The following is a 144179-nucleotide window of genomic DNA, read 5'->3' on the forward strand; positions in this document are numbered from 1 at the left end:
TTTCATGACTATGAAAATTGTAGATTCACTTTGAAGGCATCAAAACTATGAATTAGCACATGTGGAATTATATAATAAACAAAAAAGTGTGAAACAACTGAACATACTGTATGTCTTATTTTCTTGGTTCTTCAAAGTAGCCACCTTTTGCTTTGATTACTGCTTTGCACACTCTTGGCATTCTCTTGATGAGCTTCAAGAGGTAGTCACCGGAAATGTTTTCACTTCACAGGTGTGCCCTGACAGGTTTAATAAGTGGGATTTCTTGCCTTATAAATGGGGTTGGGACCATCACTTGTGTTGTGCAGAAGTCTGGTGGATACACAGCTGATAGTCCTACTGAATAGACTGTTAGAATTTGTATTATGGCACGAAAAAAGCAGCTAAGTAAAGAAAAACGAATGGCCATCATTACTTTAAGAAATGAAGGTCAGTTAGTCCGAATAATTGGGAAAACTTTAAAAGTGTCCCCCAAGTGCAGTGGCAAAAACCATCAAGTGCTACAAAGAAACTGGCTCACATGAAGACCGCTCCAGGAAAGGAAGACCAAGAGTCACCTCTGCTGCGGAGGATAAGTTCATCCGAGTCACCAGCCTCAGAAATCGCATATTAACAGCAGCTCAGATTAGAGACCAGGTCAATGCCACACAGAGTTCTAGCAGCAGACACATCTCTACAACTGTTAAGAGGAGACTTTGTGCAGCAGGCCTTTATGGTAAAATAGCTGCTAGGAAACCACTGCTAAGGACAGGCAACAAGCAGAAGAGACTTGTTTTGGCTAAAGAACACAAGGAATGGACATTAGACCAGTGGAAATCTGTGCTTTGGTCCGATGAGTCCAAATTTGAGATCTTTGGTTCCAACCACCGTGTCTTTATGCGACGCAGAAAAGGTGAAAGGATGGACTCTACATGCTTGGTTCCCACTGTGAAGCATGGAGGAGGAGGTGTGATGGTATGGGGGTGCTTTGCTGGTGACACTGTTGGGGACTTATTCAAAATTGAAGGCATACTGATCAGCATGGATACCACAGCATCTTGCAGCGGCATGCTATTCCATCCTGTTTGCATTTAGTTGGACCATCATTTATTTTTCAACAGGACAATGACCCCAAACACACCTCCAGGCTGTGTAAGGGCTATCTGACCAAGAAGGAGAGTGATGGGGTGTTACACCAGATGACCGGGCCTCCACAGTCACCAGACCTGAACCCTATCGAGATGGTTTGGGGTGAGCTGGACCGCAGAGTGAAGGCAAAAGGGCCAACAAGTGCTAAGCATCTCTGGGAACTCCTTCAAGACTGTTGGAAGACCATTTCCAGGGACTACCTCTTGAAGCTCATCAAGAGAATGCCAAGAGTGTGCAAAGCAGTAATCAAAGCAAAAGGTGGCTACTTTGAAGAACCTAGAATATAAGACATATTTTCAGTGGTTTCACTCTTTTTTGATAATTATATAATTCCACATGTGTTAATTCATAGTTTTGATGCCTTCAGAGTGAATCTACAATTTTCATAGTCTTGAAAATAAATAAAACTCTTTGAATGAGAAGGTGTGTCCAAACTTGGTCTGTACTGTATATATGTAATCGATATTACATAGTGTATTACATATTTACATTTTATTACAGTTTTTTTGTGTTCTAAAGTTGTATTCAAATAAATATATATTATGTTCTATCTAAATATCTTGATTATTGTATCATAAAAATGATTATATGTCTGATGTTCACATTGTACTACAGCACATTTTTCACTTAAATATAAGCAATATATGTGGGAGCCGGAGTCGTGGAGTCGGTGTAAGGGAAATTGAGGAGTCGGAGTCGCAGGTTTGGCTTACCAACTCCACAGCCCTGCCTGGTACACTGCGATCAAACACGATTGCAGTGTACCGGGGACATAGGAGAGAAACGCGCAGAGAGGGGGCTCCCTCCATGCATTCCCTGCGACCCCCAGAGCAGCGCGATATTCTGCATCGCTCCGAGGGTCTCTTCTCAGCAGGTCCCTGGATTCAATATGGCCGCAAGGGCCTTTGGGGTCCTGCAGAGAGGCGGCTGAGAGCAGGCACGAGGAAGCCTGCAGCAGCGCCTGTCAGATCGCTGATCTGACAGAGTGCTGTCTAAACTGTCAGATCAGCGATCTGACACCTTATAGTGATGTCCCCCCCTGGGACAATATAATAAAGTAGAAAAAAACAAGCGTAATAATAATTTATTAAAAATCCCCAAATAAATTACAAAAAAAATTTTTTCTTGTAAATAAAGAAAAAGATAAAAATGCGCATATATAGTATCACCGCATCCGTAATGACCCACCCTATAAAACTGTCCCACTAGTTAACCACTTTAATTAATCCTTTCAAAAATAAACAAGGAAGCAAAAAACAATGCTTTATCATCATACCCCCGAACAAAAAGTGCAATAACACGCAATCAAAAAGACGGATATAAATAAACAGGGTACCGTTGAAAACGTCTTCTTGTCCCGCAAAAAATGAGCCGCCACACAGCATCATCAGCGAAAAAATAAAAAAGTTATAGCTCACAGAATAAAGCGATGCAAAAATAATAATTTTTTATATAAAATTGTTTTCATTGCATAAAAGCGCCAAAACATAAAAAAAGACATAAATGAGGTATCGCTGTAATCGTACTGACCCGAAGAATAAAACCGCTTTATCAATTTTACCACACGCGGAATGGTGTCAACGCACCCCCCAAAAGAAATTCTTGAAATGCTGGTTTTTGTTCATTCTGCGTCCCAAAAATCGGAATAAAAAGCAATCAAAAAATGTCACGTGCCCGAAAATTGTATTAGTAAAAATGTCAACTCGTCCCGCAAAGAATAAGACCTCACATAACTCGGTGGGTCAAAATATGGAAAAATTATAGCTCTCAAAATGTGGTGATGCAAAAACTATTTTTACAATAAAAAGCGTCTCTTAGGCTGGTTTCACATTTGCGCTTTTTAGCGCTGGAAAAAAACGCATATGTGCGCATGCGTTTTTTCCCCTATATTTAACATGGGTGCGCATACCTGCGCGCTGGTAAGCGCATGTATGCGATTTTCATGCGCTGCGTTTTTTTGGGGTGTGCGTTTGTATTTTCCAGACGCAGCATGTTGCATTTTTTGGCCCTGCAAAAAAGCGCATGCGCACATATGCGCACGTTTTGCGCTAAAAAAGGCCATTATAGCCTATGGATGCGCATACATGCGCAATGGCATGCTCATGTATGCGTTTTTTTGCACATGCGTTTTTTTTTGTTAACCATGGAATTTAGGGGTTTGGGTTAGAGTTAGGGTTAGTTAAGGGGGTTTAGGGTTAGGGTCAGGGTTGGGGTTAGGGTCAGGGTTAGGGTTAAGTATGGTTTGGTTAAGGGTCAGGGTCAGGGTTAGGGTTGGGGTTAGGGTCAGGGTTAGGGTTAAGTATGGTTTGGTTAAGGGTTAGGGTCAGGGTTAGGGTTAGGGTTAAGGTTAGTTAGGGTTAAGTATGGTTTGGTTAAGGGTCAGGGTCAGGGTTAGGGTTGGGGTTAGGGTCAGGGTTAGGGTTAAGTATGGTTTGGTTAAGGGTTAGGGTCAGGGTTAGGGTTAAGTATGGTTTGGTTAAGGGTTAGGGTTAGGGTTAGGGTCAGGGTTGGGGTTAGGGTTAAGTATGGTTTGGTTAAGGGTCAGGGTCAGGGTTAGGGTTGGGGTTAGGGTCAGGGTTAGGGTTAAGTATGGTTTGGTTAAGGGTTAGGGTCAGGGTTAGGGTTAAGGTTAGTTAGGGTTAAGTATGGTTTGGTTAAGGGTCAGGGTTAGGGTTGGGGTTAGGGTCAGGGTTAGGGTTAAGTATGGTTTGGTTAAGGGTCAGGGTTAGGGTTAAGTATGGTTTGGTTAAGGGTTAGGGTCAGGGTTAGGGTTAGGGTCAGGGTTAGGGTCAGGGTTAGGGTCAGGGTTAGGGTTAGGGTTAGTTAGGGTTTAGGGTTTGGGTTAGGGTTAAGTATGGTTTGGTTAAGGGTTAGGGTCAGGGTTAGGGTTAGGGTCAGGGTTAGTAAAGTCATGGTTTGGGTTAGTGTGAGGGGCCACCTAATGTTGGAAAAAAACGCAAACGCGGTAAAAACGCACTAAAAACGTATACAAACGCATAAAAACGCTGCGTTTTTTTCATGCATGCTCATAAAAATGCTTGAAAAAAACGCAGCAGTTGTATGCTTTTGTATGCGTTTTTTCAATGCGTTTTTTTGCGGGAAAAACGCGCTGCAAAAAAAAGCAAGTGTGAAACTAGCCTTAGCGTGCGACAGCTGCCAAACATAAAAATCAGTCAAATAGAAAATAAAACCCCCATTATCACCCCCTTAGTTAGGGAAAATAATAAAATTAATAAAAAAAAATTAGACCTACCGGTAATTGTTTCCAGGAGTCCATCCTGACAGCACCATGGAGGACGTCCTTCGCCTCCTTGCAGGGACAGGCAGAGCACACTAGAGGTTAAAAACAGTCTCCACCCACATTCCCTCAGTGTTTTTCCAAGTACCACACCGTGGTCATATTACAACATATGACATAATTTGGGAAGCGAACTATCCGTGCTGTCAGGATGGACTCCTGGAAACATAATTACCGGTAGGTCTAATGCCTATTTTTCAGGACGTCCCTCCTGACAGCACCATGGAGAATACCAAAGTGTCCCCTTAGGGAGGGATGACTGCTTGGAGAACCATTCTCCAAAAAGCAGTCTGCTGGTTAGACAACACATCCAATTTGTAATGTTTACAGAATGTATCCAACCTGGACCTGGTTCAGGCCTTACTATTTGGTTTACCGAAGCCCCTGCCCTTTCTGCCCAGGAAACCGATAATGCTCGTGTTGAGTGGGCTTTTAACCCTTCTGGGGGGAACCCCCTGAGACACATAGCCCAAACTGGTTAGTGATGTTATCCATCTCGCGATGGAGGATTTTGAGGCCTTCTTCCCTTTATTTTTTCCCCCAAAGAGTACAAATAGGTTATGGTCCTGTCTCCAACCCTGTGTGGCCTTGATGTAAGCAATAACTGACTGGCGTACGTCTAATTCGTGCAGGGCCCTTTCTTTATCATTTGAGGGGTTCTCACAAAAGGAAGGCAAGATTATCTCCTGGTTTAGGTTTTGGACTGACGCAATCTTGGGCAAAAAGGTGGGATCTAGTCTCATGATTATTCAATCCTCCCAGATTCGGAGATATGGATCTCGGATGGATAGCCCCTGTATCTCGCTTATTCGTTTTGCTGTGGTGATCGCCACCAAGAATGCTACCTTCATGGTTCGATGTGAGATGGGCATCTCCTGGTTCTGGATAAAGGGATCTAAGCAAAGAGACCGAAGGACAAGACTAAGGTCCCATGGGGGGGACTGACCTCCTGATTGTGGGACGTAACCTATGAATTGCCCTGATAAATCTTATTACTCAGGGATGGGAAGCCAGGAGGTAATCGAGAAAGGCGCCTAATGCTGAGATCTGGGCCTTCAGCGTGCTAGGCCTAAGTCCTTTATTAAAGCCTGCCTGAAGGAAATCTAGTATTTTTGGGATGTCTGGTTTTCCTTCCGCTGAGTCGGGCCTGCCACAATCTAGACAGAATCTTTTACATATTTTGTGGTATATCGCAGAAGTTACGGGCTTTCTGCTGGCTTGAATAGTCGATATGACCTGGTCTGACAGGCCTCGAGCCCTCAAGATCTGCTGTTCAGGATCCAGGCTGCCAGGTGAAGTCTTCCTGGGTCTTGGTGAAAGACCGGCCCCTGGTGAATGATGTCTTCCCTCTGTGGAAGCCGGACTGGTTGATCCTCTGCCATAATACCCAGGAGTGGAAACCAGCTCCTTTTTGGCCAATAAGGTGCTATCAGTAGCACTCTTGCCTGATCCTCCTGAATCTTTCTGAGGATGGCTGGAATGAAAGCTATCGGGGGAAATGCGTAGGAGAGAGCCTGCCCCCACTTCTGTCTTAGAGCGTTTACCCCTTCGGGATTGTCCAATGGATTCAGAGAAAAAAACCTGTACGTCTTGGAATTTTCCCTGGTTGCGAAGAGGTCTATGTGCGGTCTTCCCCAGCGCTGGCATAGGTTCTGGAAGATCTCTGTGTTCAGCTCCCACTCCGTGGGACAGATCTGCTTAAATAGTCTGCCACTGTATTTTGGGATCCTTCGAGATGGACGGCTGTTACTGATAGAACTGTTTTCTCTGCCCAGGAAAAAAAATCTTTTTTGAAAGATCCTGGAGTCTCCAATGCCTGGTTCCCCCTTGATGCCGCAGGAAGGACACCGCCGTCACATTGTCCGATAGAATCTTGACGTGTTGGTTTTTCAGTTGGGCTTGATTTCTTCTTAGGGCTTCCCATGTGGCGTAAAGTTCATTGTAGTTGGAGGAAGTGGACCGCATGTTTGCCGGCCATTCCCCTTGAAGAATTCTGCCTTCTAGATGTGCCCCCCAGCCCCATTTGCTGGCGTCTGTGGTGATTACGACACATGGGGAGGTGATCCAGGGGACACCCTTCCTTAGGTTCTCTCGCTGCATCCACCACTCCAAGGATCTTTTTCCTGCCGGGGACAAGGATATTTTCTTGTCTAGGGAGGACTGGTGATGATCCCAGGTGGCAAGTACCTCTTTTTGAAGGGTTCTTGAATGGAAGTGCGCCCATCGGACACAAGGGATGCAGGATGTCATGAGGCCCAGTACGAGCATTGCTACTCTGATGGAAACGCAACCTTTTTGAAGTTCCTTCTTGCTGTCTTGTATCTTCCTCTGTTTCTCTGGTGGTAAGAAGGAAGTCCTGATTCTGGAGTCCAGTAGTACTCCCAAATTTTTTTTTCTTTTTTCTGGCACCAAGTCCGATTTTTCTTTGTTTATGATCCAGCCCAGGAACTCTAGAATCTCTATTGTCTTCTCCCTGTGCCGTTGCAGTTCCTCTGTTGATCTTGCCACCAGGAGGAAGTTGTCCAGATATGGAATGATTATTCCCTGATTTCTTAGGAATACTACCACCTCCGCGATTAGCTTCGTAAAGACTCGAGGCGCCGAGGCCAGGCCAAATGGAAGACACTGGAATTGAAAGTGGCAGGTCCGATTCTGAAGTTTTACTGCAAACCTCAGGAATCTCTGTGATGTTGGGTGAATTGGTACCTGATAGTAAGCACTTTTCAGGTCTAGGGTACACATCAGGGCATTCTTGTCTATCAGATGGACTGTGGATCTGATTGACTCCATCCGAAATTTTTTGTACGCGACCCAGGCGTTTAAGGGTTTTAAGTTTATAATGGTGTGGGATTGTCCAGATGGTTTCGTGATGGCGAATAGGGACGAATAATGGCCCACACCAATTTCTGCCAGGGGAATCGGAATTATCACTCCGGAGTTATCACTCCGGAGTTTTCCAGGTCCGATACATCGACCCACATCTTTGAGTCGTCTTTTATTCTGAGCGGAGAAATGGACCTTTTGGGGGGAGGGTATGAAAATTCTATTTGGTAACTTTCTGCTATTCTCAGTACCCACTGATTTTTTTTTTGTGATCCGAGACCACTGGGAACTGAATTTTCTGAGCCGACCCCCTATGTTGGTACAGTCATGTCCTTCTGGATCTAGTACGTGATCCAGAAGGGGGAGCTCTAGGTATTCCCGCTCTAGAGTGGGTACTACCGTAGGAACCCCTCTGAGAACTCCCCTAGTATCTATAGTACTGCTGTCTTCTATATCCACCGGGTGTCCGAACGGGCTGGTCCCTAGGTTTCTTTTCCTCTGGGAACCCCTTTTTATATCGGATGCTTTCTCTAATATGTCGTCTAATGCTGGGCAAAAAACCTTTAACCCGGAGAAGGGAAGGGCACAGAGCTTGTTTTTAGAGGCTCTGTCACCTGTCCAGGTCTTTAACCAAATGGCTCTGCGAGCCGAATTTGACAAAGAGCCATTCCCGGCAGAAAATCTCACGGATTCCGCTGATGCATCAGCTAGGAAAGCTGTGGCTGACTTCATAATCGGGAGTGAATCTATAATTTCCTCCCTTGGGGTTTTATTAGTCAAGTGTTCCTCTATTTGCCTCAACCATAAAAACATAGATCTTGCTACCAAAGTAGCTGCTACATTTGTTTTAATTAAGGCTGCTGATGTCTCCCAGGCCCGCTTTAATAGTCTATCCGCCTTCCCATCCATGGGGTCCTTCAGGCTAGAGGCGTCCTCGAAGTTGATAGCTGTTTTCTTGGCCACTTTTGCCACAGGGACATCAATCTTGGGAACTTCATCCCACACTTTAATGTCCTCGGGGTCGAAGGGGAGACGTCTCTTAAAGTCCCGGGACATCATAAGACGCTTTTCCGCTTCCTCCCATTCCTCCAGGACCATAGCTCGCACATGGTTCACTGGGAATACTAATTTCCTCTGCGCCCTAAGGCCCCCGAACATCATGTCTTGTCTGGACTGGGGTTTCTGGACCTCCTCAATCTGCATTGTGTCTCTGACCGCCTGTATCAGATTGTCGATATCATCCGAGGAAAAGAGGTATCTTTTCTCAAACTCCGGTTCATTAGCGCACACCTCGCCTTCTTCCTGATCAGACTCTGAGGAGTAGGAACCTTCCTCTGAACTAAGCTCCATCTCCTGTCTGGTCCGCTTGGCACTGGGACCTGTACTGGCTGGTTGTGGCTGGGAAAAGGTGGCCATGGAAGCCTGGACCTCCTCTCGAATCAGCGATCTCATCTCCGATAGGAGGGACGGCTGTTCGCCCTTCATTACTTTGGCCATACAGGTGTCACACAACAACTTCTTGTGCTTGCTGGGGAGCGTAACCCTGCATACGGGACACTTATTGGGTTTCCCTGGGTCCTTCTCCGTCTGGTTGGTCGTGGGCGCTGTCGGTTGTGCCTTTTCCTGCATAGTGCGAGAGGGACAGTCAGGCTCTGGTCTGGGCAGTCAGGGTCTCGGTCGGTTGGTTTGCGCTGAGCGCACTTACCCTGTCCGGGTCGACTCTGCCCTGGTTCTCCATTCCATGCTGTGAGCCTCTGCTAGGTCAGGAAGGCTGCTGCTGCCTGTCTCGCTGTTGCCGCGCTCTGCTCCTTCAGAGCGCCCGCCGGTGGCCAGTTTCCGGCACTCTGACGTCAATGGAAGTGCGCCACGGCCTCCCTCCACGCGACTTCCGGTCCCCGCGCTGCTGTCGGCGTTGGAGCTGAGAGCCTCCGCTGTGGGAGGACGCAGCTCTACCCAGGGGGCTCGTCCCTCCCCTGGTCTCTGCGGCTAAGGGACCCTCACCAAGGAGGGTTTCAGCGCCGGGGCCGCTTCGCAGGAGGAAGATTTGGCTGGGCCGCCAGATCCCCCTGGACCCCTCCGGTAAGCTGAATCCTCTTGTGCATCCCTCCGTGCAGGGACAGGAAGAAACACTGAGGGAATGTGGGTGGAGACTGTTTTTAACCTCTTGTGTGCTCTTCCTGTCCATGCAAGGAGGCGAAGCACGTCCTCCATGGTGCTGTCAGGAGGGACGTCCTGGAAAAAAATGTATTTATTTTCATTTTTCCATTAGGCTTAGGGCTAGGGTTAGAGCTAGGGCTAGGGCAAGGCTGTGTGCACACAATGCGAATTCTGATGCGGATTTTTCCGCACAGATTTGGCTAAATCCGCAGGTCAAATGACCTGCGTTTTACCTGTGGATTAGCCTGCGGTTTTCCCCTGCATTTTGACACCTGATAATGGAGGTCATAAACTGCTGCAGATTCCGCACAAAGAAGGGACATGCTGCGGATTTAAAACCACAGCAAATCCGCGTAGAAAAATCCGCAGCATGTGCACTGCGTTTTTCATACGCCATCTCTATATATAAAAATGAATGTGTGTGTGTGTGTATCACCAACCAATCACGAAGCATCTTTTATTTCACCAGAGCTGTTCAAAAGAAGCTGAGCTGTGATTGGTTGCTAAGAGCAACAGTTTTCCTTGCAAACAATCACTAAGCATCTCTCATTTCACCAGAGCTGGTTAAAAGAAGCCGAGCTGTGATTGGTTGCTATGATCAACAGTTTTCCTACTTGACAACACCTCAGTAGACACTGACATGGTGGGAGAAATCTAGCATCCCTGGGAACATAAGCTCCCAGCCATTGTCTGAAAGGAGCAGAGAGCACATGACAGAAATTAATCCCCCCTCCCGTGCCTGTATACACATCACACATCCTCCATCCCGTAGGCACATCTTCCCTCTTAAAGGGATCATTGGTATGGAAGTCAGAGCAAATCCATCCACCGCTTTGGTTTTGACCCCAGGCTCTCTTAAAGGGATCTCCTGTATGGAAGTTAGGGCAAATCCCTCGGCGCTCTGATTCTGACCCCAGGGTTCTATTAAAGTGATCACTAGTATGCAAGTCAGGGCAAAAACACTCAGTGCTCTGGTTCTGATCCCAGGCTCTCTTAAAGGGATCCCCGGTATGGAAGTTAGGGCAAATCCACTCAGCGCTCTGGTTCTGACCCAAGTCCCCTCTTAAAGGGATCCTCGTTACGGAAGTGAGGGAAAATCTACTCTGCGCTTTAGTACTGACCCCAGGCCCATCTTAAAGGGATCTCTGGTATGGAAGTTGGGGTAAATCCCTCAGCACTCTAATTCTCACCCCAGGCTTCTATTAAAGGGATCATTGGTACGGAAGTCAGGGCAAATCCATTCAGCGCTCTGGTTCTGACGCCAGACCTCTCTTAAAGGGAACCCCAGTATGGAAATAAGGGCCGTTCCACTCAGCGCTCTGGTTCTGACTTCAGGCAGACGGGATGATGTGGGATATTATTGGTAGTTGTCCGGTGACTCTAGCTGATGGGATGATGTGGGATATTAGTAGTAGTCCAGTGGCTCTGGCTGACGGGATGATGTGGGATATTATGGGTAGTAGTCCGGTAGCTCTGGCTGACGGGATGTGATGTGGGATATTGGTGGTAGTTGTCCGGTGGCTCTGGCTGATGTGGCATATTAACTGTAAGGTAATGGACTATAACACCACAACGTTTCGCCTTCTTTTTACTATCACCCCCATACTACTCTATTTCTCCCTAACTCCTGCAATCCCTCCACCCAGTAAGGAACTAGTCATTTTCCCCTCCATCCTTCCCAGCCATCTCACCTCTTCGTCACAACTGTTCCTCCACATATAATCCTTTTTCTCCAGACACACACGGCCACATCATGTCCTATCCTGCTCCCACCTTCTAATGCTAGGTCTACTACTCCTCATTGCTGGTGATGTATCCCCAAATCCTGGCCCTCCTCAACACATCCCCACACTCATTTCTAACATCCTGCCACGATCCTCTACACTATTTTGCAACCATGACAACCTCATACCTATTCATCCAGCCCCCACTCCCCCGGTCCCCCTACCTGGAGCACTATGGAACGCACGCTCTGTCTGCAACAAGCTATCGTTTATCCATGACCTCTTTATCACCAACAAACTTCTTCCTTGCCATCACTGAAACCTGGCTCACTCCCTCTGACACAGCCTCTCCAGCTGCGCTTTCCTATGGCAGATTCCATCTCTCACACCCCTCGCCCCAGCAACATACGTGGTGGAAGAGTTGGCTTGCTCCTCTCTGATACCTGCTCCTTTACCCAAATTCCTTTGCCACCCTCCGCTACTCTTCCATCGTTCGAGGTGCACTCCGTCCGCATCTATTCCCCCTCCAACTGGCTGTCATCTACCGCCCCACAGAACTAGCCATCTCCACCTTTCTCGACCACTTCACCACCTGGCTACTCCATTTCCTTTCTGCTGACATCCCCATTAACACTTCCACCCCAGCTGCCTCTAAACTTCTATCGCTCACGGCTTCCCTCGGCCTCACTCAATGGTCCTCTGCGGCCACTCACAAAGATGGTCACATGCTGGACCTTATCTTCACCCGCCTCTGCTCCCTGACTAATCTCAATAACTCACCCCTCTCCCTGTCTGACAACAACCTACTGACATTCTCTTTCCTCTCCTCCTACTGCGCAACCCCCGCTCCATAAACTCGCTCACCCTCGCAGGAATCTCAAACACCTGAATTTGCAATCACTCTCTGAGTCCCTTCTCCCTCTTACAGACATAGCTTCCCTTCATGACACAGATGCTGCTGCCACTTTTTATAACACCACAATAACAGCAACACTTGATTCGGCTGCCCCCCTCATGCACAGCAAAACTCGTACAATCAACAGGCAGCCCTGGCTGACCCGCGTGACCAAAGAACTGAGACGGGTTTCCAGGGCTGCTGAGCGGAGATGGAAGAGAACCCATTCTACTGAGCACTTCAGCGCATACAAGCAGTCCCTTGCCAGCTTTAAGTCCACGCTCTCTGCCGCTAAACAAACTTACTTCGCATCTCTCATATCCTCCGTCTCACAACCCTAAACAACTCTTCAACACTTTCAATTCTCTACTCTGCCCCACAGCACCTCCTCCCCCTCCCCTCATTTCTGCTGAAGACTTTGCCTCCTTCTTTAAGCAGAAGATCGACTAGATTTGAGAAAACTTTGGCCCGCAGCCCCCAATGCTCCTCTTAGCCGCTCAGCCCTGTTCTGCAAAAGCCAGCTTCTCCACCATGACAGATCAGCTCTCCACCCTTCTGTCAAGATCACACCTCACCACTTGTGCCCTCGACCCACTCCCGTCTCACCTCATCCCTAACTTGCCACAGTCTTCATCCCATCTCTAACACACCTCTTCAACCTTTCACTTACAAATGGTGTCTTTCCCTGATCCTTCAAACATGCCTCAATCACACCCATCCTCAAAAAGCCCTCCCTTGATCCATCCTCTGTGTCTAACTATCGCCCGATATCTCTTCTCCCTTATGCCTCAAAACTACTGGAACAGCATGTATACCTTGAACTGTCCTCCCACCTCTCCTCCTGTTCCCTCTTTGACCGGTTACAATCTGGCTTCCGACCGCATCACTCAACTGAAACTTCCCTAACTAAAGTCACTAACGACTTACTAACCGCCAAGAGCAAGCGACACTACTCTGTCCTCCTTCTCCTGGACCTGTCCTATGCCTTCGACACCGTAGACCATTCCCTCCTGCTACAGACTCTCTCATCTCTTGGCATCAGAGACTTGGTCCTATCCTGGATCTCATACCTAACATTTAGTGTCTCCCTCTCACACACCACCTCCTCACCTCGCCCCCTGTCTGTTGGTGTTCCTCAAGGCTCTGTCCTAGGACCCCTACTATTCTCCATCTACACCTTTGGCTTGGGACAGCTCATAGAATCATACGGTTTACAGTATCACCTCTATGCCGTTGACACGCAGATCTACCTATCTGGACCCGACCTCACCTCCTTACTGACCAAAATCCCACAATGTCTGTCTGCTATCTCAGCCTTCTTCTCTGCTCGCTTTCTCAAACTGAACATGGACAAAACAGAATTCATCATCTTTCCCCCATCTCACTCTACCCCTCCACCAGACCTATCCATCAATGTCAATGGCTGCTTTCTTTCCCCAGTCCCACACGCTCGGTGCCTTGGAGTGATCCTCAGCTCTGCGCTCTCTTTCAAACCACATATCCAAGCCCTCACCTCCTCCTGCCGCCTCAAACTCAAAAATATTTCCCGGATCCGCTCATTCCTCAACCACGAAACCACAAAAACACTAGTGCATGCTCTTATCTCCCGCCGACTACTGCAACTACCTACTCTCCGGCCTCCCCTCTAGCACTCTGGCTCCGCTCCAGTCCATCCTACACTCTGCTAGCCCGACTAATCCACCTGTCTACCCGCTATTACCCAGCCTCCCCCCTATGCCAGGCCCTTCACTGGTTTCCTATTGCCCATAGGCTCCAATTCAAAACCCTAACCATGACATACAAAGCCATCCACAACCTGTCTCCACCATACATCTGTGACATGGTCTCTAGGTACCTACCTGCACGCAACCTTCGATCTCAAGATCTCCTTCTCTACTCCCCCTTATCTCTTCTTCCCACAACCGCATACAACACTTCTCCCGTGCTTCCCCCATACTCTGGAAGTCTCTGCCGCAACACATCAGACTCACCATCAACGGAAACCTTCAAGAAGAACCTGAAGACCCACCTGTTCCGACAAGCCTACAGCCTGCAATGATGCTCGGTCTACTGAACCACCGCACGACCTGCTCTACCTTCTCCTACTGTATCCTCACCCATCCCTGTAGACTGTGAGCCCTCGCGGGCAGGGTCCCCTCTCCTTATGTATTTGTGTGTCCCTTGTCTTACATGTTTATTATACTTGTCTATATTTCCCCTTTTCACATGTAAAGCGCCATGGAATAAATGGCGCTATATAAATGCATAATAATTAGGGGTAGTAGTCTAGTGGCTCTGGCTGACGGGATGATGTGGGATATTATGGGTAGTAGTCCGGTAGCTTTGGCTGACGGGATGATGTGGGATATTATAGTGAATGTGGCTATGCGGAATGGGCGGGGCTCTACACTCTGCTATATATACAGTATATTTCACTTTAATTTGTTATAACTAACCGTAGTTAGTTACTATGCCCGGGCAGCGCCGGGCTCTTCAGCTAGTTGAATATAAAGATACTGTACAACGCAGTAGAAACTGCTGCGTATCCGCAGGGACTTATCCGTTGTGGATACGAAGCAAAACCCGCAACGTATGCAGACATCCTTAGGGTTAGGGGTGTGTTGGGGTTAGGGTTGAAGTTAGAATTGGGGGGTTTCCACTGTTTGAGCATATCAGGGGCTCTCCAAACGCAACATGGCATCTGATCTCAATTCCAGCCAATTCTGCATTCAAAAAGTCAAACGGTGCTTCTTCACTTCCAAGCTCTGCCATGCGCCCAAACAGTGGTTTACCCCCACATATGGGGTATCAGCCTACTCAGGACAAATTGCACAGCAAATTTTGGTCCAATTTCTCCTGTTACGCTTGGGAAAATAAAAAATTGGGGGCAAAAATATCATTTGTGGAAAAAAATGATTTTTTATTTTTATGGCTCTACGTTATAAACTTCTGTGAAGCAGTTGGGGGTTCAAAGTGCTCACCACACATCTAGATTATTTCCTTGGGGCTCTAGTTTGCAAAATGGGTTCACGTGGGGGGGGTTCCACAGTTTAGGCACATCAGGGGCTCTCCAAAGGCAACATGACACCTGCAGACCATTCCATCAAAGTCTGCATTCCAAAATGTCACTACTTACCTTCCGAGCCCCGACGTGTGCCCATACAGTAGTTTTCTCCCACATATGGGGTATCAGCGTACTCAGGACAAATTGGACAACAACTTTTGGGGTTCAATTTCTCCTGTTACCCTTGGTAAAAAAAAGAAATGGGGACTAAAAGATCATGTTTGTGGAAAAAATGATTTTTATTTTCACGACCGGGCGTTATAAACTTCTGTGAAGCACTTGGGGGGTTCAAAGTGCTCACCACACATGTAGATAAGTTCCTTGGGGAGTCTAGTTTCCAAAATGGTGTCATTTGTGGGGGGTTTCCACTGTTTAGGCACATCAGGGGCTTTCCAAACGCGACATGGCGTCCGAGCTCAATTCCAGCCAAAAAAGTCAATTGGCGTTACTTCCCTTCCGAGCTCTGCCATGCGCCCAAATAGTCGTTTACCTCCACATATGGGGTATCAGCGTACTCAGGACAAATTGCACAATAACTTTTCAGGGTCCTGTTACCCTTGGGAAAATAAAAATTGGGGGTGAAAAGATCATATTTATGGAAATAATTATTTTTTAATTGTATGACTGTACATTATAAACTTCTGTGAAGCCCTTAGGGGTTCAAAGTTCTCACCACACATCTAGATAAGTTCCTTGGGGGGGTCTAGTTTCCAAAATAGGGTCACTTGTGGGGGGTTTCCACTGTATAGGCACATCAGGGGCTCTACAAACGTGACATGGCATCTGATCTGAATTCCAGCCAATTTTGCACTGAAAAAGTCAAACGGCGCTGCTTCCCTTCTGAGCTCTGCCATGCGCTGAAACAGTGGTTCCCCCCACATATCAGGTATCAGCGAACTCAGGACAAATTGCACAACAACTTTTGCAGTCCAATTTCTCCTGTTACCCTTGGTAAAATAAAAAAACTGGACCTGAAGTAATTTTTTTGTGAAAAAAGTGAAATGAACACTTTTTTTAAACATTCAAAAAATTGCTGTGAAGCACCTGAAGTGTTAATAAACTTCTTGAATGTGGTTTTGAGCACCTTGAGGGGTGCAGTTTTTAGAATGGTGTCACTTTGGGGTATTTTCTATCAAATAGACCCCTTAAAGTCACTTCAAATTTGATGTGGTCCCTAAAAATAAAATGGTGTTGTAAAAATGAGAAATCGCTGGTCAACTTTTAACCCTTATAACGTCCTAACAAAAAAAAAATTTTGGTTCCCAAATTGTGCTGATGTAAACATGTGAAATGTTATTTATTAAGTTTTTTAGTTTCAACAGTTTTATAGAAATGAAAGCATCATTTAACATGAAATACATTCATATTAAAGTACAAGGATCCCCTCGCAGGGGGAAATACATAGAAAAAAAGGCACTTAAGGTCATACGGTATCCTTGACTACAAAATCTTCGCTTAGAATATGTGTAGAAAAACAATTATAACACAACTAAGTTACACTTAATGGGATGGGGAGGGGAAGTGGGGGGTTCAAAGTGAGTGTCAATAATGTGAGATACACAAACGTGTGGCGCCAGTGTACCTGTTTCAGAGTCTCTAATTGTAAGGAGCTACTACCATGCCAATATATTATATAAAGATATCATTTTGGAAAGATCGTCATTATGTGCCTGAATCCAAGGGTCCCAGATACTGTACCTCGAAAGTTATTGAAAGAATCAGATCTAATAGCGTCTATTTTCTCGTATAACAATCAAATTGACCCTATTTTTCACCTGTGTTAAAGAGAGTGCACTGGTTTTCCATCTGCTAGCTATGTGGTTTCTCTTCAACTTCGAGCCATCCCTGGGTTTGTTGAATATAGAATAAAGATGAGATATGAAACCATTGCCCAATGGGTCATATAGACATTTTAATTCATACGTTGTACAGTGGGGAAAAAAAGTATTTAGTCAGTCAGCAATAGTGCAAGTTCCACCACTTAAAAAGATGAGAGGCGTCTGTAATTTACATCATAGGTAGACCTCAACTATGGGAGACAAACTGAGAAAAAAAAATCCAGAAAATCACATTGTCTGTTTTTTTTTTCATTTTATTTGCATATTATGGTGGAAAATAAGTATTTGGTCAGAAACAAAATTTCATCTCAATACTTTGTGATATATCCTTTGTTGGCAATGACAGAGGTCAAACGTTTTCTGTAAGTCTTCACAAGGTTGCCACACACTGTTGTTGGTATGTTGGCCCATTCCTCCATGCAGATCTCCTCTAGAGCAGTGATGTTTTTGGCTTTTCGCTTGGCAACACGGACTTTCAACTCCCTCCAAAGGTTTTCTATAGGGTTGAGATCTGGAGACTGGCTAGGCCACTCCAGGACCTTGAAATGCTTCTTACGAAGCCACTCCTTCGTTGCCCTGGCGGTGTGCTTTGGATCATTGTCATGTTGAAAGACCCAGCCACGTTTCATCTTCAATGCCCTTGCTGATGGAAGGAGGTTTGCACTCAAAATCTCACGATACATGGCCCCATTCATTCTTTCATGTACCCGGATCAGTCGCCCTGGCCCCTTTGCAGAGAAACAGCCCCAAAGCATGATGTTTCCACCACCATGCTTTACAGTAGGTATGGTGTTTGATGGATGCAACTCAGTATTCTTTTTCCTCCAAACACGACAAGTTGTGTTTCTACCAAACAGTTCCAGTTTGGTTTCATCAGACCATAGGACATTCTCCCAAAACTCCTCTGGATCATCCAAATGCTCTCTAGCAAACTTCAGATGGGCCCAGACATGTACAGGCTTAAGCAGTGGGACACGTCTGGCACTGCAGGATCTGAGTCCATGGTGGCGTAGTGTGTTACTTATGGTAGGCCTTGTTACATTGGTCCCAGCTCTCTGCAGTTCATTCACTAGGTCCCCCCGCGTGGTTCTGGGATTTTTGCTCACCGTTCTTGTGATCATTCTGACCCCACGGGGTGGGATTTTACGTGGAGCACCAGATCGAGGGAGATTATCAGTGGTCTTGTATGTCTTCCATTTTCTAATTATTGCTCCCACAGTTGATTTCTTCACTCCAAGCTGGTTGGCTATTGCAGATTCAGTCTTCTCAGCCTGGTGCAGGGCTACAATTTTGTTTCTGGTGTCCTTTGACAGCTCTTTGGTCTTCACCATAGTGGAGTTTGGAGTCAGACTGTTTGAGGGTGTGTACAGGTGTCTTTTTATACTGATAACAAGTTTAAACAGGTGCCATTACTACAGGTAATGAGTGGAGGAAAGAGGAGACTCTTAAAGAAGAAGTTACAGGTCTGTGAGAGCCAGAAATCTTGATTGCTTGTTTCTGACCAAATACTTATTTTCCACCATAATATGCAAATAAAATGAAAAAAAAACAGACAATGTGATTTTCTGGATTTTTTTTTCTGTTTGTCTCCCATAGTTGAGGTCTACCTATGATGTAAATTACAGACGCCTCTCATTTTTTTAAGTGGTGGAACTTGCACTACTGCTGACTGACTAAATACTTTTTTTCCCCACTGTAGGTTGTACGTTTGAAGAACCAACCGTTAGGCTTTGCAGAAAATGAAAAATTTGTTCAAGTTGGAATGTCTCAGACCTCGGGACTTGATATTTTGCGATGAACTCTTGTTTTGACATTAGCTTAAAATGAGTAGTTAGATTTTGTAGCCTAGTTAGCTTATTCTGCTGCCACCATACGTAATTTCAAGATGTAACTCCTGGCGGGAACATGGGATTATTAAACAGGTTCAGGAGAGGGATGAGACTGCAATGCAAATTGGAATCTAGTTGCTCTGTAGATTTGCAGGGAGTGAAAGGTATACGGAGAATGTAGAGCCAGATCTTTCGGTAACGGCCCCGAGGCCCAAATTAGACTCTCCAAGGAGTAGGGTGCTATTTGGGAGTTTTTTATTTGTGGCCATATGTGTGTTGTTCCGCGTTTACCCCTGTCAGCTGGGCGATCTGAGCTGCCCTATAATAGAGAGTAAAGTTTGGTAGCGAAACCTCTCCGTCTTTTGTGTCTAAACAGGATTTGCTGGGAGATGCGGGGCTTTTTATTATTCCAGATAAAACGTACCATGTGCGAATGTATCAATTGGAATGTCATCAGAGGTATTGAAATAGGCAAGGATCGGAACAGATAGAGAAATTGAGGTAAAGTAACCATTTTAATCGAGTGCACCCTTCCCAAAAAGGAAAGAGATGGGGAGGACCATTTTGACAAAGATTGCATTACTTTTTGGAGGAGGGGAGCATAATTATATTTAAATAGCGTGGATTTAGATAATGTAAGGTTAATTCCTAGGTATGTAATATAATGTTTTGCATGTCGGAAATGAAAGTTCTCTACTATTGAGCTTTCTTCAGCAGGAGGGGTGTTCAGAAACATAATCTCTGATTTATCGATATTGACCTTTAAACCTGAGATTTCCTCAAAGGATTTAAGTGAATTTAAAAGATTAGGTAGGGATATATGGGGATTTGTCAAAGTCAAATGATGGTCGTCTGCAAACAGACTGACCCTGTATTCATGTCTACCAATTGTTTGGCCTGTGATATCGGGGTACAGACAGATCTTCTGCGCCAGTGGTTCCATCACCAAAGCGAATAGGGCCGGAGATAGGGGGCACCCTTGCCTGGTTCCTCTGCTGATAACTATTGGCTCTGGAGTGGTCGAAGGTAATTTTAAATAAGCAACCGGGATATTATATAGAAGCTTAAGTGAATCGATTAATTGTTGTGAAATCCCCATTTTACGCAAGATATTAAACATGTATGTCCAAGTGACGGTATCGAAAGCTTTTTCTATATCTAAATCTAGCAAAGTTAAGGGGGTTTTACGTTTGTTGGCGCTATGTATGAGGTTTAGGTTTTTACGGATATTATCCGGGGCTTGTCTAGTTGGGATGAATCCAACCTGATCTTTATGGACAAGACCAGGCAGACATTTATTAATTCTATTGGCTATTTTGGAGGAGAAAATCTTAAGGTCCACATTCAAAAGGGATATTGTCCTGTAGTTTTTTGTGAGCAATGGGTCTCTCCCTTCTTTTGGGATGACAGTGATATGCGCCGTAGAGAAATCCGGCGGCATTGTTTGGCCAGTTAGCATATTATTGCAGTAGGTTTGTATATGCTTTAATAAAATATTTGAAAACTTTTTATAGTATAATGTGGTCAGCCCGTCGGGGCCCGGAGCCTTCCCAGATGATTTATAGATGTGATTTCCTCTTCAGTGATAGGAGAATGCAATGTAGCGGCGTAAGCCGGAGTTAGGGAAGGTAGTGGTACATTAGGTAGGAGTCATCCAATATGGGCAATGAAAAATTTGTGCTATCAGCATATAGTTTTTGATAAGTTTGAAATATTTTGTAGATTTTGTTCGGGTTAAAAGTAGTTTGGGACTGTTCGTCTTTTATGGATAAGATAGAGTTTAATCACTCCGTTTTAATTTTCGGGCAAGCATTCGGTCCATTTTATTAGAGAACCGATAGAATGTCGCTTGCGTCCACCTGATTGCTGTTTCCATACGAGTTGTTAGCAAAGTATTTAGTTGTAGTTTTAAGTCATAGATTCGTTTAGTTAAGTATAGGGAGGGGTGTGACTGATTGGCGGTTTCTAATTTATAAAGTTCATTCTCGAGAGTCAATTGCTCCTTAAGATGATTCCTCTTTTTTTGGGATGCTATCCTAATGAGTACACCAGTGATATATTTTTTAAGGGCCATCCATATATTACCCATAGAGGTGTCAGGGGTGATATTAGAGTGGAAGAAGGCCTTGAGCTCCTGTTCGACCATTATTCGTGTTTGAGGGTCAGAAATCAAAGATTCATTCAGTCTCCACGTATACAGGCGTGCAGTCTTCATGCCTATTTAAAATACAGAGTGTACACTATCATGGTCGGACCAAGAAGAGGGGACATGTCTGGAATACATCAATGATGGTATGTTTTCCGAATTAGTTAGAATCCAGTCAATCCTGGAATATGAATGGAAAGCTCTAGAAAAATAGGTATAACCTCTGGATTGTCCATGAGACTCCCCATGTATCCACCAGATGATGAGCTTGCAAGATACCATCAAAGATAGTTTTTTTTCCCTCCTTGTCATGTCAGGCCTCCCCTTATTAGATCAAGGGTTGGGTTTACAGTCAGGTTAAAATCGCCCCCCCATATAATAGTATCATAGCGTATAGACCTTAGGGTTCCTGCAATAGATTTAATTTTCATTTGAAATGTCGGGGGTGCATAGCAGTTAACAAGACAGAATCGCTTCTCCTGGACCGTGCCCCAAAGGATTATATATCTACCTTCTGCGTCCGCAACCAAATCCTCCTGCACAAATGGAAAAGAATTATGCAGCAATATGGCGACACCTCTCGTTTTTTATCATGAGTAGCAAGAAAAAATCTCGAGTAGAGCTTATGGAAAAATTTGGGAGATGAGTTATTAGAGAAATGAGTTTCCTGTAGGAATAGCACATCAGGGGAATGTTTCTGGTAATCAATAAAGGCGTGCTCTCTTTTTATCGGGGAGTTGAACCCCCTAACATTGTGTGATAGTACCTTATACATTAGGTATGCATAGAGAGGTTCTAATGAAATTTCTAATTAAACTATGGCCTGGAACAGGCATTTTCACCTTAGTCACATATCCAAAAATATTTTTACATCTCATCGACACTCTTGTAGGGAAAAGAGGGAAGGGAGGGTAACAGAAAATACAACAACAAGAAAAATGGTCGCAACCAATGACCAGTTTATGGGCTATAATGTGCTGGTCCACTATCAGTAGGACCAGAGGCAGTAATAGCCCAAAATGGAATGGCATACTTACTCCAGGGGCACAACACTCTACTATTAGAAAAAGAAAACAATATTATTCATAAATTGTCATTAGAAACATCAAATAAGCAATACTATCAGAACGATAACTCAGCATTTTGTTCGTTCTTTGACAATATTCCAGCACATTCGTTGATAGTGGACTCAAGAAATGGGCTATATGTTGTGCTGTGATTTATTGAGTCTGGTATGGCGAACTTCCATCCACTCTCTGCGTGGTCTCTGTCTCTGTGGTAGGGCTCCTGAATCAGAAATCGGGGTGCCTGCCTTCTCCAGTGCTTTTCTCCCTTCCTCGAGATTTCTTGGAGAATAGGTGGTGTTGCCATAGGAGAAAATTAAAGCATGTGGGAATCCCCATTTGTACTTAATCTTTGCTTTTATTAAGGCCAGAGTTAGGTCTTTCATGGCTTTTCTCCTTATCAAGGTTGCCGGGCAGATGTCAGGGAACAGAGATACGGTATCTGGGACACCTGGTAAATTGTTCAGTTTACGAACTGTGGATAGAATCAGGTCTCTGGATTCCTCATGATGCATTTTAAGGGCAATGTCCCCAGGTGAGGCATCAGACTTGGGACCTCCTTAAGCCCTGTGAATTCTGGTTATTTTTAAAGAATTAGGATCTGCTTGGGGCAGGAGGGTACAGAAGAGGTTTGAGGCAACCTCCAGTAGATTGGAGCTACTTTCCGGTAGTCCTATAATTCTGATATTACCCCGGCGAGATCGATTTTCCAAGTCTTCACACTTTAGCTCAAGGAACTCGAGTCTAGCATCTTGTTCCTGTAGTTGTGCACTATTATGTTCAGCGGCATCTGCTGTATCATCCATTCTTCTTTCCAAATCGTTGGTTCTTTGAGCAATATCCTGGATTTGCTGCGTGAAGTTGCTTACAGCAGAGGATAATTCGGCTCTGAACGTTTTCTGAATGGTAGGCAGGATTTAAGTTTTTTGTATGCCATATCTCTGTGATTTAAGGGTATAAAAATTCAAAGTTGGAAAATTGCGAAATTTTCACCAAATTTGTTTTTTTCATAAACGCAAGTTGTATGAAATTTTACCACTAACATGAAGTACAATATGTCACGAGAAAACAAAGTCAGAATCACTGAGATCCATGGAAGCGTTCCTGAGTTATGACCTCATAAAGGGACAGTGGTCAGAATTGTAAAAATTGGCCCGGTCATTAACGTGCAAACCATCCTTGGGGGTAAAGGGGTTAATGTAAATAATTAAAAAGGGACCCCTTTATTCTTGCTAACTAGCCTTGCTGAAGCTGACAGCTGAGGGTTGCAGATCCCAGCTATGAATTTTGTCTGGCTGGTTAGCAAAAATACAGGGGAACCCACGGCGGTTTCACTTTTAATTATTTATTTACAGTGCAGAAGCGGCAGACGAAAACTCCCATCCACCACTCCTGCTCTCATTGCAATTAGTGGCTTCAGGTGTCAGATGATGGGAGTAGTAGTCTCAGTCTCATCAGCTGACACCAATGAACGAAGGTAAACTTAATACCTCCAATCACAGCTTTTGACAGCGTGGGAACCGCGGCTCTGTGATTGGCAGGGAGGAAACACATTAAAGCGCAGCAAACACTGGACCTGAACATCCAGGTGTCCGCCCATCTCTAGTCACATTTCAAAAATTATGTTTTGTCACTAAAGCATTACAATGCCTTCTTCCCAATGTGAGTTCTCTGATGTCTAACAAGATGAGATTTAGATAAAAAAAAAATGCCACATTCAGGGCATGAAAATGGCTTCTCTCCTGTGTGAATTCTCTCATGTTTAACAAGATTTGATTTGTTAGTAAAACATTTCTCACATTCCGAACATGAAAATGGCTTCTCTCCTGTATGAATTCTCTTATGTGTATGAAGAGCTGATTTGTCTGTAAAACATTTTCCACATTCCGAACATGAAAATGGCTTCTCTCCTGTGTGAATTCTCTCATGTGTAACAAGAGCAGATTTCTCTGTAAAACATTTTCCACATTCCGAACATGAAAATGGCTTCTCTCCTGTGTGAGTTCTCTCATGTGCAAGAAGAGTTGATTTGTGTTTAAAACATTTTCCACATTCCGAACATGAAAATGGCTTCTCTCCTGTGTGAATTCTCTCATGTATAACAAGAGTTGATTTGTCTTTAAAACATTTTCCACATTCCGAACATGAAAATGGCTTCTCTCCTGTGTGAATTCTCTCATGTCTAACAAGAGTTGATTTCTCTGTAAAACATTTTCCACATTCCGAACATGAAAATGGCTTCTCTCCTGTGTGAATTCTCACATGTGTAAGAAGAGCTGATTTCTCTGTAAAGCATTTTCCACATTCTGAACATGAAAGTGGCTTCTCTCCTGTGTGAATTCCCTCATGTGCAAGAAGAGTTGATTTTAGAGCAAAACATTTCTCACATTCTGAACATGAAAATGGCTTCTCTCCTGTGTGAATTCTCTCATGTGCAAGAAGAGTTGATTTTAGAGCAAAACATTTCCCACATTCTGAACATGAAAATGGCTTCTCTCCTGTGTGAATTCTCTCATGTGTAACAAGATGTGATTTATCTTTAAAACATTTCCCACATTCTGAACATGAAAATGGCTTCTTCCTTGTGGGAGCTTTTTTATTTTCCACACTTCTTCTGTGTCTTTTATTTTGTTTAACAGTCTGTGATGAATTAGGACATTGTACTTTAAAAGGATCCACGTCTGAGATGTTGGCTTGTTCTTCATATGGGTCTTGTGCAATACTTTTTTGGATTTTGGAGCTGCTGGTACGACCATCTGTCAAGAATACAACTAATGTGATTTTTTTAGTCAAATAACCTTAATACTTATATTTATCTAAACATAAAAATATTAATTAAAAATAAATATTACATAGAAATTGCAGAGTGTGTAGTAAAGTTCTATTATTAACTGACTGAGGTGTAATTTACATGATGTGATGATTTCACAAAGAATCAATTCTGCTGATGTTCATTCTCAATCATTGGCCAGTGCAAACATCAAATAAAACATTTGTCATTGGTCGCATATTTTATATGAGAATAAAAATGTTCGTTGTTGACAGCACATCATCCACTATGTGTAAATTGAGGATGTTCTGCAATAATAAAAAAAACCATGAGATAAGGAAACAAATCATCATTCCTTCATCAAAATGAAAGCTAATAAGCCCCAGTCACCTTCCTATACCATCAATCACTGCTCATTGATGACATTATATTCTCCTTGCAGAGGCCGATTTCATTCTTCAGAAGTAGACGGCTGTAGCAGTCACCTCTCTGTGTTAGAGCTTCATGCACCACCTCAATGACTGGAAGCGAGCGGCTGTAAGGAACATATTTGAATTTCTCCTGGCAGTCGCTCTCCCAGTAAAACAGCCTAACATGCTTTAAATACTATTTACCTACAGGTTACCAATATACCTGCAGGTAAATAGCAATTTTGTAGGCGACAGGTTATCTTTAGGGGTTCATTTAGACAGGCAGGAACTGACCTGTAACAAGCACTGATTCATGATATGGAAGCAGCTTTGTTCTGCTCCATAGAAAATAGACGAATGCTTGGCCAAACTGTCATGGCTATGGTGGATTTTGGAGACATTGCAGTCAGTAGACTCTGGTAGAAGTACTGTCTATACTAACATCTCTAATTATATGTCTATAGTCTGGACTGTTTTAGAATAATAAAGCATAATTGGCTTCCATATTGCATCCTGTGGTGTGTGTTGTGGAAATTGTCTATTCTTCAGTTAACACTTCACATCGACCACTGACGCCCCATCTTCCATGTGACAGAGTGCAGAACTTGCTCATATTGTGTCACTTAGGTCTAGAGAAATGCTCAGGCGTTAGTACTACTAGGTGGAGTTCATCTCACACAATCGCTGACCGCTACATGCAGAACAGAGGAGCCGTATGGTTGTGTATTAGGAAGTCATGGCCATGGAGAAACATAAAGCTGGAAAAGCCCAGGCAATTCTCTGCTTTCTCTTATAACCTACTCCTGGCTGTGACTATGAGAGAATTGTCAAAATTTTTTTTTTTTTACAATCTCCAGCTAGTTCCGTATATCAAATAGGTTACTTAGGTTATTTATTAATCCTGGAACCAGAACCATGATGGATATGATGTAAAACACTGAACTAGATACTATGCCAGTGAGGTGTCACGCGTCTTTGATGATCTATCATCCCAGTCTATTCTTAAATCCATATTATAGATACACAACCGCTTTTACTACATACTAGCTACTGAACCCGCTCTATGCCCGGGTGGTGAGTACTTACTGGTATATGGTCTCACATCATGGTAGGTGCTGCCCCCCTCCCTATGCTGGTATGCATGGCCCCCTCATCCCTATAATGATATGCATTGCTCCCTCATCCCTATTCTGGTATGTATGGTCCCCTCACCCCCCCATCCTGTTATGCATGGCACCCCATTCCTCATCCTGGTATGCATGGTACCCCCTCATCCATATCCTGGTATTCATGGTTCCTTCACCCCCCCAATCCTGGTATGCATGGTACCCCCTCATCCCTACCATGGTATGCAAGGTCCCCTCACCCCCCAATCCAGGTATGCATGGTCCCCCTCACCTGTATCATAGGATGTATGGTACCCCCTCACCCCCCAATTCTGGTAGGCATGGTCCCCCATATCCCCCTATCCTGGTAGGCATGGTCCCCTCACCCCCCTATCCTGGTAGGCATGGTCCCCCCCTCATCCCTATCGTAGGATGTATGGTACCCCCTCACCCCCCAATCCTGGTATGCATGGTCCCCTCATCCCCAATCCTGGTATACATGGCACCCCTTACCTCAAAATTCTGGTATGCATGGTCCCCTCATCCCCCAATCCTGGTATGCATGGTACCCCTCACCCCCTTTATCCTGGTATGCATGGTCCCCTCACCCCCTATCCAGATAATGCATGCTACCTCTCACCCCCTTATCCTGATATGCATGGTCCCCTCACCCCCTATCCTGGTATGCATGGTCCCCCTCACCCCTATTAAACTGCACACACACACAAACAAAAAAACAAACAAACAAAAAAAACATTTATACTCACCTTTCTTCCCTGTGCTCCAGCGCTGTACAGTTCTGGTGGAGGCCGGGGAAATGCGGCGCCGGAGTACGCGCATGCCCATACCGCGCTGTCCGGCGCCATATTGCTGAAGACACAATACAAATGTGTCTTCATTATAATGGCGCCGATAGTGCTATACGCATGCGCGATTCAGATTGCACTCCTGCCCAAGTCTCTGGCGAAAAGACAAGCGCCGCGGCAACGCTCCTCCCGGTCAGGTAAGTATGGCGCGGGAGATCACGGTATGCTTTCAGTGTCTACGCGTATCGTGATCTCCAGCGCCACACTCCTCTTACCTGTAACCGCTGGATGCCTTCAGTCTGGAGCCAGACTGCGCAGGCGCATCATGCTTGCGCAGTCTATAAAGGCTTCGGACAGAGTGATGCTCCCAGCGTTATATTATAGATTGTGCCATTACATTGTCATCCAGATATAATCTGTATTTTAGCTGAATGGGGAAATCTATGACTAAAAAACTGAGAAAACACAGAACAAAAAACGTCAATTGTCCGGACTGGTGAATGAGGAGAATGTGACTCTTCTCTGCTTTATTTAATGGTGACTCCTTACTGGGGCAGTTACCTGTAGGAACGTCCTCTTTGCAACACTCCTCGTCCCGCACATCACTTTCCCCTTTCTCCATTATGACTTCAGTATTGATGTTCTTCAGATATTTTCCTGGATGTCAAGACTGTGAAAGTAATAATGTAAAAGTCACAGACAGAAGGAAAACTCACATGGAATGTTCTAGATGGAGGCTTTTACTACAAGCTCATGGGGCACCTGAGCCGCCAAAAGATGCTGACATCTCCACCTCCTACATCACTGGGGCTGCCCTCAGTCAGTACGGTGGCGTCACTGTAAGTAACGGCATTATGGCAAAGTCATTTCCTTCATTATCCCCTTAGTGACCAAGCCAAATTTTTTAATTCTGACCGATGTCACTTTATGGGGTAATAACTCTGGAATGCTTTAACAAATCCCAGTGATTCGGAGACTGCTTTTTCGTGGCACATTATAATTTATAATAATGGTAAAGTTAGGTTGATATGATTTGTGTTTATTTATGAAAAATATCAGAAATTTGACAAAATTGTAAAAAAAAACTTGCATTTTTCAAACTTGGAATGATTATTCCTTTAATCCAGATAGTCATACCACAGAAAGTTATGGCTCTGGAAAGAAGGGGAGTGAAAAACAAAAATGAAAAAAGCTCCGGTCATTAAGTGGTTAAAAATGTAGCAGTAATTTTTCATTTCTTTCAAGCAAATTTACAAAGTTTATTTTTTGCAGGACCTATCCAGATTTGAAGTGACTTTGGGGGTTCTATACTGGAAAAACTGCAAAAGTGATATCATTTGGAAAACATCACCCCCGACATGTTGAAAACTGCTGTCAGTTAGTTTATTAACCCTTCAGGTGATTTTAAGGAATTAATGCAAAATGGCATGACAGGAATGAAAAAGTGTATTTTTACCATCTAAATGTCGCTAACTTCTGAACAGGCCGCTATTTGGCCGTGAACCGCCATGGCAAACATCAGGACCACAGGATCAAGATCGCAGGGTGTTAATGAGACTAAGGGTCCCGTTTCACTTAGCGATGCACCAGCGATCCTGACAACGATACGACCTGGCAGGGATCGCTGGTGCGTTGCTAAATGATGGCTAGTAAGCTGCGAAACAGGCAGATCTACTCAGCGACGCAGCAAACATCCAGCGATCCTCGGCACCTTGTCACACAGCAGCTATTCTGATCGATTCCAGCCTGCGTCCCCGAGTTCTGTGTCACCAACGAGGTCGCTCGTCAGGTCAAACACAGGAACGCCGAAAAAATGGCCCAGGACATTCCAGCACGATCAGCAATGTCCAGCGGGGGACCGTGGGGGGGAGGGGGGGGGGGAGACGGTCGCTGCTGCGTGTCACATGTAGCGAGATCGCTGTTGCGTCACAAAATCGGTGACACTTCAGCGATCTCGCTATGTGAGAAGGGGCCTTAACCTCTTTCCTACATTAGACATACAATTCCGTCCATGTGACCTGGGACCTAAGTCCCAAGGACGGAAGAGTACGTCATAGCAATCAGGGGCGTCCCCCCGTGGGGAGCGCCGCTGATCGCGGCCGGGTGTCAGCTTCTTATCACAGCTGACACCCGGCCCTATATGTCAGGGGCGGTCACGGACCGCCCCCGGCACATTAACCCCTGGCACACCGCGATCAAACATGATCGCGGTGTACCAGGGGCATAGGAGAGAAGCGCACAGGGAGGGGGCTCCCTCCGTGCTTCCCTGAGACCCCCGGAGCAGCACGATGTGCTGCGCTGCTCTGGGGGTCTCCTTCCCTGCAGGTCCCCGGATCCAATATGGCGGCGGGGACCTTCGGGGGCCAGCAGGAAACCTGTGCAGCACCTGTGTTAGATCAGTGATCTGTCACATGGCAGTGATGTCCCTCTATGGACAGTGTAATAAGGTAAAAAAAAAAAAAGTGTAAAAATAAAAAAAACACAAAAACAAAAAAAACCCTAAAATTCATTTTTTGAAAATAAAAAAAACAATAAAAAGTACACATATTTGGTATCGCCGCGTCCGTAACAACCCGCCCAATAAAACTGTCCCACTAATTAACCCCTTTATTGAACCCCTTAAAAAATAAAAAACGAAGCAAAAAATGCTTTATCATACCGCCAAACAAAAAGTGCAATAACACGCAATCAAAAAGACAGATATAAATAACCATGGTACCGCTGAAAACGTCATCTTGTCCCACAAAAAATGAGCCACCACACAGCATCATCAGCGAAAAAATAAAAATGTTATAGCTTGCAGAATAAAGCAATGCAAAAATTATTTTTTTTTTTATAGAAAATTGTTTTCATTGCATAAAAGGGCCAAAACAAAGACATAAATGAGGCGTCGCTGTAACCGTACTGACCCGAAGAATAAAACCGCTTTATCAATTTTACCACATGCGGAATGGTGTAAACGCCCCCCCTCCCAAAAAAAAGAAATTCATGAAATGCTGGTTTTTGTTCATTCTGCGTCCCAAAAATCGGAATAAAAAGCGATCAAAAAAGTCACGTGCCCGAAAATGGTACCAATAAAAACGTCAACTCGTCCCGCAAAAAATAAGACCTCACATGACTCTGTGGGTCAAAATATAGAAAAATTATAGCGCTCGAACGGTGGTGATGCAAAAACTATTTCTACAATAAAAAGCGTCTTTTAAGCGTGCGACAGCTGCAAAACATAAAAACCGCCATATATAGTAAATCAAACCCCCCGTTATCACCCCCTTAGTTAGGGAAAATAAAATAAAAAAAAAATATTTATTTCCATTTTCCCATTAGGGTTAGGGCTGAGATTAGGGTTAGAGTTAGAATTGGGGGGTTTCCACTGTTTTGATACATCAGGGGCTTTCCATACGCGACATGGCGTCCGATCTCAATTCCAGCCAAAAAAGGCAAATGGCGCTGCTTCCCTTCCGAGCTCTGCCATGCGCCCAAATAGTGGTTTACCCCCATATATGGGGCATCAGCATACTCAGGACAAATTGCAAAATAACTTTTGGGGTCCTGTTACTCTAGGGAAAATAAAAATTGGGGGTGAAAAGATCTTTTTTTTTAAACTATTTTTATTAATTTAACAATTTTAACAAGGAAAAGGTACAGACAGTTACAGTATATTTATGACATTAAGCCAAAATCCCACCTTTTCCTTCCCCTTCCTACAATCGTCATCATTTGAAAGGATTCCTTAAATTTGTGCGTGTCCACTGATTCTTTGTAGCAGGTACCATCTGGTGCTCTCAAATTGCTTAAGTCTGTTCCTAGATTCTGTATCCAAGGATGGAGCAAAAAACGACCATCTGGTGAAGAAATTCTCTGTTAATTTTTCTTTGTTGGTCAAGGTTTCCAACCAGTCCATTTTAAACAGAAAATTAATTTTTGTCAATATTATCGATTTTGATGGAACATTTGAGTGTAACCATTGATGCAATATGCTTTTCCTTACTGCTGAGGCCCAAATCACTAACATGGCTTTGGTGTGCTTTGGCAATACTCTTTGGGTCTCCTCTAGGATATTAAAAATAGCCCATTGTGGGGTAAGTGGGAACTCAAAACCACTCAATTGTTGCAACTAAGAGTGGATATCACGCCATAACTTTTGAATTTTTGGACAACCCCACATATGATGGAAAATATCAGTATTATGTAGACCACATTTTACACATTGATAAGAATTTGTGGGAGACATTTTAGATGGGACGTACGGGGTAATATAAGCCCTATGTAGCAATAATATGGCCATATCTATATATCTATTATATGAAATAACTTTCCTTTGTGTCTCAGTAGCTTCTAATATATCTCCCACCTCCAGACCTTCCATGTCCCGTACCCGAGGTTTTGGCCTCCCAAGACCATTGCTTCCGCAGAGTGGAGTATATGGTACTAGTTGACACCAAGTGAGCCCTGCCCTTTCTGAGAAGGATATCCAATTTATCGCCCAAACCCTCACTCCGCTTGCTAACTATAAACCTAAGAACCAGACTGCGCGCTTGCAGGAATAAGAACGGCTGTCCTTCAAATATGGGATAACGGGATACTGCATCGTCAAAAGTGATCATAGAGAAACTATGGTCTATAGATCCACCCCAAGAACGCATTTTTGTTGCGCCATAGTTTTATAAATTTTTGGTGGTTTACTTTTCAAAAACAATGGGTTACCCAGAAAAGGCTGGAAAGGTGACAGTCTACCATTCAAATTACACAATTTCCTCCCTCTTCTCCAAGACAGAATAGTTTGCCACAATATTGGATGATGTCTAATTTCATCAGGGAGTTCCTCGTTAGTCAGATGTAGCAAGGCCATTAATGAAACATGTGGGTAAATCTGCCCCTCTAGATGAGTATTGGCGAAGTGGGATGTCCCCCGCATCCAATCTATTACATATCGTAAATTGGCCGCTATGTTATACCGGACAATATTGGGGATTTTGGAAGTTGTAATTTACATAACCCAATACGTGAACGACCCCCCATTCCCAATATAAACTGTCGAAATGTCATATTCAAAAGGTTAATGTCCGATTTTGATAACAGAAGTGGTAATGTTTGAAATAAATATAATTTAGGAAAAATGATCATTTTAATTAAGTGACATTTCCCAGTAAAAGACAAAATGAAATGTTTCCCGGAGTTGAGGAGGCTAGTAACCTTATCAATAATGGGTCTGGAGGACACGACCAGTTCCTCCCACGTCATCAATGTGACGTAACTACACAGGGACAGCTCTCCGGCGCCCCCTTTGTCTCTCAGGTCAGTAAGGGAACTGCACCTAGAGCAAATGGCCGCCGGGGAGGATGTCCTGTTACCAGCTGAGTATTCTAAGATTCGTAATCAGAGTAAAAGCATCAGCCCAAGATTATTTTATGGTTTAATTGCCTTAAGGGCAAGAGATCTGATCCCGCGCATGCGCCGTCCCCGGACCGGCGGCCATCTTCACGGCGTCCATGCTCCCGGAGGCCACCGCAACATGGTGGCAGCCAGCAAGGGAAGTACGGAGGCCTCCGGGCTGTGAAGAAATGCCGGCGGACCCGCCGCCCCTGCACCGGAGCACAGCCCGCTGCCACCACAGCACCGCAGAGCCCCGCCCGCTGCCACCAGGTTAGCACCGTGTATTGCGACCATAAGACGCACCCCCCACTTTCCCACAAAATTTTGGGGGAAAAAAGTGTGTCTTATGGTCGGAAAAATACGGTACCAGTGAATGCGGTTTGTTTTACCTGTCGTGTGGAGAGCAAACATGGCCCCATTGGGTCGCTATGGAGGGCCAATCTCTATATCTCAGGTCCCAGAGCCCTCACCGACTCAGGAGTCGCACTGGCAGATGCGTGATTTCCTCAGGATCACGCGGATATGTTTTATGAGTCTATAACTCGAAAGGTGTGCTCATAATCCATGATCCTAGGATGGAGTCGGAGCAGCTGGGAGAGACAATGGATGTGTATTTCTGTGTCTAGCTGACAGGTATATTCTAATTGAGGCCCCCAGGCACCTTCCTGCCCCATGCTGACGTGGCTCCTACTCAAGCTTTGAAGTTCTGTTTTGGGCCTTATCTAATTATCATACTAAAAGGCCTGGCTATTCAACATTAGAGCACTAAATCCTGCTTTCTTCAATATGCTTACAGGTCCTGGGGGGTGGTAGGAGCAGTTAACTCCTTCATCACAGGGTCTATAATTAAGGCAATACAATTTATGTGGATCCGTTGGGAGTCTAATGTCTAGATATCCAATAGACTCACACTCCTCCATTGAAAGGGGAATCAGCTCTCATCTATTCTGCCCGCCCTGAATATCGCTAATGCTTCTGACTTATTATAATTTCAAAGCCAGTAAGATGTACAAATTCTTCAGCTGTTGATATTATGGTTGGGATAGCTTGTGTTGGGTTGGCAATAAATAGAAAAATATCATCTGCAAAAGCCAACAATTTTGTTTCCGTGCTCCCTGTAGGGATCCCATGAAAATCTGGCATAGTTTGAAGAGTTCTCAACAAGGGATCTAATGCGAAGTTAAACAATAATGGGGACAGTGGGCATCCCTGCCTCATACCCCTCTGAATTTCAAAGGGCTCCAATAAAGTGTTATTTATAAAAAGCCTAGATGTGGGGTCCCTATATAATAATTTAATAGCATTGCAGAACCATGACTCAAACCCTCTGACCTCTAACAGCTTATATAAATAATTCCAGGAAACTCTATCAAAGGCCTTATCTGCGTCAAGACCCACCACAATGCATCTCCTGCCTTTATTGACTCTACAACTAGAAATAGTGCCTATCGCTGTTCTAATATTATAGGTTATCGATTTTCCATGTACAAACCCCGTCTGATGTGGTGAAATTAACTCAGGAATAATTTGCTGAACCCTGGTTGCCAATATTTTTGTCAAGAGTTTAAAATCTGCATTGAGCAGTGAGATTGGGCGGTATCCCTCCACTTGCAGTGGATCCTTCCCAGGCTTAGGAAGCATAATGAATATAAGCCTCATTAAACCTGCCTGGAATATAACCTTTTTCCATAATTCCGTTAAATAACTCAACTAGATGTGGACCTACCCATGGGCCTAAGATTTTATAATATTCTCCACTAAACCCGTCTGGACCCGGTGCCTTAGAAATCTTAAGAGAAGAGATGGCTGACAAGACCTCCATAACAGTAATAGGTGAATTAAGCAAGTTTCTCTGGTCCTCCGTAATACCAGGAGCCACCCCATCCCCGAAGAAACCCGATGCCTGTGAAATCTCCTCTCCCCCATCTCCATACAAAGACCCAAAAAATTGTCTGAATTCCTCTATTATTTGTTCATTATCCATTATGGCTATGCCATTTTGGTTACGAATCCTGGTAATCCTAGTTGCTTGTCTGAAAGGTTTAGTGAGAGAGGCCATTAACCTCGCCGGCCTGTTTCCCCATTTAAAATATTTGTGTTTTTGATAGTCTAGACTATACAGCGCTCTCTCGTGCTCAATGTTTTTGGCTGCCTCTTTGGCCTCTATGAATTTCTGTTTATTTGTGGGGGTATTAGAACGTTTAAAATTTTTATATGCCTGGGTCAATTCTTCCTGAGCTGCCAGCGTGGCCTCTAATATTTTTTACGTTTATTCCCAACATAAGAGAATACTTGTCCCCTTAAAACTGCCTTAAGCCCCCGTTACACATAGCGATATCGCTAGCAATATCGCTGTAATGTCACCGATTTTGTGATGTAGCAGCGATATCGCTATGTCTGATACTTACCTCCGACCGGCTCCCCCACTGCTCATCGCTGGCCGCGCGAGAAGGTCCTGGATCATTTCTCGTCGGCCACTTCCTGCTGGGCTTCCTGTGGCGCCGACGAGCAACGCGTGGACGCGGGCGGGAGGACGTCAGGATCGCTGCGTCTGACAGGTAAGTAACGACCCCCGACCCCTGCTATGTCGCTGGTGAGATCTGCCTGTGTGGCAGCTCACTAGCGACCACTTAGAGATGCACCAGTGATCCATATCGTCGGGATCGCTGGTGCATCGCTAAGTGTAACGGTACCCTTAGAGGCAGCCCAAAACAAATGAGGGTCAGTGCAATGCTCCCTATTGTCCTCTTTGTATGTATTCCACGACATCTGTAAATAGGCCTTAAAATCATCGGACAAATATAAATAAGAGGGGAACCTCCTTCTCCTCTCCTTACATGCCAGAATTACCAATCTAGATTTGAAAACCACCGGGGCGTGGTCAGATATCTGAATATCCAAGATATCTGTGACAAAACAAGGGCCACCACAGATAATCCCAATAACCAATAGTCTAATCTTGCATGAGTGTTATGACCATGAGAGTAGTGCGAGAAATCCTTATCAGTGGGATGCTGCCACCTCCATACATCTGTCAGCCCCAAGTGGTCCATCAGCCTCTGGATGAGACCTTCATGTATTGTAGCTCCATGACTGTGTGATCCTGATCTATCCATAGATATATCATGTGCCTCATTAAAATCCCCCCCAATTATCAGATTGGTTGTGTCCCAACCCTCCAATTTAGAGAGCAACTGGGTTTGGAACTGCGAGTCTGGACCATTAGGTGCGTAAATATTTACCAAATTATAGCAAACTCCTATTTTTATATTAACTATTAAAATTCTCCCCATTGGGTCCTCCCAGGTGTCCAAAATATCATAATTAAGACATGTATTGATAAGTATCGCCACCCCCTCTGTTTTTTGGAATATGATGCCTCAGCACACAATGTGTATTTTTTACTAAATAAAGATGGATGCTTATCCCTCACCCAATGGGTTTCCTGTAAAAAGACTATATGAAAGTTAAAGCGTTGTAAGTAATGCATAACCTTTTTCCTCTTGACTGGAGTGTTTAGGCTATTCACATTCCAAGAGCACCAATATAATGAATGCATTGTGGACAAAGAAGTGCTGCTATTATGAAAAGATCATTTTTGTGGAAAAAATATGATTTTTTAAATGTACAGCTGTACGTTATGAACTTCTGTGAAGCCCTTGGGGGTTCAAAGCGCTCACCACATATCTAGATAAGTTCCTTGGGGGGTCTAGTTTCCAAAATGGGGTCACTTGTGGGGGGTTTCCACTGTTTAGGCACATCAGGGGCTCTGCAAACATGACATGGCATCCGATCTGAATTCCAGACAATTTTGCATTGAAAAAGTCAAACGGCACTCCTTCCCTTCCGAGCTCTGCCATGCACTGAAACAGTGGTTCCCCCCCACATACCAGGTATCAGCGTACTCAGGACAAATTGCACAATAACTTTTGCAGTCCAGTTTCTCCTGTTACCCTTGGTAAAATAAAAAAAAATTGGACCTAAAGTAATTTTTTTTGTGAAAAAAAGCTAAATGTTCATTTTTTTTAAACATTCAAAAAATTCCTGTGAAGCACCTGAAGGGTTAATAAACTTCCTGAATCTGATTTTGAGCACCTTGTGGGGTGCAGTTCTTAGAATGGTGTCACTTTTGGGTATTTTCTATCATATAGACTCCTCAAAGTGACTTCAAATGTGATGTGGTCCCTAAAAAGAAAATGGTGGTATAAAAATGAGAAATCGCTGGTCAACCTTTAACCCTTATAACGTCCTAACAAAAAAAATTTTGGTTCCAAAATTGTTCTGATGTAAAGTAAACATGTGGGAAATGTTACTTAAGTTTTTTGTGTGCCATATCTCTGTGATTTAACCCCTTCACCCCCAAGGGTGGTTTGCACGTTCATGACCGAGCCAATTTTTACAATTCTGACCACTGTACCTTTATGAGGTCATAACTCTGGAACGCTTCTATGGATCCCGGTGATTCTGACATTGTTTTCTCGTGACATATTGTACTTCATGTTAGTGGTAAAATTTCATTCAAATAACTTGCGTTTATTTGTGAAAAAAACGGAAATTTGGCAAAAATTTTGAAAATTTCGCAGTTTTCCAACTTTTAATTTTTATGCCCTTAAATCACAGAGATACGGCACACAAAAAAACTTGATAACTAACATTTCCCACATGTTTACTTTACATCAGCACAATTTTGGAACCAAAATTTTTTTTTGTTAGGAAGTTATAAGGGTTAAAAGTTGACCAGCGATTTCTCATTTTTACAACACCATTTTATTTTTAGGACCACATCACATTTGAAGCCACTTTGAGGGGTCTATATGATAGAAAATACCCAAAAGTGACACCATTCTAAAAACTGCACCCCTTAAGGTGCTCAAAACCACATTCAAGAAGTTTATTAACCCTTTAGGTGCGTCACAGGAATTTTTTTGAATATTTAAAAAAAAATGAACATCTAACTTTTTCACAAAAAAAATACTTCATGTTCTATTTTTTTTATTTTACCAAGGGTAACAGGAGAAATTGGACTGCAAAAGTTATTGTGCAATTTGTCCTGAGTACGCTGATACCTGATTTGTGGGGGGGGGGACGACTGTTTCGGCGCATGGCAGAGCTCAGAATGGAAGGAGTGCCGTTTGACTTTTTCAATGCAAAATTGGCTGGAATTCAGATCGGACGCCATGTCATGTCAAGTGACCCCATTTTGGAAACTAGACCCCCCAAGGAACTTATCTAGATATGTGGTGAGAACTTTGAACCCACAAGGGCTTTACAGAAGTTTATAACGTACAGCGGTACAATTAAAAACTCATATTTTTTCCACAAAAATGATCTTTTCACCCCAATTTTTATTTTCCCAAGGGTAACAGGACCCTAAAAGTTATTGTGCAATTTGTCCTGAGTATGCTGATACCCCACATGTGGGGGTAAACCACTATTTGGGCGCATGGCAGAGCTTGGAAGGGAAGCAGCGCCATTTGACATTTTTGGCTGGAATTGAGATCGGACATCATGTCGCGATTGGAAAACCCCTGATGTACCAAAACAGTGGAAATCCCCCACAAATGACACCATTTTGGAAACTAGACCCCCTAAGGAACTTATCTAGATGTGTGGTGAGCACTTTGAACCCCCAGTGCTTCACATAAGTTTATAACGCCCGGGCGTGAAAATAAAAAATTCATATTTTTTCCACAAACATGATCTTTTAGTCACCATTTTTTTTATTTTCCCAAGGGTAACAGGAGAAATTGAACCCCAAAAGTTGTTGTCCAATTTGTCCTGAGTACGCTGACACCCCATATGTGGGAGAAAACTACTGTATGGACACACGTCAGGGCTCGGAAGGGAAGTAGTGACGTTTTGGAATGCAGACATTGATGGAATGGTCTGCGGGTGTCATGTTGCCTTTGGAGAGCCCCTAATGTACCTAAACAGTGGAAACCCCCCACAAATGACCCCATTTTGAAAACTAGACACCCTAAGTAACTTATCTAGATGTGAGGTGAGCACTTTGAACCCCCAAGGGCTTCACAGAAGTTTATAATGCCAGGGCATGAAAATAAAAAAATCGTATTTTTTCCACAAACATGATCAATTAGTCCCCAATTTTTTTATTTTCCCAAGGGTAACAGGAGAAATTGAACCCCAAAAGTTGTTGTCCAATTTGTCCTGAGTACGCCGACACCCCATATGTGGGAGAAAACTACTGTATGGACACACATCAGGGCTCGGAAGGGAAGTAGTGACGTTTTGGAATGCAGACTTTGATGGAATGGTCTGCGGGTGTCACGTGCGTTTGGAGAGCCCCTGATGTACCTAAACTATTGAAACTCCCAACAGGTGACCCCATTTTGGACGCTAGACCCCCCCACGGAACTTATCTAGATGTGTGGTGAGCACTTTGAACCCCCAAGTGCTTCACAGAAGTTTATAACGCTCGGACGTGAAAATAAAAAAATCATTTTTTTCCACAAAAATGATATTTTTGCCGCCAATTTTTTATTTTCCTAAGGGTAACAGGAGAAATTGGACCCCAAAAATTGTTTTGCAATTTGTCCTGAGTAGGCTGATACCCTACATGTGGGGGTAAAACACTGTTTGGGCGCATGGCAGAGCTTGGAAGGGAAGGAGCACCATATGACTTTTTCAACTCAGAATTGGCTGGAATTGAGATCAGACGCAATGTTGCATTTGGAGAGCCCCTGATGTGCCCAAACAGTGGAAACCCTCAATTCTAACTCCAACCCGAACCCCAACACACCCCTAACCCTAATCTCAGCCCTAACCCTAATCTCAGCCCTAACCCTAGCCCTAACCCTAATGGAAAAATGGAAATAAATACATTTTTTAAATTTTATTATTTTTCCCTAACTAAGGGGGTGATAACGGGGGGTTTGATTTACTATTTATGGCGGTTTTTATTTTTGGCAGCTGTCACACGCTAAAAGACGCTTTTTATTATAAAAATAGTTTTTGCATCACCACATATTGAGAGCTATAATGTTTCCGTATTTTGACCCACCGAGTCATGTGAGGTCTTATTTTTTGCGGGACGAGTTGACGTTTTTACTGATACCATTTTCGGGCGTGTGACATTTTTTGATCGCTTTTTATTCCGATTTTTGGGACGCAGAATGAACAAAAACCAGCGTTTCATGAATTTCTTTTGGAGGAGTGCGTTTACACCGTTCCGCGTGCGGTAAAATTGATAAAGCGGTTTTATTCTTCGGGTCAGTACGGTTACAGCGATACCTCATTTAGGTCGTTTTTTTATGTTTTGTCGGTTTTATGCAATGAAAACTATTTTATATAAAAAATAATTATTTTTGCATCGCTTTATTCTGCGAGTTATAACTTTATTTTTTCGCTGATGATGCTGTGTGGCGGCTCGTTTTTTGCGGGACAAGATGACGTTTTCAGCGGTACCATGGATATTTATATGCGTCTTTTTGTTCGCGCGTTATTGCACTTTTTGTTTGGCGGTATGATAATAAATCATTATTTTTTGCTTCGTTTTTTATTTTTATTTTTTAAGGGGTTCGCTAAAGGGGTTAACTAATGGGACAGTTTTATAGGGCGGGTCGTTACGGACGCGGCGATACCTAATATGTGTACTTTTATTGTTTTGTTTTTATTTTCAAAAAATGAATTTATTGGGGAATATTTTTTTTTTTTTTTTTTACTAATTTATTTGGCGATTTTTTTAAAATTATTTTTACACTTTAATTTTTTTTTTTACTTTATTACATAGTCCCAGGTGGGACATCACTGTCCTGTGACAGATCGCTGATCTGTCACATCACAGATCACTGTGACAGATCAGCAATCTGTCACAGGCAGTGCACAAGGCTTCCTCATGCCTGCGCTTTGCAGGCACTGAGGAAGCCAGCTTCCTCCAGGCCCCCGGATCCAAGATGGCGACGGGGGCCTTCGGAGGAAAGGAGTCCCCCGCAGCAGCGCTGCACATTGCGCTGCCGTGGGGGGGCTCAGGGAAGCACGGAGGGAGCCCCCTCCCTGCCGATGCTTCCCTTTAACTCCCGGTACACCGCGATCATGTTTGATCGCGGTGTGCAAGGGGTTAACGTGTCGGGGCGGTCCGTGACCACCCCTGACACATAGTGCAGGGTGTCAGCTGTGATAATCAGCTGACACCCGGCCGCGATCAGCGGCGCTCACCACGTGGGCGCCGCTGATCGCGCTAGACGTACTATCCCGTCCATGGGCATAGGGGCCCAGGTCCCATGGACGGGATAGTACGTCGGATGTCAGGAAGGGGTTAAGAGCATGAAAATTCAAAGTTGGAAAATTGCGAAATTTTCAACATTTTCCCCAAATTTTCATTTTTTTTCACAAATAAACACAAGTTATATGAATGAAATTTTACCACTAACATGAAGTACAATATGTCACGAGAAAACGGTGTCGGAATCACTGGGATCCATGGAAGCGTTCCAGAGTTATTACCTCATAAAGGGACAGTGGTCAGAATTGTAAAAATTGGCCTGGGAATTAACGTGCAAACCACCCTTGGGAGTAAAGGGGTTAAAGCAGAAGCCCCCACAATCTGTTAACCATTTATATGATGTAGTCACTATTAACATCAGCATCTAAAGGGATAAACAGATATGGACGGTGACAACACTGATCGTCGCTGATACAGCAAGTTGTCAGCTATAGTGTACAGCCGACAGCTGCTGGGTTGTCACCTGTATGGGGATGCTAGTCTCATATCTCAGGTTAGTAAAAAAGACGTATTAAGGGGTTAAATGCACTAGCATTTTTATTTTTGCATTATTTAAGCAATGTTTTGTCTGGAGATGTTGTATTTTTGGGATACATGCTCTTTTTTGTGAGGTTGGAAGCATTTTTTTTATGGCATTCATTTCTGATACAAATGTCATGTTAGAATAGTTGTCCACCCATTTTTTAATATTTACATGAAGCCCAGCATGGTTTGTAGCACATTTGTCAAACTCTGACTTGGGGGCCAAATCTATCCGGCAGGGTGATTATATTTGGCCCACGATGTTCGCACCACCCCCTCCCCCCTTCCCGGCATCACTCCAACTATTCAGCATCCCGGATTCCGATACAGTTGAAGGTAATAATGAATGAGGGATCTCAGCCATAATTCTCCTGCGTCTGATGTCTCAGCGCAGCGGGTGCGATAACATCACTATTCCGCTCCAGCTGTGCGGAGCAGTGAAGAGCTTCAGAGTACTCACTATAGAGTCTGGAGCACTGGGGGGAGCGGAATATTTTTATTTGTAATGTGGGGTCCATTAGGCCATATGGAGTACTTCTTGGGGCCATTATACTGTATGGAGGGATATCTGAGGCCTATTGTATTGTATGGAAGATGTGGGGCCATTATTCTGTGTGGAGGAATGTGTGGGGCCCAATATACAGTAAAGGACTATATGGAGTCATTACACTGTATGGAAGAGTATGTGGGGACCATTATACTGTATGGAGGTATGGAAGACTATGTGGGGCCCAATATACAGTATAGAGGACTATGTGGGTACCATTACACTGTATGGAGGACTAAGTGCGGCCATTATACTGTATAGAGGACTATGTGGGGCCATTATATACTGTACAGAGGACTATATGGAGTCATTACACTGTATCGAGGACAATTTGAGGCCCATTATACTGTATGTAGGTGTCACACTGTGACAGACGTAAGGGAGAGGAGCCTAAAACTGTACATGGAACCCTAACCATCCCTGTCTCGGGTACTCTTGATGGTAGAGAGGCCTGGGTTTCCTACCTTACTATGATCTTGCTAAACCCTAATCTGTGCCCTCCCTCACACCATGGGGCTTGGTGCAGAAATGAAAAGGAAACAAGACACAAATACAAAACAGGGATAACTGAGTCCCACTACCATACAACAGCACTTACCGAAATAGACAGGAGGATAAGGAAAGGGAGGAATACACAAACCATCAGATTCATTCATCAATCTGATCCCTAATAAGAGCAATACTATATCCACCATGACAGCAGTTCATGGGTTAGAGTCTCTATCCCCAGGATACACAGGCATCACTTGTGCTATACAAAACTAACACAAAGCTTCCCCAACAAGTTTTGCTAACATTCTTCCTCATAGGGTTGGGGCTGTACAATTTTTTATAGATTTTATAATAGTGAGATTACACAAGTAATAAAACAAACTGACGGCACATCTAGAACTAGTCTGAATAGGTGCATACCAAAAGGCAACTTACATATTAAATAGAAAATGGCAGCACACCAAATATGAAATATGTGAAATACGAATAGCAAAATGGCTTTAGTAATACATTTCATAATGGCTTTTATAAGGCATATCAAATATGAAATAAGTGAAATATGAATAGCATAAAGGCTAATTGGCATCTTTTGGCCAAATATTGTGCTAAGTATCTCATATGTTTTTCAAGATTGCAAAAGCCATTATGCTATTCGTATTTCACATATTTCATATTTGGTGTGCTGCCACTTTCTATTTAATAAGTGAGATTACACAGGCATTATACTGTTTGGTGTTTTTTAATTTATGTAACACTATTTTTTTTAACAAAGTATAATAAAATTCATGTTTTAATGCATCCCTTAATTAGGGCTTATTTACTCTCTGGGTAATTTGGTATTATGAATTTGCCATCCCTATGGACCCCATATAATGCTCCATGAAGACTAATGGCCCCATATAATGCTCCATACAGAATAATGGCCCCCATATAATGCTCCATACAGAATAACGGCCCCATATAATGCTCCATACAGAATAACGGCCCCATATAATGCTCCATACAGAATAATGGCCCCCATATAATGCTCCATACAGAATAATGGCCCGATATAATGCTCCATACAGAATAATGGCCCGATATAATGCTCCATACAGAATAATTGCCCCATATAATGCTCCATACAGAATAATGGCCCGATATAATGCTCCATACAGAATAATGGCCCCCATATAATGCTCCATACAGAATAATGGCCCCCATATATTGCTCCATACAGAATAATGGGCCCCATATAATGCTCCATACAGAATAATGGCCCGATATAATGCTCCATACAGAATAATGGCCCCCATATAATGCTCCATACAGAATAATGGCCCCCATATAATGCTCCATACAGAATAATGGCCCCCATATAATGCTCCATACAGAATAATGGCCCCATATAATGCTCCATATAGAATAATGGGCCCCATATAATGCTCCATACAGAATAATGGCCCCATATATTGCTCCATACAGAATAATGGCCCCATATAATGCTCCATACAGAATAATGGCCCGATATAATGCTCCATACAGAATAATGGCCCCCATATAATGCTCCATACAGAATAATGGCCCCCATATATTGCTCCATACAGAATAATGGCCCCCATATAATGCTCCATACAGAATAATGGCCCCATATAATGCTCCATATAGAATAATGGGCCCCATATAATGCTCCATACAGAATAATGGCCCCCATATAATGCTCCATACAGAATAATGGCCCCATATAATGCTCCATATAGAATAATGGGCCCCATATAATGCTCCATACAGAATAATGGCCCCATATATTGCTCCATACAGAATAATGGCCCCATATAATGCTCCATACAGAATAATGGCCCCCATAATTCCGCCATTTTCTGCCACCGCCCTTCAGGCTCCCACATGACTCCTCTAGTCTTCTTCCGGGACAGCTCCTGCTTGCACTGCACATGGCAGCCTTTTTAGCGCAGGCGCAGTACACACTTCAGGGGGGGAAGGAAATTCACTGGACGGCAGAGACAAGCATCAGGTTTTTATGGACGGTCCGTAAATTTACAGACGGATGGGAACTATGACCTTGATGTAAGATCAATAATTGAGCCGCATCTCTGCCAGCAGATGATGGGTGTGATATTCAGGAATCATCTGCCTCTAACATTGAAAACATAGAAACAAGCAGCTCCCCCTCTATATGAGGACGATTCTCCGTACAGGGGAAGCCGCTCTGGCTACACTCCACGCTGTACAGATCCAAAAGAAAGAAATCCAGGAATAAAAGAGGAATTTATCCCAGTGCGGATAAAAAGTGACCGACATCTTCAATGCCATCCAGCAACAGAGTATAAATTCCCCACACATTCCTGACTATACACCAGTCCTTAAAAGAGGCATTCCCATCTCCAAGACCCTATCCCAAACTATAGGAAGTGTAAGAATAATATTAGCGAATGCCTCCAATTAGAAATGTGGTACAGTTCTTCTGGTTAGCTATGTCGCAGGGCATTGCAGTAGCTTAGGTATCCATGGTCATGACCACTAACACCTCACTACATGAGGGGCCGTAACCATGGATACCTCCACCACTGCAATGCCTGCACATGAGCTATGCCCTGCGCACAGCTAATCAGAAGAACTATCCTACAGCAGCTGTAATTGGAGGCATCAGCTAATATCCTTCCATATGGGGCCAGGCTCTCGGAGCTGGGAATCCCCTATAATCAGTCTCCAGCCCTCCATATGGAGAATACATTCCTAGCAGATGGCCGCAGCATATGGGGCACAGAATACACTATGACAATGGGAAATCTCACTAGAAACAGCACAAATCCCCGCTAATATCCGATCACAGCTGTGAGGACAGGACTGCAGCTTAGATGGCGCTTATTCCGTGCGGCATTTCCTTGGGCGACATTCACACTCTGCTCAATCCAGGCGCCAATCTAGTGTGAGCCGCGCTGTGTAGTGGGGAGCTCCAGGCCAGCCAGGAGGCCCGGGCACTGGCCCCAGCACGGCCCCTATACAGCCGGGCAGGATTGTGCTGCAGCCCCCAGGGGAGAGCTCCGGCCTCACGCCCGCCCGCTCAGCATTATCACATCATATGGTGACGAGAAACAGAAAACCCACCCGCAGCCCCAGAAGGCGCCATACATAAATCTCACCCTGCAGTCACCGAGTAGAGCGGAGGTGATTGCTTGAGGGAATGACGTCACCGGAAGGGGCGGGGCGGGGCGGGGCGGGGCCTGCCTCACTCCAGTCCACTAGTCCAGTGAGTAGCAGGAAGCAGCCTTGTGCTGAGGCTGATGAGGAGAAGAGAAGCGGGAAACGAGGGGCTGCACCATGGAGCCTGTACAAATGGGAATGAGGACGGAGGACTCGGTGTGAGGCTCTGAGGATGTGTTCTGGAAAGGGGTTTATGCTGCTTGAGAGGAGCTGTGTGGGGGAGGGGGGGATGATGATGGGGGACTGTGTGTGGGAGGGGGGGGATGATGATGGGGGGGCTGTGTGGGGGAGGGGGGGATGATGATGGGGGGGCTGTGTGGGGGAGAGGGGGTTATGATGATGGGGGGGCTGTGTGGGGTAGAGGGGGGATGATGGTGGGGGAGAGGGGGTTATGATGGGGGGGCTGTGTGGGGTAGAGGGGGGATGATGGTGGGGGAGAGGGGGTTATGATGATGGGGGGGCTGTGTGGGGTAGAGGGGGGATGATGGTGGGGGAGAGGGGGGATGATGAGGGGGGATGATGGTGGGGGAGAGGGGGGATGATGATGGGGGGCTGTGTGGGGGAGGGGGGGGATGATGATGGGGGGCTGTGTGGGGGAGGGGGGGGATGATGATGGGGGGCTGTGTGGGGGAGGAGGGGGGGATGATGATGGGCTGTGTGGGGGGGATGATGATGATGGGCTGTGTGGGGGGGATGATGATGATGGGCTGTGTGGGGGGGATGACGATGATGGGCTGTGTGGGGGGGATGACGATGAGGGGCTGTGTGGGGGAGGGGGGATGACGATGATGAGGCTGTGTGGGGGAGGGGGGGATGATGAGAGGCTGTGTGGGGGAGGGGGGGATGATGAGGGGCTGTGTGGGGGAGGGGGGGATGATGATGAGGGGCTGTGTGGGGGAGGGGGGGGATGATGATGAGGGGCTGTGTGGGGGATCATACATATTGGTTTGCTGCAAGGTGAATGGGGTGCTGTAACTCCCTTGTACATAAAATAGAAAAAAACAGCTTCCCCAAGCTCTAGGTGCACAGAAGAAAAGAATCCCTGGGACCAAATGTGGACAAAATATAAAGAAAATCACAAAATTTAATGAAAAAGATAAAAAATGAAAACATGCTAAATTGCAGCATAGCAAATGCGTTTCAAACACACGAGGCCATGTGCGTCTGAAACGCATTTCTATGCCGTCTCTGCAATTTATCATGTTTTCATTATTTGTCTATTTTCCAATAAATTTAGCAATTTCCAAGAAGCTGGATATTTACATTTGTAAATCTCGTGGTTTGTCGGCAAGTGGGTGATGTCGCTCTCGCGAGGCTGCGTGTTGGTGGGGGGGGTGCTGTCGCTCTCGCGAGGCTGCGTGTTGGTGGGGGGGGTGCTGTCGCTCTCGTGAGGCTGCGTGTTGGTGGGGGGGTGCTGTCGCTCTCGTGAGGCTGCGTGTTGGCGCTGTGGGGGGTTATGTAGTGTTTGGCTGCATGTTGGGCTGTGAGGAGGGGAGTGCTGTCGCTCTCGTGAGGCTGCATGTTATGGCTGTGGGGGGTGCTGTCGCTCTCTTGAGGCTGCGTGTTGGGGCTGTGGGGGGGTGCTGTCGCTCTCTTGAGGCTGCGTGTTGGGGCTGTGGGGGGGTGCTGTCGCTCTCTTGAGGCTGCGTGTTGGGGCTGTGGGGGGGTGCTGTCGCTCTCGTGAGGCTGCATGTTGTTGGGGCTGTGGGGGGGGTGATGTCGCTTTCGTGAGGCTGCATGTTGTTGGGACTGTGGGGGGGGTGATGTCGCTCTCGTGAGGCTGCATGTTGGGACTGTGGGGGGGGTGATGTCGCTCTCGTGAAGCTACATGTTGGTGGGGCTGTTTCGGGGGTGCTGTCACTCTCGTGCTCTTTGTTACTTATCTCTAACGTGGCTTAGTTCTACATATTGTTTTGTAAAGTTTATTGTTATAGACTTGTATGTATAAGTATATTTATAATTTTTCTCTTTTTTTTGTTACTTATTTGTGTTTTTAAGAAAACTGAGAACTATGGGCTGAATTTTCATTTCTATATTTCTAAAGCTTTGGGTATGTTTCACATGTTGCAATTTGTCGTGGAAACAATCTGCAGTAGACCACTGGGCTGTGGAGTCAAACCTGCTACTCCAACTCCTCAATTTCCCTTACACTGACTCCCACATATATTGTTTATATTTAAGTGAAAAATTTATTGTAGTACAATGTGAACATCAGACATTTAATCATTTCTATGATACAATAATCAAGATATTTAGATATTATGTTCTATTTATTGGAATACAACTTTAGAACACAAAGAACTGTAATAAATTGTAAATATGTAATACACTGTATATTGTCGATTACATATGGTACATACCAAAGTTTGGACACACCTCATTCAAAGAGTTTTCATGACTATGAAAATTGTAGATTCACTCTGAAGGCATCAAAACAATGAATTAACAGGTGGAATTATATAATTAACAAAAAAGTGTGAAACAACTGAAAATATGTCTTCTATTCTAGATTCTTCAAAGTAGCCACCTTTTGCTTTGATTACTGGTTTGCATTCTCTTGATGAGCTTCAAGAGGTAGTCACTGGAAATGGTCTTCCAACAGTCTTGAAGGAGTTCCCTGAGATGCTTAGCACTTGTTGGCCCTTTTGCCTTCACTCTGCGGTCCAGCTCACCGCAAACCATCTTGACTGGGTTCAGGTCTGGTGACTGTGGAGGCCAGGTCATCCGGCGTAGCACCCCATCACTGTCCTTCTTGGTCAAATAGCCCTTACACAGCCTGGAGGTGTGTTTGAGGTCATTGTCCTGTTGAAAAATAAATGATGGTCCAACTAAACACAAACCAGATGGAATAGCATGCCGCTGTAACATGCTGGTTCAGTATGCCTTCAATTTTGAATAAATCCCCAACAGTGTCACCTGCAGAGCACCATCACACCTCCTCCTCCATGCTTCACGGTGGGAACCAGGCATGTAGAGTCCATCCGTTCACCTTTTCTGCGTCACACAAAGACATGGTGGTTGGAGCCAAAGATCTCAAATTTGGACTCATCAGACCAAAGTACAGATTTCCACTGGTCTAATGTCCATTCCTTGTGTTCTTTAGCCCAAACAAGTCTCTTCTGCTTATTGCCTGTCCTTAGCAGTGGTTTCCTAGCAGCTATTTTACCATGAAGGCCTGCTGCACAAAGTCTCCTCTTAACAGTTGTAGAGATGTGTCTGCTGCTAGAACTGTGTGGCATTGACCTGGTCTCTAATCTGAGCTGCTGTTAACCTGCGATTTCTGAGGCTGGTGACCCGGATGAACTTATCCTCCGCAGCAGAGGTGACTCTTGGTCTTCCTTTCCTGGGGCGGTCCTCATGGGAGCCAGTTTCTTTGTAGCGCTTGATGGTTTTTGCCAATGCACTTGGGGACACTTTCAAAGTTTTCCCAATTTTTCGGACTGACTGACCTTCATTTCTTAAAGTAATGATGGCCACTCGTTTTTCTTTACTCAGCTGCTTTTTTTCTTGCCATAATACAAATTCTAACAGTCTATTCAGTAGGACTATCAGCTGTGTATCCACCAGACTTCTGCACAACACAACTGATGGTCCCAACCTCATTTGTAAGGCAAGAAATCCCACTTATTAAACCTGACAGGGCACACCTGTGAAGTGAAATCTATTTCTGGTGACTACCTCTTGAAGCTCATCAAGAGAATGCCAAGAGTGTGCAAAGCAGAAATCAAAGCAAAAGGTGGCTACTTTGAAGAACCTAGAATATAAGACATACAGTATGTTCAGTTGTTTCACACTTTTTTTTTTTTTTAATTATACAATTCTGCAAGTGTTAATTCATAGTTTTGATGACTTCAGAGTGAATCTACAATTTTCATAGTCATGAAAATAATGAAAACGCTTTGACTGAGAAGGTGTGTCCAAACTTTTGGTCTGTACTGTGTGTATATATATATATATATATATATATATATATATATATATATATATATATATACACACACTCTATGACTTATCTCGGCTAAGACAAAGCCTAGATCCTCAGGGTACATTCACACTATGGGCGTAGCCAGGATCAAACCTAGAGGAGGGAGGGCAGAACCTCATACTGTTCCGCAGAATTTCATACTGCACATCTCAGCTGCTGCAGAACCTCATACTGCACACCCCTACACTTGAAAATAAAGCCTGCACCTTAGGAAGATGTGATGAATGCAGTTCATTTATTCCAACTATCGATTGATGTGTTACTGAAGACGAGAAATGCCTGTCCTGGGCGTCCTTTTGGGCAGCTATGAGGTGTCCCTGACTGGTGCTAAAAAAAAGGAGTGTTAGGCTGAGTTCACACGTGGCGTTTTTTTCGCGTTTCCGTGGCGGTTTTAACCGCGCGATTTTGCAGCGAAAAATAAGCATCCCATGCATTCCTATGGGATTCCGCAATGCTGTGCTAATGCTGCGGTTTTTACCGCGGTGGAATCGCTTCGCGGTAAAAACTGCAGCATGCTCATTAATTTTGCGGAATCGCGGCGATCCCGCACCCATAGGAATGCATTGTTCCGCTTACTTCCCGCATGTGGCTGTGCATACCATGCGGAAAGTAAGCAGAACATTTGCGGATGGTACCCACGGTCCAGAGGAGAGGAGACTGTCCTCCGGGCTTTGGTTACCATATCCCTGTAAAAAATAGAATATAAAATAAAAAATATTGTTATTCTCACCTTCCGGCGTCCCGCGCAGCCTTCCCGCTTTTCTCCACGCTCTCGTTCCCAGTAGTCCTTTGCGAAAATGCCCGCGATGATGTCCGTTCTCGCGGGATCGCGAAGTCTCGCGGTCATTCGCGCGACATCATCGCGAATTACCACGAGACATCGCGATCCCGCGAGAACGGACGTCATCGCCGGCATTTTCGCAAAGGATTACTGGGAAAGGCTGCGCGGGATGTCGGAAAGTAAGAATAACACCATTTTTTTTATTTTTTTTTACATTTTATCCTTTACTACTGATGCTGCATAGGCGGCCTCAATAGTAAAAACTTGGTCACACTTGTCAAACACTATGTTTGACGAGTGTGACCAACCTGTCAATCAGTTCTCCAGGCGATGCTACAGATCGCTTGGAAAACGCTAGCATTTTGCAAGCTAAATACGCTTGCAAAATGCTATTTTTTTCCGCGGGAAAATCGCGGGAATTTAAAATGCGGTTTTCCCGCGGAATGGAATTCCGGAATTCTCGCGGTAATTTCCGCGAGAGTTCCGGTACATGTGCACATAGCCTAAGTCTGTGTGCTACCCGGCTTTCATTCTTTTTGGTACAGATATGATATGCTATATAACAAATACAGGCTATTTAGTCGATACGTTTTTTGCAAAAAATATATACCAAGCTGCTTCACCACGTCACGGTAACCCTTCACGAAGCAGTCCCTATCTAATGTGTTTAAAACCTGTTATACAGCACTTGCGGATAACTGTCATGTTTTGTACTGCAGGGTATTTTTGCAAATTTGTCATTTTGTGCTTTCTTGTTGTGTTCCAGCCATTGGGTGGAGTGAGCATTGTCTTACTGAATTGTTCACACTTGTGCATGTCACATATATGTTTTTAATCCGTTTTTCCATGCTCAGCATGGTTTGGGAGACCCCACCCCTCTCCTGTGTGGCATGCACATAAATGAGCTGTCTTGCACCACAAGCCCATATACTGCGAAGCGCCTGTCTGTATCCTGTTCATTTAGACACTGTTCACATGTTCAGGTTTCAAACACATTAGATAGGGACTGCTTCGTGAAGGGTTACCGTGACGTGTTGAAACAGCTTGGTATATATTTTTTTGCAAAAAACGTATCGACTAAATACCCTGTATTTGTTATACAGCACTTGCGGATTACTGTCATGTTTTGTACTGCAGAGTAGTTTTGCAAATTTGTCATTTTGTGCTTTCTTGTTGTGTTCTAGCACTAAATTGTTCAGATCTCACTGACAATTTATTTCCTGTCCTCAGCAGCACTTAGCATATTTTTCTGTCTAGAAGAGGCAATGTTTACCCCCAAATTTGGGAGGAAAATTGGGGTGTATCTTATAGTCTGAACATAGCTTATGGGGGGTACAGTTGTGGAGTGGGGTCACAGGAGGCAGGGTCCCTGCTGTAGGAAGCCAGCAGCAGAAATGGGGCGAGGCTGAAGGACCTCAGCTAAGATCCCAATCTGTGCATGCGCTGCCTGAGGCGGCCGCTTTCCTGAAGCCCGACCACTTCTTCCAACCCAGGACCCGCAGCCTTGCAGCACTGGGACACCTTCTCCTCCCACCCAGGGCTTGCAGCACCGTCCCACTGCCGCCGGCTTTGTGCAGCACGGACTCTGCCTCCTGTGACCCCAATCCACCGCTCCCCATGTTAGCTACCGTAAATACGGACTGTAAGATCCTCATTTTATCAATTTTTTTTCCCTCAACAAAATTTGGGGTGCCTCTTATAGTTACAAAAATACAGTAAGTTAAAAAAAAGTAAATTAAAAAACATGATAATCACTTATGTAACCAATTTCTTAGGTCCCAGCGGTGTTTCTCGGTGTACGTTGACCTTCTGTGGCCACTTACCATTCTCTCTGGCCCATACAGCCTGGTCCGTTTTAGAAGTCGTATAGGACAACATTTTTTATGGATATTTATTAACCTCTTCACGACATATGACGTACTATCCCGTCCATGTTCCCTGGGCCTTAATGTCCATGGACGGGATAGTACGTCATAGCAGATGATGGTGGCCGGGTGTCAGCTGCTTATCACAGACGGCTCCCAGTACATTAACCCCTGGCACACTGTGATCAATCATAATCGAGGTATACCGGGGGCATAGGGAAGAATCGCGCAGGGAGAGGGCTCCCTACCTGCTTCCCTGAGCCCCTCAGAGCAACGCGATGTGCTCACGTTGCTCTGAGGGCCTCCTCCCTCAGGCCCCCGGATACAAGATGGAGGCGGGAGCCTTCCGGGTCCTGCAGGGAGGTGGCTTCTCAGTGCCTTCTGAGAGCAGGCGCTGAGAAGCCACCTGCCTTGCCTGTCAGATCGTTGATCTGACACAGTGCATTTGCAAAGTGTCAGATCAGCGATCTGTCTTTATATGGTAATGTCCCCCCGGGACAATGTAATAAAGTAAAAAAAAATTTTTGTAAAAATAATTTTTAAATAATTCCTAAATAATAAAAAAAAATTCCCTAGTTCTTTTTTTGTAAAACTGTCCCACTAGTTAACCCCTTTAGTGAACCTCTTCAAAAAAAGGCAAAAAACAATGCTTTATCATCATACCACTGAACAAAATGTGCAATAACACGCGATCAAAAAGACCGATATAAATAATCGTGGTACCACTGAAAACATGATCTTGTCCCGCAAAAAAATGAGCCACCATACAGCGTCATCAGCAAAAAAATAAAAAAGTTATAGCTCGCAGAATAAAGCGATGCAAAAATAATTATTTTTGTATATAAAATTGTTTTTATTGTATTAAAGTGCCAAAACATAAAAAATGATATAAATGAGGTATCGCTGTAATTGTACTGACCGGAAGAATAAAACTGCTTTATCAATTTTACCACATATGGAACGGTGTAAATGCCCCCACCCCAAAAAAAAAAAGAAATTCATGAATTGCTGGTTTTTGTTCATTCTGCTTCCCAAAAATCGGAATAAAAAGCGATTAAAAAAAAAAAAAAGTCGTGCCCAAAAATGGTACCAATAAAAACGTCAACTTGTCCCACAAAAAACAAGATCTCACATGACTCAGTGGGTCAAAATATGGAAAAATTATAGCTCTCAAATTGTGGTGATGCAAAAGCTATTTTTGCAATAAAAGTTTGTGTCTGACAGCTGCCATACATTAAAACCCGCCATAAATAGTAAATTAGTAAATCAAACACCCCCTTTATCACCCTCTTATTTAGGGAAATATAATAAAATTAAAAAGTATTTCAATTTTCCCGTTAGGGTTGGGATTAGGGTTAGGGGTGTGTTAGGGTTAGGGTTGGAGTTAGAATTGGGGGGTTTCCACGGTTCAGGCATGTCAGGTGCTCTCCAAATGCAACATGGCGTCTGATCTCAATTCCAGCCAATTCTGCGTTGAAAAAGTCAAAAGGTGCTCCTTCCCTTCCGAGCTCTGCCATGCGCCCAGACAGTATTTTACCCCCACATATGGGGTGTCAGCCTACTCAGGACAAATTGCACAACAACTTTTGGGGTCCGATTTCTCCTGTTACCCTTACGAAAATAAAATTGGGGACTAAAAGATCATGTTAGTGGAAAAAATATTTTTATTTTCACTCCCGGGCGTTATAAACCTCTGTGAAGCCCTTTGGGGTTCAAAGTTCTCACCACACATCTAGATAAGTTCATTGGGGGTTTCCACTGTTTAGGCGCATCAGGGGCTCTCCAAACGCGTCATCGCGTCCAATCTCAATTCCAGCCAATTTTGCGTTGAAAAAGTCAAATGGCGCTCCTTCCCTTCCGAACTTTGCCATGCTCCGAAACAGTGGTTCCCCCCCACATATCAGGTATTGGCATACTCAGGACAAATTGCACGATAAATTTTGCGGTCCAATTTCTCCTGTTACCCTTGGCAAAATAAAAAAAAAATTGGACCTGAATTAATTTTTTTGTGAAAAAAGTTAAAAGTTCATTTTTTTTAAACATTCAAAATATTCCTGTGAACACCTGAAGGGTTAATAAACGTCTTGAATGTGGTTTTGGGCACCTTTTGGGTATTTTCTATCATATAGACCCCTCAAAGTGACTTCAAATGTGATGTGGTCCCTTAAAAAAAAATGATGTTGTAAAAATGAGAAATCACTGGTCAACTTTTAACCCTTATAACTTCCTAACAAAAAAGATTTTGGTTCCAAAATTGTGCTGATGTAAAGTAAACATGTGGGAAATGTTACTTATTAAGTTTTTTGTGTGCTATATCTCTGTGATTTATGGGCATGAAAATTCAAATTTGGATACTTGGGAAATTTTCCAAATTTTTGCCAAATTTCCATTTTTTTCACAAATAAACGCAAGTTATATCAATGTAATTTTACCACTAACATGAAGTACAATATGCCATGAGAAAACAATGTTGGAATCACTGGGATCTATGTAAGCGTTCCAGAGTTATTACCTCATAAAGGGACAGTGGTCAGAATTGTAAAAATTGGTCCGGTCATTAACGTGCAAACCACCCTTGGGGTTAAAGGGCCATCAGATGCTGACGGTCTGACTGCGGGTGCCCCCACTGCTCCATAGTACATACTCTGGCAGAGGTCACACTACATATTTTACAGAGGGGTAAAAATACTCTTAATTTTGAAGAGTGTTTTTAGCCAAGAAGGACATAATTTGCAGTAACTCAAATCTATGTACATAGCATACATTAGACCTGGGCAGAGTGCAGCACGCAGGAGATCCGGCCCTCTGGCTGTTCCTGTCTGGCCTGTGGACTGAGGCAGCCAAAGGGCCTGAAAATTGCGGCCCACAGGCTGCACCATGCAATTGCTTTCTCGGTGACCAAGTTTGAAAACCGTCCAAAAATTCCAGAACAGTCTATGAAAACATGGCAATTTTTTGCACTGTCTGTAAAAAAAAAATTGAAGGTGGCCATGATTTATATATTTTTTTTTTAATCTGAAGAAACTTATGCAGATAACTTTCCCACTTTTTCTACCGCTTTCAGTTCAGATTACAAGGGTGTTATTAAAATCATAAATAAACATCTTCCCTTACTGCATCAAGATCCAGTCTTATCACAGATATTGGCTGGTGGACATAGGTGTGTTCCAAAGAGAGCTAAAAATTTGAGTCATTTTTTGTCCCCCTCATTGTATTTGTCTGATTGCACTAAACCTATGTGGTTAAATTACTTGGGCAATTATAAGTGTGGTGAAAAATTGTGTGGTTTGTGCCGCTATATGGATATTACAGATAAATTTGTTAATTTTAGTACACAACAAACCTACAAAATTAAAACCTACATGAATTGTAACACCACACACTTAGTGTATATGGCAGAGTGCACATTGTGCAGTTTATATTACATTGGCTGTACCACACGCAGCCTGAAGAGGAGACTAAGTGAGCACATCACCGCTTCTAATCCAGAGTCTATGTCCAGTCGTAGGAATGTGTCTGGCTTGTCCAAACATTTCCTTGAAATACACAAGGGTAATTTATGCAGTCTTAAAGTTAAGGGAATAGAACGGGTATTGAAACCCCCCCAGAGGGGGTGACTGGGAACATTTACTACACTGTCGGGAAGCCTTCTGGATACTTGCGCTTGATGCACGATATCCGCAAGGTCTAAATTATAGAAATGATCTTATGTATTTCTATTGAGTGCTGAGATTTTTGGTGTTTTTTATTTTTTTTTTATTTTTTTTTTTTTTATTTATTTTTTTTTTTGTTTGTCATTTGATAGTTGCTATGTATTTATGCATTTATACGTGTGTATTGCACATGTTTTTATTTATTCTATGTCTTGTCCATTGTTGTATAAGTCTTTTCCTTTTTTTTTTTTCTTTCTTCTTGCAAGGGAGTGACTCCACCAGTGATTTGAGGGCTTAGTTGTCTGCCTCTTTGATTATACACATGTGTGGAGTTCCTCTGCTGATTAGGAATGTTTATAATCATTTTGTGAACTGTTTTGTTTCATGTCTCTGAGGAAGAACCTGGTGTAAGGTTCGAAACGCATCAGGCGTGGGGGGGTCTGTTTTCCCCTTTATGGTTTTATCATGAAATTATGTGAATAAAACTTATCGTGGATTTTATCAAGTCTCCAGTGCCGGATCTTCCTTCTCTCTTCAATTTTTTGCACTGTCTGTAAAAAAAAAAATTGAAGGTGGCCATGATTTATATTTTTTTTTAATCTGAAGAATCTTATGCAGATAACTAATGACTAATTCTCATTCTCAGTCTTCATATCATAATTATGGATTGTAGATATTTACCATTTACAGCCATAATGATTTTTCAGTGTGTCCATATAGTTTTTTTTTTTGCTTGTCTGAGTTTTTAATTGGCTGTCCGGAAAAAAAAAAAAAAATCAAGTTGGCGACCCTACCGGTGTCCCAATGTATGGTGGAGGAGGCAACCCTACCGTTGTCCCAATATATGGTGGAGGAGGCAACACTATCGGTGTCCCATTATATGGTGGAGGAGGCAACCTTACCGGTGTCCCAATATATGGTGGAGGAGGCAATCCTACCGGGTCCCAATATATAGTGGAGGAGGCAACCCTACCGGTGTCCCAATATATGGTAGAGGAGGCAACCCTACCGGTGTCCCAATATATGGTAGAGGAGGCAACCCTACCGGTGTCCCAATATATGATGGAGGAGTCAACCCTGCCTGTGTGAATCTATTGGACGAGAAGGCAGCTGGTGGCTCATCCCACTATTCGGCACAAGCAACTGAAAGAAGACGCGATGATGTCACTACATTGCATCTGCTGTGCGGATCGTGCGTGCAGACACAATGTAGTGACAGGTGCAGAGCAGCGGGAGAATGGGAACAAGGTATTTTTTGTGTGTGGGGTCTCATCGGTATATGGGGGTGTGTGAGTGTATATAAGTGGCTATGTGTGTGAAGACTCATACTATACAGAGGGCTGTGATGAACATAACACTTCCTGGGGTGTTGTGCGGGATTATACTGTGTATAGGGGCCCATGAGAACCATTATACCATATGTGGGGTGCTGTGAGGACAGTCATACCGTGTGCGGCTGTCTGTAAGGACCGTCCTGTGTGTGGGGAGGGCTGTGAGTACTATCATTTCGGTCTATGGGGGTATACGGGTGCCATTACTATGTGTGGAGGACTGTGATGAACATCAAACAATGTATGGGGGTGCTGTGAGATCCATAATACTGTGAGGCCATCTTACTGTCTGTGTGGGGCCATCAAATTATGTTGGTGAGCGCATCGGAAGGGTTAATAAACTTCTTGAATGTAGTTTTGAGGACTTTGAGGTGTGCAGTTTTTAGAAAGGTGTCACAGGATGTTTTCTGTCAAATAGGACCTCCAAAGTGACTTCCAATGTGATGTGGTCCCTGAAAAAAAAAATTTTTTGTAAATTTTGTTGTAAAATTTTGAAATTGCTGGTCAGCTTTTAACCCTTGTGAATAATAATAAAGTAACTTGGCACTCAACTGAATTGTCCTTTTTAGGTGAAGCTTTTATTTATGTGCAGTCCTGCAAAAAGACGTTTCGGCCTACACTTGGCCTTCGTCAGTCCGACTGCTGTCTATATAGTATGAACAAATGTATGTCCACGAGCAAAATAATTTTTTGTAAGTTCCTGCTTCCAAATATGGTGTAGATAAACTAAGTTTGTCCGATAACAATCAATAATCTGGCACTTCCAAAACACATATAATCAAAACCTTTTTCTAGACCAATGTGAAAATATGGCGGAAAAAGTATGAAGAGATCCAGAATAATTTATAAAAATATCATGTTTATTAATAACACATAAAAAACAAAAAACCGAAAATTGCCCACTAGGAGGCACACAGGAAGAAGCTTGTTGCGAAACGCGCGTTGGGGTAGTGGAGGCTGCGGCGTCCATTATTTTGCACATAGTGTTCAGGTAATGCTTTACCTTTATGAATTGTTTATATATCTTTTGGCTCACTGGGTATTGGTTAGTTCTATTGATGTGGGGACTTAGACTTCAGTGTCATGTTATCGTTACATGCAGTTATACACATCTATTTATAACCTTATGCTATTAGTCTGTTGGATTACTCTGTAGCTGTTGATTTATTTTTATTCATGTGGGGACTTAGATCTTTGGGTCATGTTGCCGCTACATGCAGCTATTTAGAAGTAACATTATACTCTTAGTTTTTCAGCTACATGTGGCCCTATGATATATATGTATTTAACTATACTTTACCTGCACTTTTGTATGATTGATAGGACATCTGTGTGCCTCCTACTGGGCAATTTTCGGTTTTTTGCTTTTTTGTTTTTTATGTGTTATTAATAAACATGATATTTTTATAAATTATTCTGGATCTCTTCATACTTTTTCAGCCATATTTTCACATTGGTCTAGAAAAAGGTTTTGATTACAAATATGGTGTAGGCATATAGCAGGCTTCCAACTACCCTTAAGGGCATGTCACACTAAGAGATATCGCTAGCAATATCGCTATAACTAGTGACGGCTGGACCGTTTCTTGTCGTCAGCTTCCTGCAGCGCTTCCTGCTGTGACGACGAGCGACGTGTGGAGCCGGGCGGGAGGACGCAGGATCGCCGGGTGTGACAAGTAAGTAGCGACCCCCGTCCCCAGTGATGTCGCTAGTGAGATCTGCCTGTGTCGCAGCTCACTAGCGACCACTTAGCGATGTACCAGCGATCCTGACCGCGTCATATCGCTGGTTGGGATCGCTGGTACATCGCTAAGTGTGACAGTACCCTTAAGGCGTGCTGTGCTGGTAATTCAATTAGATACAATATATTCCATAAGGAAATGAGGAGAGGTTCCCGCTGGATTGCTGAAGCAATTTGCCTGTAGAAAATGTCTGTACTGAGACCGGTAGCAAAAGGCCCATATGGGGCATATAATAGTAGCTTGCAGGTGAGACCACGTTCAGCCCTGCACACTTGCAAGCTACTTCTATAAGCCCCATATTAGCCTTAGGCTGCCGGTCTCAACTGCAAGCTACTATTATATGCCCCATACGGGCCTTTTGCTACCGGCCTCAGTACAGACATTTTCTACAGGTATATTTTCACACCGGTCTCAGTACAGACATCTTCCACTGGCAAATTGCTTCAGCAATCCAGCGGGAACCTCTCATTTCCTTATGGAATATATTGTATCTAATTGAATTACCATCACAGCACACCTTAAGGGTAGTTGGAAGCCTGCTATATGCCTACACCATATTTGGAAGCAGGAACTTGCAAAAAATTATTTTGCTCATGGACATACGTTTGTTCATACTATGTAGACAGCAGTTGGACTGACGAAGGCCAAGTGTAGGCCGAAACGTCTTTTTGTAGGACTGCACATCAATAAAAACTTCACCTAAAAAGGACAATTCAGTTGAGTGCCAAGTTACTTTATTATTATTCACTTGGGTCTGGGTAACCGACTTGTGCACCTTGTGGTAGTGCCACGCTATACTTGACACAGCTTTTAAGCCTTGTAACTTACTAACAAAAAATGTTTAAAAAATGATACAGATGCAAAGTAGACATGTGGGAAATGTTATTTATTAACTATTTTGTGTGACATAACTCTCTGATTTAGTCAAATTTCCGATATTTTCACAAATAAGCGCAAGTCATATCGAAGAAATTTTACCACTATCATGAAGTACAATATGTCAAGAAAAAAACAATCTCAGAATCAGTGGGATACGTTGAAGCGTTCAAGAGTTATAGCCACATAAAGTGACACTTCAGATTTAAAAAAATTTGGCCTGGTCATTAAGGTCAAAATTGGCTTGGTCACTAAGGTGTTAAATAATTTAAAAAATGTGTGGGACCCCTCTATTCTTGATAACCAGCCATGATAAAACTGACAGCTGAGAGGTTCAGCCCGCAGCTGTCAGTTTTGCCTGGCTGGTTATCAAAAATACAGGGGAACCCATGCCATTTTAAAATAATTTTTCTTATCTATTTATAGCATAGGCGCCGGCTGATGAATACTCCCATGATCCGCTGCCTGTTCTCACTGTTGTTAGTTGCAACAGGCATAGGCTGATGGGAGTAGTAGTCCCATCAATAGACGCCTGTGACTGGAAGGAAGTTGTCAACTTCAGACAGGTGATGGATATTGTTGTTTTTTATTTTTGATTGTTTACAGGGAACAAATGCTTTAGGGGATTAGGTGTTAAGGAGAGTATAATGTGATTTTTTTCATTTTATTCTTAATTTTTTCTCTTGAATACAACTCTCACCATTGTCCTCTGCTCGCACTCATCGCGGACAGAGCAGGAGACAATGAGAGCTGGCTTCAGCACCCGGTGATGAGGAGCAGCGCGAACAGTACCGCTAATTCCCTGGCACCGGTATGTGCTTGCTTTTTAATAGCAACATGGGCCCCAAACCGTCCCGCACACGTGCACACTGATGACACTCAGATGACATTTTTGTATCATCAGTGTGATAGGTAGCGACACCTGTGAATCAGCGGTACTGTTCACGCTGTTCCCCGGGAACGGGTACTGAAGACAGCGCACATCATTTTCCCCTGCTCTGAAGGCCATTAGCGCGAGCGGGGTACATTGTTGAGCATTTTATTCAACTGCTACCAGTGACAGCAGGTTTTAGCTGATGGGAGTATTGATCAGCCGGCACCTGCGCCTAAATAAATAATAATAAAAACTGCTTAGGGACCCCTCTATTCTTGTTAACCAGCCTTGCTAAACGTGATAGCTGAAGGTTGCAGCCTATAGCTGTTAGTTTTGCCTGGCTGGATATCAAAAATACAAAGGAACCACTGCCATTTTAAAAAAAATTATTTATTGATGGTGCAGGCCCCAGCTGATTAATACTACCATCAGCCATCACCTGCTCTCACTGTTATCAGTCCCCTGCTCGCACTGATCGCTGTGTGAGCAGGGGACAATGTGAGCTGCCTTCAGCACCCGGCACCGGGAAACAGCGCGAGCAATAACGCTGTTAACCAGGCGCCGGTACGTGTGATGCTGATGCGGCACACAGGTGATATATGGTAGCCACATGTATGAAACACATGGACATGTGGACCCTGATATCTCCGGTACTGTTTTTTTCAGTACCGGGAATATCAGGACTTGTGAAAGAGCCGTAATTATATTTCTTCGGACATCACAACAAAATGTAACACGTGATGATCAAAATATCGTATCTACTCCAAATGGTATATATAAAAAGATTGGCTTAGGACACAAAAAGCAAACTATCACATAGCTATGTTGAGGGAAAAATAAAAAAAAAAGCTATGGTTCTTGGAAAATGAGAGGAAAAAACTAAAGTAAGTTCTTCAGTCGGGAAGGTGTCAATGAATATAAGAGGAAGAAAATAAATGACACAAAGTGAAAAGTTGCATACAAGTTTGTTCAACTAAAAGGAAATAAACCAGAAACTGATCACTTACATTTTGTGTTTAGGATCCACAGGAAGCAGAAACTGGGACAAGTCTTCAATTCAACTGACCCCAAGAAATGACCAGCATCCAAAAGTCTTACATGCATTTTTAAGACCTGGTCTATTGTTGCTCACCCCCCATCATGTGATGTCACCTTCAGGTGGGGTGGGGGGTGGGGTGTGAAGAGCTCTTTATGTTGATGTATCCACCCACCTCTGGGTTGTGATGTGTAACTTCAAAGAAAAGCAATTCCCAGACCAACTGTGCAATGAACAACCAGTCCACACAGGATTCCTCCACAATAGTTGTGCTGGGACACCTTGGGTCTATGGCTTTGTGCTTCAGGAGGCCTAGAACCAGAGTCTTCTCGCTTACAACAGTGACTCTTACATATCAACTCTTTGATGTTTATTCCATTAACATATCAATAGCCCATGGACTATCCCCCAGACCTCATGTAGGAATACTATTGTCAGGTCCGTGCTGGGACACCCTGATGAGTCTATGGCTTTGTGCTGATGGAGGCCTAGAGCCAGTGTCTTCTCCAGTGGGGAAAAAAGTATTTAGTCAGCCACCAATTGTGCAAGTTTCCCCACTTAAGATAAGAGAGGCCTGTAATTGACATCATAGGTAGACCACAACTATGAAAGACAAAATGAGAAAACAAATCCAGAAAATCACCTTGTCTGATTTGGCAAGATTGATTTGGCAAGATTTATTTGGCAAATTATGGTGGAAAAAAAGTATTTGGTCATTAACAAAAGTTCAACTCAACATTTTGTTATATATCCTTTGTTGGCAATGACAGAGGTCAAACGTATTCTGCAAGTCTACACAAGGTTGGCACCCACTGTTGGTGCTATGTTGGCCCATTCCTCCATGCAGATCTCCTCTAGAGGAGTGATGTTTTGGGCCTGTCGCTGGGCAACACGGACTTTCAAATCCCTCCAAAGGTTTTCTATGAGGTTGAGATCTGGAGACAGGCTAGGCCACACCAGGACCTTCATATGCTTCTTACAAAGCCACTCCTTCGTTGCCCTGGCGGTGTGCTTGGGATCATTATCATGCTGTAAGACCCATCCACTTTTCATCTTCAATGCCTTTGCTGATGAAAGGAGGTTTGCACTCAAAATCTCATGATACATGCCCCCATTCATTCTTTCATCTTCTCGGATCAGTCGTCCTGGTCGCTTTGCAGAGAAACAGCCCCAATGCATGATGTTGCCAACCCTATGCTTCACAGTAGGTATGGTGTTCCGTGGATGCAACTCAGCATTCTGTATCCTCCAAACATGACGAGTTTTGATTCTACCAAACAATTCTACTTTGGTTTCATCAGATCAAACTTCAGACTGGCCCGGACATGTACTGGCTTAAGCAGGGGGACACATCTGACGCTGCAGGATCTGAGTCCCTGGCGGCGTAGTGTTTTACTGATGGTAGCCTTTGTTACGGTGGTCCCAGCTCTACGCAGGTAATTCACTAGGTTCCCCCATGTGGTTCTGGAATTTTTGCTCACTGTTCTTGTGATCATTTTGACCCAACAGTGTGAGATCTTGCGTGGAGCCCCAGATTGTGTGAGATTATCATTGGTCTTGTATGTTTTCCATTTACTTATTATTGCTCCCACAGTTGATTTCATCACACCAAGCTGCTTGCCTTTTGCAGATTCAGTCTTCCCAGCCTGGTGCAGGGCTACAATTTTGTTTCTGGTGTCCTTCGACAGCTCTTTGGTCTTCACCATAGAGGAGTTTGGAGTGTGACTGTTTGAGGTTGTGGACAGGTGTATTTTATACTGATAACAAGTTCAAACAGGTGCCATTACAACAGGAAATGAGTGGAGGACAGAGGAGCCTCTTAAAGAAGTTACAGGTCTGTGAGAGCCAGAAATCATGCATGTTTTTAGGTGACCAAATAATTATTTTGCAACATAAATTGCAAAATAAATCTTGCCAAATCAGACAAGGTGATTTTCTGGATTTGTTTTCTCATTTTGACTCTCATAGTTGTGGTCTACCTATGATGTCAATTACAGGCCTCTCTCATCTTTTTAAGTGGGAGTAGTTGCATAATTGATGGCTGACTAAATACTTTTCTTCCACACTGTATGTGCACACATTGAGTTTTTGATTGCAGAAATTTGTGGAACGTTTCTGCATCTCTAGCAATTTGTTAGCATTAAAAATGCGACTGAAAATATGTGTTTTAATGCCTTTGTGTGCAGCAATGAATACTTTTGAAGCTAAATAAAGACATTTGAGAAAAAAAGTTTTGTGATGTAATTTCCTTGCTCAATCCCGTCTTGTTCATTCTTATTTGCCCCGTCCTAGGCTAAAAATGCCAGTCCTCAGATGCCTCAGAAATAGCACTTCATATTTGAAATGCCAATTCTAGCACTTAGCCCGGGCTCTTCCAGATACCCTGGTGCAGTGGCATCAGGGTAATGGGATTAGGGGTTGGTGTCCACAGCTGTCGCTCACACCAAGCCTTAGGTTTATAGAGAAGGCTAAGTGGCATACTCTACGTGTTCAGGGTGCACAAATAGGAATCCACTCCAATAAATTTAGTAAAAGAATTTGGCACTCCGGAATATGTTGCAAAGAGATTTATTTCTCAGAGTGTCCATTGTGTTGCAAGAAAATATTTTTGACGTTTCGGCCCAAAGGCCTTCCTCAGAACTACAGAAAATATTACAATAAGTGTATTATAATACAGAAATAACTGTAACCATTATAAAGCACTAGAAGAAAAATCAAATAACAGAATAAAAATAAATATTGTGCCAAGAGAGGACTATACATATAGATAGATCAAAGTGCAGAAAGATTAGATTTATACAAAAGTTGACACCAGAGACAAATATATTCTTAGTTGTTTACCAGTATCTATCTGTGTTAAGGGCTGGTGGAACGCACCAAATAATGAAGATGGTAAATGGTATAAGGTGCGTTCGCAGCCCAGGGTCCACCGTGCAGAGGTGTAAACTGCAGCTAGACAATGACGGATGGGTTATGACAGGAGGTAGCCGGACACCAGCGGGTAACCTCTGACCGGGCGCATGCAAGGACACTCTATTAACTCACAGAGTCCGTACTAGCCGGCGTATAAGCGTGGCCTGTTGAGCGTCACAGGTCACGACTCAGTGTAAATTACCGCTCAGAGCGGGTACTATGTCTACCCTGGCGGTCGCCACTAACCAGCATAAGCACAGTGCTGGAAAGCACACCTATCTGCGCATGGCGCCGCTCAGGCAGAGGCTGCAGTATCAGCAGTAAGTGATGCCTCTACTGACTGACACCCTCAGGCGCTACAGGAAGGAGTACATTGTGGTGCTAAGCAGTGTAAGTGCTAGGTACTGACTCTAACTATAAGACCCTAACTCATGCGTATCAAAGTGAGGGAGTCTTAATGAGTCAGTCACCAGTCTCATCCATCCATCATCACTCATACCTCTAAATAATATAGAATCAATGTCTATCATAGCGCATGGTGGGGCGGCCATGCAAACATTTTATAGCAGCATCCTTCCAGAACCTTCCTGATGGTTCAATCCAAGCTGGAGAAGGACCTGAACATGTGACCTCCGATCTTCAATAAGAGATCGTCCCACCGGCATGCTCAGTGGACCAAAAGGAGGACTTAGCCCCTGGAGTTGTTTGCTGATGCCCAGTATGCATTGCTATAGCTGGACCAGAGGTGGTAGCAGCAACCAAACCCACAATGCTGGTGTGAGCAGAGTGCCGGGATCAACGAGTCTGCTGAGCAGGCTCCAATGTGGCCGGAGAGGAATGGGAGACCGCCGAAGACAAGGCTTTTGAGATTCCTGCTGTGCAGCGACAGGAACCTGACACCTAGCAATCTGATATTGATCAATCGGATTTAAAAGCAGCACAAATCCTGAAATGAAAAATATTGATCATGTGCATAGCACTTCAGGATTCTCATTGACTTTGCTGGTATAAGGAATTCCTAGCATTTGGAGGCCAATTCTGCTCAGAATAAATACAGCAAAATTGCACTGTGTGCACACAGCCTTGCTAGAAGATGTGAATGGTTAACTTTTACTGGTTTCATGGAGTCATCTGGCACACTACATTTTCCGTCACCCATTCCCACATTCTCCTTTGCGAGTTCATTCAGATATTTTCTAGTAGTAGATTGCATCCGAGTGTCGCCTCCAGTAGGAGTACACGTCCGAAAATGATGCACATCAGAGCCAAGTTGACTCTTTTGCACCCTTATAGTTTATGGCACTGTCAGTGCCTATGTCCAAATCCTGTTCTGCAGGGGTTCGGATGGAGCCCCGAAATTCTGCTAGAATGCAATGTGAAAGAGGCTTAATAATCTTTACAGTAGATGATCATATGGAATTAGTTTACAAAATACCTATTAAAGAGGTTAACTTGGGTAGAATGTTTGGCCCCTTTTCCTTATTACCAATAGATAAGCTAAGGGTCTCGCCGCTAGGTTTGGTCTTCAAAACGGACATTGGAAAATATTATTTGAACCACTCTTTGTCATATCCTAAAGGGGTATCGGTAAATGATGATACTGATGAATCCTTGTCAAGTGTTTTTTACACATCACTTGATGAAGCAGTTTAACTGTGTAACAACCCTGCCGGCAACACTGCATGGCCTCCCATCCCCCACCTACCTTACTCACTACTCCGGGCCATGCTGTGAGTTCTGTCTGCTGCTGGCTCCATGCTGTGTGCCTCTTGCCTCCTGCACGCTCTCTGCATACTTCCTGGCTGTGTACATTGGGGGGAGGCGCCAGCACTCTCTGGTTCTTATAGAATCAGTGTGCACCTGCCCATGGTGTTCCCAGCCAATTACCAAGAGGCCACTAGGGCAGCTCCACCCGGTGAAAGCTGCCTGAGCACCGCCTTTACTTAGTCAGTGTGTTGCTGCTGAGTTGCCAGGTCCTGTCTCTGCCTGCTCTGGGGGCATCATACCCAGATCTGTACCCGTGTGCTTTGTGTCATGTTTTCTGCCTACCAGGAGGCAGAATATCCTGGTCTCTGTATCCCTGTCCCTTGGGCATTTCTCGTTCCACCCACCACGAGGCAGAATATCCTGGTATGTGTCCTTGTTCCTGTGCACTGACTCGTTCCTTGCTTTGTCTGAACTCCGTCCTATACCTGTGTCTGTCTTATCCCTGTCTCCGTGCCTTGCTCTGTACGTAGCCTAGTCTGAACTCTGTCCTATACCTGTGTCTGTTTTATCCCAGGCTGTGGTCTTTCCTTCCCTGCTCTGGGTACTCTGGTCTTTACTGCCTCTGTCTTGCTGCTACTGCAGTTCCGCTCCACTCTTGCTGCAGCTTCTCTCCGCATACCTTGCCGTTCCGCCTTGTTTTGTTCTTGCTGCTGCAGAACGCCTTGCTGCAGCTCCTCTCCATATAACCTGCGGCTCCGCTGTGCTCTCCTTCTCTGTGGCACCTGCTGCTGCAGAACCTCTTGCTGCAAACTGCAGTTTCTCTCCGCATACCTTGCAGTTCCGCATTACTTTGTTATTGCTGCCGCAAAGCCTCTTGCTGCAGCTCCTGTTCGCATATCTGCAGTTCCGCTCTGCTCTCCTCTGTGGCACCTGCTGCTGCAGAACTGTGGCACCCTTGAGGCTCAGTCGCCACAGAGGTACTGCACCTCCTCCTGAGGTGCGGTGCCCCACCATCCAGGTAAGTTGGAGCTCCTGACCACGCTCCAACACTCGCATCCCATACAACACGGTAGTTCAGCAAAGCCACATTGCGGCTCCTTGCTTAGAGAGTAGCAGAGCACCTTTGGTGGCTTCCTGCTTGGAACACGAAACGTGCTGGGAGGCGGGTGGAGTTTAGAATACATAAAAGAGCGGGAAGGTTTAGGATTACAGGTCAGTCAGTCAGTCAGTAGGGGAGTCGGAGAGAGGAAGCCACTCAGAGAGGAGTGGGGAAAGAAGATCCCTGAGAGGGATGGAGGAAGGAGGTGCTGCAGCAGACCTCAGTGACCTGGGTCTGCTGGCACGGGAAAGGAAAGAAGGAGAAAGACATTGAACTGAAGCCTGAGCTTCCATAAGAAAGAAAGACAAGTGCGGAACATAGGAGTAAAAGGGAACAGAGAGGATGTGGGTTAGAGGAAGAACCCTGCCTAGAAGTTCTAAGCGCAAGGCCGGTACCCGAGGTTGTATGGACACTAATGGTTCTGCAGCAGACACTGGTGGAGTAGTGGGCTGTAAATGCACTACTCCCATCCAAGACTTGGGGGCACAACAGCAACTTGGATAGTGAGCCGGGACTCAGGAGTAGAGAGTCCCCGAAGCAGGCTACAGCTGTCTGCCGTACAAGTAGAGTTCTTGGGAACATCTGTCAGGAGGCACTCCAGTGTAACTCAGTACTAGGAGTACTTCACACTTAAAGGCACTATAGAGGAGACGTTCAGAAAGGCACATGTTGGCGGAGCGTTGGACTTGGAAGGAAGCATTCCATCTTGCCTGGAGGTTGATTGAGTCCCTGACCCGGAGGACACGGCACTGAGGAAGGCACCTGTGTGTACTACAGACTGTGAGTAAAGCTTTGGAACTACAAGCCCTGGTGTCCTCCATTCATTCTCGCGCCAACGCACCCAGCACCGCTACATCTGGATACCAGCTTCTACACCGCTTGCACCTCTCCTCTAATTCCACATCTACACTGCCCTGGGACTACAGCTCCACCTGTGGGGAGCTTCACCATCTTGGCTGCAACACACCATCAGTCCCAGAGGATCTGCATGCATCGTCCTAACACCTCACTTGCTGAACACCACAGGTGGCATCATTCAAACCATTACATTCCCTGCCATTACTTGGGCTCCCAGGGCCATGGACCGGGTCCCCGCTGCTGTGACACATCCCACCGATACCGGCCCGGTACCGAGTACCCCACGGCCCTGGGAGGGCGACCCAACTTGGCGTCACGAACAGGATGACGAGATTCGATGCCATCGGGATCTGTGTGCCTAAGATTTGTTGGACTTAAAACTTTTGAGAATGTGCAGAAGACCCAATTTAATAGACTGTAAAATGAACATTTAAAATGGCTGCTGGCGTAGAGAAGAAGGGTGTGACGATATGGGAGGTCCTAGGAAAAGACCGTGAACAGTCTTGGGCCTCCCCTGCCTGAATTACTATGTGACAGCAACATGGCCCACCCCCGAGGGTTCGTATACTGGCTTGGTATGGAGGCACTGGAAGAAGATGCCGCCCCAAGAATGAGGGGCAGAAGCCAGTGGCGGGAAAGGGGCCGAGGCAGGAAGAATGCCAGAACGCCATGATGGAAGAAGAGGGAAGGAGGCCTGTGGAGTGCGGGGAGGTGGATCTCCCCGGCGCAATGGCTGAAGGCTCGGACCCTGCTTCTAATATGAATTAACGGCAACTGGAGGAGATTGCCCGGCTGACCCAATGTTTGCGGCTGAGGCAGGAGGCCTTGTGGAGGCTGAACTGGCAGCGTGCCCAGGAGGGGTCTACACCTGCGGTAACCGCCGCTGCTGCACCGGAGCATCCCCAGGCAGATTCCGTGGAGCCTGCCACCGCCATCACACCACTGGCAGCATCAGGAGCCCCCTCTCTGCTGCCACAGGAAGAATTGTATGAGGCCCCGGGAGCCGAAGTGGAGCTCCCGCCGGACCTGACGCGGCTGCGCAGGTCCCGCCAGAGACCCCTGCGGACCCGGAGCCGCCGTTAGCTCCACCGCCGTCCCCGGTGTTCCACCGGGCAGCGCCCACCGCCATTACGTCTGCACCGGTGCAGAGACCGCGCCGCCGGGAGGCACCAGGTATATACCCCGGCCCTCCTAATGGGTTGCCCGCCGACTTCACATTGTCGGAGGCTGGCTTGCAGGAACTCGAAATGGGGCAGTTGGAAGAATCAGCCGGGGCACTGGGTTGTCGGAGATGGGGAGGTGGAGGAGGTCCCTACTGAGAAGGGTACGACTGGAACAGGCGCACACGATCCGGCATCTGTGGGGATTGGAGGAGTCAAGGCCGCTTTGGGATAGTGACCTCGGGATCCCTTGGCTGCCGAGTCCCCATGTAGTCGCCTATCAGCGCCAACAAGCTGCGGCATCCACTGGTGCTAGGCCACGCACCAGAGCAACAGAGCCACCCACCCATGAGGAACAGCTGGTGGGCATTGATATGCATCATGGGTTCCCTCTACCACAGTTTCGGTGCCCTATAGCAAACAACCAGCAGCAGGATGAAGACACCCAAAGTATCTCATCTGGTAGCAGTTCCCAGTCATCAGCTTCCAGAACCCCAGGAGGGAACAACAAGATGCTACTTGAAATAACTCTCGTTGCCTAGGAGGGTATTTGCACAGTTGTGCTTTGTTTTCTATTATGTTTTAGTTTTGGTTTTCCAGTGTTGCCCTGTTTTTGAACTATAGAGATCATGAACGCTGAATGGTCCAGAACTGCTATTGTAAATAGTTGCACCTCTTTAGGTGCCCTCTCTTGGTTTTACATAGACACTTTTCAAAGATAAGGTCTACCTCATCTGGAGTATGACTCCAATCAAAGGACACTGCAAGAGATCCCGGCTGGGAGCGGTGTCCAGCACTTACAAGAATTGTTGAAAGTTTTAATGTGAAGTATTTGATAATGATGTGTCTTATGAGAGTATTGGTAACTAGGAAATGGCTTTATTATAGAATTAGGAATGTTTTGATACAGAGATGAGAGATTTGAATAAAGAATAAACAATTGAAAATGTAGGTGATGAACCAGGCACTACGGTTGTCACTCAGAGTTAAAAGAAAGTAGAAAATATGCACTAAAGATGGAAAGAAATGTGTTGATGAAGAATACTGAAATGATAGTGAGTAACAGACAATAGCACTTTGAATTACGCATTGTATTGAAAATTGCACTTTTGACTTAAGATTTTAGTTAGTTAATTAAGAATTGTTTGCAACGTTCAAGAATGAGTACTTCCCACATTGGGAAGTTTAGTATAAGAAATGTTTGTTTAGCATTACAAAAATTATGTATGATTCTGTATTGTCAACTTTGTTTGCCTTGCAGCCCACGGACATGCTGTGTTCAACAGGGGGGTATGTGGCACCCCAGAGGCTCAGTCGCCACAGAGGTACTGCACCTCCTCCTGAGGTGCGGTGCCCCACCATCCAGGTACGTTGGAGGCTCCTGACCACGCTCCAACACTCGCATCCCACACAACTCGGTAGTTCAGCAAAGCCACATTGCGGCTCCTTGCTTAGAGAGTCGCAGAGTACCTTTGGTGGCTCCCTGCTTGGAACACGAAACGTGCTGCGAGGCAGGTGGAGTTTAGAATACATAAAAGTGCGGGAAGGTTTAGTGTTATGAATGAGTCACCGGAGGAGGAAAAAACAAAAATACAAGCTAAGTCCAGAAAACCAGAGAGGTTGTTAGCTAGCGGATAGCAGACCCCTGATCCTATTCACCACAACTAACAGTAGCCGTGGGGGGTTCCTACGGTGGTCCTAGACCCCTAGTCACAGCCGGAGAACTTAATAAGCCTAAAGAAAGAAAGGGGAAATCTAAACTGCCCCAGAGCAGACCCCAAAGCAACAGACAGCCCCCAACATGTATTGTCGGTGAAAAACACATGAAAACACAAACACAGACAGAAAGACAGGCTGAGCAAACGATGGGGCCCAACTAACTAGATAGGACAGGACAGAAAAGATGCTGGCTGCAATCCGCAAAAACCCTACCAAAAATATCCCAACCGTCTGATAGGAAAAAAGGCCCTGAAGTCGCTAGACTTCAAAATCACTATATCAGCACTCAGGTATATTCTGAAAACAGAGCAAAGAGATCAACTGATCAGAGACAAAAATGGAATTCAGCCAGTCCCAGCAAGGGCTGGCTGAACACAAACATTAAGTAAACCAGACAAAATCTCATGGAATAATAGCAGGGAAAAAACTTAGCTTTTAGTAGACAGGAACTAAACTGGGTGCAAGAGCTCAGAGCAGAAAGGATCACCAGCAACCCTGTAGGGCGTCGGCTGCCATATATCCACTCAGAGATTCCGGATGTCCAATCACACTCCACCTGTTCAGATGACAGGTTCTTCCCATCCAAATCAATTTCACTACCTCCTTTCACCAGCAGAGGGAGTTCATCAGACATCAAAGGTGAAGGAGAAAATGAACTCATAACAGTACCTCCCCCTTGAGGAGGGGTCACCGAACCCTCATCCATGCCACCAGGGCGATCAGGATGGGCCCGATGAAAAGCACGAACCAATCTTTCGGCATGAATATCGGATGCAGAGACCCAAGAATTATCCTCCTGGCCTTAACCCTTCCACTTAACCAAATACTGGAGTCTCCGTCTAGCCAGACGAGAATCCAGTATCTTCTCAACCTCATATTCCACATTACCTTCAACCAATACAGGATCAGGAGGTGCCACTATAGGAACTTCTGGCTCAACAAACCTCTTTAATAGAGACTTATGAAACATGTTATGGATCTTGAATGTAACAGGAAGAGCCAATCGAAAAGAGACCGGATTAAGAATCTCCAAAATCTTGTAAGGTCCAATAAATCTAGGTTTAAACTTTGGAGAAGCCACCTTCATAGAGATATTCTTTGATGACAACCAAACCATATCACCCACCATATCACCCACCATAGGACCAATGGTCCTATGCCGGTTAGAAAACCGCTGGGCCTTTTCCTGGGAGAGAGACAACGTATCCACCACTTGGTCCCAGATCTGGTGCATTCTCTCCACCACAGTGTCAACACCTGGGCAGGCAGAAGACTCCACCTGCCCTGAAGAGAATCGAGGATGAAACCCAAAGTTACAAAAAAAAGGTGATATCAAAGTGGCAGAACTAGCTTTATTATTTAAAGCAAATTCGGCCAAGGGCAAAAATGAAACCCAATCATCCTGATCAGCAGAAATAAAGCATCTTAAATAAGACTCCAAAGTCTGGTTTGTTCTCTCCGTCTGCCCATTGGTCTGAGGGTGAAACGCAGAGGAGAAGGACAACTGAATTCCCAGCTTGGAACAGAAAGTCCTCCAAAATCTAGAAACAAACTGAACTCCTCTGTCAGATACAATGTTCTCAGGAATCCCATGCAAGCGAACCACCTGTTGCAAAAACAAGGGCACCAACTCTGAGGAAGATGGCAACTTAGGGAGTGGTACAAGATGGACCATCTTAGAGAATCTATCACAATTCACCCAAATAACAGTCATTCTCTGAGAGACAGGCATATCAGAGATAAAATCCATTGAAATATGGGTCCATGGCCTCCTGGGCACCGGCAAAGGCATCAACAACCCACTAGAGCGAGAACAAGGTTTAGACCGGGAGCAAGTCCCACAGGACTGCACAAAATCCCTGACATCACGAGATGAGGCGGGCCACCAAAAAGACCAATTCACCAAATTTCTAGTACCAAAAATACCTGGATGACCAGCCAATGCGGAGCAATGAACCTCAGACATTACTCTCTTCCTCCACTGGTCAGGAACATACAATTTTCCAATGGGACAACGCTCAGGTTTGTCCTCCTGAAACTCTTCCAGAGCACGTCTCAAATCGGGCGAGATGGCAGAAAGAACTACCCCCTCACCTAAGATGGTAGCAGGCTTGGTCACAATAGGAGAATCAGCAAAGAAACTCCTAGAGAGGGCATCTGCCTTGACATTCTTAGTGCCCGGAAGAAAAGACCACAAAATCAAAACGTGTGTAAAACAAGGCCCACCTAGCCTGTCTAGGATTCAAGCGTTTCGCCGACTCAAGGTAAATCAAATTCTTGTGGTCAGTAAGAACCACGACTTGATGTTTAGATCCCTCCAACCAATGTCTCCACTCCTCAAATGCCCATTTCATGGCTAACAGTTCCCGATTCCCCACATCATAGTTACGTTCGGATGGGGAGAACTTTCGGGAAAAGAAAGCACAGGGATTCATTTTAGATGTTACAGGATCTTTTTGGGACACAACAGCTCCTGCACCAATCTCAGAAGCGTCCACCTCTACCTGAAACGGGAATGAGACATCAAGTTTCCGCAAAACCGGAGCAGAAGTGAACCTCCGCTTCAGCTCCTGAAAGGAAGAAACAGTCTCCGGAGACCAATTCAGCACATCAGCACCCGTCTTAGTCAAATCAGTCAATGGTTTGGCAATACCAGAAAAATTAGCTATAAATTTACGATAAAAATTAGCAAAACCCAAAAACTTCTGGAGGGCCTTCAAAGAAGTGGGCTGAACCCAATCATAAATGGCCTGTACCTTGGCCGGGTCCATTTCAATAGTTGACGGAGACAAAATAAATCCCAAAAATGAAATCCTCTGTACACCAAAAAGGCATTTCGATCCCTTAACATACAGGGAATTCTCCCTCAAAATCCGGAACACAGTCCGAACATGTTCCACATGAGAGTCCCAATCCTTGGAAAAGATCAAAATATCATCCAGATAGATGATCAAAAATTTATCCACAAAGTCCCGGAAAATATCATTCATGAAGCACTGGAAGACAGAAGGGGCATTAGTGAGCCCAAAAGGCATCACCAGGTACTCAAAATGCCCCTCCGGAGTATTAAACGCCGTCTTCCATTCATCCCCATGCTTAATGCGAATAAGATTATACGCCCCCCTGAGGTCAAGCTTGGTAAACCAGCAAACACCTTTAACTCTGGAGAATAGATCAGAAATCAGGGGTAACGGATACTGATATTTAACAGTAATTTTGTTGAGGGAACGATAGTCAATACAAGGCCTTAATGAACCATCTTTCTTGGCCACGAAAAAAAACCCAGCACCTAAGGGTGAAGAGGGTGGTCTAATATGACCCTTCTCCAACGACTCCTTAATATAGGATCGCATAGCCTCGTGCTCGGGTACAGATAAATTGAAAAGACGACCCTTGGGAAATTTACACCCAGGGCTCAGCTCAATTGCACAGTCATAACTCCTATGAGAAGGCAAAGACGCAGACTCATTCTCACTAAATACATCATAAAAATCACCCAGATAGTCAGGAACATCATGCGACTGGGGCGAGGTGGAGAAAACAGGAGCGTCACTAAGGGCACACCGACAACCTCAACTCACCATAGACACAGATTTCCAATTCAAAACTGGATTATGGATTTGCAACCAGGGAAACCCCAGAACAATGGTATCATGCAAATTATGCAACACCAAAAATTTGCAATTTTCTTGATGGTCTGGGGCGACCCGCATTACCACCTGGGTCCAAAACTGAGGTTTATTCTTCGCCAAAGGAGTGGTATCAATACCCCTCAAAGGGATAGGCATCCGCAGAGGTGTCATAGGAAGCCCACAACGTTTAGCAAAATCCAAGTCCATCAGGTTCAGAGCCACTCCCGAATCCACAAAAGCCTTAGCGGAAAATGTGGACAGGGAGCAGATCAGAGTAATTGCCAGAAGAAACTTAGGTTGAACATCACCCACAGCAAATGTGTGTGCAAAACGTTTCTCTCGTTTAGGGCAGACAGAAATAATATGAGAGGCATCTCCAGAGAAAAAACACAGCTTATTACGCCTTCTGAACTCCTGACGTTGCGCCCTAAACAAAACTCTATCACATTGCATAGGTTCAGACATTTGTTCAACAGGTGGCAACACCTCTCGTGTAGTTTTGCGTTCACGTAAACACCGATCAACCTGAATGGCTAATGACATAGAATCGTCAAGACCAGAGGGAACAGGAAATCACACCATAGTATCTTTTACGGTTTCTGACAAACCCTTCCGAAAGAGAGCTGCCAAGGCACCATCATTCCACGTAGTAAGGACCGTCCACTTTCGGAATTTTTGACAGTACAACTCTGCAGAATCCTGACCCTGGCTCAATGCCAACAGGGCCTTTTTGAGCTTGATCAATAGCATTAGGTTCATCATACAACAACCCCAAGGCTTGAAAAAATGCGTCCACATTAGTTAGAATAGGATCATCAGGTGTCAAAGAAAATGCCCAATCCTGGGGATTGCCGCGCAGCAAAGAGATGACAATTTTAACCTGCTGCGCAGAGCTCCCCGATGAGTTAGGCTTCAAGGCAAGAAATAATTTACAATTATCCTTAAAATTCAAAAATTTAGACCGATCCCCAAAAAACACATCAGGAGTAGGAATCTTTGGTTCAGCAGCATGTGAATGAGCAAGATAGGCAGAAATTCCCCGCACTTCAGCAGTGAGCTGCTCCACACAGACAATTGCTTAATCTCCATTAAGAAAAAATTCCCCCTGTGGCCTCAGAGAAATAGAGGAAAAAATATACACGCAAAAAAAAAAATTCTGATACCATTTTTTTTTTTTTTTTTTTACAATTCTTTCCTGCTATTGAGTAGGCAGGAACTAAACTGGATGCAAGAGCTCAGAGCAGAAAGGATCACCAGCAACCCTGCAGGGCGTCGGCTGCCTTATATCCACTCAGAGATTCCGGATGTCCAATCACACTCCACCTGTTCAGATGACAGGTTCTTCCCATCCAAATCAATTTCACTATCTCCTTTCACCAGCAGAGGGAGTTCATCAGACATCAAAGGTGAAAGAGAAAATGAACTCCTAACAGCTGCCCCTATGACTGGGAGCAAGCGGCTGCAGGGATAATAGAACTTCACTTTCTCCCTGTAGCTGTGATCCAGTAAACCCACCAGACATAAGCACTATTTACCTGCAGATTAACCCTATTTCTTAAGGTAAATAGCATTTCTAGAGGTGACAAGTTCCCTTTATGTCCATGTTCACACGTTGTATTTTTTAATGCAAATTTTAAGCTGTGTTTTACAGTACCAACAACATGTATGAGATTTCAGAAATCTCATGCACACAAATTGTTTTTTTTCTGACTGATTTGGAAAACTGCTACATTTTTGAAAACTGCAGCACGTCACGTCTTTCAGCGTTTTTTCACCCATAGAAAGCAATGAGTAAGTGCAAAAACACAGGTATAGGGTTTTTTGGTGCAAAAACCTCTGAAACTTGCATCATGTTCTTTTGGGCAGGCATTATCTTTATCAAAATGCACAAGAGACAAGTGTACTTGATAAAAAAGCAGCAAAAATTGTGGCAAAACCTGCTTTTTTTAAGCAGCTTCTTTACTGCCAAGAGAGCAGGTTCTGCCTGCAGAAAAAAAAGGCAACGTGTGAACACAGCCTAATAGTTCATCATACCAAGACATTTTGGACAATTTTCCTCCAGACCCTTTCCTGTTCCCCATGACTGTGTCCCAGTGCACAAATTCCATAAAGACATGGTTGGGGAGTTTGGCATGGAAGAACATGACCGGCCGACCTCAGCCCCATCTGACACCTTTGGAGTAAATTAGAATAGAGATTGTGAGCCGTCCAACCTCTCCAATATCAGGGTCCAACCTCACGAATGCTCTTCTGGATGAAGGGGCAAAAATTCCCACAGACGCCTCCAATATCTTTGTAGAAAACCTTACCTGTAGAGTGGGAGCCATTTTATCATCAAAGGAGGCACCGGCTCCATATTAATGCTCATGGATCATGATTGTGAGGTGATAATGGTAGAATGTAAGTCCGCAAGGACAGGGTCCTCTCCCCTCTGTACCAGTCTGTCATTGTAAATTTGTTGTGGAAACTTGTTTACTGTTAACGATATTTATAACTTTGTATGTAACCTCCCTTCTCATGTACAGCACCATGGAATTAATGGCGCTATATAAATAAATAATGATAATAATAAATAATGGCTGGTGGTAAAGAGAGGGTGTACTGTGGAGGGGGCACAATACTATTCTCCTTCTCCATCCAGCGTATGTACTGTAGATGGACTGGAATTACTGGTTCAATCAGTCATGTACACAAAGAAGCGACATGGCCGCACAAAACCCATTCCCATAAAATAAATACTCCAGACAATAAGATTGGCAGAAAAGTGGCCGTGATGTTTATTTTTGGGTTACATATTCAGTAATAAATATTTCATTCAATAAATAACATAACCAAACACCATATTTCCAATAACAAATCCAATCCACCCAATTAAGGGCGATTTCCCCACAAGCCGAGACTCAACGAGTCGCGGCCCCCCCACAACAGCACAGCCACTTTTCCACCATTGACTGTAAATTTAAATTAAAGATGCCTACACCAATATCAGAGAGATGCACTTGGTCACTCCTATAAAGTCCTGGTATAAAGCCTTCCAGGTCTTCATGCCTGAAAGAAAATCCACCTATTAAAGGCAAAAATTTAGACATGCTCCTGTTGATCCTCTTGCGAATCCTATCCAAGAAAGAAAATTTATTCCTAAACCATAACAGTCTGCGGAAAGGCCTGTTTCAGGCCTGTGACGTCTGATCTTAAAAAGGCTAACAAATCTAAGGTTCTGACTTTTCCGAGATCATTACCAGATACATGAAAGATTACCAAGTCTGGATAAGGAAACTTGTTGCAGCACTTCTTGAACTCTGGAACAAAATTAGCCCAACGCATCCCACGAACACTGTGCCAAAAAATCTGAACGTTAGTAGGGTTAAAAGACATGTTTTCATTATAAGGCCGCTGGTAGGCTCTCTTCTGGGCCCAGTAAACAAAAGAGTGACCCACGATCCATACTACCAAGAGACCTAAAATAAATGAGAGATTACTAATCAAATAAATCATGCCTGACATAAAGCTTAAATCTTCCAGACTCCCATCTTCCCAATTTCATAATGTCAGCATTACACAACCCGGATCTGGATGCCTCTGTAGCTGCACCAATTCTGAAAGAATGAGATGTAATGTTCAAGTGATCTTTACCTAGGAAACGAAAACACTTTTTAAGGATGCAATTGAATTGGAACATAGTTGCAGGGGATGAGTCTTGGTGCATAAAAAAGAGAGCTTGGGGAATGCGACCTCAAAGAAAGCCATGTCTTAGTGGTGGATACAGGGCATATAATTGGATCCAAAAAACTCTTTAATTCTAATCTCGATCCTCTACCCCATTGATCTGTTTTTGATTTACGTACGAAAACAAAGAGGACCGATGTTTGTAAGCTGATGTCGGCCAAAAAACAAGGCCGGAAGGCTCTGATTTTTTAGCCGAAACCAACTCACCTATACAGAGAGCACCAAAAAATGCAATGGAAAATGCAGCACGAAAAAGAGTAGGCTCAAAGTGGTTCAAGCATACTGAATCTAAAGCTAGACACAGATCACGTAATAAACCTAGAGATATCGGCCTGCGGGAGTCAGGCCAAAAGTTTCCCTTTTTAAAACCTTTTAAAAATTGTTTAATAGGAAAAAAATCCTGTCAGGGGGGGGATTGCCCCAAAGTTTTAAAAAGAAAGATATCCCCGCAAAATATTTAGCCACAGCAGCAAAAGATAAACCTTTATGTACCAAAAAAGCTGCAAACTGTAGTCCTGCAGCAGGAGTGGAGAACATAAAATTGAGGTTATGCCATTTACAGAATTCAACCCAATGAAACCATGCGGCCGAGTAGTCAGCCCATGTTCTCTGAGATACGGATTGCTCAATGAATTGCGAAATTATATTGCCACCGTGTCCCAGACTTCTGAAGGGCAAGGCGTAGGATCCATATCCGCAGCGGGGACTTGTTGGTAAAAATTCGACCACTGACTAAGACACAGAGACATGGCAAGCGTAGCTCTCTCACTAACCCCCAGTCTCGCTTTAATCCAAATATTAAGCTTCAGGCAAACTAAAACCAGCTGTCTCAAAATTTTGGATGCCCAAACATTTTTAGAGCATAATGTATTGATGGAAAAAACAACTCCTTGGTTAGAAGACAAAAAGGTTAACCTGTGGTTCTGTAAAGCCGAACCCCACATGTAGATGGCTAAATAAATAGAAAAAAGCTCACAGATTAACCCATTCCTGTTGATGTTACGATCTAACCAGGAACTAGGCCAAGGTGCAATTGTCCAATGAGATAAAAAAATAATTGCGCATCCTGAAAAAATATCATTTGCAAGAAGTAAAGGTACAGAGTCTGCGAGAATGAAACCAGTTTGCAAACAGGATCTACCATTGAACTCTGAGAGGAATGAAAGCCAAACTCTTATATCCTCTCTTATGTCAGAACAAACCCTGACATGAGAGTTAGGGGAAGAAAGACCCTTAGTAGCATCATGAGGCGTCTGGAAAAGACTCGGCCCATAGGAATCACTCTGAGTGCAAAGGTGAGCAACCCTAAAACAGACTGCAATTCTTTTAAAGTGATCTTCTCTCTGGACAAAACCCCAGAGAGGGCATCATGAAGTTTCAATACTTTTTCAACTGGGAGGCTACATTCTAAACTCTCAGAGTCCAGGGTAATGCCTAAAAATTCAATAGAGCGGGAAGGAAGCACAGTTTTATCGTTGGCAATAGGAACGCCAAAATGATTACACAAACTCAGAAATGTGCTTAATGTACGCGAACATGTTAGAGAATCCGGTGGACCTACAAAAAGGAAGTCATCTGGGTAATGCAATATGCCAGCGCTTGTACAAACTGATTCCAGGACCCAATGTAAAAATGTTGAGAAGCTTTCAAAATAAAAACAGGATAGGGCAAAACCCATGGGTAAACATCTATCAAAAAAATATTCGTTCTCAAAATAAAAACCCAGAGAATTGAACCCATCGGGGTTAACAGGGAGAATTCTGAAAGCGGACTTAATGTCGGATTTTGCCAAAAAAGTGTTCTTCCCAAATGTTCATAACAGCTCTAAGGCAGAATCAAAAGAGGCGTAACTGACAGAGCTGTCTACTTTGTCATTTAAACACGAACCTTTAGGATAAGACAAATGGTGAATTAGACGGAAGGACCCTAACTCTTTTTTTGGCACTACTCCTAAAGGGGAAATCCTAAAATTAGGAAACGGAGGGGATGAAAACGGGCCAGCTACCCTCCCCAAGAGTACCTCTTGGAAAATTTTTCTCTGGCAACCTCTGGAAAGATGGATAAAGACAATAGGTTTTTTGAAATTTTGCAACCAGAACCTTTGCAATGAGGAACAAAGAAACCAAAAGTGAAACCATTGAATAAAAGCTGACTATCAGGACTCTTCAGACCTACAGATGACTACCCATTCCTGCTACTACATGTGGGGACAAATGACACCGCAAGAAACGACCTGGAAATCATCTGCAGAGACTTTGAAGACTTAGGCAAGAAAGTGAAAGAACTGGGAGCGCAGGTGGTCTTCTCTTCCATCCTCCCAGTGGATGGCCATGGAACAAGGAGGTGGAATAAGATTCTGCAGGTGAACAACTGGCTACGTCGATGGTGCCGTCAGCAACGATTTGGATTTCTGGATCACGGAGTGAACTACTTATACGATGGACTACTTGCTAGAGATGGGGTGCACCTTACGAAGACTGGAAAGCATGTATTTGGAAGTCGCCTTGCTACACTTGTAAGGAGAGCTTTAAACTAGAACAACATGGGAAGGGAAGCAAAAGACCAGAAAAAGCCATACACCTGACAAATGCTATTGAGAACTCTGCTATTAGAAGTGGAAAGGAAGAACAAAGACGAAAGAATCTAATTACTAAAAATATTGGAGAAAGAGAAACCAATCACAAACTAAAATGTTTCTATACTAATGCACAAAGCATGGGCAACAAACAAGGAGAATTGGAACTACTAACACAGGAAAAGAAATATGATGTCATTGGAATCACTGAAACTTGGTGGGACAATACACATGATTGGAATACAAGACTAGAAGGATACAACTTATTTGCAAGAAACAGACTTGATAAACGAGGAGGGGGTGTCGCATTGTATGTTCGAAATGCGTATATCTGCACAGAGATTGAAGCTTCAGAGACTGGGAGTTCTGTGGAAACTGTTTGGGTAAGAATACAAGGACAGAACAATGGAAAGGACACCATTGTAGGCATTTACTACAGGCCGCCTGTGCAAGCCGAAGATATAGATGAACTCTTTATGCATCAGATGGCCAAGTTCTCCAAAAAATATGACATAGTTGTCATGGGAGATTTCAACTATCCAGACATTTGTTGGGAATCTCTCTCAGGCAAAACTAACAGGTCAAGGAAATTCTTATCCTCTCTTGCTGACAACTTTATCTTCCAAAAGGTAAGGGAGAAAACAAGGGGAACTGCTACCTTGGATCTAATCCTTATAAACAGGGAGGAAATGGTTGAGGAGGTAAAAGTGGCTGGGACCCTAGGAGGTAGCGACCATGCTATTTTAGAATTTTGGATTACTAGAGGTGGAAGACCTGTGAAGACTCAGACGTCAAGGTTAGATTTCAGAAAGGCAGATTTTAAGGGATTCAGAAAGAGAATTGGAGGGATCCAATGGCTGGATATCCTTAAAGACAAAAATGTCCAGGAAGGATGGGAAATCTTGAAAAATGAAATTCTCAAAGCACAGTTGTTAACAATTCCGAAAAGAGGGAAGAATAGGAAGCATTTAAGGAAACCAGGATGGATGAACACAGAACTTAAGCACATGCTAAAAAGGAAGAAAAAAATGTTTATAAAATGGAAAGAGGGAGGCATATCTAAAGAAGAATATAATGCTGTCTGCAGAACCTGCAGGGCACAAATCAGATTATCTAAAGCTGAAAATGAACTGAGGCTTGCAAGAGATGTCAAAAGCAATAATAAAGGATTTTGGGGATATGTCAAAAGTAAAAGAAAAGTCAAAGATGCTATAGGATTTTTACAGGATGAAAATGATGAAATGGTAAGACAGGATGTTGAGAAGGCTGAACTTTTAAATTCCTATTTTGCATCTGTTTTCTCTCAGAAAGGAAATGCAACATCAACTGTTATTCACTGTCCTATTAAGGGAATAGAAGAATCCAGGATATCTATAAACAGAAAGATAGTGAGGAAACACTTAGCTAACCTAAATGAATTCAAGTCTCCAGGTCCAGATGAATTACACCCCAGAGTACTGAAGGAGATAGCAGAAGAAATTTTTGAACCCCTCTCCATAATCTTTGAAAATTCTTGGAGAACAGGAGAAGTGCCAGAAGACTGGAGAAGAGCAAATGTTGTTCCTATCTTCAAAAAGGGGAAGAAGGTGGACCCAGGCAACTATAGGCCGGTGAGTCTGACTTCTATACCAGGAAAGATCTTTGAACAAATTATTAAACAACATGTATGTCAATACCTGGATAAGAATGAAGTGATTAAACAGAGTCAGCATGGGTTTCTAACTAATAAGTCATGTCAGACTAACTTAATTTCCTTCTATGACGGTATCACTGATTGGGTGGATCAAGGAAATGCTGTAGATATAGTATATCTTGACTTCAGCAAAGCATTTGACAAAGTCTCTCATACAATCCTTATTGAAAAAATGACTAAGTATGGAATGGACAAGGCAACTGTTAGGTGGATTCATAACTGGCTTAGTGATCGGACCCAAAGAGTGGTCGTAAATGGCTGCACATCCAGTTGGAAGAATGTCTCAAGTGGGGTACCACAGGGCTCTGTCCTGGGCCCTGTATTGTTCAACATCTTTATCAACGATTTAGATGAAGGAATTGAGGGTAAACTGATTAAATTTGCTGATGACACAAAGCTAGGAGGGATAGCTAATACTAGAGAAGAGAGAGAGAGGATTCAAAAAGATTTAAATAAACTGGAGAAGTGGGCAGCAACTAACAGAATGGTTTTTAACAGGGAGAAATGCAAAGTACTACATCTGGGCAATAAAAATGAAAAAAGCATATATAGAATGGGAGGAATAGGGCTAAGTGACAGCACATGTGAAAAAGACTTGGGTATACTAATAGATCACAGACTGAATATGAGTCAACAGTGTGATGCAGCAGCAAAAAAGGCAAATGCAATTCTAGGATGTATTAACAGAAGCATACAGTCTAGATCACGTGAAGTCATTATTTCCCTCTACTCCTCTTTGGTCAGACCTCATCTGGAATATTGTGTCCAGTTTTGGGCACCACATTTTAAAAAAGACATCAACAAACTGGAGCAAGTTCAGAAAAGAGCGACCAGAATGGTGACCGGTCTGCAAACCCTGTCTTATGAGGAAAGGTTGCAGGATTTGGGAATGTTTAGTTTGCAAAAGAGAAGACTGAGAGGAGACTTAATAGCTGTCTACAAATATCTAAAGGGCTGTCACATTGTAGAAGGATCAACTTTATTCTCATTTGCACAAGGAAAGACTAGAAGCAATGGGATGAAACTGAATGGGAAGAGACACAGATTAGATATTAGAAAAAACTTTTTGACAGTTAGAGTGATCAATGAGTGGAACAGGCTGCCACGAGAAGTGGTGAGTTCTCCTTCAATGGAAGTCTTCAAACAGAGGCTGGACAGACATCTGACTGGGATGATTTAGCGAATCCTGCTTTGAGCAGGGGGTTGGACCAGATGGCCCAGGAGGTCCCTTCCAACTCTACGATTCTATGATTCTATGATTCTATGACTAATCTCCTGATTTGGGTAACTGTCTAGCCAAACTAGCATGTTTTCCAGTATCACTGGAGTCTGAGCCTTTTTATACAAAATCCCTGGGAGGGGGCTGTTGAGAAGCTTGCTTTTTGAAACATCTCGACACGGGGTGAGCGTTACCACAGAAGGAACACTCGTGCCGAAATCTACAGCTATTGCTCCATTTACAAGTGGAATCATTAAACGCGAAGCAAAAACCCTGTTTTTGAGCTGGAAGAGACGATTGTCTATTTAAATATTGGTGCTGAGGGAGCATCAGGTTGATCCACAACCCAACATCCTTCTGACCCCAGTGAACTTCAGGGTGAACGGCTAGCTTTTGACGAAAGGCTTCGTCATAGCTCAGCCACGCAAAGCCACCAAAGTCTCTATAAGCCTCCAAAATTATGTCTAAATGCTGGAATAATTTGCTACAAAGGTTTGGGAACTTCTCGCCGAGGACAGCCGAGTAGATTGCAAAGGCCTGGACCTAGTTGTTGAATGATTTCAAAGAAACACGCTTAGGGTCATCAGAGTCAGGTTTATCCTTGTCAGATCTACCCAGCTGTTCCCTGTGGGGAAGCAAGCCAAACAAATCCACATATTTGTTTTCCCATATTAACTCTTCTGTGGCTGAAGGCAAATGAAAGTCTAGGGGGGATAGTTCGCATGTCAAAGCCTCGTTGAAAGGATTATGAGGAGTTAAAGATTCCGCTCACCACAGCTGAGGGGGCAGAAGTCATAAATGCATCACCAAGTGCTTCTGCTAAAACCTCCCTCATGACAGATTTAATATTAACCCTCTGAGAAACAGACAGGGGAACATTGATGTTCTCACCCCTTCCAGTAACGTCCATTGGAGGATCTTGATCCAACGAGCAGCCAGCCCTCAGACCCTGTTGAACAGGGGAGTGCAGCTGATGTGTTCCGAAGGCCAGGTTCTCCTCTTCATCCCTGCGCTGATGCAGCTGGAGCCTCGCTGGAGACCGGAGAACGCTGCTGGTAGAGGCTGCAGCCGGCGTTGCCGAGGGGACAGGTGAGCCTGATGCCGCATAGCTTTTACGGCCGCGGCGTGTACTTGCCCTGGCGGCGACCGGAGATGACGTCTCCGGTGAAGATTGACGGGCTCCGAGACTTCCTGGCTGGAGGGCGGGCGGATGCTGAACGCACTTCCTGAGCGCGGTTGTTTGATCTAGGCGGCATCACTGGTGGGGTGAACACCGCCCGAGGTCTCCTTGCTCTCGGGGCACTGCTTGAACGTGGAGGGGAGGTCATGTCCTTAGGAGGAATTTCTGAATGCAGGCACGGATCCAGCGGGCGGGAGGCGGCTTCTGGAGCTGACAAGTGAGGTTTTATAGCAGGTTTTATAGCCAGACAGCTTCTAAGCCAGGCCTCGCCACCGCTGTCCCCGGTCCTAGCGATGATCTGCTGAAGTAAATCTTCCATGAGGTAATCTTCTTATCTTCTCTCCTTCTGTCATCGACGTAATGCCAAAGATGAGATAAACAGTTCTATTTATAGGGTAGAAAACAAACTGCCAAAACCAACTGACCAATGACAGTTACTTTGAAAAAAAGAGCGCCAAGAACCAGATAAAACCGGTTCCAGCTTCACCCAAGGCTTTGACAGATGATATAGAAGAGTTAATGGTTTGCTTTTATATCCCTTTAAATGCCTTTAAGACTTCAATTGCCTTTTGCCTTATTATTGCTAGAATTATTCTTATGTAGACTAGTAGTCTCTGTCTTCAAGGAAACTATACTTGTTATCATATTTGTTCTCAACAACGTGTTCTGGGTATATTGTAAACAAGGTACGTACGACCCTGAGGTGATGGTGGGGGCCAAATGAGCTAAAGAGTCACATATTGTTGTAAATGGTATAAAAACATGTCATATCTCATTACGTCAGATAAAGTGATTTAGCCACGACCAGTGTGTGTGTCACTTTGTCTCCAAGCGCTTGTGAACAGAAAGGGCGAAAAACCTCACGATTCGGACTCACTGGTGATCTGGACAGCTGACGCTTGGTCAGAACAAAAACAGCTACGACAGTTTTGGCGCCCAACGTGGGGCCGTGGAAACCAGTCTATTCGGAATCCGTATGTGGGAGCTTCCTGGAAGGTTGAAAATGCAGAATCCAGGCTGCAGCAGGTGAGAACATTTATTCTTACATTGGTTCTGCATCTGCAACCTTTCTAAGGATGTCTACATATCTCTGGGTAAGACTGTAACAGCACGGTTCAAAAGAACCCACATCACCAGTGAGTGGTGAGTATGTCTGTATGAGAGTTGAATAATAGAGTAATAAGATAATAATTGTCATCTGCATTATCTGTTAAACTGTCCTGGCAATATACTAATATACTAACTGGTTGTGTACTGGTGTACTGTGTAGCACAAAGTCTGGGATAGACTCTGTGCAGTGGTTATTTTGGATTGCCAGTAACTTTGTATAAGGCTGTGGTTTTTGGTTGCTCTGGTTTTCAATGTTTCTTTTTTTTAAATTCTTTATTTTAGAATTTTTTAAGTTTTTGAACATCACCATTAAACACAACACCAATTCTCAGGTACAGTTGGCGACATATTAAATAGTGTCTGGTTTAGGGCGGGAAGGGAGGAGAAAATAAGGAAAAAATAGGTAGGGGAGGAAAGGAAAAAAGAAAGGGAAGGGGAAAAGGGAACATATTCATATACAATATCAACAACATTAACAATAACAACATGTGGTTGACAACATGAGCACAATCATTGCATGGGTGCACTTCAAAAAATAACGCTTCTCCATGTAATACAATTGAGCTATCTAATATGGGGTAGTAAGGCCAGGAGCCCCAAAGCAGAAGCCACCCAATTCAGTAGAGCCTAACAAAACAAAAAACTCCAGAATGTTCCTAAAGAGGATTGTCTTCTAAGTACCTATTACAAGGGGCCCAAGTCGACACGAAAGCTTTATGATTATAGATTTCCCAGCTAGACAGCTCCTCTAAACGATAAATCTGATTTATTTTCGTATACCATTCTCCCAACGTGGGAGGAGCTACATCCTTCCAATGGGCAGCTATCAACTGTCTTGCCGCACTCAACATCAGTGGAAGAAGCCCATGTTTTTTTGGTAAAAAATCTTTTGACGGGCATGAAAGGAGAGCTTCCATGGCTCCAAGATCCACCTTTATTAATCCTAATTTTTTGAGAACTAACTCAACTCCCTCCCAAAAAATTTGCAATCTAGGACATTCCCAGAATATATGCGTATGATGTCCTCTAGGATTGAGGCATCGCCAGCAATCATCATTATCCACGAGGCCTAACTGGAACAACTTAGCTGGAGTTAAATGCCACCTAGTTAATATTTTATAAGAATTCTCCTGCAAAAGTACACATCTAGAAAAACCCCTAGCATTTGACAGCATTTTAGATATTTGATCTTCTGTAAACGTGATATTAAGTTCAATTTCCCACGAATGTATAAATGAGGGTTTAGAATGTACATTCGGAGAGATGAGATGTGAGTAAATGCGGGATATAATTTTCTGCCGTGGGGATGGAAGTTTAATCATAATATCTAGCCAGGACCAATTAGATTTAGACGGGAATCTCCTTCCAAACTGTAAAAGTATGCGTTTGATGTGTTGTTTCTGGAGAAAATTTGTTGGTTGGACCGATGCCCCCTGTGGCCAAGATCCCTCCCGCAAGGTGTTATTACCATAAAAACTATTTAACGTTTCTCTAGGGAGGTTGGACCATAAATTGTATGGATCCTGAAAGTCTTGCTCTAATGGTTTTCAATGTTTCTTGTGTAAGAAGTTGGCTTTGGTGTTCTCGGAGTGTCAGTGGACACTGCTGTAGGTTAAAGTGTCAATCAAATCCAAAGTGTATGATAGTCAGGCTGTGTGAATCCTTGTATATATGTCTATGAGAACATCTGAATAATATGAGAGATGAGTAATTGAGTATATAAAAAAAAAAATCTGTGAATGAGCACGTATGAATGAATCATCACACATCATTTTTGTGTCAAGAGATTTGTTACCTTTCTAGTTGTGGTGGAATCCCGGACAGATGCGTTATAGATATTTCAAATCTACATCTGAGACTGAATGAATTGAGTAATGATATAGCTCGTGTTATATGTGGCATTACATTGTAAAGTTTCCTGAATGCATTTGGCCAGAAAAAGGGCAAGGCATGGTTAATCTCATTATACAGTTATCTGCTCTTACAGTGAAATCCCGTGATTTTGAGTTTTCTTTGTAGAAATTGATTTTGATAAGTCTAAAGAACTACGGAACTCTGTGGAGGACGCTCTGATGGGAGGGGGGAATGATACCGCTGCGCAGTTTTTCTTCTCCCTTCGCTCTTATCTCTGCTGAATGTGAGCTGTGCTCAAAATTCTCTGTAATTCTATCCGTAAGGTACGCGCTGAAAGACTTGTGCATTTTAAAGCAACAGTACTTAATTGAAGTTGGAAGTTAAAAGTAAAATATGGTGCCTAATTTAGAAGGGAATTGTAAGTGTAAGTGATTGTTTGGTCATTAATGTGTTTGAACCTGCTTCTAGTTGTGTGATTGATTTGTATAGCAAATTGTGTATCAACAGAGGAGGTAGCCGACTGTACGGCTGATAAAGTAGGTCAGAGGCCTATCACACCTGGGCCTTCTTACTTTAGTCAGCGGGTTTTTTTGTTGTGGGTGAGAGGTGAGGGCGAGGAGCCCTCTGGATACACCTTGGCAGGCTCACTCTGAATTGCTATGTATGGGCTGTAAGACAGAGGTCCAGACACACAGAAGGGCATTTCAGAAGAAAGGTGAGCTGTCTAAAGTTGAAATAGCCTTCCCACAACAAAAAAACCCGCTGACTAAAGTAAGAAGGCCCAGGTGTGATAGGCCTCTGACCTACTTTATCAGCCGTACAGTCGGCTACCTCCTCTGTTGATACACAATTTGCTATACAAATCAATCACACAACTAGAAGCAGGTTCAAACACATTAATGACCAAACAATCACTTACAATTCCCTTCTAAATTAGGCACCATATTTTACTTTTAACTTCCACGTTGGGCGCCAAAACTGTCGTAGCTGCTTTTGTTCTGACCAAGCGTCAGCTGTCCAGATCACCAGTGAGTCCACGAGTTTGAGGCTGCCCTGTGCTATGTTGATAGGGAGTCCGCACTAAGTTCAGTAATATGGTGACCCTGGGGGAGCTCGGCGATAGCTACCAGGTTGTGCCAATGAAGGGTGAGAGAGACCGGAGCTGGTCAATTACCCCGAGCAGAGATATTAGAGAGTATGTTAAGGCAGGGGTTCTGGTGCAAAGAAACCCCCCCCGGGACTGCAAGGATCTTCCCCCTGCGACACCACTTTGTATCCCATTAGGAAAAAAAAAAAAAAAGGACTCAAGGGTTTGCTGACACTTACAGAAAGGTTCATGACTTAAGGGCTATTAATGATGATACAGTGAGTGTGACCTCAATCGTCCCTAACACACACAATACTGTCACAGATCCCAGTAATGTCAGACTGTTTCACAGTCATTGATTTAGCGGGTGCATTCTTCTCTGTACCCCTGCACCCTGACTGTCAGTGTCTTTCTCCTTTACTCATAGAAGTGAACAATATTGTTGGACAGTCCTCCCACAAAGGGGGAAAGAAATCCCCTGCCATCTATTCAGCAGCAATGGCAGGGATCCTTGAGTAGTGGCAATCACCTCATCCACTGATTGTACTATTAGAGTACGTGGATGACCCTAAGGGTTACAAGGTCTCACGTGACAAATTACAGTATTACAAACAAAAGGTGACATTTGTTGGGACATTGTATTGCCGAAGGTACCAGACACCTGACAGGAAACAGGCAATTCACGATCTCCCTCTACCCAGGTCACATCAGCATCTATGCACCTTCCTAGGTTTAGTGACCTACAGTAGGCCTTGGATAAGGTCCGCTTCACAAATATTCCAACGACTTTATGACTGCTTGTCATCAGACCCGGGACCTCACACAAAATACAATTGATTGTGTCTGTGCGGTAGGAGCAGGTGCACTACTACTAGGAAAGGCATGTGAGATCACACTGACGTTTCTTTTGACAATCTATTCCCCACATGACATCCATGCCATACTCGTACAAGTTCAACCAAAACATGTCTATGGCCAGACAGCTCCGACTTGAGTGTGCTCTACTAATTCCTGAGTATGTCACCCTCAAAAGATGTAACGTTCTGAATCCAGCCACCCTCCTGCCTGTGGATTCAGAAAAGGGGGAATTGGTGACCGTATTAGTGAGTGAGGAAGGATACTGTGACATGACACATGAACATGTCTGCATAGAACTGATGAGTCAGGAGACAGTGGGGTTTGCACACGTTCATGAAAAACCTGTTCCTAATGTAGACTTTGAGTTTCTTTTTTGTAGATGGCCCCAGATACCACCAGGATGGACGATTCTACACTGGATATGCAGTAGTATCCTCACATGAGGTAATCCGAGCGGAACCACTCTCTCCTCACATGTCGGCGCAGGAGGCAGAGTTGAAGGCACTCACTGAGGCGTGTAGAGCCGCTGCAGGTAAAGTCGCTAATATTTTCACAGATTCGAAGCCCATTAAAAATGCAGAGCTGGTGAAACAATTGATGGAGGCATTGATGTTACCAGTCCAGGTTGGCATTGTCAAGGTAAAAGCACACACAAAGGTGACTCCGTTGAGGTAGAGGGCAATCGAAGGGCGAACGAGGCTGCTAAAATAGCACAAGGCGGCCTAGAGAGAGCAGTGGACGGTGGCGGGGAGTCAGCGTATTCCAGCCACATTGGGTCTAGATGTCCTGAAATCCCTCCGGCAAAAGGCTGCCCAAACAGAGAAGGTACACTGGGGGAGACTGGGAGCTGAGCTGAACTCAAACGGAGTATGGGAGAATAAGGATAAATTGTGCCCACCAAAGTCCCTGTTCCCAATCATGGCGCAAGCAGCTCATGGCCCCACTCACACCTCAAAAAGTCACATGTGTGCCATGGTAGATGCCTTCTGGATCGCTCCTGGTTTCAGTTACGCAGCGAAACTTGTACAATCATGCCTCATCTGTGCACAGCACAACCCAGGTAAAACAGTAAAAGTCCCTAAGAAAGCGACATCTAGGCCTCTCTACCCGTTTCAGAGACTGCAGATTGACGACATACAGTTACCAAGGTAGGAGTGTATGCAAATATCCTAGTATGTGTAGATCTCTTCTCTGGTTGGCCGGAAGCCTATCCGGTAAAATGTGCAAATGCTAAAATGACTACAGACAAACTGATGAAAGAACTGATCTGCAGGTATGGTGTCCCAGAAGCCACAGAAACAGATAGGGGTACACACTTCACGGGAGAAATAATGAGGGAAGTCATGCAGGCCCTGGGTGTACAGCAAACCTTTCATACACCATATATGCCACAAAGTAGTGGGAAAGTGGAAAGACTAAATGGGACACTTGAACTGAAAATTCAAAAGGCCATGGCAGACACAGGAAAGAGCTGGGTAGAGTGCTGGCCTCTTGCACTCTTTTCAGTTAGACACACTCCAAATAGAAAGACAGGCTTGTCTCCCTTTGAAGTCCTGTTTGGTAGTGCACCAAAGACTGGTCTGTACTTCCCACAGGTGCTACAAATACAACACGGTTGTATGTCCAGGCCTAGCAGGAAAGACTTAATGTGGTGCATAAACATGTGTTCTCATACATTCCAGATCCTAATGCCAGTGCAGATGTGCATCAGCTGAATCCAGGTGATTGGGTGGTTATACACAGACACGTGAGAAGGATCCGGGACCCACGATTTGACGGCCCCTTCCAAGTCCAGCTAACCACATCCACTTCAGTAAAACTTGAGGGAAAGTCCACCTGGATCCACGCCAGTCGCTGCAAGAAGGTCCTGTCAACAGCAGAATGACTGTTCTCATCACCTTGCTGGCAGTGACAGGGTTACTGCACTCTACAGAGACACAGGACAAACTCTTAAATGCTGATTGGGACAACAAACTTATTTGGCATCATGCTCTTCTTATAAAGGACATGGAAGGACAGAAACCGAAATACTGTTGGATCTGTACACACAGCCCTGTATCCGCGAGGACTATGCCGTTCTTAGCCTTACCTCTGGAGCCATGGGAGGTATTAACCCCACACTGCATACACAATGAGACTTGGACTCAATCTAGGTGTGCCCCGTGATATATCTGCCTCATTGGCTATAATCGAATGGTCCGCTAATCCCTGGTTTCAGTTTAATATAACGCGGCCTAAAGGTACAAATGTGGTGGCGGGAATATGATTCAAATGTCGGAAATATGGTCGCCAGGAGGAGGACTGAAATCCCTCACTCAGACCCTATTCCCAATGATGGACTGTGGTTCAGTCTTCAACACACTGGAGCAGACACCTGTGGTGAGGACAATAATTGCTTCCGCATATACACTCATGATCAAGCACAGGTTAATAAGACGATGTACCAGGATGGTATTGAAGGCTGTAGAGCATCTACGGGTAAAATAATAAGGAGAGAGAGGGGTAAATGTACATCTGGTATAAGGGGAAAGCCAATGAATAATACTTGGTGTGCCCATAAGCCTGCAGTAGGTCAGGACTTTTGAGTTTAAACCAATGAATACAGACCCCTGGTCACGTTTGTGTTCTCCCTGATGGAGTATTCTTGGTTTGCGGACATCGAGCCTACAGGTGGGAAGGCCAGACATAAGAGGGGTCTGCACTCTTGCTAAACTGACACCAGCCACTTTCATAGTTCCTCATAGGATAATAGACACTGCAGCAGTCCCAATTCACACCTCGTATAGAAGGGTTGCAGACAATAAGCCCCAGCCAAATGGCAGGCCGCATCTAGTAGAGATGGGGATAACAAAATATTCAGTAGTATGCTTATATACCCCTTCATAACACAACTGTGGGATAAATTAGTGGAAGCTACCGACTACCTGGACAATCAGATTTTCCAGATTCTTGAAGTTCTAAATGAGACTAATACAATACAGAGACAATTAATCGTAGTTACTAACCAGCATACTATAGTCCTAGATTACCTGACCGCAAAAGAAGGAGGAATGTGTCAGATAATTGGTCCCACCTGTTGTGACTATATTGACCCTCCTGGCAATCTCCAGATCAGGGCAGGTATAGACAAAATAGGTGAACTCAGAGACCAATGGTTAAAGCAGCACAGTGCAAACAGAGACTCCTGGTGAGGTAACACATTCTCTTTCCTAAATCCAGCAAATTGGGTTAATGGCTTAGCAGGATGGATTTTTTTTGGCATTATATAGACTTGTATGCAAATTTTGTTGTTTTGCTTATTATTTTATGTAGCCGTAAAAGCGCTAATATATGTATTACTTAAGATACTGAATAATGTATGTGTGGAAAAAAATCTAAGGCTGAACCTTCTGTAGTGTATCATAGACCCCAGGTAGCCATTGCTGATGGGGAAAGTGAGTGTCCACACTGAGGGTGGATGGGCGAAGCAGGTAGGAAGCCCCCTTATGGGTACTAGACCCACGAGACAGTAGCTCCTTTGTGGACATCAGCTGACCCTGTGGCAAAGGTTATACCATTTACAAAAGGGGGAAATTGATATAGAAGAGTTAATAGTTTGCTTTTATATCCCTTTAAATGCCTTTAAGACTTCAATTGCCTTTTGCCTAATATTGCTATGTATTATTCTTATTATTCTTATGTAGACTACTAGTCTCTGTCTTCAAGGAAACTATACTTGTTATCATATTTGTTCTCAACAACGTGTTCTGGGTATATTGTAAACAAGGTACGACCCTGAGGTGATGGTGGGGGCCAAATGAGCTCCAGAGTCACATATTGTTGTAAATGGTATAAAAACATGTCTTATATCTCATTACGTCAGATAAAGTGATTTAGCCACGACCAGTGTGTGTGTCACTTTGTCTCCAAGCGCTTGTGAACAGAAAGGGCGAAAAACCTCACGATTCGGACTCACTGGTGATCTGGACAGCTGACGCTTGGTCAGAACAAAAGCAGCTACGACACAGACAACATGACCAAATTGTTAACCCTATCGTGACCAAGGCAACCTGTAAGAAACATAAGGGTTTATGCTGCCATGAGTCCCCCTTTATTGTTATACTGGTTATGGGGGGGGCTAACATTATCAGCTCATAGTGTGGACTATAGCAACATGGAATAATGGTAGAGGATGTATCACATGACGGCCATTTTTAATTTCTTGATGCGTCTTCTATCGTTCAGCCGTGAATTATAATATTGATTATGGAAGAGATCTGCAATGTTCGGACATGGCCTTATGCTGCGGATGTCACCGCTAAGGTTCATTACAGAGTATGAAATGTTCTGCAGGCCAGCTACATTTCCACAATGTTACTGCAGATTATTCTCTCTAAGGCCACATGCACACGGTCAGTATTTGGTGAGTTTTTTACCTCAGTATTTGTAAGCCAAAACCAGGAATGGGTGATAAATACTGAAGTGCTGATGTGTTTCTATTAGGCCACGTTCACACGGTCAGTATTTGGTCAGTTTTTTACCTCAGTATTTGTAAGCCAAAACCAGGAATGGAACAATCAGGAAAAGCATAACAGAAACACATCACCACTTCTGTATTTATCACCCACTCCTGGTTTTGGCTTACAAATACTGAGGTAAAAAACTTGCCAAACACTCCATGTGTGCACGTGGCCTGAAAATCCACTCCGTTTTCATTTTGGCAATGTAAATCCACATGCACACATTGAATATTTGGTGAGGTGTTTTTTTTTTTTTCCATCAGATGAAACCTGAGTACACACGAGGAGAACGTACAAACTCCTTGTAGATGTTGTCCTTGGTGGGATTTGTACCCCAGACCTCAAGGAACAGTGATAACCACTGAGCCACCATACTGCTCTGTTTTTTTTCATTATTTTTTTCAAATATAGTTTTCTATGTTAAGAATTGCAATGTATCTGTAAAAATCGGATGGTATATGGGTGACCCGTATGGGATACAATGTTTTTTGCACACCCTTAGATTTGAAAGGGGAGTCTCACCTGAAACATAGAAGAAACTAGTGCAATTTTTTTTCACGTGGACATTTGGTCCGGCTAAAAAAATCTGTAATCTGAAAAACCTATTGTTCTAACTGCTGTCATTAGTCCGTGGCCACCGGCCCGGAGCGCTGCATATCTCCTGCTACCTGTGGCATCGCCAGCTCCATGTAGGCTTCATATTGTCATGCATGGCGTTGCTGTGGCTTTCTCTTTAGAAGCGGTGCAGAGGATGCAGCAGAGGAGGTGCACAGGGCTCTGGTATAGCAGACACCGACTTCTGATTGGTCACTGGTCCAGTGTCCTACTAATCTTTTTTTCTGTACTCTAGTGCATGACATATGTTGATTGCCTAGATTTTTGGAACTTCCAAAAGATTCATAAATCAAAAAAGGAAAGCGGGAAGCTATATGCCATAAAATTGCAAGATTTTATTGACACAATTTAAAAATATGATATTAAAATCTGGTCATACAGGGACAACAAATGCAAAAAAGCCACAATAAAGGATATGGAGCTCAAATATTATACCGCATGCGTAATGGACCCCAAGAAGTTGAATTGTTGGAAGGCCGAAAATAAATGAATATATCAATATGTATAAGGAGCCAGATAATAGCTTAGAGAAAACAAAAAAAAAATATCCAGGGCTAGTAGATCAACTTAATAAAAACTGGGAAAAATTACATGTACCACATACAAAGGAGAATCAAAGCAATTATCCTCATGCCCAAATTAATATAAAATGCCAATTGCTGCATGTGCTAATATCAATCTGTAAAAAGTCAATTTTCTAGTGGTAATATCCAAAAATGCTGAATCAAATATGTGCACAAATCAGTATCATATAACAGACAATGCAGATAAATGAAAGGAGGGACTAGAGCGAGAGAGGGTAGACGTAAGCGGTACAGGGCTGCCACTAGGAATTTTGGGCCTCCATACTGGCAAAATTTTGGGGGCGCCTTAAGACTTCGCCCAGGCTCCACCCCAAAAACTGTCCACAGTCCCACCACTCTCTCTTGGAAAAACTCTACTTCTCACCAATCACACATTAAAAGTTCCCATCACCAGATCACACATATAGCCAGCAGCTTTTGTTTTGGCAACAAGATTTTTTTTAAGCCGCCACCACAACACGGTAGACACTTTTGGCCGAGATCTACTCTACTGTAACCTATTAAATATTTGTTAAAATATGCAATACAATTTAGGTATATTTTTATCTATTTTTCAATTTTTAAAATGACCAATAATATCACATACAAGGAATAAATACCGCCACACCATGTCCAGACCACATATTACCACCACAGTGACCGAATAATATAACATACAAGGAACAAATGCCGCCACAACATGACCAGACCACATATTACCACCACAAAGTGACCAAATAATTGCACATACAAGGGACGAATACCGCAACACCATGTCCAGACCACATATTACCAACACATAGTGGCTGAATACTACAATACTGATCAGTAATAAATAAAACACAATACTATCACCATAAGTGCCATTATACACAGGAGATCTGTACTTAGTATGCAGTGTCTGTGTACAGGTAATACAGTGATCAATGACATTATACACAGGAGCTCTGTATATAATGTATAGGTAATACAGTGATCACTGGTGACATTATACACAGGACCTCTGTATATAGTATACAGTGTATAGGGTCAGTTATCTAGAGCTCTACTTGCAGAACACATTACTTTTTTTTACCCAAGTTCTACATTACACCACATGAAGAAAAAAGGCAACATAGTATCACTCTGCACAGTAACAGGACCGTCCCCATTTAAAACAGAATACTCAAAAATTAAAATACATCACTGCAATAATAATATACCTTAATTAGCCCCTATGGTAATAATATTCCCCATCCTGACCGCTGTGTGTCTCATTCCTGGCTTCAGCCATATGTTCTCCCATCCCGCCCTCATGAGTATCCATTCTGCCTCGAATGATCTCCCCATCCTGACCCATCTGTCTCCAACCTCCAATGCTGCCCCATGATCCTGCACCATATTTCCATCCTGCCCCATGATTCTGCACCATCTGTCTCCATCCCACACCATGTCTCCATCCTGCCCCGTGTCTCCAATCCTGCCCCATATCTCCAATCCTGCCCCATGATCCTGTCCCATCTGTCTCCATCCCGCACCTTGTCTCCAATCCTGCGCCCAGTGTCTGCAATCATGCCCCCTGTGTCTCAAATCCTGCCCCAAGTGTCTCCAATCCTGCCCCCAGTGTCTCCAATCCTGCCCTCAGTGTCTCCAATCCTGCCCCCAGTGTCTCCAATCATGCCCCCATGTCTTTCATCCTGCCCACTCTGTCTCCAATCATGCTCCCTGTGTCTCCATTCTGCCCCCTGTGTATCCAATAATGCCCCCTGTGCCTCCACTCATACCCCTTGTGTCTCCAATCATGCACACAGTGTCTCCAATCATGCCACTTGTGTCTCCAATCATGCCCCCTGTATCTCCAATCCTGCCCGTTTCCATCCTGCCATGTCTCGATCCTGCCCCCAGTGTCTCTAATCCTGTCCCCAATCCTGCCCCGTCTCCATCCTGCCCCGTCTCCATCCTACCCCATCTCCATCCTGCCGGGCCCGGCTTGCCACTTTCAATACAAAATTATAAAAACACCTTTCTTCCTACCTTGCTGCGCGAGCGATCTGTACACCAACGTGAAAGCGCGCAGTCGCCGGCGACTAAAAATGACGTCAGACGCCGACGATGTGCACACTGATGTCAGCTGCCAGCCTCCGATTGGCTGGCAGCTTTAACTATTGCCGTGCGGGCCCTCATGGCAATAGAGTAACTGAACCTGCATCCTGGACGCAGGTTCAGTTACTTGATTGGCAGAATCCTGCTGCTGGGGATGGGGCAGTCGGGCCCGATGGGTAGAGGTCACGGGGCCCGATGCGGGCCCCCTCTGCTGATCGGGTCCCATACGCCAGTCAGGGCAGTAATGCCCTGATGGCAGCCCTGAAGCAGTACATAGGTACTTTACCTTTAAGTGGCGGCAGCACCCCGACGTGCATTGTCTTTTATATGATACTGTCAGTTTTTTGTTATTTGTATATTAGCTCATTCCTGGCTTCAGCCATATGTTCTCCCATCCTGCCCTCATGAGTATCCATTCTGCCCCATATGATTTCCCCATCCTGTCCCATCTGTCTCCATCGTATCCATCCTGCCCCATGATCCTGCACGATCTGTCTCCATCCTGCAGGATCTGTCTCCATCCTGCAGGATCTGTCTCTAACCTGCACCATCTGTCTCCATCCTGCCCCATGATCCTGCCCCATCTGTCTCCATCCTGCCTCATCTGTCTCCAGTCATGCCCCATCTGTCTCCAATCCTGCCTCATCTGTTGTGAATGGGCACCGAGGAGGATAGCAGGCCCAAGCTAAGCTACAGAAAACCAGAGAGGTTGGTAACTAAGCGGATGCAGACCCCTGATCCTGTCCACACAACTAGCAGTAGCCATGGAGTGTGCCTACGATGATCCTAGATGCCTCGGCACAGCCGAAGAGCTAACTAAGCCTAAAGCAAGAAAGGGGCAATCAAAACTGCCCCGGAGCAGACCCCAAAGGAATAGATAGCCCCCAAACATATATTGTCGGTGAGACAAGATGAAAACACAAACACAGACAGAAAAAGACTGAGTAAACGATGGGGCCCCCACTGACTAGATAGGACAGGAAAGGAAAGACACTGTCTGCGATCACGCAAAAAACCCTGCAAAAAGTCCCACACGTCTGATGCACAAAAAACACTGAAGTCGCACGACTTCGCCCCCACTATATCAGCACTCTGGTATATTCTGAAAGCAAAGCAAAAAGAGACCAATATAACAGGGGACAAAACAAACACATGCAGTAACATATGGGCAGTAATTCAGCACAGCCCCAGCCGTAGCTGGTTGACCCACACAAAGCAGAGATAAACAAAACCAGATCAAATGCAAACAGAATAACAAATGATCCACTTAGCTGAACATGCAGGGAAAGAGCAGGAGACATCAGACCTCAGAGGGCACAGGAAGAAAATCACCAGCAGGGATAGAGGGAGTCAGCTGTCTTAAATCCCAATCAGAAACCCCAGATCTCCAATCATCTTCCTCATTATCAGGTGCCAAGCCTCTGTTAATCAGATCAGCTCCACTACCTCCAGTAACTACCAGAGGGAGTCCAGAAAGAGAACTCGCAACCCCTCTGTCAACCTGACCAGCTCCACTATCTTCAGTATTCACCAGAGGGAAGCCAGAGAGAGAATTCACAACACTCATCTGTCTCCAATCTTGCCCCATCTGTCTCCAATCCTGCCCCATCTGTTTCCAATCGTGCTCCATCTGTCTCCAATCCTGTCCAATCTGTCTCCAACCCTGCCCCCTGAGTCTCCAATCCTGCTCCCATGACTTTCCCATATCTTTCATCCTTCCCCCACGTCTCCAATCCTGCACCATGATCCTGCACCATTTGTCTTCATCCTGCCCCATTATCCTGCACCACCTGTCTCCATCCTGACCTATGATCCTGCCCCATCTGTCTCCATCCCATACCATGTCTCCATCCTTCCCCCTGTGTCTCCAATCCTGCCCCCATTTATTTAATCCTGCCCCATGTCTCCAATCCTGCCCCGTGTCTCCAATCCTGCCCCATCTGTCTCCATCCTGCCCCATTTGTCTCCATCCTGCACCATGTCTCCATCCTGCCCCGTGTCTCCAATCCTGCCCCCAGTGTCTCTAATCCTGCCCCCAGTGTCTCTAATCCTTCCCCCAGTGTCTCCAATCCTGCCCTGTGTCTGCAATCCTGCCCACATGTCTTTTATGCTGTCCCATGTCTCGATTCTGCCCCGTGTCTCCGATCATGCCCCCAGTGTCTCCAATCATGCCCCTTGTGTCTGCAATCCTGCCCCTGTGCCTTTCATCCTGCCCCCATGTCTCCAATCCTGCTCCCGTGTCTCCAGTCCTGCCCCAGTGTCTCCAATCATGCCCCCAGTGTCTTTAATCATGCACCTTGTGTCTGCAATCCTGCCCCCGTGTCTTTCATCCTGCCCCCATGTCTTTCATCCTGCCCCATGTCTTTCATCCTGCCCCAGTGTCTACAATCATGCCCCCAGTGTCTCCAATCATGCCTCTTGTGTCTGCAATCCTGCCCCCTGTGTCTCTAATCAAGCCCCCTGTGTCTCTAATCATGCCCCCAGTGTCTCCAATCATGCCCCCCAGTGTCTCCAATCCTGCCCCCATGTCTCCAATCATGCCCCCAGTGTCTCCAATCCTGACATGTCTCCATCCTGCCCCATCTCCATCCTGCTGGCATGCCGCTTTAAATACTAACTAAAAAAAAACACCTTTCTCCTTACCTTGCCGCTCTCCAGTGGCGAGCGATCCTTACCCCAACCTGAAAGCGTGCACTCGCCGGTGACTGACAATGACATCAGATGCCGGCGACGTGCGCGCTGACATCAGCTGCCAGCCTCCGATTGGCTGGTGGCTTTAACTAATGAGGTCGGGGTTCACATGGCAATAGAGTAACTGAACCTGCATCCTGATCGCAGGTTCAGTTACTTGATCGGCAGAATCCTGCCGCTGGGGGTGGGGCAATGGTACCTGATGGGTAGAGGTGACAGGGCCCGATGCTGGCCCCCTCTGCTGATCGGGTCCCATACGCCAGTCATGGTCATTTTTAAATATTGAAAAATAAATAAAAATATACCTAAATTGTATTGCATATTTTAACAGTTATTTAATAAGTTCCAGTAGAGTAGAGCTCGGCCAAAAGTGTCTACAGTGTTGTGGTGGCGGCTTAAAAAATCTTTTGGCCAAAACTAAAGCTGCTGGCTATATGTGTGATCTGGTAATGGGAACTTTTAATGTGTGTGTGCTGTTTCAGTTTATTCTGATAGATTTTCAGCCATACATGGACATTTATGTAATCGTATATACTTAGTTTATCATCTATTGTATTTGTTATACTTTGCTGCCATCTACTGGCCATTGCTGTATTACACTGTAATATTTTGTTATGGTACTTTCCCATAATATCTCTCGGCCTATAGCTCCTCCTATCTTTTACGTGCTGTTTCCTGCTTTTGTACTCTGGCCATCTTGTAACACACAGGCGCTGGAGAAAGGATTCTCTTGTTACCTCCAACCTGGAGCTCCTATCATCTCTAATCGGGTGCTTCTATAACAGCTCTAACCTACAGTCCTCCCTCCTACCTCATCTCCATTTCTTCATCTTCCTTGACATTTCATTTCATCAAGTTACTGTAATAAAGCCTGTTGAATTCATCACTGCATCATCCTTCCGGACCACCATGTGCTGCTGATAGGGATTGGGAGCACAGGCTGGTGAGTAACGCTATCCGCCATTGTTTATATAGAGATTCGTGATCACATCCCTCAGATACATCTCATCCACGAATATCGGTGGCAGAATAGTGTGATTGGTGAGAAGTGGAGTTTTTCCAAAAGAGAGCGGTGGGACTGTGGACAGTTTGAGGGGTGGAGGCGGGGCTAGGGTGGAGCCTGTGCGAAGTCTCAAGGGGGCCACCAAAATTTTGCCAGTATGGGGCCCTGAAATTCCTAGTGGCAGCCCTGTCTCAGGATAGAGGGCGCGATGACATCACCAGGGTCCATCTGGCCTATCGGGACACTAATGAAATGGGCGCCAGAGAGGAGGAAGAAAAAAAAACTTTAGGGATGCGGGCCATTTAAAACTGAAGGGGGCAGAGGTGCGTGCACTCAGTCCTGTGCATGCAGTCCCGACCCACGACCATGACCAGGGCCGGCGGCACCACCTGGCAAACCCAGATAAACGATGGGGGCCCTGGGTAAATGGGGGTGGTACACACGGTATGGAGTCCATCAGTCGGTTGAGCCCGGTGCCAGCACTGAAACGGGCCCTCCTCTACTTCTCACCTCTCTTCAACGCTTCGTTCCCGGCAGCTGCAGTGTATTCAGTTCTGCTCCCTCTGACTCTGCGATGTCTCAGGGCAGAGGGCGCAATGACGTAATCACTGCACTCTCAGTCTCTCTGTCCTGAGCATTGCAGAGCCAGGAGAGACACTGACTGAGTGTCGGGAGAGACGCTGAGTATACTGGACTTGTGGCAGTAACGGGAGAGGTGAGCACTTGATTTTTTTTCTTATGTATGCAGCATTACATGGAGCCCATAATGTGCTGTTTGGAGGAGCATTACATGGAATACTATATGGAGGAGCATGGGGCCCATATTACTGTATGGAGGAGCATGGGGCCCATAATACTGTATGGAGGAGCATTACATGGGGCCCATGATGTGCTGTACGAAGAATTACATGGAGCCCGTGAAGTGCTGTATGGAGGAGCATTATATGTGGCCAATGATGTCTCTTACATAGTGCATTCTTGTTAATTTTGTTATTCACAATGCCCTCTTTTATTACATAGTTTGGCGAACGCTGTAAATAATAAAAACAGGCCATAAAAAAATCATAGTGACTCACATAAAAGTGAATTAAAAGTGATGCAAAAGTCATATGTAAAATAAAATGGTATAAATTAAAACACCAAACCGTCCTGCCAAAAGCAAGCCATCATAGGGCTCATTCGGCAAAAAAAGTGAAAAAGTAACAGCTTTCAGAATATGATAATGCATACACAAATTCATTTAGCTAAAATTTTATTTTTGGTGTGTTAAAACAGCAAATCATGAAAAAAAAATATAAACCTGATATAGCTGCAATTGTACAGACCCTACTAACAAATTGGTCATATCTCTTACCGCACGGTGAACAGTGCAAAAAAAATCACTGAATTGCTGGGTTTTGTTCAATCTCTGTCTGAAAAATCTGAATAAAAGCGATCAAAAATATTATGTACCCCAAAATGGTCCCAGGGAAATCTTCAAATCGTCCTACAAAAAATAAGCCCTCCTACATCTCTGTTTGACAAAAAAATAAAAAAGTTACAGCTCTCAGAACATGGCGACAAAAAACTACTTTTTATAAGAAAAGCATTTTTACTGTGTGATAGCAGCAAAACCTAAAAACAGCAAGATATGATTGTGGTATCGTTGTAGTCACACAAACCCAAGGAATAAATCCTCTTTATCACATACTACACAACCATAAAAATAAGAACCATTCTTGTACTGCTGTCTTTTTGTTCGTTCTACCTCTCAAATATCAGAATAAGGCTCACATTTATCTTGCACTCTCCGCTGAGCGCTTATGTCGGGGTTTCCATGTAAATTCCCCAAACCATGATTCAGACAAAACCCCGACAGAACCACTCACGTATGAGGCAGATGGCGTAACTTTGGACTGGTCTGTTTTCCAGACGTGTCCCATCATTTTAACACATAAGTGTGGGGGCAACCACAGATCTGTGCACGCCTAAAAAGATGAAAACCATCAGAGCAGATACCAAATGAAGTACAAAGTGTCTCCATCTGCCTCATGGTGGGGGGTTCTGTTGGTTGTTTCGACTGAATCACATTTTTGTGCGATGTGGAGACACAGCTTTGTATCTTAATTAACCAGACGACTATTTTTAGCTAACCAGAAAGAATAGACTGTTGTCTATATGTTGACTTTTGAATGTATGTATTTTTTTCTGGTTGATCAAGAAAACAGACTTTTGCTTATGTAAGCCTTTAATATTGACTTGTTGACATTTGTTAAAGCATGTTGTGCTCTTATCCTTGATGACTAGAGATGTTTACTGATATGCTAATTATACATTGTCTAGGCCAGAGAGTTTGTTGAATTTTAAAACAGAGGAGGACAATCTTTGCAAACAGATTACATAATCACTTGGTTGTCACCATTCTTCTCCTTATCTGTGATGCTGGATTGAAGGACACTTATTAAACATAAAAAGAGATTATATGCATCTATGAGAGAGAGAGAGAGAGAGAGAGAGAGAGAGAGAGAGACAGAGATTCAGGGAAGACAGCCAAACATCCAATGACTCTACAGGACTGCAGCAAAGACATCATGGGTCCATCACTAGGGACACAGATTTAATATTCTACAGGATGCCAGCTCAGGGGACTTTAGCCCCAGTAGGACGAATACAGATCGCGAACCCATGGATACGTTTGGAGAAAACCAAAATTGGGACCTTCTGGTCACCTGGCTTCATGGTGATGTTTGGAGAAGCCAGGTTGTAACCCTCAGGTCAACTGGCTTTGTACCTTAATGGACTGTCATTTTCCTAAGCTTGTCGTTACCTTTTCTCTGTGTGCATGCCACAGGTGGGGGAATTGACCCTGGAAGACAAAGCCAGTTTGTGACCCTCTGATCAACTGGCTTTGTACCTGAATGGACTGTCATCTTCCTACTCTTGTCGTTACCCCCTCTCTGCGTGGTAAAGGTGGATTAGATGACACTGGAAGCTCTGAAGTAACAACTGACATTATCCAGGATAGTCAGCAGAAGGGGGAGACTCTGTAATGTGCATCATCTTGGGGTATTTTGCTGGGACCGTTCTACTTGTTATCTACCTGTTTTGTGGTTCAATAAAGCATTGCCACACTGTTTTTCCCTCACCCTGTGTGGTCTGAGTAGAGTTATGCCCACGTGAAAAGGAGAGAGGGCATTTGGCAGGACGATCCCTGGTCCATGCGGTTTTGGCTAGCGGACAGGGGTGACTGCCCATCCCGTGTGTCTCCACACCCAACATAAGTGCTCAGTGTAGAATGCAAGAATGTGATCCAGCCTTATTTTGGAAGCGATCGAAAAATTTTATGTACCTCAATATGTTGCCAATAAAAACCCTAATTTATCCCGCACAAAACGTGCCCCCACTCAGGTCCGTCATCTGTCACTGGAACTATAGGGGGCTCCCACGTTAATGCTAAAACAAAGACTCTGGAAAATCCAGTGAATTCTGCGCTCCCAAATCCAAATGTCTCCCTCCGTCTGAGCCCCACTGTGCCTAAACCACAGTAAGTGACCACATGTTTGGCATTATTGTAGTGGAGAGAAGGCAATGAATATTACAAAATAGTCATTGTAGCTGTAGATTAATTGATTGAGATGTGTAGTTTCTACAGTGAGGTCACTTTTGGGGTTTTTATGCTTCTCTGGCACATTCGGGGCTTCGCAAATGTCACCCGTAAACTATTTTAGCAAAATCAGTGCTCCAAATGCCAAATAACGCTCCTTCTTTCTCAGCCATGATGTCTGACCAAACAGTAATTTCTGATATATGGGGCATCACTGCATTCATGAGAAATTGCGCAATAAATTATAGTGTCTAGTTTCACCTATTAGCCTGTGTGTACCTGACAAATTTGCAGCAAATACAAAAATTACATTTTACCACTAAAATGTCATATTTCCACATCTCAGTGTTAAACAGTACTGTGAGGCACCTATGGGTTCAAAATACTCACTATACCCCTAGACAAATTCCTTGAGGGGTCTAGATTCCAAAATGGGGCCATTTATGGGGTATTTCTGCTGTTTTCATCTGTCAGGGGCTCTTAAAATGTGACATGGCATTCACAATCTATCAAAAGCAAATAGCATTTTTTCCTTTCCTAGTCCTGCCATGTGCCCAAGCAGAAGTTTTTGACCACATATGAGGAAGGAATGATTGCATTCGGAACAAATTGTGCAACAAATTATGGGGTCCATTTTCTCCCATTGTGAAAATAACATATTTGGGGGCTAAAACAATTTTGTGAAAATGAAACTTTTCAATATGATGACCTAATTTTATCAAATTCTGTACACTACCTTTGGGTTCAAAATGCTCACTATACCTCTGGATTAAATCCTTGAGGGGCTGTAGTTCCAAAATGGCGTCACTTATGGGGAATTTTCACTGTTTAGGTACATAAGGGGCTCTCCAAATGCAATATGAAGCCCACAGACCATTCCATCAAAGTCTGCGTTCCAAAAGAAGCTCTTTCCTTTTCAAGTCCCGCTGTGCACCCAAATAGTAGTATTCCCCCACACATAGGGTATCGGCATACTCAGGGAAATTGCACAACACATTTTTGGGTCCATTTTCTCCTCTTAACCTTGTGAAAATAAATAATTTTGGGCTAAAAGTACATTTTTGTGGGTAGAATGTGATTTTATATTTTCACAGCTCTGTTATAAATTTCTGCAAAGCACCTGGCGGTTCAAGGTGCTCATGACACATCTCGATAAGTCCCTTGAAGGGTCTAGTTTAAAAAATGGGGTCACTTTTGTTTTTTTCACTGTTTAGGCACACTAGGGACACTCCAAACACGACATGGTATCCGCTCTCTATTCCAGCCATCTTTGCGTTCAAAAAGTCAAATGGTGTTCCTTCCCTTCCGAGCCCTATGTGTACCCAAATAGTAGTATTCACCCACATATTGGGTATCGGCGTACTCAGTAGAAATTGTGCAACACATTTTAGGTCCATTTTCTCATGTTACCCTTATGAAAATAAAAAAATTGGGACTAAAATATATTTTTTAAAATGTGTTTTTTTTATTTTCATAGATCTACGTTATAAACTTCTGTGAAGCTCCTGGGGGTTCAAGGTGTTTAACACACATCTAGATAAGTTCCATAAGTTCCACTGTTTAGGCACATCAGGGACTTTCCAAACGTGTCTCAATTCCAGCCAATTTTGTGTTGAAAAAGTCAAAGGGTGCTCCTTCCCTTTCGAGCTCTGCTATGCGCCGAAACAGTGGTGCCCCCCACAGGTATTAGCATACTCAGGACAAATTGCACAATAACTTTTGCAGTCCAACTTCTCCTGTAACCCTTGGTAAAATAAAAAAAATTGCACACTTGAAGTAATTTTTTTGTGAAAAAAAGTTAAATGTTCATTTTTTGTTAAACATTCAAAAAATTCCTTTGAAGCACCTGAGGGGTTAATTAACTTCTTGAATGTGGTTTTGAGTACCATCAGGGGTGTAGTTTTTAGAATGGTGTCACTTTTGGGTATTTTCTATCATATAGACCCCTCAAAGTGACTTCAAATGTGATGTGGTCCCTAAAAAAAAAAAAATGGCGTTGTGAAAATGAGAAATCGCTGGTCAACTTTTAACCCTTATAATTTCCTAACAAAAAAAATTTTGATTCCAAAATTGTGCTGATGTAAAGTAAACATGTGGGAAATGTTACTTATTAAGTTTTTTGTGTGCCATATCTCTGTGATTTAAGGGCATAAAAATTCAAAGTTGGAGAATTGCGAAATTTTCAAAATTTTTGCCAAATCTCCGTTTTTTCACAAATAAACGCAAGTTATATGAATGAAGTTTTACCACTAACATGAAGTACAATATGTCATGAGAAAACAATGGGCAGAATCACCGGGATCCATGGAAGTGTTCCAGAATTATTACCTCATAAATGGACAGTGGTCAGAATTGTAAAAATTGGCCCGGTCATTAACGTGCAAACCACCCTTGGGGGTAATGGGGTTAATTATTTAAAAATCATACAATGTGATTTTCTGGTTTTTATTTTTAGAATCCATCTCTCACAGCTGAAGTGTACTTATGATAATTACAGACCTCTCCATTCTTTGTAGGTGGGAAAACTTTAAAAATCGGCAGTGTATCAAATACTGATGTTCCCCACTGTATGTCAAAATGTCTCAGAATCAGTGGGATCCATTGAAACATTTCAAAGTTATTACCTCTAAGGGCTCATACTCACATGCGAGAAACTTGGACGAGTCTCGCACGTCAATACCCGACTCTGCCGCTGGCACTCGGATCGATGTAGCAGCTGAACGCTCCAATCCGAGAGTCGGCGGCAGTGCCAGGTATTGACGTGCGAGACTCGTCCAAGTTTCTCTCATGTGAGTATGAGCCCTAAAAGTGTTCAAAATGAAGATTTGAGGGCACCCAAGAATATATGAGGGGATCTGCAACTACAGTACACACAATGACAATTAGAATATAGAAAAAAGAGGAAGCAGTGTGTATGGAAGTCACGATCACCCTTAAAGAAAAACTATCCAAACAAGTAATGAACCATGTAATTAATTTTATTATTACAAAAACACACTAATGAGACAAACAAGAAGTAAAAACAGTTAAAAAAGGCCCTACAAAAGGCCCATATGAGACCAGTAGAGGTCCGTGTAAGGACCCACAAATAACCTCTTACATCACGCTGCCAGACATAGGTAATATAAAAATACACAAGTGACAGATCCTGGATTAAATACAGAAAAAATGTCTCAATATCAATACATGTTAGATGAGCACATGTTGTTAGGGCAGAGTTATTTGCTGTAAAATTGATCAAATGGTATTTTTTGGTCCACCAGATATAGCATTTAATATATAAGTGCATTTATCTATAGGTGCACATATCCATCTTGTCTTAAATTTCTTTTGGAGGCGTTTTTTCATTCATCTGTGTATATGGTGTGGACGACTTGTCATGGGCTGTATCGTGTGCTATTATGTCATGTTTTTACCCTTTAATTTGGAATTTATATGCTTGATTATTTATGATTGTTGATAAATACCCTGTATCTAACATGTATTCATGTCTCACGTGGGCCTTTTGTAACTGTTTTTACTTCTTGCTTCTCCTAGTAGGGTGTTTTTGTAATAATAAAATTAATTACATGGTTCATTACTTGTTTGGATAGTTTTTCTATATGGGTGATCCTGACACACTGCTTCCTCTTTTTTTCTGAGCCTTAAAAGTGACATTGGTCAGAATTGAAAAAAAAAATTGTTCTGGTCAGGAAGATGAAAACAGGCATGTGGGTGAAAGGGTTAAAATAGCATCCCTTTAGAGGAATCCTCAATATATTAGCCCCTCAAAGTCACTTCGAAACGGAATAGGTCCCAAAAAAAAAAAAAAAAAAAAGAGTTCTGCACATTGTCCTAAAATAATGAAAAATTACTAAACGTCCTTCAAACATAATAAAAGGATGTTTGAAAAATTACTGATATAGAAGACATAAGGTAAATGTTTTGGTAAGTATTTTTATGTAGTATAACTATACAGTTTACAGGTATAAACATTCAAAGCTGGAATATTGCATATTTTTACTTATTACATTTATTATCAAAATAAAGCACAACATAAAGAAAAAAATATTTTCAGAATAACTGGGATGAGACATTCTATCATTATTACCAAAAAAAAGTGACATTTCAGATTTAAAAAATTAGGCTTGGTCACTGAAGGATTACAATGCTTTTTTCCCAATGTGAGTTCTCTGATGTCTAACAAGATGAGACGTAAATAAAAAAAAATTCCCATATTCAGGACATAAAGAAAGGCTTCTCTCCTGTGTGAATCCTCTCATGTGTAACAAAAGTTGATTTTAGGAAGGGGTTACATTTGCGAGTGCAATGCGAGAAACTCGTGCGAGTCTCTCACATCAATACCCGGGACTGATGCGAGTTTCTCGCATTGCACATGTAAGTGTGACTCCGGCCTTAGAGTAAAATATTTCCCACATTCTGAACATGAAAATGGCTTCTCTCCTGTGTGAATTCTCTAATGTATAACAAGAGTTGATTTGTCTGTAAAACATTTTTTACATTCTCAACATGAAAATGGCTTCTCTCCTGTGTGAATTCTCTCATGTTTAACAAGAGTTGATTTCAGACTAAAACATTTCCCACACTCTGAACATGAAAATGGTCTCGCTTTTGTGTGAACTCTTTCATGTCTAATAAGATGTGATTTATCTGAAAAACATTTCCCACATTCCGAACATGAAAATGGCTTCTCTCCTGTGTGAATTTTTTCATGTATAAGAAGAGTTGATTTTTGAGTAAAACATTTCCCACAATCTGAACATGAAAATGGCTTCTCTCCTGTGTGAATTCTCTCCTGTGTAACAAGGGTTGATTTGTCTTTAAAACATTTTCCACATTCTGAACATGAAAATGGCTTCTCTCCTGTGTGAATTCTCTCATGTGTAACTAGATTTGATTTGTCTGTAAAATATTTTCCACATTCTGAACATGAAAATGGCTTCTGATCTGTGTGACTTCTCTCATGTGTAACAAGAGTTGATTTATCTTTAAAACATTTTCCACATTCTGAACATGAAAATGGCTTCTCTCCTGTGTGAATTCTCTCATGCATAACAAGATTTGATTTGTCTGTAAAACATTTCCCACATTCCGAACATGAAAATGGCTTCTCTCCTGTGTGATTTCTCTCATGTGTAACAAGAGTTGATTTTTCTTTAAAACATTTTCCACATTCTGAACATGAAAATGGCTTCTCTCCTGTGTGAATTCTCTCATGTTTAATAAGAGTTGATTTTAGAGTAAAACATTTCTCACAATCTGAGCATGAAAATGGTTTCTCTCCTGTGTGAATTCTCTCATGTGTAACAAGATGTGATTTATCTGTAAAACATTTCCCACATTCCGAACATGAAAATGGCTTCACTCCTGTGTGAATGCTCACATGTGTAACAAGAGTTGATTTTGCAGAAAAACTTTTCCCACATTCTGAACATGAAAATGGCTTCTTCCTTGCGGGAGCTTTTTATTTTCCACACTTCTGTGACTTTTATTTTGTTTAATAGTCTGTGATGAATTAGGACATTGTACTTTAAAAGGATTCATGTCTGAGATGTTGGTATGTTCTTCATATGGGTCTTGTGCAATACTTTTTGGATTTTGGAGCTGCTGGTATGACCATCTGCCAAGAATATAACTGATGTGATTTTTTAGTCAAATAACCTTAATACTTATATTTATATAAAAACATTAAGAAAAGTAAAAATAAAAAAGTTACATAGAAATTGCAAAGTGTGTAGCAAAGTTCTATTAACTGACTGAAGTGTAATTTACATAATGTGATGATTTCACAAAGAATCAGTTGTACTAATGTTCATTCTCAATCATTGGCCAGTGCAAACATCAAATAATAAAAATGTCATGGGTCGCATATTTTATATGAGAATAAAAATGATCTTTGTTGACAGCGCATCATCCTCTGTGTAAATTCAGGATTTTCTGCAATAATAAAAGCCATGAGATAAGGAAACAAATCATTCCTCCATCAAAATGAAAGCTAGTAATCCTCAATCACTTTCCTGTACACCATCAATCACTGCTTATTGATGAAATTATATTCTTCATGCAGACGCTTGATTTTATTCTTCAGAAGTAGTGGGCTGTAGCAGTTACCTCTCTCTGTTGGAGCCACATGCACCACCTCAATGGCTTTAAGCGAGAAGCTGAAAGGAACAAATTTCAATTTCTCCTGGAAGCCATGTGAGGGATAGCCAGGGCCATCATCATGGCTGAGAATAATGGAGTAGTTGTGCCCTGGCCTCCCATCACGTGCAAACAGTGTCAATTACTCATTATACCTGTGACTCCAGGTTCAGCACCATCAAGGTCTCTTCTCTGTTGCAGGAGATGCAATGGACTGTGTCTCAATTCATGTGAAATCGATTACAGAGCAACTTTCAACTGAATTTTACTGACTTCAGGACACGTTTCACCCCGGACATGAGTGCATCAGCCCACGAAGCAATACTCCACATGTGAGCGACCTGCCCGTCTCTACTGCTGTGACAATGAAGCTCCGGCGTCTTCACTCACTGTTACTGCTATTCCTGCTGTAGTCTTCCTAACTGACCCTGGATGGTGGGGCTTACTCTTAAACATTGCAGGGTCACTACACTGTCCCCAGGGCTATAGCCTTTCTGGACATTATGGGCTTCCCGGCCTTAACTGACTACAATAATTAAGTATCCCTAGCTTACCCACAGTGACTACTCCTAAGTTTAACTGTTAACTATCTACAGTGCCATTTCCTACACTACGTAGTCATTTACCTTGATGACATCTTGATTTACTCTGAGGACAGTCAGTCACACTTGCATCATCTGCGTACGGTGCTTATGAGACTCCAGGAGAACCATTTGTATGCTAAGCTGGAGAAGTGCTCATTTTTTATGCAAGAACTGTCTTTTCTGGGTGTAATTGTATCCGGGGATGGATTCCGCATGGATCCAGGGAAGGTTCAGGCCATTACAGATTGGGTGCAGCCTCATGACCTGAAGGGGTTGCAGCAATTTCTGGGCTTCGCTAATTATTATAGGAAGTTCATTAAAGGGTTCTCGCAGGTGGTAAAACCCTTGACGGACCTCACTCTTAAAGGGGCAGATGTAAAAAATTGGTCCGTGGCCACAAAAAATTCCTTCCTGGCATTAAAGAAGTGTTTTACTACAGCCCCTGTGTTGGTACAACCCGATTCGTCAAGACCTTTTATCGTCGAGGTCGACGCTTCGGAGGTGGGGGTGGGGGCAGTATTGTCACAGGGCCCCTCTACCCTGACTAACCTCAAACCCTGTGCCTTTTTCTCTAAGAAGTTCTCTTCAGCCAAGAGAAACTGATGTCGGTAACAGGGAATTGTTAACAGTTAAGTTGGCCTTCGAAGAATGGAGGCATTTTTTGGAGGGGGCCGCTCATCCCATTACAGTCATCACTGATCATAAAAACCTGGCCTATATCGAGTCTGCTAAGAGATTGACCCCCAGACAGGCTCGGTGGGTACTTTTTTTTTCTCGATTTCATTTTACCATAACGTTCCGACCAGGGTCTAAAAATGTAAAGGCTGATGCCTTATCCCAAAGTTTTGATTCTGTGTCCCCTCCAGAACCTCCTTCCTCCATTCTTCAACCGGGAGTGGTTGTAGCCGAAATCTCCTCTGAGTTACAGAGAGAGATTCTGGAAGCACAAGCTCCCAGGAATAAACCCCCAAGTAAATTGTACCCGAACAATTCCGTCCCACACTCCTTCAAGAATTTAATGACTCTGTGTTAAGTGCACACCCTGGTGTTGCAGCTACCCGGGGGGCAATAGCTAGGGGTTTTTGGTGACCCTCTATGGGTACTGATATAAAAAGGTTTGTGAATACTTGTGGGGTGTGTGCGCGCTCTAAAAGCTCTCAGGTCCGTCTGGCCGGGGATTTGGTGCCTTTTCCAATTCCGGATAAACCATGGACACACCTGTCCATGGACTTTATCATTAACCTTCCACCTTCCAAGGGCAACTCAGTGGTATGGGTAGTGGTTGATAGATTTTCTAAGCAAGCCCACTTTGTGCCATTACCTGCATTACCATCCGCTGAAACCTTGGCCCGCTTGTTTATACAGCACATTGTTCGACCGCATGGAGTGCCTGTGAACGTGGTGTTTGACAGGGGTGTGCAATTTGTGGCCAGGTTTTGGAGAGCATTTTGTATGAAGTTGGGGGTCACGTTGTCATTCTCCTCTGCCTATCACCCGGAATCCAACGGACAAACGGAACGCACCAACCAGTCATTGGAGCAGATTCTGAGATGCCTGGCCTCCTCCAGACAGGAAGACTGGTGTGAGATATTACCCATGGCAGAATTTGCATTCAACTATCGGATTAATCAGTCTACCGGAAAGTCTCCCTTTCTGGTCAATTATGGGTTTGTTCCGCAGTTTGGGGAATTTTCTCGTATGGATTCGGATTGCCCTGGTGCCGAGGGGATAGTACAACAATTAAAAACCCTCTGGAAGGAGGTACAGGGGAACATCTCCAAAGCCCAGAAGAAGTTCAAACATTTTGCAGACAGTAAGAGGGGGGTGGTTCCTGCGTTGACAGTGGGGGAAAAAGTCTGGTTGTCCACCCGTAACATCAAACTTAAAATACCCTCTATGAAGTTGGACCCAAAATTTATTGGCCCATACAAGATTGTAGAGGTGATCAACCTGGTGGCATACAGATTACAGTTGCCCACTTCCTTCAAAATCTCTAACGTCTTCCACAGGTCCCTATTAAAACCTGTGGGGACAGTTAGAGAAGATCCCTCATCTGTGGCTCCACCAGTGTTGGTAGAGGGTCAACTGGAGTATGAGGTAGGGCGCATCGTTGATTCAAGGTGGGTGCGCCGGAGACTTCAGTACCTTATCCATTGGAAGGGATATTCCGTTGAGGATCGGTCGTGGGTTCTGGCCAGTTCGGTCCACGCTGATCGACTGGTGCGGGCTTTTCATGCCAGGTACCCTGAGAAACCTGGGGGTCCAGTGGCCCCCCATTAAGAGGGGGGTACTGTCATGGTTAGGACATGGTTAATGTCCTGTTCTCACAGAGTTAACTTTTGCCGGCCTCTCTTTGGATCTGGGAGGGGTATTTATACTCACTCCAAACTAGCATTCTCTGTCAGTTATACTGCTGTTTTGGTGTGTCTGACCCCTGGTGTGCGTGTGCTCTGCATTGTTTGTTGTGCTTCCTGTGTACGACCCGGCTTGTTCCTTCACTCTGTACTCCGTCTCTCGTTTTTGTATTATTGTCTTTTCTGGTTCTGATCGTTACTCTGTTACAGTTTACCCCTATTGTACTATCTAATGCCCATTCTGGTTTTCTGATCTATTGCTACATCCTGACTATCCATTCTGTCTAATCCTTTGGTACTGTATTGCTATCTCGTGCTTTGACCTCAGCTTGATCTGGTTTCTGTCTCTGTCTATGCCCCTTGGTAATATTGTCCTGTTGTTACCTTTCTAGGAGTTTCCCTGCAGCTCCTAGCTCTGTGGAGCTTAGGCCACGCCCCAAGCAGTCACGTGCTTCAGGTCCAGGAGCATGCATTGTCTCCACTGCTGCCCGCTCCGCAGGTATCTTTGTGCACAGTCTTTGTACTCAGGACATGCGCACTGGCTCAGTGAGCAAGTGCAGTGCGGTGTTCCTGACACCAAGTATATGTAGACACCCTCAGCCTCCGGTCCTGCTCCTGGGGAAGTTCAGGAAAGCGATGAGTACAGAATTCATCCAACACTCCCCTTTGCCATCTGGGTCAGGTCCTTTCTTCTTCTTGCCACCATTTTAGCTCCATACGGCCTACACCCTACAGTGTCGAGTGCACGAGTGCTGTATCGCTGCTGGTCCAGGATCACACAATGGCGCCGCACAGCTGCACTCAGATTTCTTCTGGACCCTACTCGTTTCCAGGTGGGGACATTTCCGACAACTCCACCCATTTGCTTGAATTCTGTAGGGGAGTGCGAGACCTGATTCTTTTTATTCGCACTCACCATGGGCAGACCGGGGGATGTAAACAGACAGGTTCTGGCGCCATCTCCACATTGGAACACCCATGAAGGGTGTAGTCCAAGTAGTCATCTTCTTTGGTGCCATTTCCCGCCCTCTTCATGGCCGCCATCTTTGTCAAATAAACGGTGTCAGACAAATCCGATAACACAGTCACATCTAAATCATCAGCATCTTCTTTCGCGGATTCTCCACATTGCAAGGTAGCGGCATCCTGCAGACCATGCCAAATATGATGGATGGCCAGGGACATAGTCATGGTCGAGGATAACGGAGTAGTAACGCCCTGGCCTCACATCACATGCAAACAGCATCCATTACTCATCATACCTGTGACTCCAGGTTCAGCATCATCAGGGTCTCTTTTCTGTGTCAGGAGACATTCTCTAATCATTTTCACATGAATTGAGATGAAGTCCATTGCAACTTTCAACTGAAAAACCTTAATGACTTCAGGACACACCACATCCAATTTTGTTACAGCATTAACATCACGTTTCAAGCAGTACATGTCTTCCTCTTTCCATGTACTCTTCCCTTTGTCACCAAGTACATTCCCATGTTGGACCGTATCATACAGCTCCTAAGCCTCCTCTCTGTTCAGCTTTACCTCAGTTGGGAGTTCCCTCATCTGTTTTGCCCTAGACATGAGGGCATCAGCCCATGAAGCAATACTCCACATGGTGAGCGACCTGCCCATCTCTACTGCTGTGAGCACAAAGAAGCTCCGGCTTCTTCACTCAGAGACACAGGGCAGAATGGAGATGCGGGGCATGATTAGAGATACGGGGCAGAATGGAGATGCGGGGCATGATTAGAGACACGGGGGCATGATTGGAGATACTGGGGGCAGGATGGAGACAGATGGGGCAGGGTTGGAGACAGATGGGGCAGGGTTGGAGACAGATGGGGCAGGGTTGGAGACAGATGGGGCAGGGTTGGAGACAGATGGGGCAGGGTTGGAGACAGATGGGGCAGGGTTGGAGACAGATGGGGCAGGGTTGGAGACAGATGGGGCAGGATCATGGGGCAGGATGGATACGATGGAGACAGATTGGGCAGGATGGGTAGATCATATGGGGCAGAATGGATACTCATGAGCGCAGGATGAGAGAACATATGGCTGAAGCCAGGAATGAGACAGACGGGGGCCAGGATGGGGGATATTATTACCATAGGGGCTAATTAAGGGATATTATTACTGCAGTGATGTATTTATTTTATTTTTTGAGTATACTGTTTAGATTGGGGGCGGTCCTGTTACTGTGTAGAGTGATACTATGTCGCCATTTTTTCTTCATGTGACATAATGTAGAAGTTGGGAAAAAAATAAGTAATGTGTTCTGCAAGTGGAGCTCTAGATAACTGTGTTATTTCCTGCAGAGACGAGCCCTGGCTGGAAGATGTGATGGCGATCTGTGCTGGATGAAAGATGAAAAGCAAAGATGAAGGCCTTCACCTAGAGAGGTCACTGGTGAGTCAGTGTGTTACTACTATGTACAGCGGTCCTGTGTATAATGTCACCAGTGATCTCTGCATTACTCATACATTATATACAGAGCTCCTGTGTGGTGGTAATATGTGATCTGGTCATGGTGCGGTGGTATTTGTCCCTTGTATGTGATATTATTTGGTCACTGTGGTGGTAATATGTGGTCTGGTCATGGTGCAGTGGTATTTGTTCCTTGTATGTGATATTATTTGGTCACTGTGGTAATAATATGTGGTCTGGTCATGGTGTGGTGGTATTTCTTCCTTGTATGTGGTATTATAGCTCACTATGTGGTGGTAATATGTGGTCTGGACATGGTGCGGTGGTATTTGTTCCTTGTGTGTGATATTATTGGTCATTTTAAATATTGAAAAATAAATAAAAATATACCTAAAGTGTATTGCATATTTTAACAAATATTTAATAGGTTACAGTAGAGTAGAGCTCGGCCAAAAGTGTCTACTCTGTTATGGTGGCAGCTTAAAAAATCTTTTGGCCAAAACAAAAAGCAGCCGGCTATATGTGTGATCTGGTGATGGGAACTGTTAATGTGTGATTGGTGAGAAGTGGAGTTTTTCCAAAGAGAGCGGTGGGACTTTGGACAGTTTGAGGGGTGGAGACGGGGCTGGGGTGGAGTCTGGGCGGAGTCTCAAGGGGGCCCCGAAAATTTTGCCAGTATGGGGCCCCGAAATACCTAGTGGCAGCCCTGACACTAAGTTATATGTCCATATGTTCACAAATCATGTGCTCACAACCTATGCAAAATAGGCTGAAAATACAGCACCCACTAGGGATAAGGAAAAATGATCTATTCATATGATCTGTATAAGACCAATGAATATTAATATAAAAAAGATGATGGAATAAATTTCATGCACATATCAACATGAAAAAACATCCAGTGTTACACCAGAACATAATGGTGGAATCTAACGTGCATATTTTGACAAGAGCACCGAAGACATCAAAACTTATCCATTCAACATGTAAATAGAAAATACATACTTGCCAGAAAATGATTAACCCCTTCCTGACATCTGACAAACTATCCCGTCCATGGGACCCGGGCCCCTATGCACATGGATGAGATAGTACATCATAGCGATCAGCAGCGCTAACGCGGGGAGCGCCGCTGATCACGGCCGGGTGTCAGCTGATTATCACAGCTGACACCCGGCACTATGTGTCAGGGGCGGATTATTTACAATAAACATCTCCAATATGTAGGTTGATTTATAAGCAACTGTATTGATGCGACAGGGAAATATATCCAGAGAGAGGCATCCAAAAACAAGGAGAAAGGGTTAAAGAATGGCGGACATGTTCAAGGTACAGAGGTGTTGCTACAACTAGAAATGAAAAAAGGCATACCCTTTTCAAAAAAGCATCATGGGAAAACCAGATAAGTAGTGTCACCGCTATAAAATATGATATGACAGAGCCTATTGGGTCCTGCAGATAAAGAAGGAAGCATTAACCGTAATGTTGGTTGAAAAGGCTTCTAGATCTGAAGGTGCTTATATGAACAACAGTGGAGTCATAGAAACAGAACATTAGTGTGCAGCAAGCAGTAGATGGGAGAAACACACTGTCAGATGAGAATTACAAAGCAGAGACGTGGAAGATGGAGGTAGTAGTTGCCATAAGAATGGCTATAAATACCAGTTTAGAGTCAATGCCCAGTGTATACAGTGGGATCAGGAGGAGCCGCTCTCCATTAAGTATGGGCTTGCTGGATAAACATAGGAGTGGTGATAAGAGTTAAATAGCTTCCATGGGAGAGCAAAAAGCACTATGTTGTGGTAGTGCTGAGCAGGTTTACTTACATTCATTGGTGGCGCAGTGGAGGTCGCAGACACTTCTGTGTCCCTGCAGTGACCGAGCCCTGTATGAGGGAAGCGCTCATAAAATAGAGCTCCAGCCGGTCACATGACCGGAAATACTGAAGGATGCCAGCGCCTGCGCAGACTGCAGAGGCAGCGTCGCTTAGCAACAAGCCAGGGCGACAATACTGAAGTCGTTCCACGCTTGTTTCCCGGCCTCTTTACACCAACTGAGAAAGAATGATGGGAACAGAACAATCACTAACAAGAAAAGATAGCGGGCACCACCAAATATATCAGATGGAAATAATGTGGCGGTGCCACCACTGTGCCCATAGGCATTAGGGAAAAAGCAGGCACAATAAACGGTGCACATCCCTATCGCAATGTGAAAAAGAGCTTATGGAATAACTTAGGGTGCACAGATATAAAACACAGACAACATGGCCATATCAGCTCAGATTGACCTAAGCATGAATGGAAAAAATGTGTCACATGATGAATAAATTGTAATAAATGCTCAAATAATGAAATATCAAAAAATGCTGTCTAGACACAAAGGACACCAAGTTATAAGTCCATACATCCACAAATAATGTGCTCACAACCTATGCAAAATAGGCTGAAAATACAGCTAATACAGCACCCACTAGGGAGAAGCAAAAATGATCTATTCATATGATCTGTATAAGACCAATGAATGTTAATATAAAAAAAGATGGAATAAATTTCATGCACATATCAACATGAAAAAACATCCAGTGTTACACCAGAACATAATGGTGGAATCTAACATGCAGATTTTGACAAGAGCACGGAAGACATCAGAACATATCCATTCAACATGTAAATAGAAAATACATACTTGCCAGAAAATGATTAACCCCTTCCTGACATCTGACGTACAATCCCGTCCATGGGCCCCGGGCCCCTATGCACATGGATGGGATAGTACATCATAGCGATCAGCGGCGCTAACGGGGGGAGCGCCGCTGATTACGGCCCGGTGTCAGCTGATTATCACAGCTGACACCCGGCACTATGTGTCAGGGGCGGAACGTTAACCCCTGGCACACTGCGATCAAACACGATCGCAGTGTACCGGGGGTTTAGGGAATCGGCAGGGAGGGCTCCCTCAGTGCTTCCCTGAGACCCCCGATGTGCAGCGCTGCTACGGGGGCCTCCTTCCCTGCAGGTCCCCGGATCCAATATGGCTGCAGGGACCTTCGGGGGCCTGCAGGGAGGCGGCTTCCTCACTGCCTGCAGAGCGCAGGCATGAGGAAGCCTGCTGCAGTGCCTGTGACAGATCGCTGATCTGTCACAGCTTTGTGATGTGTCAGATCAGCGATCTGACACATGACAGTGATGTCCCCCCTGGGACAATGTAATAAAGTAAAAAAATAAATAAATAAAAACTGTAAAAATAATTTATAAAAAAAAAATAAAATCGCTAAATAAATTAAAAAAAAAAAATTCCCTACTAAATTCATTTTTTGGAAATAAAAAAAAAAAAAAAAAACAATAAAAAGTACACATCTTTAGTATCTCTGTGTCCGTAACGACCTGCCCTATAAAACTGTCCCATTAGTTAACCCCTTTAGCGAACCCCTTAAAAATAAAAAACAAAGCAAAGAATAAAGCTTTATCATCATACCGCCGAACAAAAAGTGCAATAACGCGCAATCAAAAAGACGGATATAAATATCCATGGTACCGCTGAAAACGTCATCTTGTCCCGCAAAAAACGAGCTGCCACACAGCATCATCAGAGAAAAAATAAAAAAGTTATAGCTCGCAGAATAAAGCGATGCAAAAATTATTATTTTTTATATAAAATAGTTTTCATTGCATAAAAGCGCCAAAACATGAAAAAAACCACCTAAATGAGGTATCGCTGTAATCGTACTGACTTTATCAATTTTACCGCACGCGGAACGGTGTAAATGCACCTCCAAAAGAAATTCATGAAACGCTGGTTTTTGTTCATTCTGCGTCCCAAAAATCGGAATAAAAAGCGATCAAAAAATGTCACGTGCCCGGGGCGTGGCCTACGCGCAAACAGGAGAAGACGTGGAGTAGATGAGCTCCTGCCCTAGACCACAAAAAAAAAGAGCATAAAACTTAATTGGAAATACATTCTTTTCTACCAGAAGCGTGCCTGACCCCCTTGGCATGACCCTGCCACCGAAAAAGGTCCCCTGAAGAGCTGCTTACCGACCGCGGGCTGGACTCGGCTGGGAGAGGCCTGGACGGAGGGGAGACGCGGTGCAGACTACCACCGGGACGCATCTGACGGGGCCTCCTCGGACAGGGGGGTTGCCTGTGTGCGAGAGAGGAGAGCCGGAGGAACCGGGAGCGCCGGTGTCCCCGGGCTGAGAGGCAGGCGCTCGGGGAGCACATAGGAGACAGGACCGTCTGCAGCGGGCTCCTTCACCTCACAGGCTAGACGCGGAGGGTCCGGCGGCCCCGCTCCCCTCGCTTACACTGAACTAAAAGCTCCTGGGAGCGATCATCTAAGGAGGGAGGTTGGCGCAATAGCGGGCGGCCTGCCCGGTACACGGCAGACAGACATAGGAGACACGGTCTCAGAAGTCCGGGGTGAACGCTGACAACTGCCATTAACCCCACAAGCTCCACTCACATACAGAACTGGGACTTTAAAATCAATAATTGCCTCGGTCCCTTCTCTCTGCTTCCCCTCGGCAGCTACAGCAAATAAGCTGGGGCAATTTCTTTATTAAACTGGGACTCATTTTTTTTGGTGCCAGATCCCACATTGCCCGGGGAGACGAGACGCCATCTTCTTTCTTGCCTCTCAGAGAGGAGCTAACAGAGAGCTTGCTGGACGCCCTGCTCTCTCCCCCCCAGCAGCCCCACTGGCCATACAACAACACAGGAGATAATCTCCCCATAACTGCATATACCTTTTTCTTTTTATATACAAGAAGCTAAACAAAAGCCTCTTTCCTGTACACTTATTTTGCAAAAGAAAAAGAACTTAATCTTTTGTTTTCCACGTGCACCTTCTGAAACGCAGTGAGACTGGGCCATCTACTGGCAGACTAAAGTCACTACACTTGTTTTTCAACTACTCAAACCATCACCTCTGTTCTCTTAATGACATTCATGCTACTTCAGATAATGATTCGTTAACTGAGCTGATGTTCCAGTGGTGATTTAATGAAGACACGCTCATAATTCCGATATGGTTAAAACAATTAAGGAACGTGTCAAAGTGCTTCCTGACAGTAACAAAACCCACAAACAAGTGGACCTTCACAAATACCTAAAGAAAAAAACCTCCTGCTCAGCATCCTTCTCTGAAAAAACAGACCACCCAAATGGCAGATCATCCAGACTCTGATACCTCAGACTCGAGCGAGAACAGCTCGGACGACGAATCTCGTCCTCGGGATAGCACCCCCATATCCAGGTCATTTCTCAAGAAATCCTTGACCCAGGCGTTGAAGCCTCTGCTACAGGAAATAGCAGGAATTAGATCTGACCTAAAACACATAGGTGGCCGAGTGGAGTCGCTTGAAACTGCCCAATTGGAACTGGTAGAACATGCCAACGCTCTAAAAGAGCAAGTTTCCTACCACCAACAACAGTTAAACAATACCCTATTGGTGATTGAAGACCAAGAAAACAGAAGTAGGAGAAAGAATGTCAGAATTAAAGGCATTTCTGAATCATATGCCACGGAAGCCCTTGAAAAAGTCACAAGAGAGATTTTCTCATCCTTGGTAGGCCAAGACAGAATGGAGAAGATAGTCATTGAAAGAGTCCACCGAGCATTAAAACCCAAACCAAAACCGCCGGACCCCCCTAGAGACATTATATGTGGTCTACTCAGCTTTGTAGACACGAATGCTATCATCACCAAGGCAAGGGAAATGGCTCCCCTCCTCTATGACAACTCTCCCTTCCAGATTTTCCAAGACATAGCTCCTTCAACCCTGGCTAAGAGAAGGCTGATGAAACCCCTGCTGGACACACCGAAATCTAACAAGCTTCCTTACAGATGGCTCTTTCCCTTTGGCATCTCAATCATAAAAGATGGAAGACAGATCGCCGTCCGCTCTCCGGATGATCTACAGAAAGTCTGGGAGATACTGAAGATTCCCCCGGTTGAAGTCTCCTCCTGGATGCCCTTAGAGGCGAGTTACTCTTACCTGCAGCTACAAAAAATGGAGAACGGGTCCACACAGAAGAAGACGGGTTCTCCCAAATCCAAGAAGCAAAATCAAGGACGCTCTGCAGCCTGATGTCATGACTGTCTGGGTCGCCCTCCCAGGGCTGTGGGGTACTCGGTACCGGGCCCTATGAGCTTCAATGGGAGATGTCACGGCAGCTGTGACCCGGCCCCGTGGCCCTGGGCGCCCATTGTAAAAGGGGTTGTTTCAGTGTGCTTGTGTTAGTGAAAGTTTATAAGTGATTCGTGACGCCACCTGTGGTGTTCGGCAATGTGAATATAAGCCGACGCTGCAGACAGTTCCTCTGGGACAGATGGTATGGTGCAGCAATGATGTTATAGCCCTCCACAGGCAGGGCTGTAGTCCAAGGGCAGTGTAGGTGAGGTGACACGCAGATGGTGTAGTGTCAGGCGCAGAGGATGCAGCAGTGCTGGGCAGGTTCTCGCAGGAATGAGTGGAGGACACCAGAGCATGTAGTTCCAAAGCTTTACTCACAGTCTGTTGTACAAACAGGTGCCTGCCTCCTTGCCGTGTCCTCCGGGTTAGGGACTCAGTCAACCTCACGGCCAGATGGAATACTCCTTTCCTACACTCCGCCAATATGTGCCTTGCTGAACGTCTCCTCTTATAGCGCCTTTAAGTGAAGTACTCCTAGTACTGAGTTACACTGGAGTTCCTCCTGTCCGATGTTCCTATGAACTCTACTTGTACGGCAGACAGCTGTAGCCTGCTTCAGGGACTCCTTACTACCTATTCCTGGCTCACTATCGTTGCTGTTGTGCCCCCAAGTTTTGTGTGGGAATAAAGCAGTCACTACTTCTATTTCTCCGGTGTCTGCTGCAGGACCATTAGTATCCATACAACCTCGGGGACCGGTCCCCGGCCTTGCGCTTAGAACTTCTAGGAAGGGTGCTCTTCTAACCAACGTCCTCTGTTCTCTCTTACTCCTCACGTTCCCTGCTAATCTTTCCTTCTATGGAGAATCAGGCTTTCAGTCTACGTTGCTCTTTCTCTTCCTCTCCCGTGCCAGCAGACCCAGGTCACTGGGATCCGCTGCAGCACCTCCATCCTTCCATCCCTCTCTCCAGGGGATCTTCTCCTCTCCAACTCTCTAACCAACTGACCTCTCATCCTAAACTCTTCCCACTCCTTGTAATGTAAACTAACTCCACCCACCTCCCAGCACGTTTCGTGTTCCAAGCAGGGAGCCACCAATGGGTGCTTTGCTATACTCCAAGCAGGGAGCCGCCGAAGGTGCTGTGCTACACTACTTTGTGGTGTGGGGTGCAGGTGTTGGAGTGTGGTCAGGAGTCTCCACCTTACCTGGACGGTGGGATACTACACCTCAGGAGGAGGTGCAGTACCTCTGTGGCGACTGAGCCTCAGGGGCGCCACATGTCCACTTGTTAAAATGATGCTGGCTTGGCCTCTGATGGGATGGAATACAGGGAGGGATGGACATCCTTTGTCCCCGGCTTTTGAAAGGTCACCCTATCCCCATTTGGTCTAGCCGGCTTTTGTTCCTTTGTTACTGCTGTCTTCGCTTCTATTCTGAAGTTCTCTTTTTCACAAATCACCCTTATGTTTTTCTTATAACTAAGCTTTTTATCCAACCTTCTAGGTTATGCAGAAGATCACCGCTGGACATCCTGTTCACCCTCCCTATGGACTGTCTTGTCTGCTTTCGTATTGAAGCTGGGTCCCCCCCCTGCTGCAGATAAGATTCATCTTGTTAATATTGGTTTGTGTGATGTGTTCATTGTTATTTCGAAATTCATGCATTGGTGTCTTCTACATCAGGTTCCATACACATCCTATCTAATGTCCAATCAATTCATTGTAGATAGTATGACAATAGCCTCCTATAATGTGAAGGGTCTGAACTCCCCCGGCCAAGAGGAGCCAGATTATGCACCTCCTAAAGAAAAGTAATACAAAAATTGCCTTCCTCCAAGAGACGCATTTTAAAACAGACCGCTCCCCTGATACATCCCGTTCTCTCTTCCCCATTTGGTTCAACAGCAACAGTTCTTCTGCTTCTAAAGGGGTCAGTATTGCATTATCTAAAAATCTTCCTTTCCAATGGAAAGACACGCTCTCAGATCTGGAGGGCCGCTACATTATAGTAAAAGGCTTACTGGCTAACACAATGGTAACCTTGTGCAACCTCTACGCCCCCAATAAGCGGCAAGACCTGTGGCTGTCCAAAACTTTAGAGACATTATCCCTTTTTAATTAAGGCTTACTTATAATAGGGGGAGACCTCAATGTTACTCTAAATTCCTCTTTGGACTCATCCTCAGGAGCTAAAAATATTTCACAAAAAGCAATTAAGAAAATTCATATCGCTCCGAATTCCCTAAATCTGATTGATCCGTGGCGGACAAATAATCCAGACACGAGAGACTATACTTTCTTCTCCCCCCCCCGCACAATTCATATCAGAGGTTGGATTACTTCTTCATCCAAAACCATTCACTCCCCTTAATAAAGGAAACCCATATCGGTACTATCACCACACTATCAGACCACGCGCCTATATATCTGGATATCACTATCGCCTCATTCCCAAAGCCCATGGGAACATGGAGACTAAATGAAACCCTTCTGGACAATGAGAAAAATCTCAATAAACTTAGAAACACACTGGAACTGTTTTTTAAAGAAAACATCCAATTTGATGTCTCCCCCCAATGGTATGGGAAGCCCACAAGGCAGTCATAAGAGGGGAACTCATAGCTCTAGGTTCATTTACAAAAAAAAGTAGAGACAAAGAAATCTTATCTATTATCCATCAAATTAATACTCTTGAAGCTGTACATTAAAAATCCTTAGTAACCCAAGCCCAAGAATCCCTGAAAACTCTGAGGAATAAATTAAAGGATATCTTAAATGTTCGCTCTGCAAAAACTTACCTAAGATGTAAACAGAAATTTTATATGCATGGCAACATGGGGAGCAAACTTACTTCCTCGCTTTTAAAAAAAACAGATAGATCGAGCATTCATACGTAAAATCAAAACTGAAAACTCCCAAACAGTTTTCGAGACAGCTGACATAGCTCACACATTTACGCGGTTCTATGAAGCCCTCTACAACTTGCCCAGACCCACTTCAATGAAAGATCCCATGAAGGCAGAGGAAAAAATTTCCGCTTTCCTTTCTTCTATTGACCTGCCAAAAATCAACGCATCTGACAAGGACATATTATTAGCCCCAATCACTATAAAAGAAATTTTAGACACCTTAAAATCAATACCTAAGGGCAAATCTCCTGGTCCCGACGGTTTCCCTATCATATATTACAAAAAATTCGCTGATACTCTTGCCCCACATTTATCTAACCTATTTAATGAACTTTTAAGAGGCACCCCTCTTCCAAAACAAGCGTTGGAAGCTTTCATATCTATTATACCTAAAGAGGGGAAGAGTCCTGAGCTGTGCAGCAGCTACCGCCCAATTTCCCTGTTGAATACAGACGTCAAACTCTGGGCGAAAATCTTGGCCACCAGGTTAAGCGGCCTTATACCCAAACTGGTCCACCCTGACCAAACTGGATTTGTAAAGGGGAGGGAAGGGAAGGACAACACAGCCAGGATTCTCCACTCCATTAACCGTGTTGTCAAAACAAAACTCCCTTAATTCTTTTATCGACGGATGCCGAAAAAGCCTTTGATCATGTAAATTGGCACTTCATGGAAAAGACACTGGAAAAGTTTGGGTTTCCCAACAATTTTGTTAAAGCTATATTTTCCTTATACTCAGACCCGTCCGCTAAGGTAAAAATTAATGGAATATATTCTCAGTCCTTAGACATTAGAAACGGCACTCGGCAGGGCTGCCCACTCTCACCCACTCTTTTTATATTAGTAATAGAAACATTAATACAAGCAGTACGTCAAAACCCAGACATCAAGGGATTAACAGTTAAACACACTGAGCAGAAATGCGCAGCCTTTGCTGACGATCTACTTATCCTTATCACTAAAGGACCCTTTACATTTAGCGATGCACCAGCGATCTCGACCAGCGATATGACCCGGTCAGGATCGCTGGTGCATCGCTAAATGATCGCTAGTGAGCTTCCACACAGGAAGATCTCACAGCGATGCAGCAGCGATCTAGCGGTCGTTACTTACCTTTCAGACGCGGCGATCCTGACGTCCTCCGTCCGCGTCCACGCGTCGCTCGTCGGCGCCAGCAGGAAGCGCCCGACGAGAAATGGAGCTGCGCGATCAGCGATGGACAGCGGGGGAGCCGATCGGAGGCAAGTATCACACATAGCGATATCGCTGCTGCGTCACCAAATCGGTGATGCTTTAGCGATATTGCTATGTGTAAAACCCCCTTAACCCCAAAGTAGCTATGCAGCACTTAATTGAGCTTTTCCACAAATTCAGCGAATTATCTGATTTTAAAATCCACTGGGACAAATCAGAGGCATTAAATATATATCGACTCCGGAAGAGGACATCCTCTTCCTTAAGAGTACGACACCATTCAAGTGGCCGACACACCACATTAAATATTTAGGAATTTTCCTCACCAAGAATCCCCCAGACCTATGCAAAGAAAATTTCGAAAAACTGATCAATGCAATCGAGGTACAACTGAAGTCTTTTGACCACCATACATCTCTTGGTTGGGAAGGATAAACATACATCACACCTAAGTTAATATACACAATGTCCATGGTGCCTATTCCACTCCCTAAAACTTTCTTTTCATCCCTCAGGAGAGCCATCTCACAATACGTCTGGAAGTTCAAAAAATCAAGACTTTCCCATAGATTTCTTACTCTCCCAACTTTATATGGGGATTAAACCTCCCAGACTTAACCTCCTACCACAAAGCCATTCACATCAAAAGGTGGCTCGGACTCGCTCGTGGCTACCAATCCCCGAATCATAATAACCTGGAGCGGCTTCTCCTTGGGAAAAATACACACCAGTATATCTGGAACGGTGTACCTCCCCCAGCACATTTAAAAAAGGACCCAATTACCCTGACCTCTTTAAAAATTAAAGCTGACCCAAGTAAAACTTGTACCACATCTGATGGGTTACCCGCACTAACACCCATCAGTATTATACCCTACCTCCTAAATCCCAATTATGATGACATTTTTTATATGTGGTGTCGCCTCCCAAATCAACCCATTTCTTAGCTAGACTTGGGAAAGGTTTCTTTATCAGATATTTGGCCTGAAAATGCCAGTATGCTCCCGAGAAACTTCAAACAAATGGCCCATGCCTCTGAAATCTTATCAAAATTCAATGCTAAATACATGAAGAGCAGATGCGGGTCCTGGTTGGACGTGCTCTTGAAACTTCCTATGCCTATCCCGGGGTTGCTCTCCAGAATATACAAAAATATTGTTTCCTCTTCCAATCCATCAAAACCAGTTTGCTTACTTCCATGGGAGCTTGGGAGAAAGAATTGGGAATTACATTATCAGACTCAGAAGTACATAGGGTTCTGGCCAATTCAAAAGGGTTCTCCAGATGCACCTTATTACAGGAAAACGCCTACAAAATCCTCACGAGATGGTATAGGACACCCGAGATTTTGCATCATCTTGGATTAATTGAGTCTAAATTGTGTTGGAGGTGCGGCTCGGGAATAGGTAACATGTCACATCTTCTGGACCTGCCCCCTTCTGAAAGATTTTTGGTCAGGGGTCAACAAAACACTCATGAATCTAAAGTTGATATTCAGAAACCTCTCTCCTAAGGAAGTATTACTATTTTGCCCCACTTCAGACTGCAGGCTAACAAAACATGGTCCTTTGGCCCTAATGTTGAGTGCAGCTAAACATTTAATCTCGTCCCATCGGAAACTCCACCCCCCCTCTCAGAATGGTTTGAAAAAATCAAACTAATTTACAGAATGGAGGAACTCTCTAGTTGGGAAACCCACTCACACCCCCTCTTTTTCAAAGCTTGGATCTCCTGGAGGGAAAAATTTGCCCCCACTTAGTCTTTCAGACCTCCGGGCCCCTTCAGCCACCTTTTCCTATTAATGACACCCCTACAGCGGATCTCTACCCCTCTTTTTATGGATGCCACCCACCTTCACATATCATATCTCTTTTCTACAACACTATTATCTCACAGGAATCTTTTGGTCTTCAACTAAAATGACAATCATTCTCTTCCCTTTATACCCCTCTACCCCAATGCATAGTATTCACCATTGTTGAATTCGTTGTGTTTTTGTTGTAATTCTTGGTTCGACTCTGTTCGTCTAACTTATTTCTCTTGAAATGCATGGCTTACCCTGCTGTAAAATCTTATTCTGAAAATGTACTCTTCAGCTGTATTGCCGCTGTTATTTTTCTTTAATAAAGAAATAAATTACAAAAACAAAAAATGTCACATGCCCGAAAATGGTACCAATAAAATCGTCAACTCGTTAAACGAATTTAAAAAAAAAAAAAAAGTCAACTCGTCCCACAAAAAATAAGACCTCACATGACTCGGTGGGTCAAAATATGGAAAAATTATAGCTCTCAAAATGTGGTGATTAGTGTTGAGCATTCCGATACCGCAAGTATCGGGTATCGGCCGATATTAGCGGTATCGGAATTCCGATACTGACTTCCGATACTTTTGTCATATCGGATACCGGAATCGGAAGTTCCCATCATGCTATGAGCCTGCTTGCTTTGATTAAGCCAATGGGAATCCTCCGAAGTGTGGGCACATCCTGTTAGGCATGTAGGCATGTTAACTATTGGCATGGCTGTGATTGGCTGCCGAAATGATGTCATGATGCACTATAAAAGCCACCGCAGCCGCCATTTCTGGTTCACTCTGCTGTGAATTCAGTTAGGGACAGGCTGCTGTAGAAGACTGTGAGGGACGGTTAGAAATAGCGATTCCACCAAACATCTAGTGCTTTACCCAGGCTACATAAACCACCACTGTAGCCTTCTTTGCCCTAGCAGCAGTGTTCACAGCTGTCTGCAAGGGCTGTGTGAGTGCAGCTCACGCTGTGGAGTGGGTCCTGCAGCCACGTCAGGTTGTAGGCTGCCCAGCGTGCCTCACTGCTGCCTCATACATCTTTTAATTTTTGAGCTGCATTTTTTACATAATTTCAATCTAGTGTGCTTCCATCCGTATCCATATACGTTGGTTGCAAACACTAGTAGTAGACAGCGGAGCCTTTCTGCAGCCTTTCAGTGCTAGTGTCCACTTTGCTGCACTGTTCACGGCTGTCTGAGAGGTCTCTGACTGTGTGTGAGTGCAGCTCACGCTGAGTAGTGTGTCCTGCAGCTACGTCTGGTTGTAGGACGCTCAGCGTGCGTCAGTGCCTCACACATATTTTTATTTGAGTGCAGCTCATTTTTTCTTCTCCTATTAGTGTGCATCCATCCGTCTCCATCTACGGTGGTTGCAAACACTATATAGGAGTACACAGCGGAGCCTTTCTGCAGCCTGTCAGTGCCAGTGCCCACTTAGCTGCACTGTTCACGGCTGTCTGAGAGGTCTCTGACTGTGTGTGAGTGCAGCTCACGCTGAGTAGAGTGTCCTGCAGCTACGTCTGGTTGTAGGACGCTCAACGTGCGTCACTGCCTCACACATATTTGTCTTTGACTGCAGCTCATTTTTTCTTCTCCTATTAGTGTGCATCCATCCGTATCCATCAACATTGGTTGGTTGCAAACACTATATAGGAGTAGATAGAGGAGCCTTTTCTTCTGGCTTGTGCCCTGCCGGCGCAGCCAGATTAGTATTACCGAATTTTTTTGGAGCCTCATCTTTTGCATTGTAGGTTACCTGCCTGCATTGTAATAGCTCCAAAAAGTTGGTGATACTATCAGTTTCAATTCTTTGTTCACATACTTTGAGTTTGTTTCCAACAAAGAAACCACAAAAAAAGTTCACCAAACACTACATTTGGAACTTGTGTAGGCCACATCAGCTCCTATTAAAGTGTAGTCCACACACACACACTTCATAAAATTAGTGTTTCTTGTACCTGTAACCAGCTGTTCAGGAATAAGCACACTAAGGCCCCCCTTTGTACTTTTCTGCCTATCTTAAGCAGTCTGGCAAGATGAAGAAGGCAGGGAGTAAGGCGCATGGGCGTGGGCGTGGAGTTTCAGCAGGGAGAGGATGTGGGGATTCTGCAGGGAGAGGACGTGGGGATTCTGCAGGTAGAGGACGTGGGGATTCTGGGCCTGCTGCGGGCACCAGTAGATCAGCATCCCCCAGTTTTAGCAGGCAACAGTCCTTTATGCGCAGCTTTGTAGGACCTCAACGTACCCCACTGCTGCGGGAGGAACAAATTGAAGCCGTTGTCGGATGGATGGCAGCTAACGCATCGACTTCAATTACTTCCACAGCCTCTCAGGACCAGAGCACCAAAGAGCAACCATCTGTCTCTTCACCACCTGCCAAAGTGCCCAGGCAGTCAGAGAGACATGGACAGGAGCCATCACAGTCTCTACTTCTGTTCTCGGAATCTGTTGGCTTGGAAAGAGGGGGCCAGCCAAGCAGCATTCCTGAATGTGAAGAAGAGGGAGTATGCAGTGATGCGCAACTTCTTTGTCCCTCTGAATCTGAAGAGGCGAGTGGGCCAGTGCCTATGGTCAGCACACCTCAGTACGCATCAGATGATGACGAGACTCAGTTGCCACTTTCTGGTGCGTACGGTGCTGGCGAGACAACCCCGGAGAAGCAGCTGTTTGAAGAGGGGAGGGAAGATGTTGAGGTCCTTGACCCATCATGGCGTGAGGAACAGGAAGGTGGTGGGAGCAGCTCGGAGGAAGAGATTCCCCTACCGGCCAAAACAGGAGGCAGAGGGAGGGGGAAGACTTGGTTGCCTGTACCCTCCACTTCGGCACCCGTTAGGAGCATTCCTCATTCCAAAGGCAAAACGGGCGCTCCCAAGACTTGCAGTGCGTGGTCCTTTTTTGACACAGTTGCAGATGACATTTGCTTTGTCAAATGCAAGCTGTGTCATCAGAAAGTCAAAAGAGGGAGAAATGTCAGCAACCTCAATACCACAAATATGTGGAAACATGTGCGCACCAAGCACGAGTTGGAGTTGCAGAGACACCCTGAAGACGTAGGCCAACGTACAGCACCACCTACCACCTCTTCAGTTCGTGTTGGGGCCTCTTCCTCCAGCTCACACACTGCTGGTTCGGCTTCCTCACAGGATCGCCAAGGAATAACCTCTGCCACTGTTGTCCGGAGACCCTGTCAGATTCCACCCATAGCAGCACGTTCCCATCCATCACAGCCATCGGTAGCACAGGCATGGGATAAAAGGCGCCCTTACTCGGCAAACCATCCCCGAGCACAGTCTCTGAATGCTGGCATTGCCAAACTTCTGGCAGTTGAAATGCTGTCATTCAGGCTGGTGGACACTGACACCTTCCGGGACTTAATGGCATTGGCAGTCCCCCAATACAATGTGCCCAGCCGCTTTTATTTCAGCAGGCGAGCCGTCCATGCCCTGCAGAAACATGTTGAGGGCAAAATAAAACATGCGCTACTAAACGCCGTTAGTAGCAAGGTCCACCTGACCACCGATGCGTGGACCAGTAACCATGGACAGGGACGATACCTTTCCCTCACTGCCCACTGGGTCAATGTTGTGGAGCCGGGTACAGATCTGGAGAGTGGCGCTGTACGTGTTCTTCCAACGCCACGGATTGCAGGACTCCAGTCTGTACACATAGACTCCTCCTCCTACTCAAGTTCCTCAGAAACAGCAGAGCAGGAGCCTGTTACGACCGATATGAGCACAGCCGTGGCCAAACATCAACAGGCTGTACTCAAATTAATTTCATTGGGGAATCGAAGCCACACAGCGCAGGAGCTCTGGAATGCTATCAAGCAGGAGAGCGATGTGTGGTTTGGGCCAGCGAATCTCCAGCCGGGCTTGGTAATGTGTGACAATGGCCGAAATCTGGTGGCAGCTCTTGGCCTAGGCAACCTCACACACATCCCATGTCTGGCACATGTGCTTAACTTGGTCGTGCAGAGCTTTCTGAGGGACAATCCGGATCTTGATGCACTGTTGCACAAGGTCCGCATAGAGTGCGCTCACTTGCGGCGTTCCAGCACGGCAAGATCGCGCCTCGCTGCTCTGCAGCGACGATTTGGCCTTCCGGAACATCGCATCATATGTGACCTACCCACCCGGTGGAATTCAACGTTACATATGTTGGAGCGGTTGTGTGAGCAGCAGGCAGCAGTCATGGAGTACCAGCTGCATCAGGCGCAAACAAGTCGCACTGTGCGCCGTTCACACTTCAGCACCATTGAGTGGGCCTCTATGAATGACATCTGCCTCGTTTTGCGTGCCTTCGATGAATCCACGCGGATGGCGAGTGCAGATGATGCACTAGTCAGCATGACTGTCCCCCTTATCTGCCTGCTTCAACAAACACTGCAAGCACTAAGGGATGAGGTTTCGGAAGAGGTGGAGGATGAGGAGTCCCAAATGCCATCTGCTTCTGGACAGTCTGCGCTACGCCTAGGCAAGGGACACTTTGTGAGGAGGATGAGGAGGAGTCGATGGAGGAGGAAGACATCTCTCCAGAGGAGGGAGGTACACAAACCTCTACTCAGTATGTACAGCGAGGGTGGGGTGATGCAGAGCAGGCCGAGGTCACGCCTCAAACAGGGGACAGCGGTTCTTTGGCAGTTGGGAGTCTGCAGCACATGGTTGATTTCATGCTGCAGTGCCTGAGAAACGACCGCCGCATCACCCACATTCTCGTCTCGGCTGATTATTGGGTGTACACCCTCCTAGATCCTCACTACCGGGACAGCGTACAAAGGCTCATACCAACGTTGAACCAGGAGCGTAAACTGCGGGAGTACGAAGAGTCACTGGTGCAGTCCATAATGTTTTCCATTCCACCCGACAGCATTGTTGCTAGTGCTTTACAAAGCAGCTCTGTGCGTCGAGGCAGTGGAGGAAACTCTGCACAAAGAGGGAGCAGAGGCAGCGCCGCAGCACAAGGCAAGACCACTATGGCCCAAATGTGGCAAAGTTTTGTGTGTCCACCACAATTGTCTACACCATCAGCGACGCCTCGAGTCAGCAGGAGGCAACGCTTCTGTCAGATGGTGTCAGACTACATGTCTTGCCCTGTCACTGTACTCCCAGATGGCTCTTCCCCCTTCAAGTTTTGGGTCTCTAAGCTGGATACATGGCCAGAGCTTAGCCAGTATGCATTGGAGGTACTGGCTTGCCCTGCTGCCAGTGTATTATCGGAACGCGTCTTTAGTGCCGCAGATGGTGTACTAACAGACCGTCGCACGCGACTATCTTCCGATAATGTTGACCGGCTGACTTTTCTGAAAATGAACAAGGCCTGGATCTCCAAAGACTTTGCCATTCCTCTTACAGACTAAATTAGTGGTTGGCAACTGTATCCAGGTCTGCTGGTGTGTTCATTTTTCTACCACCTGAACTATAATCCCTGTGCTTCAACACAGCCAGTTGTCGCTCAGATGTGTCATCTGCACAGAGAAACACACTAGCTCCTGTGTTAGTGGGGTTCAGTAACGCCAGCTGATCCCCTGCTGTGTGGACGGCAAAGTCACCAGCTCCATCAACATTCAAACCACTACTGATTTTTAACCGTGCCCAACTTAGGTCTCTGGCTCCACTGTCTCTACTATTTCCCCTGGCCTCCAACCCCGCCATCTACATCTCTGAAGTGGCGTCAGCACAATCTACACTTGTTCCTGTGTTCCTGTGGCTCAGTCCCATCAGTTTATCCCCTGATGTGTGTCCGGCAAGGTCTCCTGCTCTGTCCACATTCCCATAACCAGTAGTGGGAATGAGGACAGAGCTGGCGAACTTGCCGGACAAACATCAGGGGATCAACTGACGGGACTGAGCACCAGTAACACAGGAACAAGTGTAGATTGTGCTGACGCCACTTCAGAGATGTAGCTGGCAGGGTTGGAGGCCAGGGTAAATAGTAGAGACAGTGGAGCCAGAGGCCTAAGTGGAGCATGGTTAGAATCAGTAGTAGTCAACAACCTCCATAAAAACCGCTGCCCATTGGCCTCTGCATGCGGCATGCGTAATCCTGGGCTCCAACAGCGTCATTGGTGTTCAGAAGTGTCGTCTCCACAGAGCCAAACACATTCGTTCAAGTGTTAGTGGGGTTCAGCACTGCCAGCTGTTCCCCTGCTGTGGAGATGGCAAGTCTCCTGCTGCCTACACCTGCCAAAATCCAGTAGGCCACAGCCTGCTCCACGCCTGATCCTGGGCTCCAACAGCATCAGTTGGTGTTCAGAAGTGTCGTCTCCACAGAGCCAAACACATTCTTTCAAGTGTTAGTGGGGTTCAGCACTGCCAGCTGTTCCCCTGCTGTGGAGATGGCAGTCTCTCCTGCTGTCTCCGCATTCCAAAGACAGTAGGCCTCTGCCTACACCCTCCTATTTCCTGGGCTTCAACACAGCCAGTTGTAGCTCGGAAGTGCCGTCCACACGGAAAGAGACACTTGCTGCCGTGTCTCAGTGGGGTTCAGTAACGCCAGCTGTTCCCCTGCTGTGTGGATGGCAGTCTCTCCTGCTGTCTCCGCATTCCAAAGACAGTAGGCCTCTGCCTACACCCTCCTATTTCCTGGGCTTCAACACAGCCAGTTGTAGCTCGGAAGTGCCGTCCACACGGAAAGAGACACTTGCTCCCGTGTCTCAGTGGGGTTCAGTAACGCTAGCTGATCCCCTGCTGTGTGGATGGCAAAATCTCCTGCTGCCTACACAGTCCTACTACTACTGATTTTTAACCGTGCTCCAATTAGGCCTGTGGCTCCACTGTCTCTCGTATTTCCCCTGTCCTCCAACCCTGCCAGTTACAGCTCCGAAGTGGCGTCTGCACAATCCACACTTGTTCCTGTGTTACAGGTGTTCAGTCCGGTCAGTTAATCCCCTGATGTGTGTCCGGCAATGTCGCCTGCTCTGTCCACATTCCCATAACTAGTTATGGGAATGTGGACAGAGCAGGCGACATTGCCGGACACACATCAGGGGATTAACTGACCGGACTGAACACCTGTAACACAGGAACAAGTGTGGATTGTGCAGACGCCACTTCGGAGCTGTAACTGGCGGGGTTGGAGGACAGGGGAAATACGAAAATCAGTGAAGCCACAGGCCTAAGTGGAGCTTGGTTAAAAGAGGTAGAAGTCTACAACCGATCTTAAAATTTCTTCAATGCAGCCTCAGCCTGCTCCGTGCTTGTCCCTGGGCTTCAACACAGCCAGTTGTTGCTCGGAAGTGCCGTCTTCACAGAGTAAAACACTAGCTCCTGTGTTTGTGGGGTTCAGTAACGTCAGCTGTTCCCCTGCTGTTTTGATGGCAATCTGTCCTGCTACCTCCCAATTGACAGCACATCAGGCCTCAGCCTGCTAAGTGCTTGTCCCTGGGCTCCAACATCGCCAGTTGCTGCTCATAACTGACTTTGGCACGGGTACTCCCTCCTGCCCAGCTTGGTTCCAGCCCTGCCTGCTGTTTCCGGGAAGTGTCAATGTCAGTTTGCCACCCCAAGTTGCCATGTCGTGTTGCGGTTGGGTTAGCCGAGGCTAGGGTGCCAGCAGTTTAGGTGCTTCCTATGTGGACTGCGGGTTCTGGTAAGAAAGGCTTGTTCCGTAGTGCCAGTAGGACAAGCACCCCCTGTAGGACTGTGTGATTCGGTAACTGCGGCCAGCTTGCGGCATGCCAACTTTGCTTTTCAGGGGTAACTTCAGCTGCCCCTCCGGGTTCCAGCACCGTCAGCTGGTTCTCGGCAGAGCCTTTGGCCTAGGTGCCTTCATCTCGGTATCCGAGTTCCGGCAACGTCTGCTGGTCCTTGGTAGTGCTTTGTAGCACAGGTACCTCCTGCTTAGTAACCGTGTTCCAGCACCGTCAGCTGGTCCTCGGTTGTGCCATTGGCTCTTATTCCTTCTGCTGCCCCTCCGGGTGCCAGCACTGTCAGCTGGTCCTCGCTATTTCCATTTGCTCTTGCAGCTTATGCTACCCATCCGGGTTCCAGCACCGTCAGCTGGTTCTCGGCAGAGCCTTTGGCCTAGGTGCCTCCATCTCGGTATCCGAGTTCTGGCAACGTCTGCTGGTCCTTGGTAGTGCTTTGTAGCACAGGTACCTCCTGCTTAGTAACCGTGTTCCAGCACCGTCAGCTGGTCCTCGGTTGTGTCATTGGCTCTTATTCCTTCTGCTGCCCCTCCGGGTGCCAGCACTGTCAGCTGGTCCTCGCTATTTCCATTTGCTCTTGCAGCTTATGCTACCCATCCGGGTTCCAGCACCGTCAGCTGGTTCTCGGCAAAGCCTTTGGCCTAGGTGCCTCCATCTCGGTATCCGAGTTCCGGCAACGTCTGCTGGTCCTTGGTAGTGCTTTGTAGCACAGGTACCTCCTGCTTAGTAACCGGGTTCCAGCACCGTCAGCTGGTCCTCGGTAGTGCCATTGGCTCTTGTTCCTTCTGCTGCCCCTCCGGGTGCCAGTACCGTCAGCTGGTTCAAGAGGACAAAGAACAGGAAGACAATCACCAAGATGCAGAACAACAAGAGAGAGAAGACAAAGAAGCATAAAAAAACAAAGCAGAAGAACATTAAGCATAAGACTAATACTCTGAGCAAATGATATTATCTTATTTATAAGCAGAAGAAGAATAAGCAGTGTATGGGGGTGAGTCCGTTCCTCCTCGTGGTGCCCCTGGAAAAGGCCTGCTGCTGCAGGCCAAACTGAACGCGGACAAATCCTGTTGTAAATCTTTTGTGACAGGCAGAACGGAAGGTGTAAACTTCTAACTTTTCTAGATAACAACTACAGGAATGCCTGACACAAATAAGAATATGATGAAGAAGAATAGGAAGAAGATGAAGAAGTTGAATATGTAGAATAATAAGTGTTGAATAAGAAGAATATGAAGAATGTAAGAAAAGGAAGAAGAAGAAGAATGTAAAAAAAGGAAGTAGAAGAATTTAAAAAAAGGAAGAAGAAGAATGTAAAAAAAGGAATAAGAAGAAGAATGTAAAAAAGGAAGTAGAAGAATGTAAAAAAAGGAAGAAGAAGAATGTAAAAAAAGGAATAAGAAGAAGAAGAAGAAGGTAAAAAAAGGAAGAAGAATAAGAAAGAAGAAGAAAGAAGAAGAAGACATACATGTCTGGCAAAATATAAATGAGGCTAACATAGTCAATATCTTTGTAACTCCTAACGTCTTTAAAAAAAAAGTTTAATTCCTGCTATTCCATTTGATTGGGCTAAACCTCTATGGCTTTAATGTCTCCTCCACCTCCCACAATACATTCTACATTATTCTTAGTTGTTTTTCTTCATGTAGAATTAACCTACAAGGAAAGAAAGGGTTTTTTTTTAAATTCCGATATTTTGGCCCCATTGACTTGCATTGGTTCCCGGTATCGGAATCGGCAATACCGATACTTTTTTTTTAACATATATGATGATAAATGGGAAAGATACAACCAAGCCGTCAGGAAGAACAGAATTCTGATAATAAGAATAATAACCTGAGGCTGAAAGAGCTTTTTTTGATATGCTTGATTATTTTATTGAAAATAACAGTCACACAAATCACCCAACGTTTCAGCTTTACTAGCCTTTTTCAAGGGTATCTTATCTGTGTAACCGTGAGGATAATGATAAGATTCTCTAAGCAGGATAAGCGGAGAACAGGACAGCGTCTCTTGACTGCGGCGCTGTCCTGTTCTCCGCTTATCCTGCTTAGAGAATCTTATCATTATCCTCACGGTTACGCAGATAAGATACCCTTGAAAAAGGCTAGTAAAGCCGAAACGTTGGGTGATTTGTGTGACTGTTATTTTCAATAAAATAATCAAGCATATCAAAAAAAGCTCTTTCAGCCTCAGGTTATTATACTTTTTTTTTTAAGATCGGCCGATCCATTCCGATCTGATATTTTCAAGTATCGGCTGGTATCGCTCAACTCTAGTGGTGATGCAAAACTATGTTTACAATAAAAAGCGTCTTTTAGCGTGTGACAGCTGCCAAACATAAAAACCCGCCATAAATAGTAAATCAAACCCCCCGTTATCACCCCCTTAGTAAGTGAAAAATAATAAAATTGAAAAACATGTATTTACTTCCATCTTCCCGTTAGGGTTAGGGCTAGGGCTGAGCTTAGGGTTAGGGATGTGTTGGGGATGGGATTGGAGTTAGAATTGGGGGGGTTCCACTGTTTGGGCACATCAGATGCTCTCCAAATGCAACATGGCATCTGATCTCAATTCCAGCCAATTCTGCGTTGAAAGTCAAATGGCGTTCCATCCCTTCCAAGCTCTGCCATGCACCCAAACAGTGTTTTACCCCCACATATGGGGTATCAGCCTACTCAGGACAAATTGCAAAACAACTTTTGGGGTCCAATTTCTCCTGTTACCCTTAGGAAAATAAAAGATTGGGGGCAAAAATATCATTTTTTTGTGGAAAAAAAATATGATTTTTTTATTTTCACGCCCGGGCATTATAAACTTCTGTGAAGCCCTTGTGGGTTCAAAGTTCTCACCACATATCTAGATAAGTTCCTTGGGGGTCTAGTTTCCAAAATGGGGTCACTTGTGGGGGTGTTTCCACTGTTTAGGCACATCAAGTGCTCTCCAAACGTGACAGGGTGTCCGATCTGAATTCCAGACAATTTTGCATTGAAAGTCAAACGGCGCTCCTTCCCTTCTGAGCTCTGCCATGCACCGAAACAGTGGTTACCCCCCACATATCAGGTATGAGCGTACTCAGGACAAACTGCACAATAACTTTTGGGGTCCAATTTCTCCTGTTACCCTTGGTAAAATAAAAAAAAATTGGACCTGAATTAGTTTTTTTGTGAAAAAAGTTAAATGTTCATTTTTTTTTAAACATTCAAAAAATTCCTGTGACGCACCTGAAGGGTTAATAAACTTCTTGAATGTGGTTTTGAGCACCTTGAGGGGTGCAGTTTTTAGAATGGTGTCACTTTTAGGTATTTTCTATCATATAGACCCCTCAAAGTGGCTTCAAATGTGATGTGGTCCGTAAAAGTAAAATGGTGTTGCAAAAATGAGAAATCGCTGGTCAACTTTTAACCCTTATAACTTCCTAACAAAAAAATTTTGATTCCAAAATTGTGCTGATGTAAAGTAAACATGTGGGAAATGTTACTTATTAAGTTTTTGTGTGCCATATCTCTGTGATTTAAGGGCATAAAAATTCAAAATTGGAAAATGGCGAAATTTTCAAAATTTTCTCCAAATTTCAGTTTTTTTCACAAATAAACGCAAGTTATATCAATGAGATATTACCACTAACATGAAGTACAATATGTCACGAGAAAACAATGTCAGAATCACCGGGATCCATGGATGTGTTTCAGAGTTATTACCTCATAAAGGGACAGTGGTCAGAATTGTACCCTTGGGGGTAAAGGGGTTAAAGAGCCATATGACGGGCCCCATACATCCCTACGCATATCGCTACCTGACGTAGCTTCATCAGGAGAACAATCACTATTAGATCAATCTGTCCCCATCATGTTATCAGCAGCACATCTACAGTTTACACCGGTGATGTGCTGCTGAGAACAATGATTTTTGTTCGGGCATAAACAATCCCATCACTTGATGAATATGCAGCATTTTGCTTGTTTAGTATAATACACCCCATAGTCCTCCATATAGTATAATTCACTCCCCATGGTCCCCCATATAGTTTAATACACTCCCTATAGTCCTCCATATATTAAATTATACTCAGTCCTCCATATAGTATAATACACTCCTCGTAGTGCTCCATATAGTATAATGCACCGCCATAGTCATCCATATAGCACAATTCATTTCCCATAGTATAATGAACCACATAGTTCTTCATATAGTATAATGTATAGAGGACTATGGGGAATACAGTATAATGCAGCCCACATATAGTATAATGCAGCCACCCTATAGAGCATAATGCAGCCACCCCACAGAGTATAATGCAGCCACCTCAGAATATAATGCAGTCCCGCCATACAGTATAATGTAACCCCCATAGAATATAATGCAGCCCCCTCATAAAGTATAATGCAGCCACCCCACAGAGTATAATGCAGCCACCTCAGAATATAATGCAGTCCCGCCATACAGTATAATGTAACCCCCATAGAATATAATGCAGCCCCCTCATAAAGTATAATGCAGCCCCTCCATAGAATATATGGTAGCCACCTCAGAGTATAATGCAGCCACCCACAGAATATAATGCAGCCATTCCATAGAATATAATGCAGCCCCCTTATCTAATATATAAAGCTCAATGTGTGTGTGTGTGTTTGTCCGGGATTGGCATCCGCACCATCGCAGCTACAGCCACAAAATTTGGCACAGTCACACGTCTGGACCCAGAGAGCGTCCTAGGCTATGTTGCGAGGCGAAATTTTAACCCCGCGCGTTCCACTTCAAACAATTTTACCCCTATCTACATAATGGGGAAAAAAGTGTGTGCATCAAGCCCCGCCCTTCATTATGATGTCACAATGGTTGCCATGGCGACGCTGATTCATCATAGGCTGCAATGGTGACGGTTATGTCATAATGGTTGCCATGGTGATGATGATGTCATAATGGGTATATGGGCACGGGACTATGGGATGCAGGATATGTATGACGGGTATATGGGCACGGGACTATGTGATGGAGGATATGCATGATGGGTATATGGGCATGGGACTATGGGATGAAGGATGTGTGATGGTATATGGGCATTGGACTATGGGATGGAGGATGTGTGATGGATATATGGGCATGGGAATATGGGATGGAGGATGTATGATGGGTATATGGGCATGGGACTATGGGATGGAGGATGTGTGATGGGTATATGGGCACTCGACTATGGGATGGAGGATATGTATGATGGGTATATGGGCATGGGCCTATGGGATAACTAGTATGATGTACAGTATTATGGGACCTAGTGTCCTTTTGGATGTCAGTCGTGTTATGACTACCAGCTATGGACCACTCAATGTAATTTTTCTGTACTGTGTGCCACATGGAAGATTTCTTTTGGTGCCTTCCTTGTTGGCTGCGCCCTTGGTCTTCTCTAAAAGGGCCGCCGCAGTGCGCACGCGCGCCTTGATCCTAGCATCGCTCCATTTCCTCTGTGGCCATCGTGTGTACACTGTGCGCATGCCCCCTGACATCATCGGGTGTGTTTTCGCCGGCATGCGCATAATGTGCTGCCAGCCATGGGGGAAGGAGATACTTCTGGCGCAGGGTTTCCGGGATGCGTGCGCCACATGCATTAGGATTTCTGTTCATACCTCTATTTAAACCTCTGGAACACAGCACAATGCACCCCATTTTGAAAAAGCTGCCACGCGAAACGCGCATCAAGGGGCCAGCAAGGAGACGTGTGGACACTACCACTGATAATGGGTGAGCAGGACTAAGGCTGAGTTCAAACGTAGCAGCATTTTTTTGCGTTTTCAAACTCGCGATTTTGCCGAGTAAACGCAAAAAAAAGAAAAAAAGCATCCCATGCAATCCTATGGCATTCCGCACATGCTGTGCATGTTTTCGTGGCGGAATTGTATCGCGGAAAAATGCGCAGCATGTTCATTCTTTGTGCGGAATCGCGGGAAATTCCACACACATGAGGCAGGTTTCACATTAGCGTTTGTGTGCGCAATGTTTGCTCCGCATCGATCCGCATGCGTACATATCTTTAACATGGTGTACGGGGACATGCATTTGCATGTATACGCATGCATTGCTTCGTGGTGTGTGACGGTGTCCGGCAAACGCAACATGTTGCATTTTTGAGGAGTCAAAAATCCATCAAATATGCACAGGCATGCACATGAGTGCATAAAAAAATGCATTACTGCCTATGCGAACAAATTGGCATGCAAGGACATGCGTACAAAAGCGGTCGATACGCATGCGTTCTTCAAAATGTAAATAGAAATTCCATGGGACACGCCCATTTTTGTCTGGGGTCATGTGCATAAACACAAACGTATGCAAAAACGCATGCACGCAAAGTGTTTTTTCCCGTCATGTGTAAGTTGATGCGCATTAAAAATGCTGCGTAAACATGCGTTTTGCATGCGTTTGCGCATGCGGATGATATGCTGCGGACTCAAATGCTAATGTGAACCTAGCCTAATACAGTGATCACCAGTGACATTATACACAGGAGTTCTGTATAGTGTCAGTGTACAGGTAATGCAGTGATCACTGGTGACATTATTACCTGTACACTATGCACTATATACAGTGTATATAGTGATCATTGGTGACATTGTACACAGAAGGTCTGTATACAGTGCCAGTGTAAAGATAATACAGTGATCACTGGTGGCATTGTACACAGAACCTCTGTATAAAGTATACAGTGTATAGTGTCAGTATACAGGTAACACTGACTCAACAGTGACATCTCTAGGTGAAGTCCTTCATCTTTACCTTTCATTTTCATCCAGCACAGACCACCATCACTTCTTCCAGTCAGGGCTAGTCTCTGCAGGAAATAACACAGTTATCTAGAGCACCACTTGTAGAGCACATTACTTAAATTTTTTCCCAACTTCTACACTACACCAAATGAAGAAAAAAAGGCGACAGTGTCACTCTGCACAGTAACAGGGCCCCACATTGAAAACAGTATTCTCAAAAAATAAAAAAAACACGTGACTGTAGTAATAATATCCCTTAATTAGACCATAGAATAATAATATCCCCCATCCTGGCCACCTTGTGTCTCATTCCTTTCTCCAGCCATATGTTCTCCCATCCTGCCCTCATGAGTATCCATTCTCCCCATGTGATGTCGCATCCTACCCCAAATGATCTCCCCATCCATCACCATCTTGCCCTGTTGTGAATTGCCATGCTCAGACTTCTGAGCTCCCTCTAGTGGTTACTGGGAGTAGTGGAGCTGGCCAGTCTGATGAAAGTTTGCCACCTGATGACAATGATTGGGAATCTGGGATTACTGGCTGGGAGTATATAAGTGAGCAGGCTTCCCTTGGTGGTTGCTGGTGATTTCCTCCTTGTGCATTTGGAGCTCTTCAGTCTCCTGCCTGATCTGCATGGTTCAGTTAAGCGATTCTTTTGCTAATACTTTGCATCTAATCTGGTTGTGCCTTTTTTTTTTGCTTTCTGCTTTGTTGCGAGGGTTCTGCTTACTCCCTGCTGGAGGCAGCACTGGGCCCCGCTCCATATGTTACAGCTTGTGCCAGTTTGTTCAGTCCCCTGTTATATCAGTTTCTTTTGCTTTGCTTCCAGTTCACACCAGAGTGCTGATCTAGCAGGGGTGAGGTCGTGCGACCTCAGGTTTTTTGTATATCAGAGGTGTTGGATTTTTTAGGGTTTTTGCGTGATTACAGACAGTGTCTTTTCTGTCCTGTCCTAGCTAGACAGTTTGGGCCCCATAATTTGCTCAGTCTATTTTCTGCCTGTGTTTGTGTCTCATCTTGTCTCACCGACAATATGTTTGGGAGCTGTCTATTCCTTTGGGGATCTGCTCCGGGGCAGTTTAGATTTCACCTTTCTGGCTTTAGGCTTAGTTGGTTCTCCGACTGTGCCGAGGCGTCCAGGGCATCGTAGGAATGCTCCACGGCTACTGCTAGTTGTGTTATTAGGATCAAAGGTCTGCAATCCGCTGAGTTACCAACCTCT

General features: G+C 44.5%; 1 pseudogene; it reads right to left on the reverse strand.

Annotated features, from left to right (window-relative positions):
* Window positions 1–18583: 18583 nt before the first annotated feature.
* On the reverse strand, window positions 18584–115526 carry LOC141047860 (uncharacterized; annotated as a pseudogene).
* Window positions 115527–144179: the final 28653 nt, after the last annotated feature.

Source organism: Dendrobates tinctorius, unplaced genomic scaffold (assembly GCF_039654945.1).
Source record: "Dendrobates tinctorius isolate UK_male_01 unplaced genomic scaffold, ASM3965494v1 ptg000129l, whole genome shotgun sequence".
In the NCBI taxonomy this organism is placed as follows: domain Eukaryota; kingdom Metazoa; phylum Chordata; class Amphibia; order Anura; family Dendrobatidae; genus Dendrobates; species Dendrobates tinctorius.